The following is a 144,179-nucleotide window of genomic DNA, read 5'->3' on the forward strand; positions in this document are numbered from 1 at the left end:
ACTCCACAGAGTAGGCTGAAGTTCTCCTCTGTATGTTTTGACCTCAGTTTACCTTCTTTACCAATGCAAGGAGCCTAGGGAACAAAATGGAGGAACTAGAGTTACTGGTGCAGGAAGTGAAACCGGATATTATAGGGATAACAGAAACATGGTGGAATAGTAGTCATGACTGGAGTACAGGTATTGAAGGGTATGTGCTGTTTAGGAAAGACAGAAATAAAGGCAAAGGTGGTGGAGTAGCATTGTATATCAATGATGAGGTAGACTGTAAAGAAATAAGAAGGGATGGAATGGAGAAGACCGAGTCTGTCTGGGCAAAAATCACATTGGGGAAGAAAGCTACTAGAGCCTCCCCTGAGATAGTGCTTGGGGTGTGCTATAGACCACCGGGATCTGATTTGGATATGGATAGAGACCTTTTTAATGTTTTTAATGAAGTAAATACTAATGGGAGACTGTAACTTCCCAGATATAGACTGGAGGATAAGTGCTACTAATAGTAATAGGACTCAGATTTTCCTAGATGCAGTAGCTGATGGATTCCTTCACCAAGTAGTTGAAGAACCAACAAGAGGGGATGCCATTTTAGATTTGGTTTTGGTGAGTAGTGAGGACCTCATAGAAGAAATGGTTGTAGGGGACAACCTTGGTTTGAGCGATCATGAGCCAATTCAGTTTAAACTAAATGGAAGGATAAACAAAAATAGATCTGTGACTAGGGTTTTTTATTTCAAAAGGGCTAACTTTAAAAAATTAAGGAAATTAGTTAGGGAAGTGGATTGGACTGGGGATCTAAAGGCGGAGGAGGCCTGGAATTACTTCAAGTCAAAGTTGCAGAAACTATCAGAAGCCTGCATCCCAAGAAAGGGGCAAAAATTCATAGGCAGGAGTTGTAGACCAAGCTGGATGAGCAAGCATCTCAGAGAGGGGATTAAGAAAAAGCAGAAAGCCTACAAGGAGTGGAAGATGGGAGGGATCACCAAGGAAAGCTACCTTATTGAGGTCAGAACATTTAGGGATAAAGTGAGAAAGGCCAAAAGCCATGTAGAGTTGGACCTTGCAAAGGGAATTAAAACCAATAGTAAAAGGTTCTATAGCCATATAAATAAGAAGAAAACCAAGAAAGAAGAAGTGGGACCGCTAAACATGGAGGATGGAGTGGAGGTTAAGGATAATATAGGCATGGCCCAATATCTAAACAAATACTTTGCCTCAGTCTTTAATGAGGCTAATGAGGAGCTTAGGGATAATGGTAGGATGACAAATGGGAATGAGAATATGGAGGTAGATATTACCACATCCGAGGTAGAAGCCAAACTCGAACAGCTTAATGGGACTAAATCGGGGGGCCCAGATAATCTTCATCCAAGAATATTAAAGGAACTGGCACATGAAATTGCAAGCCTATTAGCAAGAATTTTTAATGAATCTGTAAACTCAGGGGTTGTACCATACAACTGGAGAATTGCTAACATAGTTCCTATCTTTAAGAAAGGGAAAAAAGTGATCCAGGCAACTACAGGCCTGTTAGTTTGACATCTGTAGTATGCAAGGTCTTGGAAAAATTTTTGAAAGAGAAAGTAGTTAAGGACATTGAGGTCAATGGTAATTGGGACAAAATACAACATGGTTTTACAAAAGGTAGATCGTGCCAAACCAACCTGATCTCCTTCTTTGAGAAGGTAACAGATTTGTTAGCTAAAGGAAACACAGTGGATCTAATTTACCTCGATTTCAGTAAGGCATTTGATACGGTTCCACATGGGGAATTATTAGCTAAATTGGAAAAGATGGGGATCAATATGAAAATTGAAAGGTGGATAAGGAACTAGTTAAAGGGGAGACTACAACGGATTGTACTGAAAGGTGAACTGTCAGGCTGGAGGGAGGTTACTAGTGGAGTTCCTCAGGGATCAGTTTTGGGACCAATCTTATTTAATCTTTTTATTACGGACTTTGGCACAAAAAGTGGGAATGTGCTAATAAAGTTTGCAGATGACACGAAGCTGGGAGGTATTGCCAATACAGAGAAGGACCAGGATATCATACAGGAAGATCTGGATGACCTTGTAAACTGGAGTAATAGTAATAGGATGAAATTTAATAGTGAAAAGTGCAAGGTCGTGCATTTAGGGATTAATAAGAATTATTGTTATAAGCTGGGGACACATCAGTTGGAAGTAACAGAGGAGGAGAAGGACCTTGGAGTATTGGTTGATCACAGGATGACTATGAGCCGCCAATGTGATATTGCCGTGAAAAAAGCTAATGCGGGCTTGGGATGCATCAGGCCAGGTATTTCCAGTAGAGATAAGGAGGTGTTAGTACCGTTATACAAGGCACTGGTGAGACCTCATCTGGAATACTATATGCAGTTCTGGTCTCCCATGTTTAAGAAGGATGAATTCAAACTGGAACAGGTACAGAGAAGGGCTACTAGGATGATCTGAGGAATGGAAAACCTGTCTTATGAAAGGAGACTCAAATAGTTTGGCTTGTTTAGCCTAACCAAAAGATGGCTGAGGGGAGTTATGATTGCCCTCTCTAAATATATCAGAGGAATAAATACCAGGGAGGGAGAGGAATTATTTAAGCTCAGTACCAATGTGGACACAAGAACAAATGGATATAAACTGACCATCAGGAAGTTTAGACTTGAAATTAGACGAAGGTTTCTAACCATCAGAGGAGTGAAGTTCTGGAACAGCCTTCCAAGGGGAGTAGTGGGGGCAAAAGACATATCTGGCTTCAAGACTAAGCTTGATAAGTTTATGGAGGGGATGGTATAATGGGATAGCCTAATTTTGGCAATTAATTGATCTTTGACTATTAGCGGTAAATACGCCCAATGGCTTGTGATGGGATGTTAGATGGGGTGGGATCTGAGTTATTACAGAGAATTCTTTCCTGGGTGTCTGGCTGGTGAGTCTTGCCCACATGCTCAGGGTTTAGCTGATCGCCACATTTGGGGTTGGGAAGGAATTTTCCTCCAGAGCAGATTGGCAGAGGCCCTGGGGGTTTTTCGCCTTCCTCTGCAGCATGGGGCATGGGTCATTTGCTGGAAGATTCTCTGCATCTTGAAGTCTTTAAACCATGATTTGAGGACTTCAATGGCTCAGAGACAGGTTTGATACAGGAGTGGGTGGGTGAGATTCTGTGGCCTGCGTTGTGCAGGAGGTCAGACTAGATGATCATAATGGTTCCTTCTGACCTTAAAGTCTATGATTCCCCTTCCCCTAAGTGTGGTACAGTCTCACATTCCATCAAGTGTTAAGTTTACAGAGAAGTCTGAGGAGAATGGGAGAGTCATACAGACAATTGAAACTCAAGGGGCTGTCCTTTATGAATGACACCCAAAGACTGATGATCGATATTTGAAGATGTAAAAACATCCATTTGGGATATACACAAATAGCCCTCAAAGCTGAAAAAAAGAGAGAGAAGGAAGGAAAAAAGAAAAATAATTTTCTTCCAGCCGGCAGCTGACCCTCCATGAAATGTCTGCACCTACTGCAGGTGTATCTGTGGTTCCAGGATTGGGCTCCTGAGTCATCTCAGGAGCCATATGTAAATCTGTGATAGAGATCATCCTCAAATTAAGGGACTCTGAATAAGTTTCCCAGACCTGAAAAAGAGCTCTGTAACTCAAAATGTTGTCTCTCTCACTAACAGAAGTTGGTCCTCACCCACCTTGTCTCTCTAATATTCAAAAGAACTCTTTATGGTGCAACCTCCCATTCTAGTCTGGCACTGAGAGCAGTAATGCCCCTGGACACAGCCATACCCAAAAAGCTAAGCCTGAAGTCATTTCAGCATGCTTATTTGACCTCTCAAATGGCAGCATAGATCACTTTCTGATAGCATAAGGCACTAAAATCTAAGTGCATGCATTGTGTAGATCCAAAATTTATTCTAGAACTCTGCTGTTCAGTTTCAGCACAATGCAACTGGTAATGTTCTTTAAACTTAAGGCAATAAACACCCCTGATAAAAACAAAACAAAGGAAAGAGCTGCAGGAGTAAAAAAAGAATGCAGGCAGAAGTCCAGCAAGAGAGTGGGGGCTATCCAGTTTATTGTGCTAAATGCAGCATTTATGATTACCTGCCTTATGGGTGGATGGCATGTGTGCGCATTTGGTGCAAGGAGCTCCTGGCCCTCAGATTGCATACGGGCTTTGGAGACCAGAGTGGCTGAACTGGAGGAGCTAAGGGTGACAGAGATAAATAGATGAGACTTTCTGGGACACAGCAGAACGGTCCCACCCATTCTCACTCCCATCTGACAGCTTCTGTGCTGTTGAGGAGGATGAAAGTCTCAGAGAAGGAGAACATCAAACTGGAGCAGAGGAAAATGATACCATAATTGGGACCCTCCTTCCAGATGATGCCATGGAATCCTCTCACACTGAGGATACATCTCTGGGGGAGGGAACTCCAGTTATTAGGAAGAGACAGGTAATAGTAATAGTGGATTTGATCATTAGAAACAGATAGCTGGGTTTGCAATGACCAGGAGAACCACATGGTGACTTGCCTGCCGGGTGCAAAGGTTGCAGATATCTTGAGCCATCTAGACAGACTTATGTGTAGTGCTGGGGAGGAGCCAGTGGTCATGGTACATATAGGTTTATTAGGAACTGGGAAACCTTTTGGGAAAGGGGGAGCCTATATAGGAAGGATGGGTTCCACCTACACCAAAATGGACCTGTATTGCTGGCACGTAAAATTAAAATGGTCGTAGAGCAGTTTTTAAATGGAGGGCTGGGGGAAAGCTGACAGGTGCAGAAGAGCACATGCTTCTGACAGACATTCTTTAGGGGAGGATCTATTAATGAAGTTTCTCTATATCCTAGTAAGGAGGAGAGGATGGAAGATAATAAAATACAGGTAGGATCTGATGAGAAACAGTCAGATGAAAGAGTTCCATTCACTTACATCACATAATGGCAGACAACTAAAACATGACATTTTAAAGTGCTTATATACAAATGTTTGAAGTCTAAATAGTAAGATAGGTGAACTAGAGCAGTGGTTCTCAAACTAGGGCTGCCGCTTGTTCAGGAAAATCACCTGGCGGGCCGGGCCACTTTGTTTACCTGCCGTGTCCGCAGGTTCAGCCGATAGCGGCTCCCACTGGGCACGATTCACCGCTCCAGGCCAATGGGGGCTGTGGGAAGCAGTGCAGGTCAAGGGACGTGCTGGCTGCCCTTCCTGCAGCCCCTATTGGCCTGGAGTGGTGAACCGTGGCCAGTGGGAGCCACAATCAGCCAAATCTGCGGATGCGGCAGGTAAACAAACCGGCCGGGCCCGGCAGGGGCTTTCCCTGAACAAGCGGCGGCCCTAGTTTGAGAACCACTGAACTAAAGTGCCTCTCATTAAATGAGGATATTCACATAATAGGCATCACAGAAACTCAATAGAATGAGGATAATCAATGGGACACAGTAATACCAGGGTACAAAATATATCGGAAGTACAGAATGGGATGTACTGGTGGGGGAGTGGCACTATATGTGAAAGAAAGCGTAGGGTCAACTGAAGTAAAAATCTTAAATAAACCAAGCTGTACCATAGAATATCTATGCATAGTAATTCCATGCTTGAATAATAAGAATATAGCAGTAGGGCTATACTACCGACCACCTGACCAGGATGATGATAGTGACTGTGAAATGCTCAGGGAGATTAAAGAGGCTATAAAAAACAAAAATAATAATGGGGGATTTCAATTATCCCCATACTGACTGGGTATGTCACCTCAGAACAGGATTCAAAGACAAAGTTTCTTGACACCTTAAATGACTGCTTCTTGAAGCAGCTAGTCCTGGAACCCACAAGAGGGGTTCTTGATTTAGTGCTAAGTGGAGCACAGGATCTGGTCCAAGAGGTGAATATAGCTGAACCACTTGGTAATAGTGATCATAACATAATAAAATTTAACATCCCTAGGGGGGACGGGACACCAAAGCAGCCCACCAGAGTAACATTTATTTTCAGAAAGGGGAACTACACAAAAATGAGGAAGTTAGATAAACAGAAATTAAAAGGTGCAGTGCCAAAAGTGAAATCCCTGCAAACTACATGGAAACTTTTTAAAAGCACCACAATAGAGACTCAATTTAAATGTATACACCAAATTAAAGAACATAGTAAGAAAACAAAAGAAGTGCCACCGTGGCTAAACAACAAAGTAAAAGAAGCAGTGAGAGGCAAAAAGGCATCCTTTAAAAAGTGGAAGTTAAATCCTAGTGAGGAAAATAGAAAGGAGCATAAACTCTAGCAAGTGAAGTGCTAAAATATAATTATGAAGGTCAAAAAAGAATTTGAACAGCTACCCAAAGACACAAAAAGTAACATTTTTTTTTAATTACATCAGAACCAGGAAGCCTGCTACACAACCAGTGCAATGGACGATTGAGATACTAAAGGAGCCCTCAAAGCCAATAAGGCCATTGCGGAGAAAATAAATTAATTCTTTGCATCAGTCTTCATGCCTGAGCATGTGAGGGAGATTTCCAAACCTGAGCCATTCCTTTTAGGGGACAAATCTGAGGAACTGTCCCAGATTGAGGTGTGATTAGAGGAAGTTTTGGAACAAATTGATAAATTAAAGAGTAATAAGTTGCAAGGACCAGATGGTATATACCCTAGAATTCTGAAGGAACTCAAATGTGAATTTGCAGAACTAATAACTGCGCTATCATTTAAATCAGCTTCTGTACCAGATGACTGGAGAATAACTAATGTGATGCCAATTTTTAAAAAAGGCTCTAGAAGTGATCCCGGCAATTACAGGCTGGTAAGCCTAACTTAAGTACCAGTCAAATTGGTTGAAACTATAATAAAGAACAGAATTATCAGACACATATAGATGAACATGATTTGTTGGGGAAGAATCAACATGGTTTTTGTAAAGTGAAATCATACCTCACCAAACTACTAGAATTCTTTGAGGAGGTCAACAAGCATGTGGACAAGGTGATCCAATGAATATAGTGTACTTAGATTTTCAGAAAGCTTTTGATAAGGTCCCTCACCCAAGGCTCTTAAGCAAAGTAAGCTGTCATGGGATAAAAGGGAAGGTCCTCTCATGGATCAGTAACTGGTTAAAAGATAGGAAACAAAGGGTAGGAATAAATGGTCAGTTTTCAAAATGGAGAGAGGTAAATAGTGATGTCCCCCAGGGATCTGTACTGGGAGCAGTACTGTTCGGCATATTCACAAATGATCTGGAAAAAGAGGTAAACACTGAAATAGTAAAATTTGCAGATGATACAAAACTACTCAATAGTTAAGTCCAAAGCAGAGTGTGAAGAGTTACAAATGGATCTCACAAAACAGGGTGAGTGGGCAACAAAATGGAAGATGAAATTCAATGTTGATAAATGCAAAGTAATGCATATTGGAAAACATAATCCCAACTATATATATAAAATGATGGGGTCTAAATTAGCTGTTACCACTCAGGAAAGATCTTGGAGTCACTGTGGATAGCTCTTTGAAAACATCCATTCAATGTGCAGAGGCAGTCAAAAAAGCTAACAATGTTGGGAATCATTAGGAAAGGGATTGATAATAAGACAGAAAATATCATATTGCCTCTATATAATCCATTACTTGCCCACGCATGCAGATCTGATCACCCAATCTCAAAAAAGATATATTGGAACTGGAAAAAGGTACAGCGAAGGGTAACAAAAAAAAAAATTGGGGGTATGGAACAGCTTTCATATGAGGAGAGATTAATAAGACTGGCCCTTTTCAGGGTGTAGAAGAGACAACTAAGGGAGGATATGATAGAGGCCTATAAAATCATGACTGGTGTGGAGAAATTAAATAAGGAAGTATTATTTACTTCTTCTCATAACACAAGAACTAGGGGTCACCAAATGAAATTAATAGGCAGCAGATTTAAAACAAACCAAAGGAAGTATTTCTTCACACAACACACAGTCAATCTGTGGAACTCTTTGCAAGAGGATGTTGTGCAGGCGAAAACTATAACAGTGTTCAAAAAAGAACTAGATAAGTTCATGGAGGATAAATCCATCAATGGCTATTAGCCAGGATGGACAGGGATGCAAAACCATGCTCTGAAGTATCCCTAGCCTCTGTTTGCCAGGGGATGGATAATTTTCCTCAGATCATGGAAGATCATCATGTCTGCATGGTAAATTTTGATCTCTAGCTTTAGACAAATATTATGCTTCATCCATGCTCATTTCTTTTGTCTGATGAAAGAAAGACTTTTTAGCATAAACAACCAACTTCCTGGCCAGTTGTTACATGACTGGATAACTTGTTCCTGAGAAGTTCAGATACTACTGTGGAGAGCCAAGTAAAATTGTAGATTAGACAGATACACACTGGAATCATGAGTAAGTTTGTTTATAGTCCACTGGTGCTGGTTGGTGCAACATTTCAGTCTTCTCCTCCAAGTCTGCATCATTTTGTTGAGGCTTCAAAGTGATGTATGCTTACTTAACTAGTGCTAGATGTAGGCCAAATGAGAGCCCAGTTGTTGGCAAACAGGAGTTATACTCAAGGCTTCGTGTATTCCATGAGTCCCCAAAATTCACCCCTTGCTGCAGAACTATGCTCCAGAACCTCAGATTACATTGAAAACAACATTGTTTTTCTAGCCTTTCTGGTGGCAGAGATGCTTGAAAACATGAACTTGGTGTAAAATTGCTGCAGTGATGTCTGCCTGTGCCTGCAGACAGCCTGAAACAATAGCTCTTAGACATATGAACTGCTCCACTCAGCTCCTTCAGGGTCACATCAGGTCTGTGATTCTACAACCATGACATTTGGCATTTTTCCAAGATCACAAGAATTCACCAATTTGCTGCAGGCAGTTCACAATATTTAATTTTCAATCTCCCTTTCTCATGGAGAAATGCCTGCAGCTGCCTCTCACTCTCTGGCTTTCCCCACAAGGGATTACACTGTGTGCTCCCTGCATTGTTTCATGGAGCCAGGCAGTAGGGGTCTGGGGAACCAAAGCTAGTCTCCAGCTTGTAACCAGCGAGTGGAAGAAGCCAGCTGAGGCCCAGGGAGCTGGGGAGATGAGCTGCTGAAGCCAACTACAAGCTTCCCCACATGAAGGGAAAGAGCCTCTGAGCTGTTCTGTCTGGACAACATCACTGCTCCCTCCTGGGGAGCCAGAACCATTGGAGAACAGTGGGGGGAGGGGGGAGACATCCACAGTAGAAAGCATTGTTGCAAAAAAGACATCAAGGAATTTTACGTCCCATGAGTGTTTTTAGCTATAAACCATAGCTGTGAATGCTTCTGTGGGAGGGAAGATGGTTACAAAGAGTAGGTCAAGGTGATGAAATAATGTTGTATAATTTAGGAGTTCCTGCAGCAGAATGTGGTCCCATCATGTCATGGAGTGTACAGGCCCCTGCTCATGGTAAGTTTTGCTCTGACCTTTGGAGCCTGGAAAGTTGCCATCAGTTCTCACTTGACAAAAACTCTCATTTTACCTTTTCCATTTATTATAAGCTGTTTTCAAGTTATGTCGGCTCAAAATGCGTACAGAGTGCAACAGTTAATTTCTCCAGCCAGCTAATGCTAATAACATATGGAAGAAGGGTCTGCCGGGCCAGCTCTATAAATCTAGTTTTGTCCCCTTAGTTTTCTCACCGAACCGCCACTCTATTACCTCATGTTCCTGCAGAGAACTTCACGAAGGCTTTTGACAGCAAAGCTCCAGAAGACCTTACCTGAGTCCAAATACATGCACACAGCAGGACAGAAAGGGACTGAAAAGGCTGAGTCTCTCCCTCTCTAATCTCCAGATTATTGATAAACCACATCTTTCTTTGCAGTTTCATATAAACGTTTACAAAGTTGCTGGGGTTTTCTTTATTTTGTTTTTTTATTTGTGGGTGCAGAATTTCTTCTTCATGACAGTAAGGGACTATTGGTACTGGCTAGAGCCAGAAACTCTGTGGGGAGGTATTGTGCAAGCTTCCTCACAGCTCTGCCAATTGACCTCGATTCTTGACCTGCAAAATCTCAGCTATTCATGACCTGTGCCAAATTATGCAGTGGTTTTGAGAGGCACACAACTAAACCAGCAAACTCTTTCTGACATGTGACCAAACTAGTATTTGAACTCAAGTTTCAAGGTGACAGACAGCTATGCAAACCCTGGCATTACATAGCCACCAAAAAGTTGGCATTTTAGGGCCAAACTTTCAAAAACTGAATCTAATTTTGTGCCTGAAGTCAACTGCTGAATGAATATTCAGACACAATCAACTGCACGTGCAAATCATCATTTAATACTCCCGGAGTAAATATTTTTATATTGTACTTCCTGAACTGCTGATGTACACACAGGGCTGCTGACTGGCGGGAACTAGATACTAAGAGTGTCTCAGTGGATATTTAAAACAGGCACTTTACACTCATTGTGTAAGTAGAACCTCAAGGCAAGTCTGGATGTCTTCTTCCCTACTTCCTGTCCATGATATCAAAGCACTTAATTGTAAGCACTTGTGCAGTGATGCTCTTCTTGCAATATTTGATGGAGTGCCATAGGATATGTTGGCTGTTCCATTAGAAACTACTTCTACCACAGAGACTAACAAATTTATTTGGGCATAAGCTTTTGTGGGCTTATGCCCAAATAAATTTGTTAGTCTCTAAGGTGCCACAAGTACTCGTTCTTTTTGCTAATACAGACTAACACGGCTACCACTCTGAAGCCTACTTCTACCATGTTTTCCTGCATAGCCTGAAGCCAGGGCAACTCAACTATTTTTTAAAAGTCACTTTTTATCCATTATTCTAGTCCTTTTTTTAAAATTTATGGTCCACAATAACCATTTAAGCAATTAATATACTACGTCTGAAGAATTTAAGTGTACAGTAAACAGTACCACAGGTAAAGAGCCTTTTCTTTGTATGGACAAACTAAAAAAAAGTTTCCTATGTTTGCAGCAAGAAAAAGAGACTGTTTTTAAACATTGTTATCCCTATCAAGATGAACACTAGTGCTTTCCTTTTAAAGAACACATTCCAGCTCCAAATCCATTGCTCTTTTAGTTCCAGGAGTCACTACACCTTTTTTAAAAAAAGGAATCGCGCACTGAAAGAAAACACTGTACTCTATGAATGCTGCTTTATCGTTATATCAACAATTGCACAGGGCCCAGCATTTAGCAAGAGCTATTTACTTTCAGTCTAAAAACTTCCACATAGACCAAAGCAGACAGCACACACAACATCAGGATCAATACAATGTGCCTAATTTGCTGCACAGTGAGAGCAAAGTGCAGAAATGCTGTGGACAGCAGTTGTCAGCACTATATTTCATTGCTGTTAAGTTTACTTTATGCTATTCCTGCCTTGGTCATGTTCCAGCCAGAGGGGAAAGAGAGGAAAGGGAGGTTACAAAACAAAAGGCATTAAAAGTTCCATATCAACTCTTATTTGCCAATCCGGAAAAGAGTTTCGCAAATAGGTCACTCATTAAAAGTTTATATAGCTGAATTCAGGAAGGCCACCTCTAAGTTGAACAACCGTAAAGAAAAAAGGGTTTTATTAAGCCTTCTGGGTGGGCACAACCATCAGGCAGAATCCAAAGCTTACATAAAACATTACCTTTCAGATACTTATCTAGCCACTCAGTAAGCATTCAGTTATTATTTACCCTTATGCAAACAACTCAGTAATCATTTTTGTTCCTTTTTACGGAAACCTTAAGTAGTAAAACTTGGCTACAATATTAAACAAGTCACCTTCATGCTGCTTCTTACAAATAAGGGAATGTTATAAAGCAACCTGAAAAACAAAGGAAGGACCCTAACAAATTAGGCCCCAATCCTACAAACACCTACCCTTGTGCTTAACTCTATGCACACAAATAGTCTCACTGACATCAATAGAACTACTCGCACGTATAAAGCTAAGCATGCGTGTAAGTGTTTGTAGGATGGGGGCCTTAGAATTTGTGAAACTAGTTATACAGTCTCACACTGGAATTTGAAACTTTCCTTATTTGAAAACAATCAAAACACAAGTTACTCTACATACTACCTAAAACAATGGCCCAAGTATTAGTTTTGCCCCACTGACTTCAATGGGGCTATGACAAACTTACACCACCTAAAGTTCTACTCCGAGAATACTGGTTAGGAATTGATACTACAGAAAAAGATTTGGGGCCTGATAGTAAATAAAATGTGAATGCCTATCAATCTAGACTGCACAATGTGCATCTCCTGCTACCTGACTTGCATTTTGCAAACTTAATGGTTTTGGAGGTTTTAAAATATTCAATAATCCTGGATCCCATACCATACTGACCTTTGTGGAGTACTGCTTGACATCTCTCCATACTTTATTACAGTACTAGTAATTTCTGTCTTCATGCTCCTTGACCTTATTTCTCATTTCACAAATAAAAAAAAAATGTTCAGATTTAGTCATTACAATACACAAAAGAATCTGAAGAAATACCTTAAAGAAATCTCTCTTTTATTAGTGCTGGTTGTATTCAACTCTATATTGAATTGGCTCCCAGTAGCTCAGAATGACAGGTTTAAAAGTTTTATTGTTACCTATTTAATGCGTGTATGGCCTTGCTCCAGGATTACCTGCCTGAACTTGCAACTGAGTAAATTCACAGAATAAATTTACAGTAAGTAGACATGGGTCTAAAAAACGTCCCCCAAAACACATGCGAAAACTAGTTTTACTAGTAACAAACAGAACATCTCATACCTTCCTAAACCTTGTCCATACACTGTCTGCTAATATTTTCAGAGCAATCCTTTTTCACTGGGATTCAGCAATCCTTATATGACAAGCTGCATTTTAGGACTCATCACTGGCAGAGCCCTTGCCTTTTTTTGCAGTGAGATTAATTCAGGAATCTAAGGGACCTGCAGCATCTAAAGGACTTGGATCATTTTAGATCTTAAATTTATCCAGCAAGTGATCAGCTGATAAATGAATACATTACAAATAGGGCTGTCAAGTAATTGCAGTTAACTCACGCGATTAACTAAAAAAAATTAACTGTGATTAAAAAATTGTATTGTGATTAATCACACTATTAAATAATAGAATACCAAATGAAATGTGTAAAATATTTTTGGATGTTTTTCTACATTTTCAAATATATTGATTTCTATTACAACAGAGTACAAAGTGTACAGTGCTCACATTATTTTTGATTACAAATATTTGCACTGTAAAAATGATAAAAGAAATAGTATTATTCAATTCACCTCAGACACGTACTGTAGTGCAATCTCTATCATGAAAGTGTAACTTACAAATGTAGATTTTTTTTTACATAACTGCACTCAAAAACAAAATGTAAAATATTAAAGCCTACAAGTCCACTCAGTCCTACATCTTGTTCAAGTTTGTTTACATTTACAGAAGATACTGCTGCCTGCTTCTTATTTACAATGTACCCTGAGAGACAGAGAGAACAGGAGTTCGCATGGCACTTTTGTAGCCAGCGTTGCAAGGTATTTACGTGCCAGATATGCTAAACATTCATGTACCCCTTCATGCTTCAACCACCATTCCAGAGGACATGCTTCCATGCTGATGATATACGTTAATTAAATTTGTAACTGAACTCCTTGGGGGAGAACTGTATGTCTTCTGTTCTATTTTACTCACATTCTGCCATATATTTCATGTTATAGCAGTCTCGGATGATGACTCAGCACATGTTGTTCATTTTAAGAACATTTTCACTGCAGATTTCACACAAAAATGCAAAGAAGGTACCAATGTGAGATTTCTAAAAATAGCCACAGAACTCGACCCAAGGTTTAGGAATCTGAAGTGCTGTCCAAAATCTGAGAGGGACAAGGTGTGGCGCATGCTTCAGAAGTCTTAAAAGAGCAACACTCAGTTGTGGAAACTACAAAACCTGAACCACCAAAAAAGAAATCAACCTTCCGCTGGTGGCATCTGACTCAGATGATGAAAATGAACATGCGTCGGTCTGCAATCCTTTGGATTGTTATCGAGCAGAACCCATCATCAGCATGGACACATGTCCTCTGAAATGGTGGTTGAAGCATGAAGGGACATATGAATCTTTAACGCATCTGGCACGTAAATATCTTGCGTTGCCAGCTACAACAGTGCCACGTGAACGCCTGTTCTCACGTTCAGGTGAGATCGTAAACAAGAAGCAGGCAGCATTATCTCCTGCAAATTGTAACCAAACTTGTTTGTCTGAGCGATTAGCTGAAGTAGGACTGAGTGGACTGGTAGGCTCTAAAGTTTTACATTGTTTTAATTTTGAATGCAGTTATTTTTTTAATATAATTCTACATTTGTAAGTTCAACTTTCATGATAAAGAGATTGCACGACAGTATTCACATTAGGTGAATTGAAATATACTATTTCTTTTGTTTTTTACAGTGCAAATATTTGTAATCAAAAATAAATATAAAGTGAGCACTGTACACTTTGTATTCTGTTATAATTGAAATCAATATATTTGAAAATGTAGAAAACATCCACAAATATTTAAATAAACGGTATTCTATTATTGTTTAGCAGTGTGATTAATCGCGATTTTTTTTTTAATGGCTTGACAGCCCTAATTACAAATACCATCCAAAAATTGGGTAGGAGTCTTGTGAGATGATAAATTCTTAGCAGCATCTGAGCATCAGAGTAGTTATCAGTGGTTCACAGTCAAGCTAGTAAATGACAGTAAATAAACACAACTATGACATAGTTGACATCACGGAAATTTGGTGGGATAATACGCATGACTGGAATATTGGTATAGAAGGGTACAGCTTGCTCAGGAAGGACAGGCAGGGAAAAAGGGGAGGAGGTGTTGCCTTATATATTAAAAATGTATACACTTGGACAGAGGTTGAGATAGAAATAAGAGAGAGACTTGTTGAAAGTCTCTGAGTAAGGATAAAAGGGGTAAAAATACAAGAGTGATATCATGGTAGGGGTACTACAGACCACCAAACCAGGAAGAAGAGGTGGATGAGGCTTTTTTTAAACAACTAACAATCATCCAAAGCATAGGACATGGTGGTGATGGGGGGCTTCAACTACCCAGACATCTGTTGGGAAAATAACACAGGAGGGCATAGATTATCCAACAAGTTCTTGGAATGTATTGGAGACAATTTTTGATTTCAGAAAGCTACTGGGGGGAGGCTGCTCTAGATTTGTTTTTGACAAATAGGGAGGAACTGGTTGAGAATTTGAATGTGGAAGGCAACTTGGGTGAAAGTGATCATGAAATGGTAGAGTTCATGTTTCTAAAGAATGGTAGGAGGGAGAACAGCAAAATAAAGACAATGGATTTCAAGAAGGCAGACACTAGCAAACTCGGGGAGTTGGTAAGTAAAATCCCATGGGAAGCAAGTCTACGGGGAAAAATAATTGAAGACAGTTGGCAGTTTTTCAAAGAGACATTATTAAGGGCACAAGAGTAAACTATCCCACTCTGTAGGAAAGATAGGAAGTATGGCAAGAGACCACGCTGACTTATCCAGGAGATCTTCAATGATCTAAAACTCAAAAACGAGTCCTACAAAAAGTGGAAAGTTGGTCAAATTACAAAGGATGAATATAAACAACACAAGTATGTAGGGTCAAAATTAGAAAGGCCAAGACACAAAATGAGATCAAACTAGCTAGGGACATAAAGGGTAACAAGAAAACATTCTACAAATACATAAGAAGCAAGAGAAAGACCAAGGAGATAGTAGGACTGTTACTCAATGAGGGGGAAAGACAATAAGATAAAATGTGGAAATGGCAGAGGTGCTTAATGACTTTTGTTTCAGCTTTCACCAAGAAGGTTGGTGGCGATTGGATATTTAACAAAGTGAATGCCAGTGAAAATGAGATAGGAATAGAGCCTAAAATAGGGAAAGAACAAGTCAAAAATTACTTAGGGAATGTCTACACTGCCCGCCGCAACGGCAGGCAGCAATCGATCTAGCGGGGGTCGTCTAGATTAGACGCAATAAATCGACCCCCAAGCACTCTCCTGTCGACTCCTGTAGTCCACCGCTGCAAGAGGCGCAGGCAGAGTCGACGGGGGAGTGGCAGCAGTCGACTCACAGCAGCGAAGACACCGCGGTGCGTGGGTCTAAGTACATCGACTTCAGCTATGTAGCTGAAGTTATTCACGTAGCTGAAGTTGCGTAACTTAGATCCATTCTTCCCCCCCCCCACCCCAGTGTAGACCAGGCCTTAGACAAGTTAGATGTATTCAAATCACCAGGGCCTGATGAAATACATCCTAGAATACTCAAGGAGCTGACTGAGGAGATATCTGAGCCATTAGTGCTTATCTTCGAAAAGTCATGGAAGATGGGAGTTATTCCAGAAGACTGGAAAAGGGCAAATATAGTGCCCGTCTATAAAAATAAGGACAACCTGGGGAATTACTGATCAGTCAGCTTAACTTCTGTACTTGGAAAGATAATGGAGCAAATAATTAAGAAATCAATTTTCAAACACCTAGAAGATAATGAGGTGATAAGTAACAGTCAGCATGGATTTGTCAAGAACAAATTGTGTCAAGCCAACCGGATAGCTTTCTTTGACAGGGTAACAAGCCTTGTGGATAGGGGGGGAAGCGGTAAATGTGGTATATCATGACTTTAGTAAGGCTTTTGATACTGTCTCGCATGACCTTCTCATAAACAAACTAGGGAAATACAACCTAGATGAAACTACTATAAGATGGGTGCATAACTGGTTGGAAAATCGTTCCCAGAGAGTAGTTATCAGTGGTTCACAGTAATGCTGGAAGGCATAACAAGTGGAGTCCTGCAGGAATCAGTTCTGTTCAATATCTTCATCAATTATTTAGATAACAACATACAGAGTACACTTATAAAGTTTGCAGATGTACCAAGCTGGGAGGGGTTGCAAATGCTTTGGAGGATAGGATTAAAATTCAAAATGATCTGGACAAACTGGAGAAATGGTCTGAAGTAAATAGAATAAAATTCAATAAGGACAAATGCAAAGTACTTGACTTAGGAAGGAACAATCAGTTGCACACATACAAAATGGGAAATGACTGCCCAGGAAGGAATACTGTGGGAAAGGGACCTGGGGGTCATAATGGACTACAAGCTAAATATGAGTCAACAGTGTAACACTGTTGCAAAAAAAAGCGAACATCATTCTGGGATGTATTAGCAGGAGTATTGTAAGCAAGACTCGAGAAGTAATTCTTCCGCTCTATTCTGCGCTGAGGAGGCCTCAGCTGGAGTCTTGCGTCAAGTTCTGAGCGCCACATTTCAGGAAAGATGTGGACAAATTGGAGAAAGTCCAGAGAAGAGCCACAAAAATGATTAAAAGTCTAGAAAACACGACCTATGAGGGAAGATTGAAAAAATTGGTTTGTTTAGTCTGGAAAAGAAGACAGAGGGGACATAACAGTTTTCAAGTACATAAAAGGTTGTTACAAGGAGGAGGGAGAAGAATTGTTCTTCTTAACCTCTGAGGACAGGACAAGAAGCAATGGGCTTAAACTGCAGCAAAGGAGGGTTAGGTTGGACATTAGGAAAAACTTCCTGTCAAGATAGTTAAACCCTGGAATAAGTTGCCTAGGGAGGTTGTGGAATCTCCATCATTGGAGATTTTAAGAGCAGGTTAAACAAAAACCTGTCAGGGATGGTCTAGATAATACTTAATTCTGCCTTGAATGAAGGGGACTGGACTAGAAGACCTCCTGAGGTCCCTTCAAATCCTGTGATTCAGGGCTAGGTTCACAAGGGGGATTTAGGCATCCGAGTCCAACATTTAGGTACTTCTGGCACTCACAAAACCACTGGCTCAGCTGCTGTCTAACCCTGTAGGCACCTAAAGACATGTTAGCATTTGGTGTGATAGAGGATAGGACATTGAACAGAGCACCTTGGAGGGAGAGGACTCAGAGTGGACCCCACTGGATGGGATTAACACAAGGAAGACGAGAACTAGTATCTAGCAGCCCCAAAGTAAGATCAGGGACCGATTATGCTAAATATTGTACAAAACACATAGGCTTTGCTGCAAAGAGCTTTTAGCCTAAATAGTGAAGACCTAAAAATAGTGGGAGAAAGGGAGTATTATTATTCCCATCTTAGAGATGGGGAAGAGAGGCAGAGAGAGATCACATGGCCTGTTGAAGTTCACACAGGAAGTCTGGAAATGAACCCACATTTCCTAAGCCCCCATCTTGTGTCAGACAAAGGCCTCTCTCTCATAAGCTACAGTTTAGGCCTTTTTTTTGTTTTCAGTTTTTACTGATTTTTACTTTAAAATTCCCAGATTTTACTAAAGCTATTTGGTTTTTACTGATTTTTACCTGAATTTTGGACCACTTACATACATGAAAATGCTGATTATGTTATGAAAATCCAATACTTTACATTACATGCATGTGTGTATGTTGTTAATAAATCAGTCCAAGTGCAAATGTGAGGCTGTATCCTAAGGTAAGGCAACTTAGTGGAAGATACACACATGTACATACACACATACATGTACTGTTATGTACAATCCATGAAATAAACCATAGTATTAAACTACTTTTACTTTCACGCTTACTTAGCTGTTTTTATCTCCATCCTTCCATCCCCAGATATTGACCCCAAGATTAACTGTGAAGTAAATTTTTTGCACTGACTCATCTGTTTTTTAATTTTTGTAATAAGCACTGATAAAATTCCCAGGAAACTTTAATTGTGATTAATCACAAGATTAAAAAAGTAACCATGCTTAGTCACAGTTTTAATTGCGCTGTTAAAGAACAATAAAATACCACTTATTTAAATATTTTTGGATGGGGGGGAAGCGTGTGTGGGAGAGAGACAGTTAGTGGCTGAGAGAGAGAGAGAGAGAGAGAGAGAGAGAGAGAGAGTGTGTGTGTGTGTGTGTGTGTGTTGGGGGCATGTATGAGAGACAGAGAGTGTGCTGGGGGAAGTGAGCGTGTCAGCATGCTGCCTCTTTAAACAGAGCACTTACTAGCCTGAAGGCTTGTTCAGACAGCAGCAGCTCCCACTTCTGAACCACAGGCAGCAGCACACAGGTTCCCTGTCCCTCGACCCCAGCTCAGTGGAGTTCGTCTCTAAGGTGCCACAAGGACTCCTCATTGCTTTTGCTGATACAGACGAACACGGCTACCCCTCTGAAACCTGTCACTTTGCTAATATAGTTATACTTGGCTATCTATACCAGCAGAGGCAACATGTGCGGGAACATGCGGGATCATGTGCCACCCAGATTTGCTGCTTGGCTTGTACGGAGCATGCTCAGTAACACTCCTGAAGCCAGCTGCCTTCACTCTGCCACCCCACTATTCGCAGGCCTGGGTTGTCTCTATATACTAGCAAACGCTTTCTAGTGTAGACAAAGCCTCAGGCTAGGTCTACACTACAGCGGGGGTCCGACCTAAGATACGCAATTTCAGCTACGTGAATACCGTAGCTGAAGTTGCGTATTTTAGGTCGGCTTACCTGGCGGTGAGGATGCGGGAAAGTCGACCGCTGCCGCCGACTCCGCTGCCGCCTCTTGCCGAGGTGGATTTCCGGAGTCGACGGCAGAGCGATCAGGGATCGATTTTACCGCGTCTTCACTAGACGCGGTAAGTCGATCCCCGATAGACCGATTGCTACCCGCCTGATCGGCGGGTAGTGAAGACAAAGCCTCAGAGTATTACTGGGCAACAAATGGGAGGCCTCCCTCAGTGTCCAGAATGCAGGGAAGGTTGTTTCATAGCTGCTGGTCTCCAGCAAGTCAAAATTACTGCTAGTTATTTATTTTGCACATTTCTCTGACACAAAATAATGGAAAATAAACTAACCGCAATATCTCAGGTTTGCAATACCCTAACATATCCAGGATGTGTAATGTGGCAAACTTAACACTACATGAAAAACAATGTGCCAGATAGGGACCTGATGTAATTCCACCAGGTCTGAATTTGGTCCCTTAACTGAGTTTCCTGAATACCTATACTTGGATTCCTCAACCACGGCATTACATTAGCATTCCAAAAGTATGTATTAAATGAAAAAAGTAAGTCCAAATGTTATGGACTTCATTAAACAGTGTTACAGTGCTGAGCACCAACGTAAGAAACCTAGATAGATATTTTGAATGGATGCGCTAACCAGCAAATTTGAACACTTAACTCTCCAGCATGCTAACGGCAAAAGTGACACCACTTCAAAAATGTAGGGAAATAGAATGTTAGCTAGCTAGTAACAAGATAATTATTTATAAACACAAATTCCAGTTTGCATTGTGCCAGCTCTGTGCCAGAAATTGGCCAATGGGAGCTGCAGGGGTGGTGCTTGCGGGCATGGGCAGCGCACGGAGACCCGCTGTCCCCCTGCCCCTAAGGAGCACGCAGAGACATGCCAGCAGCAGCACAGCTGCTTCCAGGAGCAGCATGGGGCCACGGCATGCAGGCAGCCTGCCTGAGTCCTGCTGTGCTGCCAGCCGGGAGCCCCCTGTGGTAAGCACCTCCCGACCAGAGTCTGCATCTCGCACCCCCTCCTGCGCCCCAATCCCAAACCCCCTCCTGCACCCCAACTCCCTCCCAGACCCTGCACCTCCTCTCCTGCACCCCAATCCCCCGCCCCAGGTCAGAACCCCCTCCTGCACCCAATTCCCTCCCAGACCCCACACTCCCTCCATTAATATAGTAGAAATATGCAGCCTGTGATGACTTACCAAATTCGTGGAGTGGCCCCCCTGTGAAAATTATTGCCCACCCCTGATGTAATTATAAAATAAATCTGCACATTAAGCTTCTAAGGAAATTGCAGAAGACATTAATTTATTTACCCCTGCATTTGAGAAAGAAAAAACCTTGGAAGACAAAAACTAGCTGCAGACTGATCCCACAGACATTCCCATCAGTAGTTTTACAATAGTTAAGCAGCGACTTCTTCCAATAGATGCCCCAGAAAGGCCTGCCAACTTAACTCTGCAACACCCAGACACCACTGATAGAAAAATATAATACACACTTCAGAATGTGGATTGTGAAGCTGCCAAGAACACTACAGTGGCCGCAGCAGCAGCTGACTGATACTACAGCAGACAGAAGGAAGAAGGGGAGCACATTTAACAAAGCCAGCAATGGGGAAATGCCAAATGAGTATTGCATATGAATGTGTACGTGTGCCAATTTGCTTTATAGCTGTGTTATTTTTAAACAGAACAAATTATGCCAGCAGCAGTCTGTATTTATGAGACCACATCTGGACATTTGCAAATCACAGTATGATACCAATCTACAAAACTACAAGCAAGAGGGACATGCGTCTGAGTAGTCATGTATAATGAGGAACCAATGAGTAACTGCTCATTTGTTTAAGGGTCCCACCCAAAACAGACAGGTTTTTAGGCCACAGGAAAAGAAAAAACAACAACAACAAAGACAGGCAGACAGAAGAAGAGGTATAAGGTTGCTATATCCAACCAAAAATAGTTTAAAATGTGGTCTTTAATCAGGTATCCATTCTCATTTTAAATGAGATGGATATTAATTAGGGCGGTCAAGCAATTAAAAAATTAATCACAATTAATCACACTATTAAACAATAAAAGAATATGATTTATTTAAATATTTTTGGATGTTTTCTACATTTTCAAACATATTAATTTCAATTACAAGGTGTACAGTGCTCACTTTAGTATTTGCACTGTAAAAAATAATAGTATTTTTCAAATCACCTAATACATGTATTTAGTGCAATCTCTATCATGAAGGTTGAACTTACTAATGTAGAATTGTGTACAAAAAACGGCATTCAAAAATAAAACTATATAAAATTTTAGAGCCTCCAAGTCCACTCAGTCCTACTTCTTGTTCAGCAAATCATTCAAACACGTTTGCTTACATTTGCAGGAGATCATGCTGCCTGCTTCTTGTTTACAATGTCACCTGAAAGTGAGAAGAGACATTCTCATGACACTGTTGTAGCCGGCGTCACAGATATTTATGTGCCAGATGCGCTAAAGATTCATATGTCCCTTGATGTTTTAACCATCATTCCAGAGGACGAGTCCATGCTGATGACGGGTTCTGCTCGATAACAATCCAAAGCAGTATGGACCCGGCGCATGTTCATTTTCATTATCTGAGTCAGATGCCACCAGCAGAAGGTTGATTTTCTTTTTTGGTGGTTCGGGTTCTGTAGTTTCCGTACTGGAGTGTTGTTCTTTTAAAACTTCTGAAAGCATGCTCCACACCTCGTCCCTCTCAGATTTTGGAAGGCACTTCAGATTCTTAAACCTGGGTCGAGTGCTGTAGTTATCTTTAGAAATCTCCATTGGTACCTTCTTTGCGTTTTGTCAAATCTGCAGTGAAAGTCTTCTTAAAATGAAGAACAGTCATCATCCGAGATTTCTATAACATGAAATATATGGTAGAATATATAGAGCATCATTAGCATGATAGCATGTCCTCTAGAATGGTGACCGAAGCATGAAGGGGCATATGAATCTTTAGTGCATCTGGCACGTAAATATCTTGCAACGCCAGCTACAACAATGTCATGCAAATGCCTGTTCTCACTTTCTGGTGCTGTAAATAAGAAGAGGATAGCATTATCTCCTGTAAATGTAAACAAACGTGTTTGTCTTAGCGATTGGCTGAACAAGGAAGTAGGACTTGCAGGCTCTGAATTTTTTCATTGTTTTGTTTGAGTGCAGTTGTGTAACCAAAACAATTCTACATTTGTAAGTTGCACTTTCACGCCAAAAAGAGATTGCACTGCAGTACTTGTATGAGGTGAACTGAAAAATACTATTTCTTTTGTGTATCATTTTTACAGTGCAAATATTTGTAATCAAAAATATACACTTTGATTTCAGTTACAACACAGAATACAATATATGAAAATGTAGAAAAACATCCAAAATATTTAATAAATTTAAATTGGTATTCTATTCTTCAACAGTGTGATTAAAACTGTGATTCATTTTTTTAATCCCGATTCTTTTTTTGAGTTAATAGTGTGAGTTACCTGTGATTAATCAACAGACCTAATATTAACCACTGCTGCACAGCCTTTGCTATTTGTAATAGTTTAAAATCTCACTGGTAACTAGTTTGCTAATCTAGAAAGAGGTTACAAACAGGGAGCACAAGATACAGAAAAGGAGTATGAGATTGTCACCGTTTAATTGTTCTTTCTTGTGTGATATCAGAAGGCATGATGTTGACCATGCAGCAGCAGCAAAGGAAAACCCACCCAAACCATAATTCTCAAGCCAGTTCGGACTTGAAGTATTGTGTGGTCACTCACAGATGTAACAATTCTAGGAGGTGGAGAATGGCAACCACACGGTGGCTATGTGTAAAATTTCCACTAGTTCAAAAGTCACTGGTTTGAGAGAATTCCCTTTATAAATAAGGGTCTATGCATAAAGAATAAGCAATACCAATAACGTTAGTAAAAACTATCAAACTGGTGGAAAAATGTTTAACGGCAACCACTGTATTACACCTACCCATGTACCATCACACGAATTATGTTTGAAAATATCTGCATGGATACAAGCCTGACATTGCTATCTGACAACTGCTTTCTGTTGGTATTATAGAACAGAGATCCATTAGACTAGCTGTCAAGCCAGGAACAGATCTATTAGTGCTTGACTAATATATTTAAAACGGTTTAACTTTCTATAGTGAAAAATACATAAACATGTGACGAGAGCTTCCTAGATTACGTTGTGGAGTAATATAGTCTGTTACACTTTAGGTCAAAGGAAACATACAATAAAAAATAAAATAAAAAAATAATCAGATTGTGGACCAGAGTTCATTTGTGTGAAGGGTTTCCCCCTTAAAAGCTTAGGCAAAATTTTCAGTAGTAGAAGTAAGTTAAAATTAAACTCCCAAATACATATGTAGCCCCCTAAGTAGTCTGCTTTTCAAGTGTGCTGATGGACCTAGGAGACTAACTTTAGCTACCCATATTTAGTATTCGCTTAAATATGTATTAAAACCAAATCAGCTAGAAATTGGTTAAAAAAAAAAAAAAAAAAAAAACACACACACCAATCCAGCCATTTATAAATATCAAAACAATGCAGCACAATGGCTGACAGTGAGTAGGCTCCTACTGTAGTTACATTATCAGAATACCCTAAGTATTATCCAAGACAGATATGCCATATGGCTAAAATTCTCCCCACTCCAAACTTCAGGAGTGGGGAAAACTGTCTGGGTCAGTAGGGGAAAGAAAACTCTGGTGCACCTTTAAGGATTGCTCCCCTCCCCTTCCACTCCTTGGGGGGCTCAGCTTTGTTATGGGCATCGGGGGCACCGGGGGGTTCCTAATGAACTGGCTGGATGGAAGGGCATATCAGAAGCCCACTGGTTCCCGTGCATCCAGAAAGGTGGTTTTGTTCATTTTTATAAGCCCTTTCCCCTGCTTGGGGACCATTCTGCAGCAGGGAGCAATAGCTACCATCCTTCCACCCTTTGGGATTAGTTATTTCTGGTCCTTACAGTGGGCACCACACTAGTTGCTTTGGCCTGGAAAGAATATTTCCCTCACTGCCCGATTGGCCTGCAGCAACCCAGGAGCCAGTGGCTAGGGTCAGTTGTAAAGTTCATGTTCTGGCAATCTGGTAGATGTCCAGAACAAGTCTGGCTCCTCGATAAACCAGAACTGGATTAGGGGAAGGCATCTCTAAAAGAATGTGGAGAATGGGGCTGGGGTTCCTAATGACTGGTACAACGAGGGGTCAACCCCTCTACGCCCATCTCATTAACTTGTGTACATGGGAAGGGCAGTACGGGTCCCAGCAACAGCAGTGGGACCAGTTTAAATGGGTTGAGGAGGATGGGTAAAGGGAGCCCTCACCAGGTGGTACGGATTACGAAAGGATGATCTGCATCAGACAAGTTATTGCCAGATTGTTTCCCAGATACAGTAATAAACTGTGGTCTAGCTGAACCACATTCCTGGTGGACAAAGGAAACAGGCAAGAAGAAAGCTATATAAATAGGGTTTGTGCAAAAATTTCATGTTTTTCCCCTCAAACATCAAAACCCTATTCTGCATTCATACAAAAACGGTTTACAGCCAACCTCACTCTATTAGTTTGTTTTCTAACTGTAAGGCACAAAGCAAAGCTGGCCAAATTTCTCCAAACCATGGAGGCAGCTGCTTCTACCCAAGTTCACAGGAAATAGCAAGAAAAGTACACAGCATTTGACACATCTGGAAGAGATTGCATAGTCTTTGAAAATATTGTCCTAATTCCTTTCCTCCTGCTGATGAGATTTCAGGCTACTAAAGTGCTACATCAACTACAGAGGATTAGATAACATGTAGGCTTTAACTCTACCCATTCTTTTTGTCAGAACAAAGGAGAATTTTTTCAAGCTAGCCTGGAAATAACAAACATTCTGATTCAGAAGAAAGAATATTGTAAAATGTACTGGCGTAAACAGAGAAATGAACTGGAAGGTTGATATTTAACTTGGGAAAATTGGTATTTATTGCACTAGGTGACCAAGGTAAATTTAAAAAGGCAATCAGCATTACGTGCTTTTCATGTTTGTACTAAGTAGTGAAAAGAAATGTCAATATAGTAGTTTTAAGTAAGAAAGCATGGAATGAAGGGGAGAATAAGTATAGAAGGCTGGGATTTGTACTCATTTAGCCAGAAATTTACTTGTAATTGCATGCTGACATGCGTGAATACTGCAAATGTGTAATTCTCTAATGTAAGGTGCAAAATCCAAAAGCAATCATCATAATTAGCAAAACAAAACGTAATGCTTTATTTGCTCTCTCTCTCTCTCTCTCTCTCTCATATAAGGACAATGAATGCAAAAAAATACAGATGAAATTCAAAGGGAAATGCAAATCAACTATTAAACATAATGAATTTTATTTTTTTTCAGGAAAGACTGGAAAGAGGAGTTTTCCCCTGAAGTGTTAGTCCATGATCATTTACCTTTTATGTAGTTTTGAAAGATTAAGAATAATGAACAATGTGACCAGTTTACATATGCATTTTTTAAAACATTCAGTATAGATACAAAATTGAATATAGCACTAACTTAAGACAACATAAATCTCATTCTTTTAATGTTGGCATTAAAGCAAAGTTCCAATAAAAAAAACAAAGAAAATAAATGTTTTTCAAAGATGCAAAATATATTGATTACTGGTTGCAACTGAGATTCCAGTTGTAGTAAAGAATTAAGAGGTCTATTCTCCCATTGTGTCAGAATCATAAGTCTCACAGACATTATTGGGAGTTATGCATGTGTATGAACAGGATAATGCACCCTTCTAGAGATGATATATTTTAGAGTAATACCGCTACTTTTAAGTAAATACTATCAAGAGCCCACTGTTCCTATTTTTGCTAGTAGAGCCTTAACAAATAAAAACACCCATGAAGAAAAAAATGTTATTTCCAAAGTGACAATAAAAATGTACTCATCAGCTTCAGTCTTATGTAACACTGGAGTATTTATTCTAAACAAGCATGATAAGAAAGCTATAAAAGCCCTTTTGAGAAATTTAAATAAAACAGATTGCGTTTATATAACACAAACCTTCTTAAGTAAGATGATCAATGTTACAAACCAAGGAACTGATCTGCAATTGCACCTGTGCAGAAGCAGAGGCCCAATACACGGATCCAATTGCAGGATCAGGGCCTGATGGCCCAATGCTTGCTTGTGAAAGTAGCACCATCCCTTTTAATGGGACTTTCCATGTGAGTAAGGGTTTTCAGGATCAGGCCCAAATTAGTTATTCAAATCATACTGTGAGGAAACTAAATTGTTCAGATGGACATTTAAAAGTTTTTGCCCTCTTTTAGAATTATACCCAAAATAAAATTATACTTTAACATCCAAATTAGCAAAAAATAGTGTGTATATATATATTGTCCATATTAAGATTAAACAAAATTTACAGTGAATGAGAAAATACTGTGGTTACAAATATATTTTGACATAATTCCTAAGAAGCAATCTAAACAGTAATCTATGCATAGTTATTTACACAGGAGCTAGAAGGGGTATTTCATTTTTAAATCAATTGATATTTTGGTCAGAGTTTGATAAAAGCTGATCGATACAGGTTTATAATAATCAGGAGCTGCAGGTTTTAGTAAACTTTATAACAAAAAGGTTGTATGTTGCACAATCATTAGATGAACCTAAATTACATAAAAAACTAACTACAAGTCTGACCTGGTTAATCTGAATCATTTAGTATATCCCATTTTTACTCTCAATTTAACTTCAGATCAACAAGACAATGGTACATACATGCTATGAGACAAACCGCCACTTAAATCTTTCACAAACAACAAGCACAGATTAACCAAATCTGACTGTACTTAAGCTCTATCATCAGACTGTATGTATGGTTTGTTCTCATTTCAATCCTATCCTTTAGTTAGCACATATGCAAATGTGCAAAAACAAAGGCAATACTTAATATAAATATTAACTAGAATGAACAGAACTGGCACTTAAGCAAAAACCACCCTGTCATTCATTTTAGAAGCTGTATCTTTTCTTCACAAATTTGTCTTCTGTTTTTAGTAGTCTTCTATCCTATTAACTTGGAGGGCTACCGATCATCTGGAAATTTCACATTGGTAAAGGAAAGGAATGTCTGGTTGATGCAGTCTGGAGATAAAGAAAGAATCATACTTCAGTTCATCAGACTGATTACCTGTAAGTAACACTGATAATTGAGTTAAGATTTACAGAGGGGGAGCAAGTATCAGAGGGGTAGCTGTGTTAGTCTGAATCTGTAAAAAGCAACAGAGGGTCCAGAGGGGGAGCAGTTACTCCCCAAATCAGGATAACAGAAGAAAGTGACAGGATTAAAAAAAAAACCCAACCTTTAACTTTCAAAAATATTCTATAGTTTTTCTCTTGAAAGATTTGTGTGTGTCATGTTATTTTAGAGCTGCTAACATTGACAGGTAAAGTAACTTTCTGTCCAGTACAATTATTCCTTGTATTAAATTAATAAAATTCATTCATTTATGCTTGTTGGCATTTGCTTTGAGTGTATTATTTCAATGTAATACTTAAAACATCTGAACAAATAAACTCTCTCCAGCTCTTGAAGAGGTTTTTTCCCCACAGCCCTCACTGTGATGAAGTCAGAAGTCTGGGGCCCAACCCAGCACCCACTGAAGTTGACTTCAGTGGGTGCTGCATAAATCCCTCATCTTCCATCCTATACCAGATTTCAATCTCAGATGAAAGAATCACAGACCAAACCATCACAGATTCTCCTAGTTCTTCCTTAAAGCCACTGTGTTCAGATACAATGTATGCAGTTAATTTTTAGTACCCCTGAGTTTTAAAAGTTTTATGCCTGCACATATATTTTATTCATCACCATAACTTAATTATTTAGCAAATAGTTACTAGATGTTTTCATGCAGTGTTTACTGAACTTTTCCTTACTATGTAGAGCCACTGTACTGCTCGGAAAATGAAAGCTGTTATTGCTATGAAAAGAATAAAATACTGCAGTGTGGACACCACTAACTTAGGCTAATTTTTAAATGACACATTTCTTTATTATTAAGAGTTTACCTTACTGCATAGTTTTGACAAAATGGCACAAAGTAAAAACATAGTACATTGCAATTTCGCTCACTTAGATTTATTTCTTGATCAAGATCTGTAAAGCACAGCACAAGTAATTATTTTCCATATTTTATCTGTAGGTGTCTAAGTGGATGTCACCATCTTAAATAAAAGACCCATCATTTCTAGACTACGTGTCTCAGTTTTTTCCCCCCAGACTTCCAATACTGTGTTGCTGGTTACTTCATACTGATCCTGCGGCCAATCTTGAAAAAAAAGTTAAGAAAATCATCTTTATTAAGTTAAATATAGTTTCTAAATGAAATCAAATTAAGAACCAATACCAAACATTTCAAGTTGTTCATGAAATAAGGAAAATGCTACAATAGTTACTTATGGACATGAAGATAGTGTTTAGTAATGCTAAAGGCAAAGGAGTCTCCCTGTATTAAGTTACGTAGCAAAATCCAAAAGATCTACCTAATGGATAAAAAGTCTACAGGAGCCTAAAAGTGGACATGTGCCAAACTGATTAGTCAGCTAATTTAAGGTTATACAGAGCACACTGAGATACATAATAAAAATCATGGCTCACAAGTGGCTTAAAACTGTCATGTACAGAGTCAATACATGTCAATCAGATTGAATATTGAGATTGCCAGTAAGGAAGCATTGATCTGACTGCTGAGCCAAATCAGTTCACATTTGCTAATGACTATCCTGATTGGCTGTAGATTGATTATGCAAGATGAACAATTTTCACCTTAACTTCTAAGTCTGTTTTAGCTTTAGAATCCTAGTTTCAAAAGAAAACAATAGTTTTACTTTCAAAATGTAGAGTTATAGAAAGCATCATACTTCAAAAGTACTTTCAGAATGCACGGCACAACACAATTCTTTTTTTGGTGACCAAGATTTAATGTTCCTTGAAATAAATCTTGATATCAGTTTCTTTGTGCTCAGCATTTACCTCTAGAGCAGTGGTTCTCAACCTATTTACCATTGTGGGCCGCATGCAATACTACCTGTATGGCCCCAGGGAGGTCATGTGGGCCGCAGCTGTGTGCTGACTGGGCCGCAGGTTGAGAACTACTGCTCTAGAGACGCAAGTTTTAATATTAAATATTTACAAAATTGCTTACCTCTAATACAAGAAGAAAAATCTTGTTCTATGAGCAGCTGCCATGCTTTCAGACATGTTTCTGACTTTAAGGTAATTGACAAACCCTCGGAAGAACAGGAGGAGACCTGAAAATATTTAAAATACACATCATGAGAAGTGCTAAGGTACTTAGTCATATTAATAGGTTAGATTATTAGCTGCATTAAAATAATGTAAAAAGTCAGTATTATTTGTATAACCCTGATCTTCCACAAATCAACCCATGAGTTATGAGTCTCATAAATTTAGTGTCTCGTCCCATTATATCTAGATATATAAATTATATGAATATGATAGTTCTAACATCAGGAAAGAATTTAAAATGAATTTCAGGGTTTTAGGTTACTAAACATGTAAGTACCAACATACAAAACAATTTTTTTTGAAGTACACAAAGAATGTTTGCAATACAGTTTTACAGCATTGCTCTAGGTTTCTTCCTTTTTTTTTTTTTTAAATATAGCTTTTAATTCAGAACAATAAAACTGCTGCTGTGTCAGAAGACCATCTGAATTCTAAAACATAACCAGAAATATATAGATGATGTAGGAGAGTAAATGTACTTCCAGCCAAATAAATAAATAGAATGCTCTAGCAGGAAGATAATAAATGGCAGTAGATGACTGCGTGATGTTTGGACAGGTGAAGTTTTTTGGCTGGCTAAAAGAAGAGGCAGAGTGTTGACTGATTAACACAAGATTTGTTGAGCATTAGTTGTAAACACATGCTTTTTTGGTGTAAGTCATTTAGAAATTAACACCACACTTTCTCTAAATTATTAGAGCTGAAAGATGAGGAGTTACTTATAACAGTAGGTACAAACTGGTCAGGTGGAAGTTATTTTTCAAGTTTCAATGCATAATTAGATGAACTCACTTTCATATGATGTTGATGACAATTTAGCAATTCAATGACAGACTGGACATTTTTTGACTAAAAAGACTATCAAGGAGTATAAGGCAGGTAGTATGGCCTAGGGGATAAACAATACTGGGACTCAGGAAACCTTGTTTCTATTCCCAGCTCTGCTACTCCCCTGCTGGGTGACCTTGAGCAACTCACTACCTCCCTGTGCTTCAATTTCCCCATCTGTAACATGTGGATAATGATATAAAAGGAGATAAGTAAAACATTTTGAAATCTACTGATGAAAGGGGCTATTTAAGAGCTAGGTGGTATTATTAATTATTATTATTACAGTAAATACTGAAAAAAGTTGTAGAAGGTACATCGCACTTCATGATTCTGGTTTTAAAGCAATCTCTAACTTTTAGGCATTAAGAGGACACTAATACTACATCTGCCTATTGTGAGGTTTTTTTTGCAATTTCTTCCATGCTACTGGCCATTGTCAGAGACAGTATAATGGACTAGATGGATTCTGGGTATGATCTAGCACAGCAACTCCTATGTTCAAGTTGATGGTGCCCCTTTAGGGCTAGCAAGCTTCTTTTAGAATACTGAAAAATTAATTTCACCAGCCCATGTAGATATTTCACTAGTATAGCTAAGCTTACATAGGGCAAGTCTACATTATAAAATTAAGTCAACCTAAGTTACGTTGACGTACCACCAGCACAGTAATTCAATCGATTTTACACATCCACACTATGCCTCGTGTTAGTGGTGCACATCCTCACCAGGAATGTTTGTACCAATTTAACTGCTAGTGTAGGGCATTGTGGGAGTGTTTCTGAAAGGCAGCAGTCGATGTAAGCAACACAGTGTCTACACTGACATTATGTCGACACAAACTACATCAACTTAAGCGCTATGTCTCTTGCAGAGGTGGAGTTATTACGTTGGTGTTGTGGGAGAGTTACATCGATCGGAGCTACATTTAGTGTAGATGCTTAGAGAGTTAGGTCGACGTAAGCTGCCTCACATCAACCTAACTCTGTAGTGTAGACCAGGCCATAATTAGAGCTGTATGCTCATCTGAGGACTGAATATTTTACAGTTGCCTTGAAGTTTATATACCAATGGATCCCAAACTTTCTTTTGTGTTAGTCAAAACCACTTCTTGCTATGGTAATGGCACACTTTCTCCCCCTCCCCTGTATCCCAACAGGCTATGTCCCAATACAGTTACTGTAATTGCCCTGCTTTTGTTCCTTCCCCCCTCCCCCACTATCCTTGCCTAGGACTTCTGTTTCCTTCTCACTGATTTCTTTCCTGTGTTTATTCTCTCTCCCCCCCCACCCCCCGAACTCTTGCTTTTTGTTGTGTAGAAATCACCCTACTAAAGAAGTAAACTCATTCACCCAGCCACCACCAAATGGTGCCAGGGGCTACGGAAAGTTTTGTGGATTGTTGACTTAGAGTAATGTGAATAACTCATTTTTTGGTTCATTGACAGTTCCAAAAACGTCTGAAAAAAAATTAATTTCAGATCAACCCAAAACCAAAAATTTCCTGAGTTTTCAGCCAATAGAAAAAAAAATAGTTTAGGGTCAAATTAAACATTTGTTTGACCTGAAATTAAATGTTTCATTTCTGGGCATTTTTAACCTTTTAAAACAAAAACAAAAAAATTTTGGAAACAAAAAGGCTAAATTCACAAGGGAACTTCGGTACCATTTACAAGACTGAGTAGGTAGAGATGCCCTTCACATGCCTAATAACCCAGTGATCAGGGCACTCACCCCTTGGGATGTGGAAGATCCAGATTCAAATTCCCATTCTAGAGCAAGGACTTGAACCCAAGTCTCCCACCTCCCAGGTGAGTGCCCTAACCACCAGCCTATTCTGTGGTGGTCTCTCTCCCATTGCAGCTGTTCTGCTTTGTATAAATTAAATATTCATTCAAGCAGGGACTGGAACCTAGGTGTCTCCCTACCAATCCCTAAAGTGTGTACCTTGTTAACTGGACTAAAAAAAAAAAAAAAAAAAAAAAAAAAAAAAATTCTCACGTACTCTTTCTGGCCCAATGAACATTTAATTTTTTCAACTGAAACAATTCACCAAAATCAACATGAATTCATGAAATATTTCGGTTGACCTGATTCTGCATTTTCCGGTGGAAAAAAGTTTTAGCCAAAACATTTCACCCAGCTCTACCCAAGATCAGGTCATATGTTTTTGTGACTACGTTGAACGCTGTGGGTACAGAGAAGTTTAGACTGGTATTCTACTGCATGAACCTGCAGCCATGAACACAAACTGCTTCCATGTCCAGCTGTAGGGGTTGTGCAAGAGCAGGAAGGGAGGACAGGTGGCTTTCAAGAAGCCACAGCTGAAAGCTCTTTTTTGCATAGCATGTATATTGAGTAGCAGATCCAAGCTCAATCAACTTTCTGCATTTCTCCCAGTTGGGAAACTTAGCCAGCAGTGCATTTTTTTTTTAGGGGGGGGGAGGGGGGCAAAGGAGAGAAGAAACAAAGCAACATTTTTTAAAATTAGTATTTCTTTTTTTCAGTGTGTTTACTTTGTGCATTTGACAGTACTTCGTGAGCAGCCAGTCTGACTCTTTTGTGGGTAGTACACCCCTCTCTTCAGACCTTAAAAAAAGAGAAGTATGCATGCAGCAGGCGTCTAACCATGAAAAAAAGAAAAGGGAGATGATGAGTGAGCCTGAGCATGTTCGATGGTGCTACTCAAAGTATTGTCCAAAAGATCCTTCTGAATATAAGCAGGACAGCAGAAAAACTTTCCGTTTTTCCTTTTTAAAAAGGATTTTTAAAAAAGGACAGATCATGCCCTTTAAACCGTGTTCCAACCAGAAAGGTTTTTTTTAAAGTAATAATAAATAAATAAAAATAAAAATTTCTATGTCCCTTCAAGCTCAGAGTATTCTTTTCCATGTTCTGTTAAGAGTCTCTACTTGACAAAAAAATTACAGGGTCAGAATGTAGCCAATGTAACACATAGCACAAGATGTTAAAAAAGACTGTACTTTTAAAATACTCACATAAATTAATTATCAGAGGGGTAGCCGTGTTAGTCTGAATCTGTAAAAAGCAACAGAGGGTCCTGTGGCACCTTTAAGACTTCTGTTAGTCTTAAAGGTGCCACAGGACCCTCTGTTGCTTTTTACATAAATTAATGTTTGGACTGATGTAGCTATCTTTAGAAAGTGTGAATTCTAATTATTCAATACATTTAAATGCTAGCTAGTGCCTTTCATCCCAAAAGGATTCAAAAAAATATTATAAATATTACAAATTAAAGGTCAACATTTTCAAACTTGAGAGACTGTAGTTAAGCTTCTTAATTTGTATCTGGCATCTAAACAAAAGTGGCCTGATTTTTTTTTTTTTTTTTGGAGGTCCTGAGTACCCACAAGATGTTACTGAAATTAATGGGAGTTGCAGGTGCACAGAACCTCTGAAAAGCACCCTCCTTTTATATAGGTGGGCAAAGATGAGTTGAGAGTCCTTACTTTAGGAATCCAAGTTTGAAAATTTTGACTTAAAATTATTTTATATGTATGCATGGAATCATTTCATCCACTGCTGAAATGCAGTCACTTCTGGCATAAAACATTAAAGCTATTTAAAGACCTGTTGCTAAGAGGTTTTCAGCAATTGCAATTCCCATTGATTTCTGGCCCCAACAGTGCACCGCAACAGAACAAAAGCAAGTTGAGGATAAAAAGTGAAGAATACCCCTCATAGCCAACTGAAAGCGAAAGGGGAAATGTTAGGTTGCTAGAGTGTTCCAAGGATCTTTAATGATCATAAACAGTCAATATCTGGGTTTTGCATCTCGCCAACAGCGTAAGGCCCTAACATACTGTTGCTAGGTCCCTCACATCTCAGAGGAAAGAGTGCCACCTACTGATTCAGCAACATCACATTTTAATGCATTTCTCCAGTTAGAAAATGGCAGGAATTAAAATAAATTAATGGTGTAGACTGAACTCTCACATAAGGAAAAAGCTACAATGGTAGTATGTTTATACATCATAATTATTTAACTAAAGCAGAGACAAAGGAGCAAAAATTAGAAGTCTATGAAAACTTCTCAGAAGTCTGTTTAGCTTCATGCTCAAGAAAAAACAGACTGAACGGAAGTACTGTGATCAAAAAGCATGACGCCTTTCCCCTTGCCTGACTGAGTAATGATTAATGTAATATGCATTTCAAAGGCAAAAAAGGATACTTTCATGACTCAAAGACTGATTTTGGATGGTAGTATCTGTCATATCCCTTAAAATCTTCTGAGAACTTTAACGTACAAGTTACACATGTAGATATTGAAAATTAATGCCTATAGCTAACATGTTTTTTAATTTAAAAGTTTATAGTTTTAACTGCGTAACTCTATAATCTTATCAGCCATGTTTGTTTATTTTTGTTTTAAAACACAAGTTACAAATCACAGACATCTGCATAATTATAATATTTCCAGCATAGAACTCTGAACTAATCAGAAATTCACACAGGAATAGGACGGCAACCAAGACTTTGGCGAAAGCAATGGAAAAAGTACAAAAGACGATTTTTAATAGATGGAGAAAAAACATACAGCTTTCTAGTATTTACTGTAATGTTTTGATTTTTTTAAACATATACTCAACTCATCTTTAAGAAATTCTCCACCAAAATAAGATTTGTTTTGAATTATAACTTACCAAGTACAAGAAATATCCACCAAAGCCAGTACTGTCCATTGAAATATCCAGTAAAGTAGTCTGAGAACTAAAACAGACAAGGATTAGCCACAGTAATACACAATATAAATTACATTTAATATTTTAAATGCATCTAGGACAAAAGAAAAAAAACAGTGAACTAGCACATTTAAATATAAAATAATGCATTGGAGTAGAAAAGCAAAAATATTTGGAGAAGCTGTAAAATACACAAATAGCTTCAGTGTTGTGTTTTTCAAACAAAGAATTTCCAAGCTCTCTTGTGAAAAAGTATCATATTACTCATTTGAATCATCTGACATTTTCTATTATAATGAATTACTGTCAGCTCTTTTTCAATTTCTGCCATCCCAAACACACTACAGCAGCCTGCTGCTTTAGATATTAACACTAAAAGCCACATTTGTTTAATCTTATCAGATGGGGATGTTCTGCTGACCCTTCAAAAGAAGAGCTTTTGACCTTCTGTACACCCCCTACTGTTAATCGCTGCCAAGAATACCAGTCCCATAAAGACCCCCAACTCATTAAAAAGTCTTTTCATTTTCAAGCTAGATGCTCCAGCATTCAGTTCCCAGCAGTGAACTGAACACAGCTAAATGAACCTTGAAGTGGCATTTCAACTGTTCCTGTTAGTGACTATGGTAGACAGTCTTGTCCTCTCTGTGATGTGGAAATATGAACAGGCAGCTGGAGGGCAGGGTGTGATGGTATTGGAGACCGGTATCTTTTCCTTTACCAGACTGCATGCTTCACTGATAAAAAAGGCTAATCAAATGCCTCCAGAGCTCACTTCAGATCTCTCGCTACTCCTACTTCCAACTCTAACTCTTACCTAAAAATTATTAAAACAAACAAAAATAGTTTGTTTAGTTGTAGCAGTTCAATAATTTTCTGTACATTTCCTGTCCTACCGCTACTCAATATGTTGGACAGTATGCGTCAAGAGGTTGCCTAGATCGTCAGTTCCGGCACATTTTGTAAAATAGCTAATTAATGTTTAAGTCCAGACAACACTTATACTAAAATGAAGATATGTGCTCAGATCCTCACTTGAAGTAAATCAATGGAATTCTATAGATTTAGACCAGTGAGGATTTGGTTTATGATCTTTATTTTCCACTCTGAAAAAAATATTAATGGTTTTCATTCTTTATTTAATTACACAAGGTTTCTGTTTCTAACAGCAGTCACTCACTCCAAGCAACTTCTTTTAAAGAAATAAAAAATAAATAAATAAAAAAATCAAGTATTCACGTAGGGAAGAGTCTGTGTTGGAATTGGGAGTTGAGACTTTTTATAATTGTTTCAGTTATCAAATCCATATCTCATGGATTCCTAGATGGTTAGCATCAGTTGCTTCAGACACACAGAATCATAGAAATGCAGGCTGGAAGGGACCTTAAAAGGTCACAAATCCAGCCCCCTGCACTGAGGCAGGACCAAGTAAACAGACCATCCGTATGCAAGAAACCCCATAGTAGGCTTATTTTGAATAATCTCAGGAGAGCCTCCTTCTAATTTCTAACAAGGGTGAGATTCTGACCCCCCACCCACCCTGGCCTTTGTATACTAGGTAAAAAGGACCAAAGTAGCATAAAGAGACTCTAAAAGTCCCGAATCAGCCAAGAGAAAATTCCCCTGGCACAGAAACTGAGGAAACAGCTATAGGCTGTCTTTCTGAGAAGCCCTTGCTCACAAGTACTGGAGAGGAGGCATGGCTGGGAGGGGTGGGACATATTAGGCAGAGACCACAGCACATAGTGCTACAGAGATGCTTGGCAACGATGCCGCATTCAAGGCAGCCAAATGAGGTTGTCATAAATTAGACCATCCTCCAGGGCTGAATTACATCAATAGCTGCTGCAGCCCCTGGAACAGCCCAGAATTGGGAAGGCACAAAAGATGGCTTAATGCCTTAGCCTCCACCTTCCTTGGATTGGGCTGAAAGTTCTGTGCTGTGCCTCTAAAAAGGTGCTTCAGTTTCACAGATTCATAGAGTTTAAGCCCAGAATTGACTATTAGGTCATCTAGTCTGCCCTGTATATCACAAAATATTAAATTGCTCCCAGTTAACCCTGCATCGAGCCTGGTAACTTGTGCTGTGCTAAAACATATCTCCCAGAACGGCATCCAGAGAAGACACCAAGAGAAGGAGAATCTCCCATTTCCTTTGGTAGTTTGCTCCAGTGGTGAATAAGCCTCACTGTTAAAAACGTGCCTTTTTTCTATTTTAAATTTGTATGGCTTCAGTTTCCAACTTCTTGTTATGCCTTTTCCCACTACATTAAAAAGACCTTTCATAGGTGTCATTTGTCCCCCCATGAAGGTATTTATACGCTAATCAAGGTACCTCTCAATCTTCTTTTTGATAAACTAAAGAGATTGAGCGCTTTAAGTCTCTCACTCTAAGGCATTTTCTCCAGTTCGTGAACATTTTTTGCAGCTCTTTTTTGCACACACTTGAATTTTTAAAAATCCTTTAAAAAATGTTGACAACAGAACTTGATACAGTATTCCAGTATCATTCTAGATATTCTTGTTATCCATATAAAATGTCCAAATCTTTTTTGAATCTTGACAAATTCTTGGCTTCAGCAGACTGTGGTAATGAGTTCCATAGTTTGGGTTTGTTTGTTTTTTTAAAAAAAGTGTTTCTTTTTAGTTTTAAATTTTCCACTTTTCAGTTTCATTTAATGCCTCCTGTTCTTGTATTATCTCCTCTTTATTATTAATTATTTTATATACTTTACCATATTGTCTCCTCTTAGTCTATTTTCTTCTAAAATAAATAATCCCTGGGGGAAATCTAAAAAGAGAGAGGTATAAGCAAATATCCTAGTGGGAAAACAAAGGTCTGCTGGTGGAGTCACTGTGTTGACAGATTCGGGGAATGTCACAGAAAACAGCAATGGAGCTATTCAGAAAGAGGACAGAGCCTTAAGATGCCTTCACGTCCCAAAAGGTCAAAGGAGGCCCTGAACCATTTTAAAAAGTCCCCTATTATATTCTACATAGATAGGCTCTTGGACCAATAGATTTGATGGCAGATAAGAACCCAAGCTTATTATGCACCTTTATGCAAAAATCAAATAATCTTTCACAGTTGAATCCTTTTTGACAGAAATAGGCACGTAGCAAGGTAAAATTATTACAGCAGATAAAAAAGTAACAACATTCAAGAATCTACATATTACAAGACAGTAAAAGCTGTTAAGGGAATTAAAATAATCAAGTTCACTGACAAAATGTTGCAATTTCCACATTAGTAAATATTTATTGCATTAACTTAAAATATTAGAACATCTAATAAAAGTCAATACACCAGTTTAAACTGCATTTTAAAGAAACTAGACACCATGAATCATTTTTCTATTTTCATTCCGTAAAAACACAGGCACAAAATATCCATCAAGAACCTTACCCGTACAATGAGAATCCATTTGATCAGCGATAGGCCAAATCCACAGATTGCACCATACCTTCCTGCTATGGTGTTAGTTATACAGAAGGATAAACAAAATCCAATCCAGTTGAAAATAAATGCCACTAAGACAAAGAGAAACAGTAGTTGTGTTAGTGACAGTGCACTCTTGGTTAGCCATATAAAATAAATATAACTAATTTACTTTAATGTACTAATAAGTATATTTACAAGATTAGAGATCTGTATTAGTATTTCAGATAAAAATAGTATCCTTCAGAAATGTAGGTGTTCCTAATGGTATATACACCTTAAAAAGTACACTAGCTAATATCTATCAGCCAGCTACTTTAAACAGAGAAGAAAACCAAATAAAAAGTAGATTCCCTCTTTAAAAAAAAAAAAAAGTGTTCTATCCTCCACAGAACTCTGACTGGAAGCTACAGAACCACAGGAATAAACAGCAAATAAGCACTATGAATTAGATAAATACATGAAGTGATACATTTGTCTTAGAACTATGAAAAGCGTAGTAAGATTAACAATAAGGAAAACGCAATTACAAACACTTGACTGATTCTATGCAGAGATTTGCCAAGTCTGGATAAAAAAAACTATATTTATTTTGTGCTATAAATTGATAAGGTGAAAATATCTATCGAGAGGCTGACATATTACAAGAACAGGACGCTGTGTGATCACCATGGATTTGGTATCAATGAAATCTGATACCAGGACTTGGTGGTATAATACAATCTGCAATATATTATTCAGGTAAATGGGATACATTTTGATAACATCTATTTTCATGGGAAGTCTCACAAAAATACCACTGTGCTTAAAATTTTCATACTGCTCTCACTAACAGACCAATCTCATTCTTCATACAAGTTCTCAATGATTGGCCTTTTACATTTTTAGAAGCAGTCAGCAAATGAGAATGATAATGTCTGGTCTGTACTGACATCAGCTTGTAGGTGATGGACAAAGTGTGCGAATTCTCAATAAAATGGTCTCCAAGCAGTGGGAGTAACTGGAAGCTTTTTGCCTTTTTCTTTTTTTAAAGGGACCAGAACACTTGGGAGAGAGAAGTAGGACAAGAAAGATTAAAAGAGTTCTGGAGTGGATGAGACAGTGGGAAACTGAAGAGATCAAAGGGTATTGGCTACACTGCAGCTGGGAGCATAATTTCCCAGCCTGGGCAGACAGATACATGCAACCTCTGCTCAAGCTTGTGTGTGAAAAAGAACAGTGCGGATGGTGCAGCATAAGCTATTTGCCCAAGTACAAACCTGCCTAAGCCCGTGGGTATGTACCTGGGTGGATAGCCTGTGCGACTGCCTGCGCTGCAGCATCCTCATAGCTATTTTAGCATGTTAGCGCAAACAAAGGTAGTACATGTCTGTCTACCTGGGCTGAGAGGCATGGCCCTATCTGCAGTGCAGACATACTGTGTCTTACTTCCTGATTTGTCAACCACTTGGGAGAGACTATAGAGGCTAAGTCGGTCTGCCAGAATTCTTGCTTAGCTTAAAGAAACGGAGATCAATAAGATCTCCTTACATATTTCTAGCTGTAAGCTTCAATGACTTATCCATACAGGGTTGATGTGAGCTGAGCTTGTCCCCTCCTGATTACTGTCTAGTACATTTATATTCCAAAGGGAGCTGTCTTTCAGTAGTCAGAATTTCTAGCCATAAATGAAATCCAGTGTAAAACAATATACTTTGCACCGTAACTTAGCTGACTGGAGCAACAGTTAATGTTTGTCAGGAAAGCAGCACTTCAAATGCTTGGTTTCTGGATATTTGAATACACGAGATAATTGCATATGCTTTTCCCCCCTACTTTTAGTCCCCCCCAATCCCAATGTTCCAGATATACAGTAGCCCAAGATCCAGGAAGGGTCTGTGACCTCTGCTCGCCCTTTCCACAAGGCAGGTCCTTGCACCCCCAGTCCAGGGTTAGATTAAGGTTCCTTTGCCCAGGAGTCGCCGCCTTCCCCAATACTGAGACCCCTCATGGGGCTCTTTCCCTCTCTAGTCCCCCATTAATATTTGCTCCTTGTTCCTCCTCCCCTCAAACAGATTCAGTGGCAAAACTGGCTCCTGTACTGTAACGGTTAAATCAACCTCCTGCATAGGGACAACAGGCAAGGAGTACTCTCTGCCCTGAACAGGGCATGGTCACAAGGCAAAGCTGAGTTGATGAGTCGCAGGTGCTATCTTTGTTAAACAGAATCCTTTCAAGCATTTGCTGTGACATACGTTACAATTGCAAAGTTACAATTGCAGTAACTTTATTGGCAGGACAGTGTAAAAGCACATCAGGGTGACTCTTCCCCACAGAATCCCCCAGGGCAATAAAGGGGTACAGCTAGAAGAGCAAGTCTGAGCCATGTGCTGGAGAGTGGGAAACAGCTGCCCATTATGCTGTGCAATGGGAGTGCCTGTTATGGGTACCGACCAGACACGTGCCAGGCCCCACTGTCAAGGGACCAGCTCTCCCCACCAGCCCAACAGGCCCCATTGGCACCTCCTTGCCTGCCAGTCGCACTGCCCTCTTTGGTGCATCACAGTACAGTAGTGGGTCCATGACAGTATCTAGACAGACAGGCAAAAGTTGATGGAGCAGCTGCTGCATGCTCCTTCTCACAAGGCCTTCGGCTCCAGGAACATTGCCCAGGTGTTCCTGCATTGGCTGCTCTCATTGAAAAATCAAATAACTCGACAATACAGACCACTCCCTGTTTCAGTTAGTCCAGCTACTCTCTCACTAATGCACTTATATCCTGCTTTCTTTATAGGCTGGTGCCATTCATTTTAGCACTATATCACTTGTGCAGTCAATGTCGCTAGTTTCCTGCAATTTGTACTCTGAACACAATTGTGAAACACGAAAGGTGCTTTACAAAATAAAATACTTTTGACACTCACTCTTACAACTACATTGATCAAAGCCCTTTTACTTAATTACTCATTCTTGAAAAGAATAGGTTTTTCAATGGGAGGAGTTATTCAGACAGCAAATTATTTGGTATGAAGTGCAGACTCTTACACTCAATAGTGAACAATAATAAATAAATAGCACTTCTTTAGTACAGTATGATAGAGCTAGATATCAGTACATCTAGGAATTCTTAATAGCTTTTTTTTAAAAACTGGTCTAAATAATTGTATAAAAAAAATCTCTACAGGGAAAATAGTTTAACTGACAAAAAATAAATATTAAGTTGTGGATGTTCTACTTCAAAAATATAGAGTTTACTTTCAAGCTATTACAAACTTCTGTGCACTCACTTGGGAAAACTCAAGTGAAACTTAAGTATGACAAAATTTCTCCTCTTGATATAGAGCTGCCTAAATATTTTGAAGGGAAAACGACAGAAGTCCAAAGTTATTTTATCAAACATGCATCAAAGTTAAAGAATCTCCCAAGCATACCAATGAAGGTGTGGGGGGGAACCCCTTAATTGTATTATATAAAGCACTCTTGCTATCTACTATAGTGGAACCTATTTATCATTACATTTTGTTTACTTTATATTTGAAGTGCACACATGAAGTGAAATGGAATTCAACCCAGAAATTTGTCCTGAAAGCCCTCAAGTCTTTACCAAGCTTATAACAAGGCTGTGGAAACAGTTTTCAATGTACATGATTACCATTTAAAACCTTGCAAGTTAAAAAAAAAAAAAAAACACCCACCAAACTTACTTCTGCACACAAAGCCCTCTCCTGATTAGAGACAGTGTTCAGCATACATTTCCTGACTAAGTGCAATTTTCTTTTTACCTTATGTAGTCTTCACTTCTTGCCAGTTTTCATTTCTAAAGTGACATTCCTCTTAGACTTCAGCCAATATGAAATTTTTAAGTAAGATATTGTAAGATGGATTTCTGAAGTTTGGCAACATCTGTTGCCTTTCTTCCACTAATTCTGTAGTTTGATTTAAAAAAGAGTAAGGCCTGGTCTACACTAGGCGTTTATGTCGAATTTAGCGCCGTTACATCGAATTAACCCTGCACCCGTCCACACCACGAGGCTATTTAGTTCGACATAGAGGTCTCTTAAATTCGACTTCTGTACTCCTCCCCAACGAGGGGAGTAGCGCTAAATTCGACATGGCCATATCGAATTAGGCTTGGTGTGGATGGAAATCGACGCTAATAGCTCCGGGAGCTATCCCACAGTGCACCACTCTGTTGACGCTCTGGACAGCAGTCCGAGCTCGGATGCTCTGACCAGCCACATAGGAAAAGCCCCGGGAAAATTTGAATTCCTTTTCCTGTCTGGGCAGTTTGAATCTCATTTCCTGTTTGGACATCGTGGCGAGCTCAGCAGCACTGGCAACGATGCAGAGCTCTCCAGCAGAGATGGCCGTGCAATCCCAGAATAGAAAGAGGGCCCCAGCATGGACTGATCGGGAAGTCTTGGATCTGATCTCTGTGTGGGGCGATGAGTCCATGCTTTCCGAGCTGCGCTCCAAAAGACGGAACGCAAAGATCTATGAGAAGATCTCTAAAGCCAAAGTGTTCTTTGTTCACAACTACATTTATGTTTCGGAGGAATTCACTACCTTTTTCTCATTCCCACAGCCACATCTGCGACTGTCTCCCAACCCAGCCTGGCATCACACTCCCAGAGGCTAGCGCACATTAGGCGGAGGAAGAAGACGACGCGAGAGGACATGTTCTCAGAACTAATGGGCTGCTCCCGAGCCCAGGCAGCACAGCAGAACCATTGGAGGGAGAATTTGTCCCAAATGCACCGGACACACATGGAACGTGAGGAGAGGTGGCGGCAGGAAGACCAGCAGGCGACTCAAACGCTGCTTGGACTTCTGAGGGAGCAAACGGACACGCTCCGGCGCCTTGTGGATGTTCTGCAGGAACGGAGGCAGGAGGACAGAGCCCCGCTGCAGTCTATCAGTAACCGCACTCCCCCGCCACCAAGTCCCATACCCCCCTCGCCCAAAGTCCAAAGAAGGAGGGGCGGCAGAGTCCGTGAAAACTCTCACTCCACCCCTGCAGACTGCTCAAGCACCAGAAGGCTGTCATTCCCCAAAATTTGAAAAGTCCTTTCCTGCCCGCCTCACCCAAGCCCCCGTCCAAGTTTCACCCCCCAGTTTCATGTGTGGTTGTTAATAAAAAATACGTTTCTGTTCATTACTGTTTCAATCATGTTCTTTTGTGGGAGAGTCTGTCTGAAGGGGGGAAGGGGCTTGGTAATTGGACAGGACAGTCACCTTTAGCAGGGTACAGAGGCGGGGGCAGGTCCAGCAGCAGGGCACATACACAGTGCAGTGACTAGTTACCCTGGTCAGTCTGGGAGGTGGTTTTCATGTTCTGTGCGTGGGGGGAGTGGGGGTGGGGGGTTGCTCTGTGACTTTGTGGCGGGGGAGGGCAGTTACAGATCTTATGCAGCGGTCCTTGTCCTGGATCACAGAGCCACGCAGCAGGGGATCTGTAACCCTCCTCCCCCTGCCATAAAGTCACATAGCCCCCACATACACGCAGTCCTGCTCAGGAGGGCTGGCAGGCTCCATTGAAACAACCAGTCCGCCACTGCGAATCCTGTCATTCTTGGAGTTTAGAAGGATCATTTGCATCAGTACACTACACCCGCTCCCCACCACAGTCTGCGTCCCAGGTTTAAAACATTCCCGCGAAAACAGTAATAAAGACAACGGTGTTCATTAACAAAATAAAACTGATTTTATTTTTTTGGAAGGGGGTGGAGGGGGTCTGTAACTGGAGAGGATACTGAACATTTAGTGGGTAAAGAAACGGGGGCAGGTTCAGCTTCTCTGTACAGAACCTTAAAAGTCACTGGTTACCCTGCTCACTGTGGAACCTAGCTTTCAAAGCCTCCCGGATGCACAGCGCGTCCCGCTGGGCTCTTCTAATCGCCCAGCTGTCTGGCTGGGCGTAATCAGATGCCAGGCTATTTGCCTCAACCTCCCACCCCGCCATAAAGGTCTCCCCCTTGCTCTCACAGAGATTGTGGAGCATACAGCAAGCTGCTATAACAATGGGGATATTGGTTTCGCTGAGATCACAGCGAATCAGTAAGCTTCTCCATCTCCCCTTGAGATGGCCAAAAGCACACTCCACCACCATTCTGCACTTGCTCAGCCGGTAGTTGAACAGTTCTTTTTCAGTGTCCAGGGCGCCAGTATAGGGCTTCATGAGCCAGGGCATTAGCGGGTACGCTGGGTCCCCAAGGATCACTGTAGGCATCTCCACATCCCCAAGACTTATTTTGTGGTCCGGGAAGTAAATACCTTCCTGCAGCTGTCTAAACAGACCAGAGTTCCTGAAGACGCGAGCGTCATGAACCTTGCCCGGCCATCCGACGTTGATGTTTGTAAAACGTCCCCGATGGTCCACCAGTGCTTGCAGCACCATTGAAAAGTAGCCCTTTCTGTTAATGTACTGGCTGGCCTGGTGCTCCGGTCCCAGGATAGGGATGTGAGTTCCATCTATAGCCCCACCGCAGTTTGGGAATCCCATCGCGGCGAAGCCATCTATGATGACCTCCACGTTTCCCAGGGTCACTACCTTTGAGAGCAGTACCTTAATGATTGCGTTGTCTACTTGCATCACAACAACCCCACGGTAGATTTGCCCACGCCAAAGTGGTTCGCGACAGACCGGTAGCTGTCCGGCGTTGCAAGCTTCCAGAGGGCTATGGCCACTCGCTTCTGGACAGTCAGGGCTGCTCGCATCCGGGTGTCATTGCGCTTCAGGGCAGGGGACAGCAACTCACAAAGTTCAAGGAAAGTCCCCTTCCGCATGCGAAAGTTTCGCAGCCACTGGGATTCGTTCCAGACCTGCAGCACTATGCGGTCCCACCAGTCCGTGCTTGTTTCCCGTGCCCAGAATCGCCGTTCCACAAGATCCACATGACCCATTGTCACCGTGATGTCCTCGGCGCTGGGTCCCGTGCTTTCTGACAGGCCTGTGCTACTCTCAGACTTCAGGCCCTCACCGCGGTGCCGTAGCCTCCTCGCCTGGTTTATCTGCATCTGCCTCTGGTAAAGGTGGAGGATAACCTGCGAGGCGTTGACAACGGCCACAACTGCAGCGATGGTCGCAGCGGGATCCATGCTCGCAGTGCTGTGGCATCCGCGCTGGCACTGACCGGAAAATTGCGCGAACTGATTTCCCGCCGACGCTTTCAGGGAGGGAGGGAGGGCGGTAGTGACGGACGGATGACGACAAGTACCCAAAAGCACCCTCGACCCTTTTTTTTTTTTTACCCAGAAGGCATTGGCGGCTCGACCCAGAATTCCAATGGGCAGCGGGGACTGCGGGAACTGTGGGATAGCTGCCCACAGTGCACCGCTTCCAATGTCGACGCTTTCCCCGTTAGTGTGGACTCACAAAGTCGAATTACTGTCCTTAGTGTGGACACACACGTTCGACTTTGCAATATCGATTCTACATTTTCGATTTAAGAGAAATCGAACTACCCTCATAGTGTAGTCATACCCTAAGTTTGTCTGGCATTACTAGTGCTATATAAAGCCCATGCTGTTTCTCACTTACGGTTTAGTTACCCTCTAGGGTTGTACCTCCCAACTGCCATGTCTTGAACAAAGAGGATTTGTGCACAAAATTAAGTTGATGGGAAAGATGGAATTACTCTACCCTCTGCCAACCTGGGGACAGACTGCAATGCAGCCCCTCTTTGGTCCTCTGTATAGAATACACCATCTTGTGGGCTAGCAAGCACCACTGTGTAAGGGACAAAAAGGAGTTCTAGGTTCTTCGCTCTCAGTAGAAGGATTGTTCCAAAATATGATTGAAGCCTATTAGCAGAGCAGCTGTCACTGCTGCTGCTCATACTGTACTGTACCATGGAAAGATTTCAGTCTCCAGGACTGTCCATCCGGGATCTGCCAAAAACACTACCACTTCACTCAGTATTGAAACAGCTGCATATACCTTAAGAACTCAGAGTCAGCAACATAAGTTGCCACATTTAAAAAAACCTTTACAAGTAACATCTCTCTTGCTCTCAAGAAAAATTATGAAGAAAAAACTTTTTTGCCACTTTCTATTATGATCCTGTTTGGGTCAAACATGGCCTTCTGTGTCTTAAGCCTTAAGGGCAGGGGAACAGGACAACTTCACTCAGAGGAACTGCATGCAAAAGAGGATGCAGAAGGTTAAAAAAAAAATATCATAAGCCTCAAAGAGTCTCAGCAGTTAGAATACCACTAATATTTTCAGTGCCAAAGGAGCTGAGCTCTACTCCCTTTCCATTCTGTTCTACACTGATTGTTATATTGCCCCCACCACCATCTGAGTCTCTTTCAGCAGCACACTAAATCACCAGGCTAACATCTGATACATGTTTATTCTCTCTCTCAGACCCTCTTCCCAGGGGGAAAATTGTGGGTTTAGTGTTTTGGTTTGGTAGGATTGTGGGGTTTTTTTTTTTTGGTTTTTTTTGTTTGTTTTTTTTTAATTGCACATGCTCATATCTCAATATCATCAAAATTGACAGAAGGGAGAAGTGTGATGGATTCTGGCATCGAAGCTGTCAGACTCAATGGCCCACAAAAAGCTGGAACTTACACTTAGCAATACTAACAATAAAACTCCTCTTTTGCTCTTTAAGAAAGTTTGGCTGTTGATCTGAGAAACTGAGGCTCAGAAGCTCCTAAAAATCATAAAGGTAATGTAGTCGCTCTCTCCAATATAGATTTTCTGAGAGAATCAGGCAAGATTTGCAAGCATTAGTGGTATGATTATCCCTCACATCTTTAAAACAGCTTTGATGACAACTTAACTTTTATCTATGTTGGGGGGACACATTTTGAAGAAAAAAAATCTAATATATCAAAGAAAACTAAAAATTAAAAAACAATGCAATGATCTGAACTGCAAAAATATTAACTACTTAAAGAACCAACAGTAATATCAACCACTGAAATGTTAAGCTTTAAAAGAATATACACAAGCACAATCTAAATGGCAACAACATTTCTAGAGTAGAACACAAGTAGTAAGATTAAGTGATACACAACTGCAGAACACAAATATTTATGCCTTTAGTGCATATTCAGGAGCTTGTATCCAGGGCCCAAAGTCTACTTGGAAAATGATTTCTGTATTCATATTCAGATGAGTATACAGAATCCAAAAGTCATGATTTATAAAGAAATGCATACTGGTTTTATAAAGATTGGACAGACAAATTTTACAGTAATACAGAAATGACAGGGATACTATGACAGTTGAAACAAGGAGACAGATCAGCCACTGAAAATGAAAGGGAAAAAAAATAGTACGTAAGAACTTAGTAAAAAACAGGAAAGGCCAGAGGCAGGCCTTGTGTTTTTCCCCTGGCCCCTCTTACTCTGAAGAAGAAGTTACTCACCTTGTGCAGTAATGAGGATTCTTTGAGGTGTATCCCTATGGGTGCTCCACTGTACGTGCATTTGTGTCCCTATGCTACTTATTGGAGAACTTCAGTTGCAGTGTCTGTTGGGCCCGCGCATGCGTTGTCTTTGTGCTGCGCCACAAGGCTAGCCAGCATGCATGGGCTAATCCCCATTAGTTCCTTCTGTACCACAGAGTCATAAATGAGAACTCTCAAGTAGGGGGAGGAGGGCAGGTTGTGGAGCACCCATAGGGGGACACAACTTGAAGAACCATTGTTACGATCTGAAATTTGTGCCCCAAGTCAGGGGCAAAAAACTTGTAGGGAAAGGCTCCAGACCCAACTGGATGAATAATCACCTTAAAAAGGTTATCAGGAGTAAGCAGAAAGCCTATATGGAATGGAAAAAAGGGACTGATCAGCAAAGAAAGCTACATCATGGAGGTTAGAAAACGTATGAATGAAGAAAGAATTGCCCAAAGTCAAGCTGAATTAGCTCTTGTCAAACAAATTAAAATAAATAAGATTTTGTTATATAAATAAAAAGGATGGATGGATGGATATGGCTGGGCTGCTGTGCAGTGTGGATGGGGAAGAGTTTAAAAAATAATCTTTACAGCCCAAAAACTAAATTAATACATTACCTCTGTGTTCAATAATTGTAAGATGGAACATGGATATGAAGGCAGGACGGCTGATGGAAATGTGTGTATAGAAATAGAAATTACTACATTACTACTGCACTCAAATCTGGGGTGGGGGAAGAGGGAGGACACCTAATATTTTTCATCCCAGAATACTGAAAAAACTGGCACACGAGATTGCTAGCTCATTAGCAAGGATTTTTGATAATTCTATCTATTTGGGGTTAGTTATTCTCCAGTCATACTGAATTAACCTTGTATCTATACTTAAGAAAGGCAGAAAAAGTCATCCAGACAATTACAGACCTATTAGTCTGACCTCAGTAGTATGCAAAGCTTTAGAACAAATGATGAAGAAAAGAAAATTAAATTCATGGAGGCAAATGGAAAAGCAGATGTAATGCAACATTTGGTTTCCTGAAAGTAGAGCGTGCCCAACTAACCTGCCTTCCCTCTGAGAAGGTAAAACTGATTTAAAAACAATTTTTTTTTTTAGGGAGAGAGAAATATAGTAGATCCAAAATACCTGGACTTCAGTAAAGAATTTGACACAGTACCGTATGGGAAATTATTAATAAATTAGAAAAATGGGGTTTAGGACAAGAACAGTAAGATGGATAAAGTTACTGCTTAAAGAGAAGGCAAAGGTTGTGCTAAAAGGTAAACCATCAGACTGGAGGGAAGTTACTAATGGAGTTCCCCAAGGACCAATGTGATTTAATATTTTTATTACTGTCACAAAAAGTGGGAACGTCAATGAAATTTGTTGATGGTACAAAGTCGGGAAGCATTGTCAATACACAGCAGTATCGGAATATTACACAGAAAGTAGATGACCATGAAGACTGGAGTAACAGAAATGGACTGAAATTCAATAGCATAAAGTGCAGGATCATGCACTTAGTGCCTAATAAGAATTTCTGCTACTAGCTGGGGGCTCATCAGTTGGAAGTAACAGGAGAAGAGACTTGGGGTACTGGTCGATCATAGGATGTCAATGAGCCACCAATGGGATGCAGCTGCAAAAGAGGCAAATGTGATCTGGAACAGCCTTCCACTAGAAGCTATGCAGACTAACAACGTAAACACTTTTAAGAGATATGAACAAATTTATGAGCAGGGTCATATCACTGGGTTGCTTGCAATGACATGACACCTGGTTCAGCAGTGCTAAAATCTCGTGCTTCAGGGCTTCAGCCAGTCAGCTACAGGGTAAGGAAGGGGTTCCAATTCCCACTGCCAGTATATTCTGGTTTTTTGTTGTTTGTTTTGGTCTCCTTGCTCTGAAGGATCAGAGGTTGCAACAGGTAGAGACAGAACACTCGACAGACTGGATGAGTGCTCTGAAGTGGCACCAGTTCCCCCCACACACACCGCCTCTGGGGCTTAGCTGACTGGTTCTTGCCCACATGTTCAGGGTCTAACTGATCACTATATGCGGGACTGGCAGTGACCTTGGAAGGTTTTCACCTTCTTGCAGCATGGAATTCGGATAGTTGTTCCTGATCATCTGGGTATATCTCAATTAATTCCTGCCATCGCAGGGGGCTCAGGCATTGGCGCACCATGGTCCCTCCTAGTCTCTTCATTGAGCACACAATATTTTAGTCTCCTTTGGGCTGTAACACTTTGGTCTAATTTTGTTTGTTGGGTTTAGTGAGAGGGTTTAGAGTGGTTTTGGTGGCCTGTGATATACAGGAGGTCAGACTAGATGATATAGGGGTCTCTCCTGGCCTTAAACTATTACTTTAGCTAAGGTCTCTGCAGCAGTTTTAAAGTCATTTCCCCCAAAAATAGTTTTGGCTATTTATAAAACATGAAAAAAATCTATTAAGGTGTAATTGTCTACTAAACTTGCACTATTAAAAAAAGGTTAAAATAAAACTTTTTGTATTAATGTTTAAAACTCTCTGTAAGTAGGGTAAGAACACCATTAGACTTAAGAGCAATATGCTGAAATTATCCATATAGCAAGTGGCAAGGCAGCACTCAGCTGACTTCAAGACATAGCTGCATATTAATGTCCTCTGAACTTGCAGATCTCTATTCCTCACACTCCTGCAGACACTGCCTCTGTGACATTAAAGTTAAGTACAGACTGCCTGCCATATTTGAATTTCTTGGCTTTCATTAAAGTCACGCTCTCAGAATTAAACATTTTTTAATTTACCTGCAGTGACAACATTAGAATCCGGTTTGTTTTTGAAATCAACAGCAGCAGCCTTCAAGGAGCATGATGCATCACTACAATGCACAACTGCTTCATTCAACACTGAAGAGCTGAAGTAAAACTAAAGCTGCCTTCCTGCATATCTGACATTTAAGGTTTTCTTTTAGCCAATTCACATGTCGATATGCCCACTGTTAATACATACAAATATGATATTCCAGTATTTACATCCAAGAGTTGATACTTGGCAGGTGTATACATTAACTTTTTATACTGTTTAAATTTTTGAATGGTAGATCTTTATCTTTAGAATAAATAGATAACAGCTAGAACTTTCACTTAAAGCTCCTACAAAATTAACACCTAACCAAGTCTTTGGATTTCAAAATGAAAACTAAAGATATTCCACTCTACTGCCTATTGAACACCGGATATATTAGCACTCAATTCCAAGCCCAGGCTTATGAAATCGTAGTAGTATAATACTGAACCATCCTAAGAGGATTCTCACAAAAAAAGATGTAAAAGATTTATATGTAAAAAAATACCCCAACACAGAGCAATGGGTTAAGATTGCCATTTGTATCTGCATCTTTCTTTGAAATAGTACATTAGTAGACATTTACATTAGAGGTGGGCCATATGTTTAGGTTAAATAGTGATACATTAACCTATGAGCCAAAGCCCAGGCTAAAAATATCAAGAGATCACATCCGGCAGTCAAAAGAGAAAAGGGATATCAGCAATTTTTCATGAAGTTGTTTCATTTTTTTTTTTTACTCTTCTGTGTATACTTCAGTATCCTATACAAAAATCCTTGCTGTATGAAGAGACTTTATAGAATTGCTCAAGGAGAAATGAGCACATGAAAAGAAAATTAAAAAAAACAAAAACGAACACCATTACTCGGATTCCCAACCACTCCTTCTCATTACTACTGTACTAAATAATGTAGGGGCCCAAATTAGGACAAAAGTCTTCCTAAGCAACTTCAGCAGGGTGGGAGAAATGGTAAAGAAACAGATCAGACAGGTTTCCCTAGAAAAAACAAAAGAAAGTTACTTACCCTCCCATAACAGTTGTTCTTTGAGATGTGTTATACATGTCCATTCCACTGCAAGGGTGCTCATACTCCCATTCACAGTTCTCAGAAAGTTTTCCCTTTAGCAGTACCAGTTGGGGTGGCTTGAGCACTCTCTGGTGCCTTGTGCACAGAGCTCAGGCACAAAGGGTGGAGCCATCTCCAATCCCCTCCCACCCCACCCCAGTTCCTTCCTAGTGGAAGACTCCGATAGAAAGGGGAAGGAGGTCAGGTTGTAGAATGGACATATGCAACATCTCAAAAAACAGTTACAGAAAGGTTAGTAACAATTTCTTCTTTGAGTGACTGAACATGTCCATTCCACTATAAGGAGCTGCTCGCAAGCAGTCCCAACTGGAAGTGGGTTCAGAGTCTATTTTAAAGAGGGACTGGAGAACCATTTGTCCAAATTTAGCATCATTTCTAGGTTGTTGAGAGGTAGCGTAGTGAAAGCCAAAGCATGACATGATGACCAGGTTGCTGCTTCGCCAATGTCCAGAACGCTGGCCAAAAAAGCCATGGAGGTTGCTTGGGACCTAGTCGATTGACCCAACGCTAGCTGGCAGATTCATGTTAGCCAACTTGTGACTGACAAGTTCAACTGGATATCCAAGAAGAAATCCAGTGAGTGGAAACAGGACTGGCCTGCATTCTGTCCGCAAATGCAATGAACAATTGAGTTGGAGACATAAAAGGTTTAGTCCATTCCAGATAAAACAGTAAAGCTCTTTGAACATCCAGAGTATAAAGTCTCTCCTCCCCCGTATTATCACGAGTCATTGGGAAGAAGGTCATTACGAAGATTGCTTAGTTAATGTGAAAAGTGGAGACCATTTGGATGATGACAAAACATACTTCTCTGCATAGAAAATCATATATGCCGGATCTGATATTAGAGTCCTCAACTCCACCACTCTCCTGGGTGACATAATGGCTATTAAAAATGTCAGCGTCATCAAAAGGTGCAACAGAGAGGTCACTGGGGAGTGGGGGTGTGTGTGCGGGGGGGGGGGGGGGGGAAGACACCCATTAGCTTTGTTAAGACTAGATTCAGGCTCCATGAAGGAACAGGGTTCTATACCTGTGGAAATAGTCTGTCCAAACTCTTTAAAAATCTTACAGCCATCGGGTTGGAAAAGAACGGTTATCAACAGGTGGATAAAATGCTGATATAGCTTCTAGATGTTGACCAAGCTAACTGCCAATCCTTGATGTTTTAGAGACAGAAGATAGTCCAGCACATGCTGAATAGAAGCAAGAACCAGGCAAACCCCTTCCAGTCTGGACCAGACTGAAAATCTGTTCCATTTAGCCAAGTTCTAGTTGATGATTTTCCACTATTCAGCAGCACATCTTGAACTTCTCTGCTAAATATTAAACACGAAGATTTCAGGTCGTCAGATGGAGGGCCTGACGACTGGGGTGGAGGGGATGACCGCAATTCTGTGAAATCAAGTCTGTGTGAAGCAAGAGTGACAACGGTGGACTGATGGAGAAGTCCAAGAGCTCTGAAAAACAATGCTGATGGGCCATACCAAAATGATCAGTATAACATGGGCCTTGTCCTGCTTGACCTGGCACAGAGCTCTGTACAGAAGAAAGGGGGGTGGGGGCAGGAGAGAAGAAGCGTACAGTAGACCCTCTGACCACTGCAGTGAAAAAATATTCATTAATGAACCTGCCCAGGAGCAAAACTGGTGACGTTTTCTGTCGTCTTCCTGTAAACAGATCCACTTGGGGTGTTCCAGAGCTGGAAAATGGACCTTACTACATCTGGGTGAAGGGAACACTCGTGGTGATAAACAACGCTAATGCAATCTGCAAGCCTATTCTGAGCCCCTGGGAGGTAGGCTGCTTTCAGAAGTATAGAGTTGGCAATGCAGACAAAGCAGAAAAACTTTGGGGCAAAGTAATGAGGACTGGATGTCCCACCATCCATTTACATAAAATAGGACCATGGTATTGTCAGTCAGCACCAACATGTCCCTTTCGCTGATGCACAGAAGGAACACCATGCAAACTAATCAGATAGCTACACATAAATATCAGGGAGTGGAGAGACAAATTTGGGAGAGACCAGAAACCTTGTATCTGCAGGGATCCCAATTGAGCTCCCCATCCCAGGTCCGAGGCATCTGTGACTAAGGTAAAAGATAGCTGAGACAGGACAAAAGGAAATTCCTCATAGACATGGGGCTGGATCCATCCTCCAATATAAGGCAGATTGGATCCAATTTGGTATGTGCACTAACATGTCTATGTGGTGCCTCATTGATGAGCGCACCTCAGCCAACCAGCCTTGAGAAGTCTGAAATGCAGTCTGGCGTATTGGACTACCTAAGTGCACTCTGACATGTTACTGAGTAGCCGTGAACAGTTTTGCATTGTGGTGAGCGGATGAGCCTTTAAGTCTAGAATAAAGCTTTACATTGTATGAAACCTATCTGAGGTAGGAAAGCTCTGGCCGTTGTTGAGTCTAGGACTGTGCCAATTAATTACATTATCTGTACTGGAGACGGACCTTCTGTCACAGGGAGGAAATGGTGGGAAGCATCTTACAGGCCTGAGCTCCAGAAAGTTAATATGTAGGGCAGACTCCTTGGTGGACCATGTGCCCTGGACAGTGTGGTCCTGTAGATGAGCTCCCATCCTAGAAGTGACGCATCCAAAACTATTGTGAAAGCGGGAGGGGGGATGGCTGAAGGGAACTCCTGAGCATACCTTGTTTGGATTCTTCCACTACTTGAGAGAAATTAGCACGTGGCTGAGAATCGAGAGCAACTTGTCCAGAGTGTCTCTGTTAAGGGTATAAACTATCCTGAAAGCACAGTAAAAGTAAACAGGCATGTACTGTGACAAAAGCTCATGCTGCCATGTGCCTGAGGAGCTGCAGGCATGAATTGGCAGTGACCCATGGGCTCATTTGGACTCATGCAATAAAGTGCAACAGAGTCCCCCCTCACTTGAAAGATGTCCCTCAATGTCTAGACAGAGACCACTCCTGGTGAGAGAAGAAAGGTCTGCTGAGGCAATTTGCTAGCTGGTTCTGAGTCCTGGGAAGGCAAGATGCCCCTAGATTGATAGAGTGATTGATACAGAGCTCCCACAGGCTGATTTCTTCCTGGTGGTGGTGGTGGGGGAGGGAGGAGAAGAACGCACAGAACGCCCCGCCTGTTTATGTAGAACATAGCAGTCATATTGTCCATGAGGATTGAAATAGAGGTGTGTGACAGGTGGGGTAGAAATGCCTGGCAGGCCCCAAGCTCCCTGACATTGATGTGCAGGAAGAGCTCTTCTTGGAGTCCAAAGACCTAGAGATCTGAGGGACCCCAGGTGGGCTTCCCAGCCAAGGGCTGATGTGTTGCATACCAGAAACAAGGATGGCTAGAGAAGGCTACACCTGCACATACCATGAGGCTGTGCAGCCACCATGTCAGCAACTTGAGGACCTGTACCAGAACCATGAGCACAGAGTCCAGGTGATGGCAAGAGAGGGAGTAGACCGTGGCTAGCCAGGCTTGTAGAGGCCTGAGTCCTAGGTCTGGTCTACACTAACCCCCCAATTCGAACTAAGGTACGCAACTTCAACTACGTGAATAACGTAGCTGAAGTCGACGTACCTTAGTTCGAACTTACCGTGGTCCAGACGCAGCAGGCAGGCTCCCCCGTCGACTCCGCGTACTCCTCGCGCCGAGCAGGATTACCGGAGTCGACGGCGAGCACTTCTGGGTTTGATTTATCGCGTCCAGACAAGACGCGATAAATCGAACCCAGAAGTTAGATTGCCTGCCGCCGAACCAGCGCGGTAAGTATAGACAAGCCCTTAGTCTCGCATGTTGCACTATGTATGTGCATGACTCCACGTAACCTATAAGGCTCAGGCACTTTTGCACAGTCATCATCCGATGACTTTGGAGAGATCTTATCAGGGACACAATCAAGAGGAACCATTTGTCCAGAAGCAGAGCCCTTGCTTGCATCGAGTCGAGTACTGCCCCCATGAACTCCATCCTTTGAACAGGGAACAGGGAGGACTGCTGGACATGTTTTTTCTTGGGCACTAGGGAAGATGATCGATACCAGGAGACATAGGATGATGGAGGAGCGCTCTGCACCGAGGTCAAGGCACTTGGTGCTGACTCCGAGCACAGCTCCGAGGCCAGTCTTAGGGACACCTCCACGAGGAGGACCTTCAAATCAAGCAACTCAGTCCTTCTGGGTCCGGGGCTTGAACTCCTTGCAAATTTGGCAGTGGACTTTCCTATGAGCTTCCCCTAAGCACTTGAGGCAGGTCAAGTGCAGGTCTCTCAAAGGCATAGACTTATTGTATGAAGCGCAAGGCTTGAACCACAGTGAACAAGGCAAGCCTTGGCACCAGGACAGTGGACAGCTCCACTATCTAAGAGTGGAGGAGCCTAAACTATATAGAACTATTAAAACTCCATTAATTACTAAAAACTGTAATAACTATTTACACTAAAATTGACAGAAAATCCACTAAGAGAGGAATTGCCTAGGCAATGAGGGTGCCAGCAACCGTCATGGGCAGTAAGGAGGAATTGAAGGGGAGTGGGCTTGGCAGGGCCCTTCATACAGACCCTGTGAGTGTGTAACACCAGGGGGTGCTAGAGCAGACCCAAAGGATACTACTACGGGAAAAATTTCCAGCAACTATCTAGGGACGCACACCCCCCTACACTGGAATGGACACATGCAAGCACTCGAAGAAGATTATTACTCACCATTGGTGAAGCTGTGTGGGGACGGTAGAGAATACAAGGAAGGAGTCTATACTGATAGGGTCCTAAAAAAATGGATGGAACAGCCCAATGTTATGACCCCCAAAATCCATTTGCTGGAGGTAATTTGATGATCCCCAAAAGTGAGAGGATTGAGGGGGCAGGAATGTACAGCAGATCAGATCTGGATAATGGAGATGTTTGTGGTCAGAATGAAAACTTTGTAGATGAAGGCTGTTGCATCAATTCAGGTGGAATGATCAAGAACTTTCACCTCTCCATTCTGGATTTCTTTTTAGGTGGCTCCAGCACCCTATGGTAGAGATGGGAAACTGAGCTGTCTGAAACCAAACTAAATCTCCCTGTTTACAGGCCTATATACGCCCAGCAACCAAAGGGTGGCCCTATACTCCTTCAACAAATACAGGAAATCATTGCGGACTTGACTAAGTTAAGACCACCATGGGGGAGGTCCTCTAGAGTGTTCTGGACTTCATGTGGAAATCCTGAAGATGGCAACCACAACACTGGACACAGAACTACAGCTGTGAAGACAGAGTGGGCTGCTGCTGTGTGGAAGAATCAAGAGAAGTTCCCAAATATGTCCTTGCAAGAAGTTTTCCCTCTGTGATGAGAGCCTGAAGATGTTCCCTCTGCTCTTGCAGGAGATGTTCAATAGGGAATTAAATTTTGAATAGTTAATGTCGTTATGTTTTGTCAAAATCACCTGGCAATTAGCAATTTTGCATTACAGGGTGGCAGACAACTAACTTTTGCAACCAAAGTCTTTGCACTTTTGGTCTTTATCATTTGGGACTGTGGATTCATTACTGAATCCACAACTAAGGAGTTTGGGGCAGAATAGGAAAATAGTCTGAACCACTAGCCATAACGTAGTACTGTGTCTGCTCTCTCAGCTGTTCAGGGAGCCAGTAGCAGGGGGTCTGCCAAATTGTCTTGGCGGGATCTAACAAAACTTGGTTTACCGGAAGGGCTACTTGTGTTGAAGATGGTGTGTGAAGAACATCCAGCAATTTGTGCTGAGTTTCCTGTAATCCTTCTAATGGGATATGAAGAGCATCTGCTACTCTTTGTATCAACTCCTGAAATTATTTTAAGTCATCTATGGAACAGAGAAGGCATAACAACTTCATCTCGGGAGGATGATGAAATAATAGTCTCTGGGGTTGCCTCTTTATCAGCTCTCCTTTCTTGATCCTCAACCTTCTCCTCCAGTGGTGTAGATTGTTGTGGGGGAACAGAGGGAATTGATTGAGTGCTGACACTGGCATTCCCTGCAACCCTGGAGAACTGTTGGTGATAAACAGCCCAAGGGTCCTAATATGGCCAGGGAGGGGCAAAAACAGAACAGGAAAGGTATCCAGGACTGATTGTACCAAAGAGGGTGCTGAGCTGCAGGAGGTGCCAACTTCTTCTATGTGAAGTCCCTGGAATCTCTATCAGCAGAGTCATGTTTCTATGGTACCGAAGTCTTTAGTTGGTACTGTGGAATTTAGATGTGCTTGAGGACTTTGATTTAGAGCTCTTGGTACCAAGACTACTTGAAGCTTCTGTGGAAGCCTTTGAGGGGCATGGGGTCTTTGTTACAATGCATCTCAGAGGTATGCTCTTTGAGAAGATTCAGTACTCCTCTAGGGAGGTCTTTCCCCATGTCATTTGTAGGTCTCCCAGAGGCTGATGGGGAACAATGGTTGCTTGGCAACCACTGTACTGGGTGGGGTGGGGGATGTGGTCTCCAGGACTGGATTGGACACTGGACAAAAGGAGCGTCTCATCATAAGGAGATGAAGTTAATCTCCCTGCCCCTCCTGGAGCAGCTCTTAAAACTAATGCAGATTTTGCACTTTGAAAGCAGGTGTGAATCCCTGAAGACAGAAGACAGTGCAAGTTGCCATCGCTAACTGGGAAGGACTCCCAGCAAGTGAGGCAACGTTAGAAACCTGGGGACTTAGGCATGCCCCAAAAATAAAAACAGATTTCTTCAAACAGGGGGGCGTGGAGGTAGGAGGCAAAAGCCTCAACCAATGGAAAAAAGACCTCCAAAAAGAAACACCACACTAACTAACTGAGAGAGAAGCTATTATAAAAAGAAAATATTAAGAACAAGTACGGAGTACTATGCACATTCCATCTTTGGCCAGCATGGTTGAGAAGGAACTCAAGGCAGTTCAGCTGTCGCAGTTCTAAATACCCTCAGTACAGGGCAAGAGGATGCCTGGGGTGCATGGGCAGACCGAACGAGTACTGCTGCCAAAAATCTCTGATCGAAGGCACATGGGGTGCACGTGCACCTCAAGTGGAACACCCACAGGGACACTACTCGAACAAGAACTAGCCACTCTTCTTAAGCTCTAAGATACCAGAAATACACACCTAAGAACAATTAGGAATATCTCCCTTGGCATCCCCACAATTTCTACCATGTGCCATAAAGCCTCATTGCATGGCACTTTTTTCTTGTTATTCATTTATACTCCTTAACCTCAGCATTTCCCTTTACAACTATGTCCAAATATTGGTAGAAAATTGGCATAATCTGCTCTGATGGATTAATTTATTGTTCCAAACTACTGCCATGTTCTTCAACATTACTAATCCTGGCTCTCTCTCATATTTATTCATTTCTATCCTTATACTATCTGATTTTTGGATAATCTCTTTGAATGTGGAATTCAACCTATAACCAGTCTACATTAAGATGTGATCCTGAAGAGGGCTCAGCTAAAGACACATACAATTTTGCTATATATTTTGGATGAAGAAAAAATAAATTATGTTCAATATTTTTAGTTTTAATCATTTAATTTATGTCCAGATTTGCTGTTCAGCTATAATGCTTCTGAAACAAATATTTTACAGCATAAAAATAAGATGCTACTGAACTCCCATGTCTCATTTTTTACATGACGCGAAGGCAGCTAATGTCAGCAATAGCTTCTACTAAAGATGTATTTAGTATTCATTCTGCTGTTGTTTTTATCTATATGAATCACTATTTTACTCCTACAATGTACCACTTCCAGCACATGCTATACTTATATTTCTATGAGGAAACATATTTGCTTATATAGAACTCTAGATTATATGATTTTTTTTTTATTATTTTTTTTATTAAATGTACCAGCACTGAGGTTTCCCCTGCCATTTGTAAAATACAGACATGGCCACTAGATGGCTTAAAAACATGACTTTCAATGCAATTTAGAGTTTTACCACTAGATGGTAGCTACAGATCATAAACTGATTCTGAACACCAGCTGGACAGTAAAAGTTTGTCTGATTCTCTCTCAGTTGAGCTAAAACAAGTTTAGATAATGAATGACCCCTTTGCTGTTTTACACAATTAAAACTAAAAGCGGCAAATCTGGTTTTAGGGGATCTTTGGTTTCAAAAATCACAATGTAAAGCTGGAAGCTAGTCAGTCAATCATAGGGTCTGTCTACACCGCACACTCCTTTCAGCGGCATGTACAGCACATGCACTACACGAACCCTACCAATAGCAGTGCAGATGGTAAGGCAATGCTTAGGCGAATGGAGTAAGGACACATCTGAACCCTACTCGCTCAAGCAGTGTCTCCACATCAACTTTATTTTTAGCAGTGTAGTTTCCCCAGTGCTCAAACAGCTCCCCACTGCTGAGCCTTTCCTTGCTGCCTCTCCTCACCAGGGCCTTTCACAGAAGCATGTAGCTACACAGTGCAGCGCGAACACTACCTACTTTTCACTGTGGTGTGTACCAAAACGTACCTTACACACCACTGCCAGTGATGTGCAGTGTAGACATAGCAACAGAAAATGAGTTATGTCCCTCTTAGGGCAAACCACAAGAAAATGTACTGTAGGGAATAACTCAGAATTATCTAGTTTTACATACCCCAAGGAATGGGGACAATTCTCCAAACTCTTACAGATCTCACCCTCTGGAAAGTGTGTAGTTTTTATTTCCATGCTGAAGTACCCCTTTCATTATTTCATCCCATTTCTCTTTAACATAACCACTTGCAGAACTTTAAATCATTTCCTTCTTCCCTGTTGGTGTTTAAACCCAAGCGTTGGCTCCGCAGCTCCCATTGGCTGGGAGGTGGCGCCTGCGGGCAGAGGCAGTTGCCTAGCCATGCCTTTGCCTAGGAGCAGCAGGGACAAGTAGCCGCTTACGGGGAGCTGCCCAAGGTAAGTACTGCCTGGATCCGGCACCCCCTCCCGCATCCCCTCCCACATCCAAACTCCTTCCCTCTTAGTTAACCAGAATTTTTCCACTTACCAGTACCCCTCCCATTCCCCTAACATGCCAGATAACAAAGCTTTTACTGTATATTTGATAGAAAAGAAATGGTGCACAGCACACAGTTTCAGTGAATGTAAGTGCTAAGGCAGTGTTGGTGGCAATCCAAAGATTATCTGGAGACAGTGCTTTACATTATTAAACTGATCATAATTTAAAGTTATATTTTACATACCTAAGTTAGTTCAACCTGAAAAAGATTAATACTATGTATGTCTGAACAAATCCCTCCATAGCTATTTAGTCTGTAAGCCACCCATATAAGTGTATTACAGGTAGATTTTCAGGTAGAAGAGTAATTAATCACATTTCTGCCATCCAGATTTTTTAATTCAAGTTAGTAGTTCTGCAGCTGTTAGAACTTTATGATGCAGTCCACCGTATAATCTTGATATTCCTGAGGCTATTAACTGAGGATTTGTTCAGACCTATCTGTGATAGGTGTAAGTTAGTTTTAACACCATTCTCAGAAGTGACTGAAAAAACACAACATACTTGCTTTTTCTGAGTAACAGGTACTGTTTTACATCTGTATATAAGTAAAAAGATTCCATTTGTTACAGTGTGTTCATGCAGTTTACTGTGGCTATCTTTCATATTCCGCTGTTCCAATGGAAATCTCAACTATACACCTCAAATATCTGGGATGTAAAAATAACTTACTGAAAAATGCCAACATGAAGATGCCATCATTGCCAACTCTAAGTTGATCTGCATCACTGAAGTCATCCCGAGGTGGATATTCTTCTTCCTGGATTTATAGTGAAGGAAAGTTAACTTTAGGCTAATGCGTCATCTTGTAGATTTAAACTATTAATTGTGATTTTCAAAACATCAGACTCCCATTTGTTGACAGATCTACATAAATGAACCTCAAAAGAACAAAATACTATTAAATCTATTAAGCTATAGACAAATGAAGTTTATTGCTTTACTATGATCAAGCCCAGTTATCAATGAAACTCAAATGAACTTTGGAGAAAGAAACTGGAACACATACATTGGAATTGATATATTCAGTTTAAATTGAGCTACAGACCATTTGAGAGACAAAATGATGTTCAACACCTAGCAGAAAAAAATCCATCCTCAATGTAATTCCACTGTCTTCAGTAGTTGAGTTACACCATGGATGAATTTAGCCCAATGTATTTTAACATATCCTATTCATGTACTCAGTGTAAACAGAAGAAAATAATTGCAGTGTACTTGCCAACCAAATATGTAGACATAATAGCTAATATCCATTTTAATAAATGCATTAGGGCTTCCCGATGTACATTTTGGGAAATTCTAGCATGAACTACTTTTAATAAATGCTATTTATCCTCATGTAACAGGTAATTATTTTCTTCCAACTTGAGAGGATACCACTAAGTTGTCAAGGAATTCATATTTTGTATGTTGACTAATATTTACCATATTAGAAATACTTGACATTTTTACTAAAGTTCAAGGGGTCATCACATTTTTAGAACCACAAAATTCACTGAGGTTTCTGGTTTTTGTTTTTAAGTAAAGTGTCATCTTTCAACATAACATACTTTATAAACTATACACAAGGATGTTTACTGTAGAGACATTTTTAAATAATTCCCATAGCTATGATCACCATTTTAGCTCCTTATTTCTAAACAGTTTTTATGTAACTACAGTTCAATCACATTTAAATACTGTTGGTGAAGACTGGATTTTAAGGGTCTATTGGAAGCCTCAGATCCCAGCACTAGCAAAAAGTTTGTATTTGTACAGGTTGTGACCTACAAAAATCTAAGACATAATATGTATTAAGATATTTATATGCAAGAGCTAGAAAGTATTTTAATTCATCTTTTTAAAGTGAGATCTTCATACAGTTTTCAGTTGTTGGGTTAGAAGAGGGGACAACTTACATAAGAACATTTTACACTACCAAAGTAGACTAACCTAAGATAAGTTCCAGCTTTTAAGCTTCCAAATTTAAGTATTTGGAATAAGAAAAGTCAGTTTAATATAGCACACAGTGAAGTACCTAGTTTCTTAAGATGCTAAACTTGCAGGCTTACATAATCCCAAATATATACACACTTATTAAATAATCTAAGTTTAAATAAAATGATTTAAATATAAATGCACTATACCACTATACCCTATCCAATCAAACCTAAGTAGTACACATTTTATATTAGAGCTGTCATTTTCTCTGACAAAATATTTTTCTTTTCAAGCCCTAACTACACTGCTTAGGGCTTCCCGATGTACATTTTGGGAAATTCTAGCATGAACTACTGTCATGGGCACAAAATAAGCTCCTGTTACAGTAATGATTGCCATCCTAGACAATCTCATCTGGTAGCACACTTCAAAATAATGTATCAAAGCAAATCAAAAGCTTCACTAACACGGTGCCACAGGGGGCACAATTTAGATCTTTGCAACTCAACAGGCGCCTGCACCCAACAAGAGCCAATTACAAGTGTTAGGTTTGGGTGTGCACACTGAGGAGTGAGTGTGCTGATGAATCTGAGTGCCAGTCACTCAGCATGCCATACGGTGCAGTGAGGTGTAGATGGGCAGGAATGGGGCATACAGCTGCTGCTACACCAACCCCATGGGCATGAGGCAGCTAGAGACAGATCACAGGCACATAAAGTCCCCACCAGGCAGAGCCCAAAAGAAGAGATGGTAGTGCTGACAGATTTCAGGTGGGTGGGAAATCCAGGTTGCGCTTCAAAATATGGCCCTAGCAGACCTCTAGCACAACTGTAAACCAGTTCTCAGGATAAGCATCACAGTTTATTTTCTATCTTCTTTAAGAAGTCAAGTCACATACGAGGAGACACCTACAAGATAATGATCCTCAAAATTCCTCCGTCAGGTTAAAACACTGAAATACCTAATCCTTGCTTTGTTTTAATGATTTAAATGTCCTCATCTCAATCTTCGATTTTGATAAGATGTATACGTAGTTTGGCATTTGTCTTGCTTACACATAGAATTTTAGGTGTCATGATACAGTTAGAGAAATATATATATATATATTTTTTTCTCTCTCTCTCTCTTTATATATTTATATATTTATTTAATTTGATAATTATGAATTTACATGGCAAAAATGCAAAGTTGTAACTGACCAAAAAATAGTGTACAACAGTCCTCTTTAAAGTACCAAAAATATAAATATTTTAAAGCCACTTCATGTAGTTTTGGGCACCCAAACACTGACCCTTTCACTGTTATTTGATCTTATTCCAGGTCCAATCTTAAACGCTAAACTAGAAACAGCAACTTTCACACAATAAAATTCTTATCCATACATGTGAAATCTGTATTATCTGTTTAGAGGAATTTTAATAGAAGGTTTGAAAATGTGTATTTAAGATGTGTACTTAAGGCTAAGTGCATAAAAGGTGATAAAAAGCTAAAAATAATGATGCCGTTGTTTAAAAGTGGCAAGACAGGCTTCCTCTTGCTGCAAACAGCATAATGGTCAGGAGAGAAAATATAAATTCTTTTAGCTTCTTAAAGAGTCTCTCCCCCCCACCCATCAGCCCTAATTTTATATTAATATTATTTTAGTTCATCTACATTAAGGGAAAAACAGACATATAATACCAAACTAGCAAGATTATTTATTTGCTTATTTACTGTTTTTAGCCACAGCAAAGTATAAACTTATAATTTTACAAATGAAGTAGTATTTCAGCGGGTATGACCAAAAATACGTGTCCGTGTACGTGTGAGAGAGATGCGCATTGCCCCTTTAAGTACGCCGACTCCACTCTAAGCACATTGCCTTTTTAAGTAGATCAGCAAGTTGAGACAGCCCCCACTGCCAGCACGCTCCCTCCGTCCTGAGCCCTGTCGTGTCCCCTCCCTCCCTGCTCTATGAAAATGGGGTAAGCGAGGGGCAGGAGCAGGGGGGAAGGGGACACCCTGACATTAGCCCCGCTCTTCTCCCCCCTCCCCCCACCGCACAGCAAGCAGGAGGCTCCCAGGAGCAGCTCCAAGGCAGAGAGCAGCAGCAGCACATGGCAGTGGGGGGAGGGACAGCTGAACTGCCGGAAATTGATAGCCTGCTGGGCGGCTGCTGCACAGGGAACTTAGGGGAGCGGGGAGCTGATGGGGGGCTGCCGGTCCACCCTGATTCCAAGCCCCCACCAGCTAGCTCCAACGGGCTGCTCTTTCTGCAAGCAGTGGACAAAGCAGGCGGCTGCCAAACAACGTTATAAGGGAGCATTGTGCAACTTTAAACGAGTATGCTCCCTAACCGATCAGCAACTTAACAACGAAACAACATTAACCTGGATGACTAAGTGAGGAGTTACTGTACAGAAAATCTTGTTTTGTATAGTTTTGTTTTAGATGTTTCAGTCTTTCTTGAAAAGTAAATACCCCCAGCCTCCTACTGGTGTTTTTAATGGGGTCTCTGAATTTTTTAATTTTTTGGACATGTGGTGACCTGAACTGAATCCCCATTATTGCTTAATATCTTTTTATAAAGATTTTTTTTTAAATAGGTGGAAACTGCTACAAACACATAATGTTACATAAGAATGGCCGTACTGGGTCAGACCAAAGGTCCATCTAGCCCAATATCCTGTCTACCGACAGTGGCCAATGCCAGGTGCCCCAGAGGAAGTGAACCTAAGAGGTAATGATCAAGTGATCTCTCTCCTGCCATCCAGCTCCACCCTCTGACAAACAGAGGCTAGGGACACTATTCCTTACCCATCCTGGCTAATAGCCATTAATGGACTTAACCACCATGAATTTATCCAGTTCTCTTTTAAACGCTGTTATAGTTATGTTGATTCAATAGCATTCTATAAAAATTAAAGACCTGTCTCTGCTTCCCAACTGTAAGCCCTTGATGCCTTTAGAGCGCTAAACAAAAGCTTTAATTCACTTAACCCCTTTTATTGTATAGTTCATATAGTGGATTATGCAGCCCAAATAGGATGACCAGACAGCAAGTGTGAAAAATCGGGACGGGGGTGGGGAGGTGATAGGAGCCTATATAAGAAAAAGACCCAAAAATCAGGACTGTCCCTATAAAACCGGGACACCTGGTCACTCTAAGCCCGAAAGATTCATACACATTTTTTGTAACGGTTACAGATCTTATGATATACTTGTGACTATACAACTGATTTGTTTTTTAAGACCAGAACTAAAAGATTGTTAATGCATTTTACCTCCTTAAATGTTGCAATCTAGTAAGTATCACAAATACAATAGCATATCCTGTAAACAGAAAGGCACTAACTTTCCAGCATCTTCCATTTTAGTGGCACCTGTTACTGCCACTATGAATAAGGTTCTATCATCAGCTCCATTATGAACGTTTTTCAGGGGTTTATAACTTTCTTATAACTGAAACTTGGCATGTAGGGTCTACCCTAAGAAAAATTGGCTAGTCAATTAAGAGAGTAGAGTCTTAAGGAACCCGTTTGACAGTTAGCTGGTGCAGTTCTATATAACGCAAATGGTTTTCAGAATAAATTTTTTGAATTGTATTTATAATCCCCTGAAAAAAGGGTTGATATAAATATTAGCATAATTCAAATACAGATTCTAAAATGGCACATATTTAGCATATGCAACAATTCTGAGATTTCAGAGGTGATAAGATAATTCTGAAGTGGGTAAGGGAACCCATCATTGTTTACCAGCAGGAAAATTCACAGCAATTTCTAAACTAGATAGAACTGTACCATACCTCTGGTGGACTGAGGAATATTTCATCAAACAGACTCCTAGACTCCCTAAACTGGCCGTGCTAAGCATGTAAAACAAACATAAGACAAAAGAACTAAAGAACAGTGTTAAGAGAAAGCTATTTATTACAGACAAACAAACCATTTCATTATTTTAAATATTCTGTTTTCACTTAAATGACTTTTTAAATGTCACTTAGTTTAGAATTTAAATGTATAATGAAAACCAGGAAAGTGCGATTAGAATCTTTCAAAAGGAATGAATTAACAAGGGGAAACTTGGGGCTGGAGAGGGTGGAACAGCACATATACCGATATTATATAAAACAGATTACACACAAAAACGTTACATGAAAAACAGTAAGGTTGAAAAGTCAAGCACTCAAAAGTTAGGAAATACCATAATTAAGGTTGCCAGTGCAACATTATCATCCTGAACATGCTAAAACAAGGGTTGGCAACCTCTGGCACGTGGCTTGCCAGGTTAAAGCACCCTGGCGGGCCGGGCCGGTTTGTTTACCTGCCGCGTCCGAAGGTTCGGCCGATTGCGGCTCCCACTGGCCGCGGTTCGCCGCTCCAGGCCAATGGAGGTGGCGGGAAGCCACGGCCAGCACATCCCTCAGCCTGCGCCTCTTCCCGCAGCCCCCATTGGCCTGGGACGGCGAACCGTGGCCAGTGGGAGCCGCGATCGGCCGAACCTGCAGACTGGGCAGGTAAACAAACCGGCCCGGCCCTGGCGAGCCGCATGCCAGAGGTTGCCGACCCCTGCGCTAAAAGAACAAGAATATTTGTTTCAATTTGTCCATTTTTTCTTTGTCGGCAATAAAAAGCAACATACCTCTCTGACTTAAGTTACCTCTTTGCTACCATCAGAAACCATTCATAATATCACAGCACTATCCCAGGAATTGTAATTGTTAACTCAATGAATCGGCTTCCTCCCCTACCTCCAGATATGTACTAGCTATAGAGTCAAAATCGAACAGAGAATGTGGCTTTTTAAAGTGTTTAGCAAACAGCTGTATTTCAAAGAAGAGCTCTACAGTTCTATAGCACTTCACATCTTCAGAATGCCTTGCAAATATCTAACTATATTTTAAAAGCTATTTAGCATCCAAAAGACATCAACCTTTTTTTATAATCATTGTTATCGAGTGAAATATGGGCCTAATGCTTTTTAAAACACTACTTTAGAGTACTGTACATTATCAAAATCAACTTTGTTTACAGATTCCCTGAAAGATTTTTAGAGATATTTCACTTACTCTTTGGGCAGCTTCTGCTGCAGCAGCTGCCATTGCTGCAGCTTTGGCTTTCTCCGCTTCATCGTAAGTAGGAAGAGAGGTAGCTACACTATATGGAGGTGGTACAGGGTAAAATTCATTATGTGTTTCTGTTTCTGTTAAAAACAAAAAATGAGTTTCATGCTTTGTATCTCAGAAAAATAATCAACAAGAATCTTAAAGAATGCACACTAAAGTAACAGCAAGGCTGGTGACATTTAAACTGTACAGTCATTAATTTCAGTCTCTTTGTTCTACAGCAACTTGACCTATAAGTGTTTACAGACATTGTGAGAAGTTTTTCGGTTTTTTATTTATTTATTTTTTTAACGAACAGGAAAGAGTGAATCACAAATTTAAAGATGCCTAGTGCTGCAGCTCAAAAGTAATTAATTTAAAGTTTGACCTAGATACTGCAAAAGGGCAAAGAGTTTTGGAACTAAGATTACATTCTGCTGAAAAGCAAATGCAAGTGTTCCACTCATATGCAAATTATTGTATCTGATGGTGGAAGAAGGGTGCAAAGAAACATCCTAAAAGAAGAGTTTCAGATTCTTTAAAAAAAAAAAAAAAAAAGAAAAAAGAAAAAAGAAAAAGTAGTGAACTGAGGCCTCTCCTGGTCATGTCACATCTCATCAACTGCAGAGCCCTGCTGCAAACTGCAGCTGGTCTACCGAGGCAGGACAATTGCTTATTCTTGGAATGGCTCAATTTTGCTAAGTTAGTATGTAAAGTATTGCTTTTAAAAAAGTAACATGAACAACAAATTTTGTTTTAGGACATTTTACTTATATACCAAAGTGTACAAAATATTAATACATTGCAAAACCAAGCAATATTAACTAGTGTCTAGTACTTGGCTTCCCTTTATACCCCGGCATCAGCATATAACCGGATTCTGCAGCTGATTAAATGATGCCAGCAGAGGTGCTTCTTTTGCAAATACTTCATGTGTGGACATTTATTCATGGTATTCACATGGGAAATGTATGCATTGTGGCCCTGATCCTTCAAACCTGGGGACTATTCTGAATAAGAGCCAAAGATTGACTGTGGAGTTAAAGTACACAGAACTTAAAAAAATAATAATAATAAGGGGTATCTTGAGCTAATAATACGCTATTTGCACAGTATGGTAATTTGGGCAGTCAGCACAATTCCAAAAGTTGCCTGGGTTTTGGTTTAAAAAAAAAAAAAAAAAAAAAAACACACAAAAGAGAAACATACATCTGTGGGTCACCTTTAATCAAGTAACAGTAAGTATTAAAAAAAAAGGCGGCATCATACGCCCCCAAATCAGTAGCTGACTCACGATCTCTCTCCAACAGTAATACTACCTAGAGCGGTTATATAATAAAGGAAAAATACCTGAGGTTGCAGCTGCTTCTACAGCAATACTACAATAAGGTGGAGGAGAAACATCTGCTTCAGATAAAGCTGCTGGTTGAGAATTTTGTGCAGTCTCTGTAGAAGTGGATGGCTCCTCAACAGTTGACTCTGGAGGATCATCTTCATTGTGAAGCTTAAAAACACAAAAATTTCAAAGGGAATTATTTATATACAAGTCAAATGTTGACATTAACCCCTTCAGATGTTACCAAAGAATAGAAATTTAGCACTATTTTTAGGTTATTGGAAAAATTTAAAACTTCTGCTTTTTTTAAACTTTGTGTTTTAGAGATATTTTACAGTGAAGTATACAAGTAAACGATCTATAGGAGAAGAATTTGGGTAGGCAAGTATACGGATTTAAAAGAAAAATAAAACAAAACCTCATTTGGCATGATGCTGCACTAATACCCTTAAGTACATAAAATCCTCATGGTTATTTGAGACAAAACAAATAACCTTCAGAAAATGAAAATCCAATCTAACAAATTCAACAGAAAGGAGCACAAGCTATGGCAGGTAGAAAGTACTGGTATTAGGAAGGCTAAAAGATTTGAAGAGCAAAAAGCTAAGAAAAGAAAACATATGAAATTAAGCATATGAAGACTAGTGGTTTCTTTGGATTAATAGAATTAAGGAAGATAAAGACATTACAGAAAAGATAAGTTAAGTTATTTCTTTACATCATCCTTCACTATAAGAGATATTGGTGAGGTACCGATCTCAGTCTTACTCTGATTAAAAAAGAAAAGATAAAGTGCTATTGGAGATTGATATGTCAAAAGAGGAGGTTGTTGAATAAATCTGGTAAGGGATAAAGTCCCCAAACAGATGGCAAACATTTGGAGGAACTTTAAAAGTAAAACAGATTACCTAATATGACAGAGGACCGAAAAGTTGTAAATATTGTCCCAGTGCCTATCATTTTAAAAAAGGTACTAGGAAATATTGTGGGAAATGACAGACCAATAAACTTAGTTCCACTGCAGATACATTGTTTGAAAAGACAGTTACCAAGTAATTATAAAACACCTTGAGAAAAATGATATAAGAAGAAGATAGCATAGTTTCTGTAAAGGAAACAGTTTCTCTTTAATCTACTAAAAATCTTTAAATGTTTCACAAAATAAACTATATTTTATCTGCTATTTGGACTTTCAAAAAAGTCTTGGTCAAGAATCCCTCACAAGATGTTATTCAAGGAACTAACTATGCATCAGAGGAAAGGTAAAAATACCATCAGGAAGTGGGTAAAACAGAAAATCAGTAGGAATAAGTGATGAACTTTCATTATGACAAAGGGTTAATACTGGGGTACCACAAGGATCTGTTCCAGGACCTGTAGTATCTTATTACTGATCCAGACGAGTGGATGAATGAACAACAATGTGAAAAATATACAGATGACAAAAAATTATTTAGCTTAGTGAAGACTAGAGAAAACTCTGCAGCACTTCAGAATGACCTAACCATTTAGGCACATGGGTAGCAAACAAAGACAAAATTCGATCATGACTATATCAAGGCAAAGTGGAACAAAAAACAGACTGCACTAATGCAAACTGCTGGGTTCTGAATTAACTATAATTCTTCAATAAAACACCCAAATGTTTCTTCTGGAAACAGCTCAAGTGTTGGGATGCCGAACATAGGAAATATGTTTTATAGAAGCTGATGGTACACCTTCATTTGGAATATTATCTGCAGTTCTGGCTACCCTATCTCAAAAAAGAACAAAAATAGAAAAGGTCCAAAAGAAAGATGGCAAAGAAAGAGACAAGGAAAAACTCCCATATGAAGAGACTGAAAAGACTGCAGCTGTTTAGTGTAGTGAGGAGGCATAACAGAGGTATACAAAATAGTTCTTTGATCATTCAACACATTTACCTTCTCTTGTATTACAACAGCAAGGGGTCATTCTATGAAATTGAAAAACAAGTTATATAAGGCAACACTTAAATAAGCAATGCCTATGGAACTCATTGCCACAAGATATGATGGAGGCCAGAGCTTAGTATGATCAAAAAGATCAGCCAGTTATGTTGGACAGAATAATCAGAAGGGATATAACCACCCCCACGGTCCAAGACATGAACCAATCTTTAACGGGTGACGATTAGGAAGAAGTCCAAGTCTACAGGTTTTTCCATGATCCTTCACCACAGGATTTCTTGGGCCTTCTCTGAAGCACCTGATGCTATCATTGGCAGACACAGTATCCTCCTGGACTAAATGATCTGATATGGTATGCCAATTCCTCTTTCGGCTACGTCACTACATTCTGATAAGCTGATATTTAATAGTAACATTTTCAGAAAAATACATCAGGATACTGCTTTAAAACAGTATTCTGATTTATGCCATTCCATTAGGAGAAAACAGATTTTGTTTATTTTCGCCATCATAAAAGTGAATTGCTGCCAAGCAGTTAAGAAGACTTTCTGTGCTAACCACTGTGTGTCAAGGAGTCTCCTACGACTAATTGAACAACTTGAGGAAAAACTCTCTCAGTTACCAGATTTTTTTCATGCATTTTAAGTACAGGTTTTGAACAGTAGTATGTTCCTCTCTTTTCATGTTTACAATTTTCTGTTAGTTAAAGGCAGCAGATAATAGAATATCTTTTTGTTTTCCTAACTTTAATTCAGTTTGCCATCTCTAGCACAAATCAATTTGCTTGACAGCAGTTAACTGACATTCTATGGCAGGTCACATACTTATCAAGATATCTTGCTGACTGTACAAAGCTTTACTGTTAAACAGAGCATGCCTCTATCAGCAGGTTTAGATTCCCCTTGAATTATTTATGCATGACTATATGATGCCTGATTTCCCATCCCCCTTTCAAAGCTGCCACACGCTGCCGGCTCAGGAGGCATCAAGGTCACATTACATGAACTAAATTCTTTGGATTGCTAAATGGATCTTGAATTAGGTATAACAATGATTCTTCTGAAATCAAAGGTTCAGAGACATATGGAGATCACTGGAGGACAAACAATACAGTACAAATCATTCATTTCTATCACACACAATTTTTAAACACAAATAGTTTCTTTTTTCTGAATAATTGTAAGTTACGTTATAAAGAATTTGCATCTCAGACAACTTAAAATTATCAGCCACACTCAATTCCAGGACAGGCTGTTTTTTCAGTGGCAGAATCTGCAATTCGTTCAGTTCTTTTCAATCTTTTAGGATGAAAGGCACTACATAAAATGCATGATAGGACTATTAACCTGTGATTTTCACACTTCACTTCTGATTACCATAACCATGTGTCTTTAAAAAGACAACACTGCATCTCCTTCTATAGTTTATTACCTAACTGAAGTACTCATTTTCTATTTGTGACACATCATTTCCACAGCAACCAGATGTGATGTCAAATGATGTACGACTTCAAATAGAACATTAAACTCACAATATGGCATCTGCTTACTCCTGCAAAAGTCTTCGGAGTGGGGGGTGAAGGAAGAAGAGGAAATGGCTGCAGGTGGCCTGCTTTCCCTTCTCTCCCCCCCACCCCCCCGCCCCATTATATTTCTAAATCTAAATACAAACCAAAAAAATCTATATCATATACTCTATCTATACCTTTCATTTTACCTTCAGAAGCTTTTGTGTGTTTTGCATAAATCTCATTACTTGCGTAAGTTGAGTCTGCCTCTCCTCTGTTGTAATGCTGACTGACTGCTGAAAGAACAACAACGCAGTTGAATAAGGATCTCATTCAAATATGTCAAATTCTCAGCTTGTTGAGATAGTGGTGACATTTTGCTGATCTCTTTAAGCACAGTTACATCCCATGACAGTCAAAAATGCAAAGAAACTATACGAGAGAATTGCACATATCCTGTGACACATTCAGCCCAGTTCATCCCTGTTGTTACTTCACTAGAGCTGGCAGTTACTACAGAGATGAATTTCGTCACTGACATTTATTGGTTTCCAGTCACTTAACATATTTTTGCTATCTTCATAACTAATCATGCAGCCATACAGGATGTGGTTGTCACTTGTCAACCCTTTCCTCAAACTATCTGCTTCTATGTGATTTCAAACATTATTTTGTTGTTGTCATAATGTAATACTGTATTTTACCACCTTTGCTAATCTCATGGAGTAGTGGCTTAAAACTGGATTGGCCAACTCTTGGTGCATTTCGGCCACAATGAACTACTAAATACAAACAATTAAAAATAAGATACGGATAATGAGACTATCCTGTTACACTAGATAAATTTTATCCTAAGGGATACTGTGCCATATAACAGTACCAACGACCTTCACATAGGAAATGCTTTACAAGAAATAATTCTCTTTCAAGACAGTCACCACAAAACAGTCTTTCCGAGAGTCTTTTGGGGCTCTTCGGTCTAGCAGACAAAAGGTTTAATAAGATCTAATGGCTGGAAGTTGCAACTACATAAATTGAGACTAGAAATAAGGTGTACATTTTTAACAGTGAGAATAGTTAGCCACAAACAGTTTACTGATTCTCCATCACTGGCAACTTTTAAGTCAAGAATGTATTTGTTTTCAAGAGACATATTTTAGTTCAAATAGGAAGTAATTCAGGGAGTTCTATGGCCTGTGTTATACAAGAGGTTAGAGCAGATGATCATAACTATCCCTTCTGGCCTTGAAATCTATGAAGCTCCACAGCAACAGCTGCCAACATCAACCAGAACAGCAACTATAGAATTGGGTTCATCTGTCCTGCCTTATTCATTGTGGACTCCCATGAGACCTTGACTGGGACCTAGATTCCCACCTCCCATCAAGCACTACCTCCTTTTACTATGGTATCACCCAGCACAGACAAACCCTTCAGCTTCATGGTTTCAAGCACAATGGGTAACATCTAAACAGAAACTGGGACGGACTTCCCAGCCTGGGCGAGCAGACAGACACACTCAAGCCAGTCTGCTAAAAATAGCAGTGTGGTCACAGCAGCATCAGCTAACTACCTAAGTACATACCCATGATATCAGGGGAGTTTGCACCCAGATGGCTCGCCTGAGCTGCCGCTTGTACCACTATGGCCACAATGCTGTATTCAGCATACTAGCTGGAGCACAGCTAGCATATCGGTCTACCCATGATGGGAAACACCCTTCCAGCTGCAGTGTAGACTATCCCTAACTGACAGGAGTTAGGAAGAAACCTCCCCCTTTGATAGTTTATTTCATAACTGTCCAATGTACTTCCTTCCGAAACATCTAGTACTGTCTACTGTTAGAGACGCCCAGTCTGTTCTACTATGGCAAATCCTATATTCTCATAGTTGTTCTGTTACCAAAGAGAACAATCCAGTATCCAGGGATGTTGGTCTTGGACCTTTCCAAAGCACTAATTCCCTACTAATACACTGATCAAAGAGATCTTTGATAGCTAAAGCATTTCAACAAGTACAGAAAAAACCCTTCACCAAAGCACATCGGCTCCTGCCAAGTTGGTGCATTCACTGCTTTGTGCATATGTATCATGCAACAAAATTATTACTAAATAAAAAGTTGCAAAGTGTATTAAGATGTATAAAACTGATACACAATCTTTTGGTTCTGGGAGCAGAACTACTAGCTTCAAATGGTTGATGCAAGTTTTCCCCTGATCCCCTCCCCCATCATTCTACAAGTATTTGCCATTACATATATCTGGATTTGGTACGCCTGTGCTGACAGTTTTTGTTTTTTAGATACTGCTCTGACGGAGGGTATCAGTAGTAGCCAGAACCATTATACCATCATAGGTGCAATGTCTACACAAGCAAGGAAACAGAATAGAAAGCCAGTGCTAGTATTCCACAGCTGTGTAGAAATACCAAATATGTCAGTTAAGTAAGTATTAGGTGCCATGGAAACTTATCTGTTCTATATACTCCAAAGGGATATTTGACTGAATATGGCTGAAAGTGTGTTGCAACAAAAGCTTTTCTGCTGAAATTAGACTTCCATTAAGTAAATTTCACACAAACAACAGGTGTCACATTGTGATACGCTGTCCTAAAAATCCACGGGGTGTATTAGCACTTAGATAGGGAGAGAGACCATGAAAATAAATTTCAGACATACTCAAATAAGGAGACCCCAATGTCTGTGTGTCTAATAACAATTAAATTTATATCCCATTTTATCCATCCATAAAAGGGGAGGAGGGGAGAGAAAGTCATATTTAGAAGTAAAGGTCATGTACCCATTCCTTTCTTAAGGTTACTTACCCCTCCTCACAAATACTTTTGCATATCAACATTCAAAATGGATTTTCAGAAAACAATATTTCTAGTCTGAATGACAAGGGCAAATATCTTTAGTTACCATTATTTTTTTCTCTTTTCTAACTGTTCCCTTTCCTCTCCTTCACTTTACTCAGAATGTCTCTTTCCTAGCCATTATAGTTAGTCAATGTTAACTCTGGATTGCACCAAAATTCCAATTTCAAGTATCAAACATATCAATATGTTGCTGGGTATCTATCAAGAAATTATAATATATAATTGTCAGACCAATAACTATTCTTTATTGCAAATTCATTCCCATGACCATAATCAATAAATCTGTCAGAGTCAAATAGTAAGCCACTATTTTTAATCATTTATATTAAAAAAGGCTGTTTGTGCTGAAACGTCTCATATTTTAATCTGTCTGAAGAAATATTTCTGGTAAATTTGTGGAGTTATGCTGCAATTAAAAAAAGTTTGCAGTTAAAACAAGCTTGCTTTAAAAAAAAAAAAAAAAAAAAAAAATACGCATTTTATGTTTTCCAGTTAACACAAAATTCACCACCTAGTTGGAACTCAATGAGGGCATATGCCTTTGACAGGTAGAAAATCTGGATAAAATTAAGAAAAATAATTATAAATACCAACTCATTTTAGATGCAGGAGTTCCACATTAAAAAATAATTATGTTTGCCAATAAGCATCTCTATGGTGCTGGGGTTCCAAGTTTCTCTTAGGCTATTACAAGTAAACTTTTGTAAAATAAAGTATCTTGGGGGGGAGAGGGCGCCCAGGAACAAATCTTTTGTAAAATCCAGGGGGTCTGGTAGCTTAAGACTGGGGAACACACAGATACTTTGGACTAAACAATTTTGAAAGAACTGGAGTTTGCAAGAGACAGGGTTTGCCTGTATGGGCTTCATTGGTAGCAAACTCTATAGTTAATATTGAGTTCCAGGTTCTATTTTAAACTCGACTTATTTTCCCCCCATCCAAATTAATTTAGGCTGAAGTTTTCAGTGTCTCATCTCAGCCAAAAAATGAAATATTTATTAAGTTTCAGCAAAATTCCCAGAGATGGTGGGGAAAAATACACAGGAGACTTTTTTCCACATCATCTAGGTGACCTTTTGCTTAAGACAATGAGGGATGATATCCAATGTCAAATTTGATTTATTTCATATTCCTCACATAGGATGGAGAAAGAATCCAAGTCTGATTAAAGTTGGTTCATTGTTTTAAAATTTCATACACACTTTAAAATGTGTAAGTCTGTACATTACAGCCTTTTCCATGCATTTGGAGCAGGGACCTGAAATTGAGTCCTACACTTCCCAAAATGACAGCCTTAAGCAGCGGGCTACTGGCTACTTTGGAGTGGCTCAAGCTCTCAAAAATTTCATCAGAATGGAAACAAATGAAAAAACTTCAAAGTTTTTCACAACAACAGAATGTGTGTTTCCAGCCAGGCCAATTTAGAACCTATTCAGGATTTCCAATCGTTTGTATGTATTATCACAGTCTGAAAATTTACCTGACTCTCCTAGTTAGCCCAAGAACTGTGCCTACTGGCCAGGATGAAAAATATCTAAGCAGTCAAGACCCTTGCAATTTAAAGGAATAAAACTGTGCACCATTTCTTCAGGGGTTTTCAAACTGGGGGTCGGGACCACTCAGGGGGTCGTGAGGTTATTACATGGGGGGTTGCGAGCTGTCAGCCTACACCCCAAATCCCGCTTTGTTTCCAGCATTTATAATGGTCTTAAATATATTAAGAAGTGTTTTTAATTTATAAGGGGGGTTGCACTCAGAGGCTTGCTATGTGAAAGGGGTCACCGGTACAAAAATTTGAGAACCACTTTGCATATTGTATTTAATGCTAACTGTCAAACTTTTTATTTAGTAACTTAAAAGTGTAACTTATTACATTTCTCATTTTTGTTATCCCCTCTTTTCCATCGTGGCTTCACTCCTCTATTCCCTTCTTTCCTGAAACAGATCTTGGAATCTCTCCCCCTCTTTTCCTTAGTGTCTGTTTCTTCTTTTCTTTCTCCACTTCTTTATAGCTGTCTCCCCGCCCCCCCCCCCCCCAGTCTTACTGTATTGTCTACTTCTGACCTATTTTTTTCTCTCCACTTTTCACTCTCAAATCTCTCAATACTTTACTTTTTAACTCATTATATACTCTCTCTCTTCCACCAGTCCCCTCACATGCCTTCACATTCATGTACTCAAACATATGCATTTAATGTTTTACCACTCTCCAAACAACCTGAAGACTAAACCTGCTAGTCTGTGAGAAATACAAAATATTGGGATCTTTAGTCTCCAGCATCGGTCCCCACGTAAGAAGCCAACTCCCCTCCCCTCTTAAGTTCCCTCTAAGCAGCACAGCTATGCAGCAAGCTATCAAGGGCCGCGCAGATGCACCTCTCCCCCAGTCCCGGGCTGCTGCGGTGAGAGAGGGCGGGGGGGGGGGGGGAGTGCAAGTCCTCTCTCCCCGCCGCAGCCCCTGGGGCAGCCTGCACCCCAAACTCCTCATCCCTGGCCCTACCCCAGAGCCCACACACTCACCCCAAACCCCTCATCTCAGGCCCCACCCGAGCCCGCACCCCCAGCCAGAGCCCTCATCTCCCCACACTTCAACCCCCTAGCCCTGAGCCCCCTCCCACACACCCAAACTGCTGCTGCTGCCCCAGGGCCTGCCCAGCTCGGACAACCCCTGAGGCAGCACCGGCCGCTGCAGAAGTCACGGAAAGTCACCGAATCTGTGAATTCCGTGACAGACACACAGCCGTAGACATTTGTAAACAAATCCTCCTTATGCTCTTCAGTGGATCATCTTTGCTGCCTGAAGGTTGGGTTCCCTGAGCAGAACTTCCTGCTACTCCCAACTCCAGCTTACAGCTACCATGTGTGTTCATACATAATGGTGGTTCTCAACCTATTTACCATTGTAGGCTGCATATGCAGCTCTCTCTGTGTTATGTGGGCGGCATCCACACAATATATATACTACCTGTATGCCAATGAGGTCACAAGGACTGTAGCTGTGAGCTGATTTGGCTGCAAGTGGCCCGCGGGCCGCAGGTTGAGAACCAATGATATATAAGAACACCTCATACATACATGCACACAGTTCAACTTTTTGCTAATCTTTGCATACCCAAACTAACGGAGAGGAGGAACTGTTTTTATAAAATGGTCTGTAGATGTTTCAGTATACAGAGTAATAAGGTGGACATTAGATGTAAATTACATATGGGATAAAAATGTACTTTTATTATTTTAAAAATTGATGTGTATATATATTAGCTTAAATCACATGCAAATTTATAACATTTAAATCTTAAATTCTATTATTTAACATGCTAACTTTGAAATGAAAACTACTTATAGAAAAGGTACACAAGGCAGCTTCAGGAAGGTATGCTTGCTGATGTACACAGAAATAATTGTATGAAGCTATTGCTTAAGGGAAAAAAGGCAAACTGAATTAGCTTCCACCATTCAATTTTCTGACTTTTCAATTTCTTGTGTTTCTCGGTTCAATACTTATCAGTAATAGGTAGTTGACTACAGTTACATTGCATGTAGCTTTGTGAGTCTGCTGTGACCTGTACAAAGTACAGCCCTTTCCTAGATCAGAATTATATGCAACGGTGAGTCAAAAATGAGACTCTTCCTTAAAATAAATCTGAAATGAAGTGTGATGACATGGAGATGCTTTTGAATAGTTTAAGATCTGATATGTAACCTAATTACTGAAATAGACTGTAACTTATTCTACTGCCCCAATATGTTTATTATTCACCTAGAATGCTTGAATGTAATGGGGACTGTTTAGGGAGGCAAAGCAATTGCTCCTCAGATAAGAATATCGCAGCACACACTTGAAAGACAACAGGTGAAACTACCGACTTCCACAATCCTATGTCCTGTCTCCAGCAAATAAACAAGGCTTAATATTTCCAGGCTGGGAGCCTGGAGATCAAAAGGATACTGACCAGCTAAAAGCCCTCTGACAATAGGGGGGTGTTTGTCAGTTGCCAGGGGCTGGAAGCTGTCAGTGACCTCAGACAGCCACATCTCCTGCAGAAGTGTAAACAAGCCTGAGCCTTCCCCAGTTCCAGGGAATGCTAAGCCTTCGAAAGAAGCAAGCATGCAGGCAGAGTGTTTATTATTTTTAAATGTTTTCGCTGAGATATTTTTGTTCTAAGTAAATAATATTTTACTTAGAGAAGGATGTTTGGTCACTAGTTACTACTGTCATTGCTGCCAGAGGAAACGGATTTTAGGTGCTGGGCAAACGTCAGACCAGCCGAGGTAATCACAATTGATACCCAGAGGACTACTCTCAGAACCCAGTACAAGAGTGGGGGAATCACATGATTCTATCCTGAGAAAGGTGACAGCTAGCAGCCTGACGAAGTGCACTCAAGGAGACCAAAAGCAGTCAGAGGTGTGGTTAGCCTAGGAACTGTGACAATCAGTAATGCTAGGACTACGCAGACTAATGGAGTTAACTTTAGTAATGCCTATGCAATAATAAATGTTTGTGACATTAACTTTAAAAGCCACATATCATTAGACCATTCTATAAGTTCAAAAAACGCTTCATTTAAAATTAAATTATATTCAAGAACTGATTCCACATTCCATAATGTTCTCATTTAGAAAAAAGTGTTGAGACACCAAAGAGCATATTAGAGACCTATGAAATGCTCACCAATTTCTTAATTTTATACTAAGAACTATAGGACTAGAGTACACAACACTACAGTGAGCCCACAATTCAAGACATTTGGAGAAAAATACACTAGTGCCATGGGAACACCTGTTCTCACTTTCAGGTGACATTGTAAACAGGAAGCAGGCAACAGTATCTCCCATAAATGTAAACCAACTTGTTTGTCTTAGCAAATGACTGAACAAGAAGTAGGACTGAGTGGACTTATAGGCTCTAAAGTTTTACATAACTGTACTCAAAAACAAAACAAATGTAACAACAAAATTCTACATTTGTAAGTTACACTTTCATGATAAAGGGATTGTAATACAGTACTTGGACGTGAACTGAAAAATACTATTTCTTTAGTTTATCATTTTTACAGTGCAAATATTTGTAATAAAAAATATAAAGTGAGCACTGTACACTTTGTATTGTGTTGTAATGGAAATCAATATATTTCAAAAAGTAGAAAAACATACAAAAATATGTAATACATTTTGCAAAAAGAACAGGAGTACTTGTGGCACCTTAGAGACTAACAAATTTATTTGAACATAAGCTTTCGTGGGCTTATGCTCAAATAAATTTGTTAGTCTCTAAGGTGCCACAAGTACTCCTGTTCTTTTTGCGGATACAGACTAACACGGCTGCTACTCTGAAACCTGTAATAAATTTCAATTGGTATTCAATTGCTTAACAGTGCGATTAATAGAGATTAACTTTTTTAATCACGATTAATTTTTTTTAGTTAACTGCAATTAATTGACAGCCCTAGTCAAAACATTAGTATTTCACTGCCCTGAAACATTAATTCCAGCATGTGATGACAGGCTATGAACACTTAAGAAGTGACTTAATACCTCCTTAGTACCACTTCTCTTTTCCTGCTAAACCCATGCTTAAATGATACCTTTATAAAAACAAACAAACAAACAAAAACAAAAAAAACCACTTTTGGGAGGTGAACATGCCAATTATTATGAAATATACTAATGACTGCCAAAACCCTGTTGTTAATCTGCTCTGGCACACTAAAAATTGTGACATATATTGTACATCAACCTTATACAAAGGGTCACCAAAATCTACTCATCCAGCTTTTAGCACAGGAGAGAGACCAAATAGTATTTTTAAAAAATGCCTGTCAAAAAAAGAAATTAATATACTTCTGAGTGAGCAAGTGAAATTTTGCAAGAACGCTGCACATAGCCTTGTTCTGATTAAGACTGAACAGCTTAATAGTTCCTTAAGCTCACTCTCTTTACTTTCACTCAATTTCTGTGACTAATCAATAGGACCACTCATAAAGTTAAGATACTCATAAGGCTGGTAGAACAGGCCTTGGACAGGTAAGCATGGGGAGTGGGGAGAGGAAGGAAGGGTTTTTTTTTTTTTTTTGGTTTGTTTTTTTAAAGTGGTCTGCTGGCTTGACTTATTTTCCTTAAAATGCATTCACAAATTTTTATTGTGATCCAATTTCTCTAGTGGTCTACTGCTTGCAGTAAGACCATTATTCTACTTTATGAATAAATGTAGTATTATACTATTACAAATATTAATGGCATTACATAATTATATTTAATATTTGTAGAAATATTTATTCACTATATAATCTGTGATTTACAAATAAAAAAGGAGACAGGTCTCTGGCAACCTAAAAGAGAGGAATGGGATTGCAAACAGAAACAAATTGACAGATTTTTGCACATCTTGTTAGGTCCACAACATTCCAAGTTAGTGTTTTATTTTTCTAAATCAGAGTCTTTGCCTGTCCCACGAAGACCTGCACGAAAGACTGTGATATGGGGTGAGCTAAGACAGAGCAAGGGTTGAGCCACAGGATCCGCTTTTACATGCATCCAGTGCCTAGTATTCCATGTAATTGGTGCAGAGTAGCTGCAAAAAACAAGATCAATTAAGACTAACAAAAAGTCTTATGAAATCACTTTCTGCTTCCACTGTAAATCTTAAAGCAATTTATAGAGGTGTAGCCCCATTTCAGATATGGGATTAGTAAAGTAAATAGAAGTTAATTTATTTGCCAATGTTCACACAAATCCACTAATCACAAATCCAACCAGAGAAGTCAAATTTGTGTCAGTTTTCACATTTATGAAACGGAAATAGCAGCACTTATTTGTAGGTTTAAAAAGCACTTTATAAAGTAGCACTAATAAGTAGCATCATTTTACAGGTGAGAGGAAAAGATTTAACAGAGAAAAATTAAGTGACCTGCCCAAGCTTGCATGCACGTGGTGAAGTGCAACATTTAAAATGTGCAATCAATGACATTCACTGCACAGCTAAGTTTGCTCACCCCACATGCACAATACAGCATACTTTCACTCAAATATTGATTAGATGGCCTGTTGGTTTCACACCCAGTGGTTATGCCTATTGCCAAGTTTTTCTAAGGGTATGTCTACACTACAGGATTAATCCGAATTTATATAATTCGAATTTAGGAAACCGATTTTATAAATTCGAATGTATTCGGCCACACTAGGCACCATTAATTCGGTGGTGTGCGTCCAAGCTACCGAAGTAGCATCGATTTCCAGAGCGTTGCATTGTGGGTAGCCAATAACATTGAATTGCCAATAACTTCGAATTGCGGCCACACTAACCTTAATTCGGATTAACAATACCGATTTTGACGCTACTCCTCTCGTCGAGGAGGAGTACAGAAATCGAATTAAAGGGCTCTTTAATTCGAATTAAATGGCTTCGTTGTGTGGACGGGTCAAGCGTTAATTCGAATTAAAGCAGCTAAATCCGAATTAAAGTCGTAGTGTAGACCAGGCCCAAAACAGTTTAAAAGTTGAGTACAGATTTAGGGGTAGAGTGTGAAACTCCTAATTATCTTGTCAGAAAATCATTGGAACTTGCACACCTAAATGACTTAGGCATTTTTGAGAATCTCACTTAAGGGCATAATGGAGCAGACTTGGATCTACCACATCAGAAACCCTGGGTGTAGTCTCAATTCTCCCCAAAACTTCCTTTAACCTTGGGCCACCTCTATCCTCAGTTATTCATCTGCAAAGCGTAGATCACATTATATTTGTCTTCGAGGTGTGAGGCCTTGCTAAATATGGGCTGTGAGCATTCAGCCTTATGAAACCCAGTTACGTTTGTAACTCATGTTCTAGGCTCTGAGCCAGGAGAACACCTTTCCTTATACTGCTGCAACTGCAGTTTCTTACCCCCACGCCATTTTGGTGGGGAAAGTAGCTGTGCAGAATCATTTTCCCTAGATTTGTTCTCTCAATGCTCTCTCTCTCTCTCCAAGGCATGAATGCAAGTCTCAATACTAGTGGTGCTCCTTTCACTCAGCACAGAGAAATGCACAGCTCTGCCCATGAACTTCCTATGGTTGGCTCTACACATGTACCAAGAACCTCACTACCAACTGGCAAGGGGGTTACAGCAATCTTCTGATTTTGGTATGTACATTCAGGTTCACCAAAGAATACCATGTGAAGTCTCAAATGAAATCCAGTGTGTCACTGTTATTCATATTATTGTGAAATGTATGTACAAATACTACGTAAGGAATTATGTATATATACACTGAAAATATGACCTTAAAGTCTGTTTTAAGGTATTAGTCACCAGCAAAGGTGCCAAACAGGTTCTATCAGACAAGAAATGTCCATGCAAACTGAATATTGACTGATTCACAACAGGTCTCGCATCACAAACCTTAACTGAATGCAAATGAAGAATTGTGGAGACTTCAAAAAGAATCAAACAGGAAGAAAAGAAAAAACACAGCAGGGGGAGAAAATCCTACCTGGTGGGTGCACTCCAAAGGTTTGCTTTACTATTTGGAGGCAAGACAACACGCTGGCACCCTTCACTCGAGGGGGGTAAGAGGGGGAGGATGACAGTACTTTTGTTTCATGAAAAAAGGGGTCTCAACCAGGCATCGTTGAAAACAAGGAAGAGAACTGTGTGATATTAACAAAACAAATATACCTAAGTGCTGTAGTGGTAAGCAAAGTGCTGGTCATGGGGTGAATCTTACAAGCTGGTGTATTAGTGTTACTTTGAGAATAGCAGGCCTGGTAATTCTGTGAGTGTTCAGGGGATAAGGGACTGGACGCTGTATGGAATGCTCTGACAACACGGGGCTTGGTGCCTATCGCTACCAGTACGGAAAGAGTGAGCCCGGAAAGTAGCGCTTTGTGCTGCCAGAGGCTGGTGGTTTCAGCGAGCTGATCCACAGCAGGCAGAGACAAGACTGCTTCACACTAAGTGCAGGTTGTGATGAGGTGCCGCAGATGATTCAAAAGGTTCCGCCACAACCTAGCCAAATTTCAAATCTATCACCTAAAGCTGGTGTAAAAATATTGTTGCTTTTTTAAAATGGGAAAATAATTTTTCACCGTCAAAAACATCTGATTTTACATAAATAAAACACACACCCCCGGGATAAGAACATATCTGCTAAATTTTAGCCCCAAGGGTAGAATAGTGACAAAGTTTAAGCAGCTAAAAATGGAAAAGCCTGTGCAACCTTAACCGTAGGTGTCATTACATGCTCTGTGTATAAGATTCTTTGCTTTGACACACAATTAGTTGATACTTGTAATGTAAATTTCTATTAAAGGAGTTAAAAATAAAAGTATAATAAAATGAGCCAATAAAAAAAATGTTACATTACCTTAATTAACCCATCTTACTAATAAGATGATAAAAGAAATTAAATTTGTTTCAAGCACTGAAGATGACAAACTTATGATAGTCCTTTACAGTCCTTACAACTGAGAAGATGTGACATCTCGGAAAGCCCACAATGAGTGAAAAAATGCATAGAATCAGGGCGGATAAAAATCAATGGTTTAAAAAAAAAAAAATCGGATTTTTTTAGGGAAAAAAACAAAGATGCATTATAGCTCAAAGAGATCATCATGGAATAGGGATTATAAACTCTAATTCTATAGTATGAGACAATATATTCACATAATGTCTGTAGTAAGAGGAGGCCCTGAGATATAAACCTTGGTATCAGAGGCCTGGTATGAGGCCTAAGGCCTGAACTAAAGTAATGGTCAAGACTTTGCTAACATAAAGCAAAGTTAAGCTGTGAGCCAGAGGCAGGCCCTGCTCACAGAAGCTGGCAAGGGAAGGGCTGATGCTGCAAAAAGAGACATACCTAAAAGGTACTGGACACCAGATATCAGAACATACACTATACCGGAACATTCCACAGATAACATGGAACAGGCCGACCCATCCCAATGACAGGGGCAGAAGGGTAAAATGATGGATAGAGTTGTTTTGATCGAACCAACATGTACAAGGTGAGAGGCGGCACCTTACTACGTAGAGGGGTTGTACCTTGCTACGCAGAGGGGTTGCACCTCCATACGTCAGGAGTGATGTGTAACTTGTTTGTACCTGTGTATAAGAATGTATCCCTGGGGTGGTGTCTTTGTCCGGCCACGGGGGCAGTGGAAAGTCCCGCCACTGAGCCGGGTCCTTGCCAAGAGGCACTTTCTCGTAGTATGCCCTGAGTTAAGCTAAGAAACCTACAGGGAACTGCAATTGTGTCCAAGGTCGCAATAAACCTAGTCGACGTGACTTTGCATCTTACTAGACTCTGTGGTTATTGGGGGTTCTCTTCGGGTCTGTTGTGTCAGCTATTTGCGCAAAGCTGGGGCAGCACACAGAGGGAACACACGCATGCAGCCGAGTGATATCAACATAGGAGAAAGCAGAGCACCACACCGGTAGCATCTGACAACAATGTCTAAGAAAAGTTTTGTAAATGAGTTCCAGTAGTTCATGGATTAGGGACCCAACCGTATGGGGTTCCAGGGGCTTCTTTATAGAAGATTTAGGTTAATCTTTCTATCTACCCAATGTGACTCAGTGCTCAGTCTAGAACAGTGGTTCTCAAAACCAGTCCGCCGCTTGTTCAGGGCCAATGGGGGCTGCGGGAAGGGCGGCAGCATATCCCTCGGCTCGCGCCGCTTCCCGCAGCCCCCATTGGCCTGGAGCGGAGAACCGCGGCCAGTGGGAGCCACGATCGGCCGAACCTGCGGATGTGGCAGGTAAACAAACTGGCCCGGCCTGCCAGGGGCTTTCCCTGAACAAGCGGCAGACTGGCTTTGAGAACCACTGGTCTAGAAGATACCGTCAGAGATACTTAGTTTTGCAGTTCTCAGACTGGGGATTTGTCTCTCCAGAGATAACATGCTCAGGAGGAAGCTGGGTTGAAGATGATGAGAGGAACTTGTCTGAACATGCAGGATCTTCAGGTTGGTAAACTTTTTTATTTCATACTTCTTTCTTAAGGACTGCCTATCTTCCTTCTGGACTATTCTTGAATTCTCATGTTTGAGCAAAAAATATAGTTGTTCATCTAAAATGATAGTACTATAGAGTCAGTTGTGATAAAAAAAATAAATAGCTGAAATAGGCAGATCTTCCTTTTACAATTTCACCTTTAAAGTAATACTGAGTGTCAGTGAATGCAATGAGTAATACTAAATGAGCAGTATGGTAATAATAATGAAATAACTGCATGGACTTATTTTGTTTAGGAGAATCCATCCTCAACATACAGGATTCTGAAGACTATCCACTTTCAAGATCACCATCATTTTCTATAGTTTCAGAGTTATCTGCCAGTGATAGCATTTCAGTCACATCATGTATGTCACATAGCCACAGTATATCACCTGTAGCAAAAAAACCCAAAACACTCCATCATCATAGAGAAGTTTGTAATAAGAACCAGATTACAAAAAAGAGGTAATTGATGGAAAAATTGCACAGTTTGTTTATGCAACACACTCTCCTTTCCGTATGATTGAAAACCTACACTTCATTAACATGGTTCAGTCATTAAGACCAGGATACAGTCCCACGCAACAGAGCAGATGTCACAGGCAAATTGCTGGATAAAGTATATGAAAGAGAAATTGAGTAGTGTGCAAAAGGTCTAGAGCAGAGGTGGGCAAACTTTTTGGCCCAAAAGCCACATCTGGGTATGGAAATTGTATGGGGGGCTATGAATGCTCATGGAATTGGGGGTTAGGGTGCAGGAAGGGGTGAGAGCTTTGGCTGGGGGTGTTGGTTCTAGGGTGGGGCTGGGGATGAGTTGGGGGTGCAGGAGGGTGCTCCAGGCTGGGACCAAGGGGTTCAGAGAGCAGGACGGGGATCATGGCTGGGGCAGAGTGTTGGGCCTAATCTGATGACAGTTTGTGAACAAAATCAACAAACACAGTAACTCCTCACTTAACATTGTAGTTATGTTCCTGAAAAATGTGACTAACTGAAACTATGTTAAGAGAATCCAATTTCCCCATAAGAATGAATGTAAATGGGAGGGTTTTGTTCCAGGGAATTTTTTTTTTTTTTGCCATACAGTACAGTACTATAGTTGGGAGGTGCCCCTGCCTTACCCCACATAGGCACAGCCCACTGGCACTGGAGACAATGAGGCAGGCAAGGAGGCTGAAGGTGCTGTAGGCTAGGAGAAGCACGTTGCGCAGCTTCCCCTACTCTGCAAGCACTAGGGACGGGGGGGGGGGGGGGGGCTCACCCACGCCACTCCTTCCCCCAAACACCCACCCTTAACCCGCCTCTTCTTCCCCTCCCCCCCCTTTACTTCGCACACCGTCCTCCCCCTCCCTCCTGAACGCTGCAAGCCAGCTGACTGCTGTGGGCAGGGGGGAGGTGCGCCGAGTCCTCGCTCCTGCCCACTCCCTCCTGCCCACGGCAATCAGCTGGCTTGCGGCATTCGGGAGGCAGGGGAGGGGAGGAAGGGGGAGCCTGCATGCCGAGTCCTGCTTCTCCCCCCTGCCTCCTGAACACCGCAAGCCAGTTGATTGCTGTGGGCAGGAGGCGGGGGGAAGAGGGGTAAGGGGCTGATCCACGGGGTGTGCCAGCGGGTGGGAGGCGCGGGGGGGGGCATAGGGGAGCTGATAGGTGGGCTGCCAACTGAGGACAAAGCAGGCAGCCAAACTGTTATAGCGAAGCATTGCACAACTTTAAATGGAGCATGTTCTATAATTGAGCAGGGACATAAGATCGAAACAACATTAAGTGAGAGGATGTTAAGTGGAGAGTTACTGTAGATGGCACTGTCACAGCCAAAGTTCTCAACATTGGGCTTAAGAGAAATGTTGAACACATGCTGAGTACCCTGAAGCCTATTTCTGTAGCCTTGAACAAAATGCAGGGAAATAGCTGTTTTATTGCTGACACTGTTGAAATTTGGAAGGAACTGAGTGAGATTGTGACGGTTGGGTCACAGAGACCCCCTTGGGACTGCCATCTGATGTGCTGAGACTACCTCTGAGCCCGTTTTCCCTGCCAGCTTGGGACTTCAGTACCTTAATTAACAATTTTAAAATCAGGTTTGTTTTTGTTAAGCTTGAATGTTTAACTAAATTAAAAAAAATTCATATGCTTGTTTTGTTAAAATATTATGTTTGCTGTTGAAGAAAAAAAATCCAGAATACATAATGTTGTTGTTTCAGTTAAATAAAACAATTTAAATGTCTGTCTGGTGATGTTCGCCTCCTAATACAGCAGGACAAGAAAATCCTCCAAATATTAAAAATTAACCTGTTGAATTGGAGCTAGTTTACCTCCCAAGGACTTCATAAAATCTGCTTCAATTTCCTTTGGTAAATGAAATAACCAAACAATCATTCATTTTCTGATATAGCTGTAAAACTAATCTGAAAAGTTTTCAAAATAAATCACTTAAAAAATATAGTGTGTACCTTCTAAAAATGAAACCTACATCTATCTGTGAGTTGTGAAGAATATGTATTAAGGTTATAACAACCATCAAGAATGCACTTTTATGCAGAAATCCATGATTAAATCGAGTCTTCCTGACTAGTGATTTCAATCATGATTTAAATCAATTTGATTACCTTTGAAAAAATACTAATAATTGAGAAAAATATATGGTATGTCACAATGTTACACTTTACCATTTTTAGCCGACGGGTTTGCCAGTCAGTATTAAGAATTCTTAATCACCAGAAAATAATTTGGAAGAAGAATAATTCAAGCCTTTGACAATTATTCACTGGCGTTACTCTTTTAGGTGCATTCATACCTGATTGTGACATATTAGATTGTAAGCTGTTTGGGGCAGGAACTGTCTTTTTGTTCTGCATTTGTACATCTAGCACAAGGGATACTGGTCCATGACTGGGATTTCTAGGCACTACGATAATACCAAAAATAAGGTATGATGCAAACATAAGAAAGTAGTTGACCTTATCTTTCACAATGACCCAAGGCATACATTGGCTTATTAATGAACAGATCAGCAATTCAAAAAGGAACTGGAGGTCAATGAGCACTTGCATTTCACAATAAAGTTTGGGGAACATGAAGGTGAGAAACCCAGAACAGTGGAGGAACTCAGATTTATTTTGCTTCTTCGTTTATATTGCTCAATTTACTGGATTAGTCAAAGTAAAAGTGTACCACTCCATTTTGCCTGATCTGTCAGGTGTACATGGCCAAGCTAAGACATGTATTACCTCACGAACGTAAACTAATATAAGTTTACCACGTATATAAAAACATGTTTAATTTTAGCCTGCAAATGAAATTATGTACACATAGAATCTGCTGTTTATATATATATTTTTAAAAGATTTAAAACAGCACCACCCTATCTGAGGTTATATCAAGAGGAAATTTGATAGCTATCTTCCTTCATTCACTAATGAAAGGGTAAAAACTGATTAAAGTTACTCAAATGAAAATGTACCTACTCGGAACATTAAAAAAAAAAAAAAAATGCTTTTACTTGCAGCTGAAAGTATTGTCCATTCATGATTACATCAACTTATTTTCTCATTTTTAAAAAGTTACTCTATATTTCAGTACAGTACTAAATTCCAGACTGAGCTAGTATGCAAGAGGCCTGTTCTTTGAGGGTACAGCTCATCTCACTAGATTAGTTCTTCTGTGCTATATAGCATGGAGCTTAAGGAGGACAAAGACTTGCACAAGCCCACTGCATTGAAAAATTTTTTAGCCTTCAATGGACAGTGGATTTATACTCATTAAAAATGTCAGTATGACTGTCTTAGGCATTACAGTGAAGACAGTAAAGGTTGTCACTGGGATGTGGCAATGTTTAAAAGCAAAACACTATCTTCAATTTTCGGCACAGCGGACACTCAATAGTAGCAACATATGGTGCCCCTTTGCTATGTTGCTCCTAAGGGCTTGTCTATACTTACGCGCTGGTTCGGCGGCAGGCAATCGAACTTCTGGGTTCGATTTATCGCGTCTTGTCTGGACACGATAAATCGAACCCAGAAGTGCTCGCCGTCGACTCCGGTAATCCTGCTCGGGGCGAGGAGTACGCGGAGTCGACGGGGGAGCCTGCCTGCCGCGTCTGGACCGTGGTAAGTTCGAACTAAGGTACGTCGACTTCAACTACGTTATTCACGTAGCTGAAGTTGCGTACCTTAGTTCGAATTGGGGGGTTAGTGTAGACCAGGCCTAAGTGGCTGTTGCTGTTATGGGTGGGGGGGGGGAACGGGGGGGAGGAGGGCATCAATAACTCCACAGTAGGGAAAAGTGTTCCCAGAGGAAATGTTGCTCATAAGCAGTGATTGCTCTTGCTTGTTTGCAGCAACACCTTGTATCTACTGTATCACAATTGCTTCAATGGGGGGGAAAAAACAAAACAAACAATGGAATATCGTTATATAATTAGTTTGATCTATTCAGTGATACCAGTCATCAGAAGGTTCTCCAAGATTAACAGGATCAGAATTTCTAATGTAAACAATCTCAGTCTCTCTCTCTACATACATCATAAAGCAATAAAAATGGAAAGCCAATATCTTTCTCTGTCAGTCAAATTTTAGGCTCAGTGCCATGGGGAGCCGGGGTGAGGGAGGGAAAAAAAGAGGAGACTTGACTAAAGCTTTTTCCAAGTTTCCTGAGTAGGTTCAATTTAATTTGAATGCATGCATGGTGACAACTGAAGAAGCTGAACTGACTTTGATGTATTTTATTATTTCTAGCATGTGGTACTTTAATTAGTTGCAAATATAGCCAGAGTTTGCACTGGATGCATGTTTTATAAACCAAAAACCCTACAAGCACTGAACATACTGTAATGATACAGAAAAATGCGCAATTTCACAGAATGGAAAAGATGACTGAGAAAATTTAGCATGTGAAGAAGTATGAAAGAAAGTTTGTTTAGATTGATATCACAAATAACTGTGCATCACAATGTATAACCGCGTGTAAAGCGAAAGAACAATATTTTTTATCTTTTAATGCACTATGTACGGTGTTAGGTTTTCTAAATCACACCTGCCTCTACTGTAACATCAAGATGTCCAGACACATGTACCTTGCAGAACAATGATTTACATTTATACAATGACTTTACATTTTCTAAATAACTTATCTATCTTGATTAGAGAGTAATGAATGTGCCTACCACTAGGGTAAAACACAGCAATCATTGGTAGCCTACACCCTGCATAGCATCCTGTACTTAGAGCCTGACATCACACACACACCCGTGACCTAGCAGCCAGAGCATCATCCCTAATTCCCATATGTGGTTTTATGTGACTCAGAGATGGCAGATTGCAACAGGTTTTATAAGCTAAATGGGACCTTCCTAATAGAGGGTTATTGTTTGGTTACATCTCCTGGCTTTCCACTGTGTGTGTTGCAAGTGGGAAGGGATGTTCATCAGGGACCACTGAACCTCATAACTGAGGGGTGCTCATGGGAAGGCAGGGGGTGTAACTGTACATGAACATGGTTGATTTACTCATAGCTGAAGAGGAAGGCAGAATGAACCACGTTACTTTGCCTTGGGTCCCACAATAACGTCGTTCTGGATCTTATGGCAACTCTTCAGTACTGAAAAAACATTGCTTGCCGAAAGATAATCAAGGACCTTAGTCAAGTACTATGGGTAAAATTTTTAAAGATTCCTTAAGCGACTTAAGCACTTGTGTCCCACTGACTTTCAATAGGACTTAGATACCTAAAGCACTCAGGTGCTTTTGAAAATTTTACTCTGGAATTTATTAGTAATGCAAAACAACCTATTTCCTAGAAAGGCACAAACATGAACACTATCCCAAACTTTAAAACTTAATGGTTTACAAGTTTCTATAAGGGCTGTCAATTAATCACAGTTTAATTGCACTGTTAAACAGAAAACCAATTGAAATTTATTAAATCATGTGGAGGTTTTTCTACATTTTCATATATATTGTATTCTGTGTTGTAACTGAAATCAAAGTATAGATTATTTTTATTACAAATATTTGCACTGTACAGAGGATCAATGAGAGATAGTATTTTTCAATTCACCTCATACAAGTACTATAGTGCAACCTCTTGGTCATGAAAAATTCAACTTACAAATATTGATTTTTTTTGTTACATAACTACACTCAAAAACAAAACAATGTAAAACTTCAGAGCCTACTGGTTTACTCAGTCCTACTTCTTGTTCAGCCAATCACTAAGATAAACAAGTTTGTTTACATTTACAGGAGATAATCCTGCCCTCTTCTTATTTACGTCACCTGAAAGTGAGAACAGGCGTTTCATGGCACTGTTGTAGCTGGCATCACCACGTATTTACTGGCCAGATGTGCTAAAGATTTATATGTCCCTTCATGCTTCAGCCACCATTCCTGAGGACATGCTTCCATGCGGATGATGCTCATTAAAAAAATAATGCATTAATTAAAATTTGTGACTGAACTCCTGGGGGGAGAATTGTACATCTCCTGCTCTGTTTTTCTCACATTTTGCCATATATTTCATGTTATAGCAGTCTTGGATGATGACCCAGCACATGTTCGTTTTAAGAACACTTTCACTGCAGATTTCACAAAATGCAAAGAAGGTACCAATGTGAAATTTCTAAAGATAGCTACAGCACTCAACCCAAGGTTTAAGAACCTGAAGTACCTTCCAAAATCAGAGAGACGAGGAGTGGAGCATGATTTCAGAAGTCTTAAAAGACCAACAGTCCGATATGGAAACTACAGAACCCAAAACATCAAAGAAGAAAAATCAACCTTCTACTGGTGGCATCTGACTCAGATAATGAAAATGAACATGCGACAGTCTGCACTGCTTTGGATTGTTATCGAGCAGAACCTGTCATCAGCATGGATGCATGTCTCCTGGAATGGTGGTTGAAGCATGAAAGGACATATGAATCTTTAGCGCACCTGGCAAGCAAATACCTGGCGACGCCAGCTACAACTGTGCCATGAGAATGCCTGTTCTCACTTTCAGGTGACATTGTAAACAAGAAGCGGGCAACATTATCTCCTGCAAATGTAAACAAACTTGTTTGTCTGAGCGATTGGCTGAACAAGAAGTAGGACTGAGTGGACTTGGAGGCTCTAAAGTTTCACATTGTTTTATTTTTGAGTGCACTTTTTTTTTTTTTTAATATAATTCGACATTTGTAAGTTCAACTTTCATGATAAAGAGATTGCACTACAGTAACTGTATTAGGTGAATTGAAATATACTATTTCTTTAGTTTTTTACGGTGAAAATACTTGCAATCAAAAAAATATAAAGTAAGCACTGTACACTTTGTATTCTGTGTTGTAACTGAAATCAATATATTTGAAAAACGTAGAAAACATCCAAAAATATTTAAATGGTATTCTATTATGGTTTAATCGCGCCATTAATTTTTTTTTAATTGCACGATTAATGGCAATTAATTTTTTTAATTGCTTGACAGCCCTAGCTTCTATATATTTGCAGTTAACTACTCTATTGCTACTGTTCTACTCCAATAGGGACCAACATATCAATTTAAAAAAATAAATAAATAAAAAATAAAAACAGATTTTTCTGCAGACATGCTTGAATAAAAAAATTAAAACAATTAGACACCAGAATAATACTATCCAAATTAAAGAAGAAAACGAGCATACAAATAAGAAGTTTTGGGAAAACTGATTACTGAAGAAATTTCTCTCTGCTGTTACAATTCCACTAGGGTTGATGTCTCCCTTCAATTACCTGACAATGAACCAAGCAGGAAAAAGGAGACAAAGGGGCGAAACAGGAAAGGGCATAGCAGCACTGTTCACGTTCATAATGAGATTTTCGAATTGTAAAGCACTTGAACTAATAAGACTTCAGTTTACAAGTTACTGAGGGGAAAAGGAAGAAAGTATGAAAAAAGGGTGACAATTGGCTGATGTCATATCCCCATAGGATGAGGATGACAAAATTCTACCCAGTTGTTCACAGCACAGCAGAAGTGCGACAGAAAAGGAGGTATAGAGAGCATTACCAATCACACATGTCCTAGGAGAGAGAAAGTTACATAACACTCTGATCTACTTATGGGTCTTAGTTTGCAACTCTCCCCCTCCCCTGATACATTTGCAGATACAACCATTAAAACACTGCAATTTAACATTTTAAAAATATATTTGTATTTTTATCCAAAAATGGTAGAGAAAGTTTTGTTCTTTTAATATTTTGAATCTTCAATAAATTCTGTCAAAGAAATAAAGCAAGGAAATGTTGGAGTCAAAGTTCTTACGCAGAACAGTGTGTGTTGAGTTAAAATTTTAACGTAATGTTCATTAAACTGAACAAAAGTGATCTTTTTGAAAAACTTTTTACCGGAAGTTGTTGATCTACTTCCTCAAAAGCCATAAAAGTATTAATTATTCAGTCAACAATAGTAGGAGAATTAATTCATCATCCTGATGTATTTACCAGAAAAGATATCCTGGAGTAACAGCAAGAGGAAAGGTTGGGGAGAAAACAGCTCAAAGAGCTGGAGAGGGAGAAAAGAAAAGAAATCCATATTTGCTATTATCATACCAGAAAAAAAGATACACACAATGCAGTTATAGTACTGGTTGGATTTAATGAGCTTAGCAATAGGGAGTGGGAGGCTCACAAAACCAAGTATTAGAAACGCCTATTACCATCTTCAAAATAAGATTATGTGCTATCATGGCAAGGTGCTAATATTGTACAGTGAATCTAAAACAGTTTTGGTTCTTCCACCCTTTGGAGCCATTACAGTATGTACACAATTGTATGAGAATCCAGTTGATAGTGTCAGGTCTGCATGCTGATGGACAGGATAAAATATGACTGAAACAGTCATGGTCCTTCCTATGATACAACAATAGCCCTTTCAAAATGAGCTCTTGTTGGCATATACAGCAAGTTAAGCATGTTAGTCTCACTGTGACCTAATCCAAGTTCAGTGCACACTATTTTAATGTAAAAAAGTTGAATGAAGTTAATAGCAAATATTGCTAGAATTACAAAATTAATGTACATTAACCTTTATGTAGTCATTTTCAGGTAATTTATGTGGTGAGCTATTTGAACTACGTCTTGCGTTTATTTCAAGTTCACTTGTAGGAACTCCACCCAAAAGGGCACTCATCCAAAAATCTGGGCACCTTATTCATATTTAAGGAACAAAAGGACATGCAAAACAAGCTGACTAATGCTTCTTCCTTCCATCATACACACATCAATCAAATGAATTAAAAATTTTATTAAGATGTTAAAAAAAAGTGAACAGAGTTTGAGCATAGAAGTTTCTGGTTATCAGGGAATAACGTACAGATTATCGAGGGTGCAAAGTCTGGTTTCAGATCAGGTGGCATAAGGAATACATAATCTGCAATATCCCCGATTGGGGGTAAAAGGTTGATGGGTCAAAGTACAGGTATTGAGATATGAGGGTATGAAGTTCATAGAGTGGCTATGTTCGGGTATGGGGTATAATGAATGGATATGATGATGAGGATGGATTGACCCTCATTTGGTGAGATTTAATGTTCAGGGAGTTTATGGTACCAATTCATATGATCCAACAGAGAAGGTAACTTGGTCCCTTTCTCATAGTGGGAGAACGATGTCACTCTGGCTTAATACAACTTCAAACTCCTACCATACGAATTACACTTTCAACAACTTCCGCCCTCTGCCAATTCTGCTCAGATGGGCTTTACAGTATGCCAAGAAGGTTGTTTCAGACCTTGGAGCAATGGGGTATTTCAGAAGGAAGGTGCCAATATGAAGAACTCTCTACCAGCAGCCCTCTCCCCTTTTTATAACTAGGTGGATCAAAATGCAAGGCCTTTGTTGAATATAAAAAAATGCCATAGTGGGTCAAACCAAAGGTCCATTTAGTCAAGTAGCCCGTCTTCTGACAGTGGTCCATGCTAGACCAATTAATTCCCTTTGACACAATAGGGCAATCATCAAGTGATCCAACCCAACATCCAGTCCCAGCATCAAGGGCTTAGGGACATTCAGAGCAGGATATTGCCCCCCGACCATCTTGGCTAATAGCCATTGATGGACCTATCCTCCAAGAATTTACGTAATTCTTTTTTTAATCCAGTTATAGTTTTGGCCTTCACGACATCCCCTGGCAACAAGTTCCACAAGTTGACTGTGCATTGTGTAAAGATTTCCTTTTGTTTGTTTTAAACCTGCTGTCTATTAGTTTTACTGGGAATCCCTGGTTCTTATGTTACATGGAGGGGTAACTAACACTTCATTATTCACTTTTTCCACACCATTTGTGATTTTAGACCTCTATGATATACCCCCCCTTAGTCCTTTCTTTTCCAAGAAGAATAGTCCCAGTCTTTTTAATCTCTCCTCATATGCATTGCAACTGTAGTAATACAGCAAAGAGAGACAGTTTCTCAGGTAGGCAGTTCCAAAAGAGTTTAATGTTCTATAGGTCAAAGATAAAACCTTGAATTCCACCTGAAAACCAAGAGGCAGCCAGTGCAAATCAAAGAGCATTGTTAACGTAGTGCCTCTTGGTTGCAGTGTATTTAAGCAAGCAGGCTGCCATAATTTGGGCCATTTCAAATTCTTTAGAATGATTTAAGTTGTAGCCATGGAATACACTGCAATAATCCAATCTCGACGTGACAAAGGCATCAATCACAGAAGCAAGGCCTATGTCAGAAAGAAATAGACTGCTGGCAAAGTACAGATGGTAAAAACGTTCCAGGACACTGCTGCAGTGTGATTATTCAAGAGCAGATGGGGATCCAGCACTGTCCCCAGGTTAAGCACTCGAGTAACACATGAAAGACACCCCATCTATTAAAGGGAGAGTTAACAACTACCCCATTGTGGGTTCTGAACAAATCGTTTTTTAGGATTCTAAAACTGTTGTTATCTCAACACAAATATCTACATTTATTTTGAATTGCAAACAATGCAGCAGAAATGTTTACATCCAAATAGGTTCTGAGCTCCAGAAAGACTAGGAAATGGACTAAATGTAAGTGAAACTGACTAGTTTGTTTTCATTATTTACTTCTGAGTTTGGACAACAAGTGAGTTAGTTACAATTCATATTAATAAAATATAATTATGACTCATCACACAAATTAACCTTTTTTAACATTATGGTCCTTTAAAAATATGATTAAAAGCCACAAAAAATAAGGAAGTTATTGGGTAAGGCTAAAACTTCAGGCTTGTTCTTACTCACTCTTGCGACTATTGCTGAGCCTACATTTTACAAACGTAGCGTATGTGATGTTAAATATAGGTACTGGGACTAGAGACATAGTACAATCAATTCAGGATGGAGTGTCACCATTGACAATGTACTGTTTTGGGGAAGGGAAAAAACACAGTGAGAAAGGTATATTTAATCTAGAAGCAACTGAACGTGATTCTTTGAAAATCGGGAGAATAGTTCTCCCAATGAGACTATATACAACAAATTATATCCCCAAACCAGGTAACTACAGATTGCCCAGAAAAGGATTTAAGAAAAGAAACACAGATTCACTCCAGCCCACATATGAAGGAAGGAAGGCCGGACTGGGGAAATTCCCCTGACCCTTTTCCTTTCCCTTCCATGTTTTCAATGCCGGGCAGATGTAAAAATAAGTCATTAATTTGAGATTCCCTCCTTTGGATAAATTTTTGTCGAGCAATGATTGGAGACATTGGTCTGTGATTTAACTTTCAGAAGCGCTGAAGCCACCCTCCCCTTCCCCCACAACTCTCCAAAAATCAGGCTGTTCAGGAGCCAGGAGGAGGAGGGTTGGGCGAGGACGACCTACGTGCCAGGCACTCGGCCGCCGGGGCACAAGAGGGGATCAAGGTTAAGCGCTGCGGAGCCATTTCGCTAAGGCCTCCAAGCGTCCCACCCTCGCGGAAGCTGTGAAGTAACCACCCCTGACCCCGATACAGCCACCACAACAAGCCGGGCTCCCCGGCTCCCCTCCCGCGTCAGCGTCCCGGCAGCAAAACAACACAGCAACGAGACTGACCCAGGCCGGCTCCTCCGTGACAGCCATGGGGCGGAAGCTCCACGTCCCTCCACACCCGGGGCAGAGAGGCTCGGGCAGGGTCCGAGCTCCCCGGCTCAGGCCACAGGCCCCGCAGCCGGGGAAGTGGCCGCGGTGAGCTCCCCCCGCGCCGGCTCCGCAGAGCCGCCTGGGCCGCAGCGGGGATCCCCGCGCGGCGGAAGGAGCCGGGCCGGTCACTCACCACTTGGTAGCGGCTGGCGGGCTGGTGGTGATCCATCCCGGCCGCCCGCGGACAGACAGTGGCGCGGCCCAACCCCGGCTCCTCCGCGCCCGCTCGCTGGCTCGTTCTCCCCTCGCGGCTACCGCCCTGCTTCAGCGGCTGGGCCCTGCCTTCCCCCTCCGGATGCGGCTGCCTCTGAACCGGAGCCGGCCTCCTCACTCCGTCACCGCCCCCACCGGACTCGGACCCGCCTTCTGGGGGCGGGGCGCGACAGCCACTTCCCTGCGGAGGAGCACGAAGGTGAGGGCGCCGCCCGTGACGCACATAATAAAGCGGGGGCGGGGGTGCACGTCGGGGCCCAGCCCGTGTTACACACCAACACACCTGTGCACCTCACACCCCTGTACCCGGCGGGCCCCTCACACGCCCCCTGTGCCCTTCCCAGTCCCTTACACGCCCCTGTGCCCCCCCTGGGCTCCCCCTTACGCACACACCCCACTGGGCCCCAGGCCAGCTCCCATTGTAGGACAGATTTCTTTCCCTTAACTTCTCTAAAAGAAAGCCCTGTTCCAGACATTTTAACTTTTACATCTTACCCCAGCGTAGGATTCTTCTGGGATGTCTGCTTTTAAAAATAATAATAATAATAATAAAAATAAAAAAAAAACAGAAGAGGAGTTTTAAATTGATGTTTTGAAAATTGTATCTGAACTTCACTTTTGACATTTTTTCTAACTCTTTTGTAGGGCTGTCAAGCAATTAAAAAAATAATCGTGATTAACTGCACTGTTAATAATAAAATACCATTTATTTAAATATTTTTGGATGTTTTCTACATTTTCAAATATAATTACCAGTATTTCAATTACAACACAGAATAAAAAGTGTACAGTGCTCACTTTATATTTATTTTTTATTACAAGTATTTGCACTGTAAAAAAAATAAAAGAAATAGTATTTTTCAATTCACCTAATACAAGTACTGTAGTACAATCTCTTTATCATGAAAGTTGAACTTACAAATGTAGAATTATGTACCTAAAAAACTGCATTCAAAAATAAAACAATGTAAAATTTTAGAGCCTGCAAGTCCACTCAGTCCTACTTCTTGTTCAGCCAATCACTCAGACAAACAAGTTTGTTTGCATTTGCAGGAGATAATGTTGCCCGCTTCTTGTTTACAATGTCACCTGAAAGTGAGAACAGGAGTTCTCATGGCACTGTTGCAGCTGGTGTCGCCAGGTATTTACGTGCCAAATGCGCTAAAGATTCATATGTCCCTTCATCCTTTAACCACCATTCCAGGGGACATGCATCCATGCTGATGACGGGTTCCGCTTGATAACAATCCAAAGCAATGCAGACTGTTGCATGTTCATTTTCATTATCTGAGTCGATGTCACCAGCAGAAGGTTGATTTTCTTTTTTGGTGGTTTGGGTTCTGTAGTTTCTGCATCGGAGTGTTGCTCTTTTAAGACTTCTGAAAGCATGCTCCACACCTCGTCCCTCTCAGATTTTGGAAGGCACTTCAGATTCTTAAACCTTGGGTGGAGTGTAGTAGCTATCTTTAGAAATCTCACATTAGTACCTTCTTTGCATTTTGTGAAATCTGCAGTGAAAGTGTTCTTAAAATGAACAACATGTACTGGGTCATCATCCGAGACTGCTATAACATGAAATATAAGGCAGAATGCAGGTAAAACAGAGCCAGAGACATACAGTTCTCCCCCAAGGAGTTCAGTCACAAATTTAATTAACACATTATTTTTTTAATGAGTGTCATCAGCATGGAAGCATGTCCTCAGGAATGGTGGTCAAAGCATGAAGGGGCATATGAATGTTTAGCATATCTGGTACGTGAATAACTTGCAACGCCAGCTACAACAGTGCCATGCGAATGCCTGTTCTCATTTTCTGGTGACATTGTAAATAAGAAGAGGGCAGGATTATCTCCTGTAAATGTAAACAAACTTGTTTGTCTTACCGATTGACTGAAGAAGAAGTAAGACTGGGTGGACTTGTAGGCGCTGAAGTTTTACATTGTTTTGTTTTTGAATGCAGTTATGTAACAAAAAAAATCTATTTTTGTAAGTTGCAATTTCATGACAAAGAGATTGCACTACAGTACTTGTATGAGGTGAATTGAAAAATACTATTTCTTTTGTTTATCATTTTTACAGTGCAAATATTTGTAATAAAATAATATGAACTTTGATTTCAGTTACAACACACAATACAATATATATGAAAATGTAGATAAACATCCACAATATTTAATAAATTTCAATTGGTATTTTATCAACAGTGCGATTAAAAGTGCAATTAATCGCGATTAATTTTTTTGAGTTAATCGTGTGAGTTAATTGCGATTAATCGACAGCCCTACTCTTTTGGCTTCTTTATATCTCCAAAGCAGCATGGCCTAGAAACTCCAAATATGGGCCCAATTCTGCACACTGCTTCCATGGAGCATAGCTATTACTTCAGTGGGGCTCTGTGTGGTGGAAGGGTCCACTCAAGCAGAGCTGCTTACAGGATCAGTTGGGGCTTTGTTGTGTTGGCCTTGGTGAGAAGTGACTTTTAGTATTCTTATTTTGGTTTTGCAGGGAGGAGGGGACAATAGAGCAGAACCAGGGGGTGTTTCCTGGGGAAATTCAAAAGTAATATATAAAAAGTTTAGATACATACACACACAGTGTAAAATTTATATTAAAATGTGTGATACCCTAAGCCAGTGGTTTTCAAACTTTTTTTCTGGCAACCTAGTTGAAGAAAATTGTTGATGCCCGCGACCCAAAGGAGCTGGGAATGAGGGATTTGGGCTGTGGGAGGGGCTCAGGGCTAGGGCAGAGGGTTGGGGTTATCGGGGTGAGGGCTGCAGGGTGGGGACAGGAATGAGGTGTTTGGGGTGCAAAAGGGGGCTCTGGGTGTGACAGTGCACACCATAAGGCTTTATGGAAATATGCTTATGAATGTATATATGACATAACTGGAATATGTTTTATGCTACATATGCCATGTAACATATCTCTGTAAAGGTTATGATCTACTGAATCTATTCATTCTCTTTGTATGTATGTGTCATTGTTGTATTCAAAGTTATGAATATTGGCTGTGTACTTGCTTGATTTCTAAGGCCTTGACTACACTGGCGCTTTACAGCGCTGCAACTTTCTCGCTCAGGGGTGTGAAAAAACACCCCCCTGAGCGCAGCAAGTTACAGCACTGTAAAGCGCCAGTGTAAACAGTGCACCAGCGCTGGGAACCGTGCTCCCAGCGCTGTAAGCTAATCCCCTCGGGGAGGTGGAGTACCTGCAGCGCTGGGAGAGCTCTCTCCCAGCACTGGCGCCGCGACCACACTCGCACTTCAAAGTGCTGCTGCGGGAGCGCTCCCGCGGCAGCGCTTTGGAATTTCGAGTGTAGCCAAGCCCTAAGTAGCCTTAGTAAAGCATTTGGTCAGCTTCTTGAGAAAGGAATGTGCAAATTAAGTGCCCAATCAAGAAATACTTAATGGACAATGAATCTTGGAAGGCTCCAATCAACATAAGAAGTCTACCTGAGGACGTTCAGGGTAGCATGTAAACAATGGCTGCTGCCTGTAAAAACTGAGTCATGCATGGACATGTGACTTGCCCATGTGACTCCAAAACTCCATCTTGGAGCTGGATTTTGCATAGGAGAGAGGAGGAGGTCTCTACCCACAAGCGAAAGTCTATTTAAACCCCTGGGAGACCCCTCCATTTTGTCTTCAGCTGGCTAAAGAGATAGCCTCTCCACCCCCAAGGATATCTGAAAGAAACTGGAACAAAGGACAGTACCTACAGGGGGTGTGAGTGATTGCTGGACCCAGACTAGAAGGAGACTAGTCTGTAAAAGGAAGCTTACTGGAATTCCTCTGAGGGTGAGTTTTTTATCTGTATTCAGTTTTCTTACTGTATTAGACATAGACTTGCATATTCTATTTTATTTTGCTTGGTAGTTCACTTTGTTCTGTCTGCTATTACTTGGAACCACTTAAATCCTACTTTTTGTATTTAGTAAAATCACTTTTTACTTATTAATTAACCCAGAGTATGTATTAATACCTGGGGGGGGGCAAACAGCTGTGCATATCTCTCTATCAGTGTTATAGAGGGCGAACAATTTATGAGTTTACCCTTATACTTATACAGGGTAAAACAGATTTATTTGGGGTTTGGACCGCATTGGGAGTTGGGCATCTGAGTGTTAAAGAGAGGAGCACTTCTTAAACTGCTTTCAGTTTAAGCCTACAGCTGTTAGGGAACGTGGTTCAGACCTGGGTCTGGGTTTGCAGCAGGCTAGCGGGTCTGACTCAAACCAGGCAGGGCATTGAAGTCCCAAGCTGGGAAGGCAGGGTAAGCAGGGGCAGAAGTAGTCTTGGCACATCAGTTGGCAGCCGAAGGGGGTTTCTGTGATCCAACCTGTCACACTGGGTATGTGGGGGGCTCAGGGCTGGGGCAGAGGCACGGGCTTACCTCGGGCGGCTCCCGGTCAGCGGCACAGCGGGGGTGCTTCCTGCCTGACCTGGCACCGCAGACCGTGCTGTGCCCCGGAAATGGCCAGCAGCAGGTCCGGATTTTAGGCGGAGGCATGCAAGCGGCTCCGTGCAGCTGTCGCCCGCAGTCACCTCCCCACCCAGCGGCCAATGTGAGTGCAGAGCTGGTGCTTGGTGCAAGGGCCGCACGCGGAGCCCCGTGGCCCCCCCCGTCTCGGAGCTGGACCTGCTGCTGGCCGCTTCTGGGGCACAGCGCGGTATCAGAACAGGTAGGGACTAGCTGCCTTAGCCAAGCAGCACCACCGACGGGACTTTTAACAGCCCGGTTGGTGGTGCTGACCAGAGCCGCCGTGACCCAGTGCCTTACATTCCGACCCGCAGTTTGAAAACCACTGCCCTATGATAAGGTAGATAGGGAAAGGGTTAATTAGAAGCTCATTGCATATATTTTTGCACTTTTAAGGGACAAAGTTAAGTTTAGGCGGATGATATAAATAGGATGGAGTGAGAGACACCCATTGACTTCCAGGGGCTTTGGATCAAATCCTAATGGCATTACTCTTTTAGCTCTGTGCATTAGTACCGAAGTTCCTGAATTCAAACCTTGCTGATGACTCATGAGAGGTGGCTGTTACACAACACAAAGAGCCAAATTAACCTCTGATGTAACTCCACTATATTCAAAATCAATTTAGGATGAAACAGGAGGAAATTATTCTAGTAGGGAACTGACTCAAATAACACAGTTGTCACTTATGCTATGGTATACTGAATTTTGGACTATTTATTATTGCCTCAGAAGGGGAAGAGACTATAGCCAAAGAGAGGAGAAAGAAGTACATCTTAAGTACATGGCTCACATAGATAGCCTGTACATTGAGTCAGAACAAACCCTTTTCATATATACCATACTAAATAACTAAACATATAGCCTATCTAGCTAGATGTTTCATAGTCATTAAATGAGATGGGCTAAAGAGTAACTCCAGTGAAGTATATTGAGTTATAGTAGGGATTAATTTGACCTACTAAGGTTTACACTCTGCTTAATGTTTACTGTGTTGATTTTTCTTCTTTGTTTCTACTGCATGCCAAAAAACAACAACAAAAAAACAAAAAAAACACCCCACACTTTGTTTCTCTTAAAGTTAACTAGATTTGGATCTGATGACTTGTGACAGAGTTATCCTTTTGGTACCACAGAGGAAAGGAAGTTGCACCTAAATTTCAGAGGATGCTGAGTCAAGAGTACATACAAGAATAAGTACAAGTCATGTAATAACAAGTAATAAAAGGGCAGAAAGCATTCTGTATGATGCTGTGAGGATGTTAGCCGAAAGTCACTGGGAACTTAGGAGCAAGGCTGCCAGACTAGGTTATAACATTTGTTTATTTTTTGGAAGCTATGAGGAATGCAGTACAAAAGACATGCCACTTCTCCAGATGGGATCCAAATTGTAGATGGCACTTGCTGCTCATAGAAACCAAACAAACAGACAACTGAGTATTATTATAAAGGATTTATGTTCTCAAAGTAGTATCTCTTAAAGCTTTTTAATTAAGCCTCCATCACTATTGTACTACAAGCCATGTTTGTCAGATGACATAGAAGGTTTTTTCCCCCGGAGACTTCTTTTGTTTTGATTATTTAAAAAAAACAACAACTTGTTTTTAGTTAAGCTACAAAAGCAAGGAAAATTCAGAGTCAAAGCTTAAACTCCAGGCTGTTTCTTGGTAAATCACTTAACCTTTTGTATCCAACTAACATAACACATACTGTGTGGGTGTTTCCACTGCAAGAAGCAAGTTGCCCGGTTATATGTTAAATGGCTTTTCAGTGTTTTAGCAGATCCACAGAGCTATTTCTGCCCTTTCCCTCCCAGAATGATTTTGTTGCTTCCCTACATAGTACCCCTTACAACCATGGTTATAGTGGCGCATTCTGAGACTCCGGACACAGCTATGCCAGAGTGTCCAAGAGTGTTGTTTGGAGCATGGATTTTTCAGAAAATTGCCAGAGGAGAGGGACTGAATTATGGGATGGAGCCAGAAGGACCCGTGGAACCAGTGAAGCTGTAATGCTGATGTTTCCTAGCCCAACTGAGAAGTCATCACAGATTGTTCATTAGTAATAACAATGTATTTATGTGATTGATCCTTAATCAATGCACTGTGCTTTTAAAGACTTCCAAACTGTTAGGCCTGGTCTACACTAGACAATTAGATATGTTTAAACAAAGTGTCAGGGGGTTGAAAAATCCACAGCCCTCAGCAGTATAATTAAGATGACTAAGTCCCCATTTAAACAGCACTAAATCAATGGAAGAATTCATCCACTGACTTAGCTACTACCTCTCAGGGAGGTGGATTACAGAAGAACCCTTCCTGTTGGCATAGGCGATGTCTTATACTGAAGCAGTACAGTGGCATAGCTGCAGCAGCACATCTGTGCCACTGCAGCAAAGTGTAGACAGGTCCTTAAAAACAACAAAAAAAACTTACTTTTCAACCTTTGGTCCTTTTGACATACTGAGCTCTTCCATTTTAAGGCTGTGCAGCTGGCTAGCCCAGCTAGTGCACTGATATCCTAAAGGGTAAAAGGAAGTGTCATGTGATTCTGCCAAATTAGTTTTTATTTTCAAAATATTGTTGTGTCTATACCAGGGATCGGCAACCTTTGGCATGAGGCCCGCGCCGCTTCCCACACCCATTGTCCTGGGATGGCGAACCACGGTCAGTGGGAGCTGCGATCAGCCAAACCTGCAGACGCGGCAGGTAAACAAACTGGCCTGGCCCGCCAGGGTGCTTATCCTGGCGAGCCGTGTGCCAGAGGTTGCCGACCCCTGCTCTAAAAGATCAGAAATATTCGTTTCAATGCCAGCAATAAAAAGCAACATACCTCTCTGACTTAAGTTACCTCTTTGCTACCATCAGAAACCATTCATAATATCACAGCACTATCCCAGGAATTGTAATTGTTAACTCAATGAATCTGCTTCCTCCCCTCCCTCCAGATATGTACTATCTATAGGGTGACCAGATGTCTCGATATTATCGGGACAGTCCCAATTTTAGGGGACTTGTCCCGCGTCCCGACCTTACATTGGTCGGGACGTCTGGTCACCCTATATGAGGGGGACCGCGGCAAGCCGGCGCCGCCGGCGCCACTCACCTTCCCTCCCTGGGCCCTGGGGCAGCGCGCAGCTGAGCTCCCTGGGCCCTGGGGCAGCGCGCAACTGAGCTCCCAGCGCGGCGGCGCCAGCCCACGGGGCCCCCCGCCTGGCCGGCAGGAGCCTGCAGAGCGCAGCCCTGCCCCTGCCCCGGCACACAGAGAGGCAGGGAGGTCTCACTCCCCTGCGTGCTGCAGCGGGGCGGGGCCTGTAGACTCCGGCAGCAGGCAGCGAGCCCACCCTGCCCCCGCCCCCCTCCCCTCGACCCGACCCAACCCAACCCAACCCGACCCGACCCTAGGAAGGGGCCAGAGGGACTGGGAGGGACCTGCCTGCTGGATGCTTCCTGGGAGCCGCTCCAGGTAAGCACTGCTGGGCTCACCTGGCCCCCTGGCAGGTCCCTCTGGGGGGGCTCCCCTCAGACCCACTGCCCTCAGGCCCCACCCTGACCCTGTTCCCTCAGCCTCCCCCGCAGTGTCCCTCTTGTGCCCCCCACCCTCAATCCACTGCCCTCAGCCCCCCGACCCTGTTTCCTCTGCCTCCCCCACAGTCCCTCCCCTCCCCCCGATCATCTCACCCGACCCACTGCCTTCAGCCCCCACCCTGACCCTGTTCCCTCAGCCTCCCCCGCAGTGTCCCCCTTGTGCCCCCACCCTCAATCCACTGCCCTCAGTCCCTGTCCCTGTTCCAACAGACTCCCCCACAGTCCCTGCCCCCCCCCCCCCATCATCTCACCCTGCATGGATGTGGAAATCTGTCCCAGATTCCAGGCTGTCGTTAGCCCCTGGGGCAAAAGATCAGCAGAGGTTTCCAAAGGGAAGTTTGCAGCCTTTGCTCAGACCCAAACATTTTCACTTAAAAAAATAAATAAATAAATACCCAAACCCATCCTGACACCCATCTGCTCTGTCCAGATTTGCTGTTATCCCTGTTGAGGCCAAAGTGGTTTGAAAAATTAAAAATCCCTGACACCATTGTGTTGCCCCCCCCCCTGTGTTGCTCGTTAATCTGATGGACCTGCCAATAATGAATAAAGATGAATGCCCTGGGAGCAATGTGTCAGGCAGACAGTTTGTCAAGTAGGAAAGTGAATGCTGAAGCCCTCACAAAATGCAGAGACTTTTCTTAACCTGAGAACTGAAAAATTGCCAGATACCCTGCATGGGTTTGAAAGTGACAAGAGCCTAGCCACTGACCAGAGCAGCATCAGGTTTGAAGTGACGAGGAGGGTCTGTGTCATGAAGTCTGCATTTCCACTGAGGACTCTTCCATTGCCAGGGTAGCGCTGGCGCAGGTCTGCCGCCCGGCACAGCAATGCTGAGAGGTGCCAGTGTAGACCCGACCCACTGCCCTCAGCCTCCCCCGCAGTTCCCCCTGCACCTCCCACCCTGAACCTACTGCCCTCAATCCCTGCCCTCCCCCAAATCTCTTCTTCAGCCTCTCCCGTCATCCCACCTCCATCACTCCCCCTGCTGTCCCACCCCCTCAACTTCCCCCCATTCCAGTCCTGCTCCCCTCTGTCTCATCCCCTCCAGACCCTGTCCCTCTCCCCAACCCCCCGACCCTCCCCAGCCCAGCCCCATTGTCTCCCCCGCCCCGCCCCACTCTACACAGCTCTCTACCCTGTCCCATTCATGCTCCCCTCAGCCCCTACCCTACTCCCCCCCCCATCCCACTCCTGTCCCATCCGTCTCAGCCCCCCCGACTCTCCCACTCCTGTCCCCCTCAGTTCCTCCACCCTGCTTCCCCTGGTCCATCCCCACACACCCACCGACTTCCTCGACCTCCCTCCCCCCAATCCCACTGCCTGGACTCACCCCCGTCCCACTCAGGACATGCAGGAAAAAGAAGCAATGGGCTTAAATTGTAGCAAGGGAGATTTAGGTTAGACATTAGGAAAAACTTCCTAACTGTAAAGGTAGTTAAGCACTGGACAAATTACCTAGAGAGGTTATGGAATAGCAGTCATTGGAGTTTTTTAAGAGGTTAGACAAACACCTGTCAAGGATGGTCTAGTGTTGTTATTACTCAGTCCTGCCTCAGTGCAGGGGTTTGACTAGATGACCTGTTGATATCCCTTCCAGTCCTACATTTCTGTGATTCACACTGAATTGCCTTGTGCCACTGTCTAGTAGTAGTAGCACACAGTTCTCTGACATGCAGGTTTATAAAATTGTAGTTAATATACAGTTTAGAGCATAGCAGTTTTAAAGCTCTGCATGTTCAGACCAACTGAGCTGAAAATTGTGATCTATAGTATTCAAAACTATTAAGATGTGGGCTGAAATAAAATCAGCATGAATTGCTCAACAATATCAATGGAATCAGCATTGCGCTGCTATATATTGTAAAACATTACAGTGAAATCTTGCAAGTATTACATAGCACGCCGCCTTGCCCAAGTGGTAACTAAGCATAACATCTTCCTGTTTCAATATTCTTAACTTGTATCCCATCGCTCCTAGAAGTTGTTTTTTTTCCCAAACACTGAATACTGCTAAGTTATGAGTTTTAACAGGTTTTTTTCTTTTAAACCACAGCACTGAATGCTATTCTAAAATTGTTTTCCAAATATTCTTAAACTCCCAGTTTATCCCCTGCTGATGTTCATTGTGAAAAGTATTGCAGGTCTAATAATAATATTTGGCACTTTTGTAATTCACTGTCCAACCTGTGTTTTGTGCCCTCCTCTGGTGGATTTTTAGAGGATAACTGTATAGCTACCAGCTAAGGGAGTTATATCTTGAACTCAAGTAGTAGAAGCTCATGCTTTTAAGTCTGGATGGCTCAGGTTCAATCTTTGGTGACTAGCTATGATGGAGGTTGCTACATTTATAATCCCCTTAATCAGAGGTTCTGAATATGCTTTGTTGTAGGCAGAGCTAGCCTATAGTTAAGCAACCGAAAATTTAGAATGGGAAGTGTTGAAATGTTGGGAAGCCTTATAATTTTGCCAGTCTGGAACGAACATCCCATCTGAGGGATGGGGGCGGGGAGAGAGGAGAGTGAGACAGGACCAGGAAACTGGGACAAGGAATCCAGAGCGGTAGTGGGGGGCAGTTGAAATCAGATGAGGAGCTGGGGCGGGTTAGACAGCAGTAGGATAGACATAGACTGGAGGGGACGGGAAGAAGGGTCTTTGACTACTAGAGACCACTCCATTCAGGAGCCTGGGATAGACCCAGGATTCCTGAGTTTCACAGTTCCTCTTCTGTCAGCAGATATCTGTGAAACCCAGTGGCAAAAAAAGTGTCTCATCCCCCTATAGAGCTGATCTATCACATATAGGATGACAACCTACTGCCTCTGCCATCACTTACTCCATTAGCTCAAGTGGCAGAAGTCTGTGCAGTGGATCTAAAGGTTCATCGGCAGGGTTGGAGCCATACGAGTTTCACGATGATTCCACATGCCAGAATTTCTGGGGCAGTTCAGTTTTGATTTTTACAAAAAAACCTGGGGAAATGCATACAGAAATAGGGTGACCAGATGCCTAAATAGGGGAATCTCAAGCAGGAGTAGAGAGGTTATTTTATCCCTGTATTTGGCACTGGTGCAACCACTGTTGGAATACTGTGTCCAGTTCTGGTGTGCACAATTTAAGAAGGATATTGATAAATTGGAGAGTGTTCAGAGAAGAGTCACAAGACTGATTAAAGGATTATAAAACATGCCTTATAGTGATCGACTCAAGGACCTCAATCTATTTAGCTTAACAAAAAGAAGGTTAAGAAGTGACTTGGTTATAGACTGTAAGTATCTACATGGGGAACAAATAGTTAATAATGGGCACTTCAGTCTAGCAGAGAAAGGTAGAGCATGAGCCAACGGTTGGAAGTTGCAGCTAGACAAATTCAGACTGGATATAAGGCATACCTTTTCAATAGTAAGAGTAATTAACGATTAACAATATACTAAGGGTCATGGTGTTTTTCTAAAAGCTTTTTCTAAAAGCTATCCTCTAGGAATTATTTTGGGAAAGTTCTATGTCTGTGCTATACAGGCGGTGAGACCAGGTGATCACCGGATCCCTTCTGGCTTTATAATCTCAGAACTAGGTACATCAATTCACATGCAAAATTCTCATGGAATTCAATAGGTGTCCTTGCCCTGTGGCTTGTGGTGCGGGCTGCAGCAGGGGCTGTACAACCCCTCTCGCAGCTTCCTAGGGCCCCCTCTCATGGCTCTGTGCACCTGTGTCTGTCATTGTCGTCCTCTCCCCTCCCCCCGCCCCGCTCGCCCAATGTGTCCTGATATTTCACTCTTGTGATCTGGTCACCCTAACTAGCTATAGAGTCAAAATCTAACAGAGAATGTAGCTTTTTAAAGTGATAAGCAAACAGCTGTATTTCAAAGAAATGCTCTACAGTTCTATAGCACTTCACATCTTCAGAATGCCTTGCAAATATCTAACTATATTTTAAAAGCTATTTAGCATCCAAAAGACATCTCTCAATAACAATGATTATAAAAAAAAGGTTGAAGTGTGGGCCTAAATGCTTTTTAAAACACTACTTTAGAGTACTGTACATTATCAAAATCAACTTTGTTTACAGATTCCCCCAAAATTTTTTAGAGATATTTCACTTACTCTTTGGGCAGCTTCTGCTGCAGCAGCTGCCATTGCTGCAGCTTTGGCTTTTTCTGCTTCATCGTAAGTAGGAAGAGAGGTAGCTACACTATATGGAGGTGGTACAGGGTAAAATTCATTATGTGTTTCTGTTAAAAACAAAAAATGAGATTCATGCTTTGTATCCCAGAAAAATATCAACAAGAACCATAGACTACAGCAATCTTAGCGGCAGGTAAACAAACCGGCCCCATCCGCCAGGGGCCTTACCCTAGCGGGCCGCATGCCAAAGGTTGCCGATCCCTGGTCTATACATATCACCACCACTGTCTGGTTTATATGTTCCTTTGTTTTTGCTTTTTACCTTTACATGTTACAGCATGTCATGGGCTAGTCCCCTGCTAAGTCTTGTCACACCCTGAGTGCAGACCACACCACTTCAGGTCTCCTTCACCACCACCATGTTTTATGTTGTTTTATGTTGTTATTGCAGCAGGCCTCCACCTGCAGTGCTATTTACAAGGCTCCACCAAATCCCCCAATTATGGGGTGGAGGAGCCAGCCAGCCCGCCAGTCCGCTGCATGCCCCCCCCCCTCCATTCTGACTCTTGATTTCCCCCTTCCTTCCTCTGATTTTATCTGCTCCCATCTGCTGGGGTTGTTTCTCCCGCTAATTAATCCCTCAGTTGTAGCTGCACTTGTGAATAGGTCTTCCAATAGGTCCAAATTAACCTCTATTAGTGGGGATTTGAGTGACAGAGTGTAGAGTCCCACAGTAACGTTAGTGCTAGAGCTGGATGGAAAGTACTGATCTTAAGTGCATTGGGGATATGTATAATTGTTAAGCACTAATGATAATATTAATGTATAATTAGTTGAGTAGATGCTGAAGGTGAGAGGACTATCATGCTTCAATTCTTAAACAAATGAAATAATTGTTAGTGCTTTGTTTTTGTTTTTTTCCTCTCCTGGAATAACTTATCATGTTTGTTCAATTTTTTAAAAGTCACTTTGTTTTCAAGGCTTAACTATTTCTGTGTGACTTAATATGCCAGATGCCTAGGGAAAAATAGATTCCTTTTACCCCACCATGCTAATCCACATACTTGATGCATCTCAGTTAAACAATTGCAGTGGACGTCATCAGACTAATAGTTACTTGCATTGATTTTCTGATCTTCTGACACAATTTGATGTTGCAATTGGAAATTTTTTACTGTGTTAAACAGTCAAATCATTACTAAATGTAGGAGTAGATGAGGTGGCACATTTCGATTGGCTGCTATTATGGTTAGGGACATTTTGAGGAATAATTGTCTTTTACATGATGATCTCTGTGATTCCACACCAGCTGACTGTCACAACCTCCTGAATCAGGGGCCTACACTACCAGCATGAGTTACCATTGTCTTTTTGATCATATTAGTGTTTACTCTAAGCAGACCTCTATTTTTGTTCAGCATAAAATTAAAACAATATAAAGTGTCAACAATATATTTTAATGAAAGTCATATTAGTTTTCAAGTACATAAAAGGTTGTTACAAGGAGGGGGAGAAAAAATGTTCCCCTTAACCTCGTAGGATAGGACAAGAAGCAATGGGCTTAAATTGCAGCAAGGGCAGTTTAGAAAAAACTTCCTAACTATCAGGGTAGTTAAGCACTGGAATAATTTGTGTAGGGAGGCTATGGAATCTCCATCACTGGAGATTTTTAAGAGCAGGTTAGACAAACACCCACCAGGGATGGTCTAGATAATACCTTCCAGGCCTATGATTCTATGATTATTTTAGAACAGAATAAGGAGATTTTACTTTGCTTTTTGCTGGCAAGATCATTACTTTTGAATTTAGCTCTTACTCATTGGTTGGCATGTTTTTCTGTCTATTGATAGTAATAGTTATTGCAAATTCAGTATTACTGTTAAGGGGTGTGTGTGTTCTAAATGCAGTTGACTTAAGGACACCATTCTGGTGCCTTGCATATTGCTGTAGCAACAGAAATATATAGTGGAAACTTTTATAAGTGATGTCATTGATTCTGCAGAGAAACTTGATTGTAACAGGAAGTCGCCTCTAAAGAGAATTGTTATTTGCAAATTGGAAGTGCATTGAAACAATCTGGGGCTTTCATTCTATTTCACTATTACTTAAAAAAAACAAACTCACCTACATTAAAAGAAAGTTATAGTACCCAACTGAAGCGCTCAAAAGTTAGGAAATTTCAGTATTAAGGTTGCCTGTGCAACCTTAATTCAGCCCCCTTATACAAATGCAGTATGATACAGTCTTTAATTCCATTATCACGTACTATTCTTTCCCAACAGCAAACCTGTCTTTGGTCATTACTGCTATGTCAATGGTGAGTAAAGAAAGACATGCTAGCCTTAGAATCATAGAAGAATCATAGAAGATTAGGGTTGGAAGAGACCTCAGGAGGTCACCTAATCCAACCTCCTGCTCAAAGCCTTATGTCTACACTTCCTTGTCTGTGTAAATTTAATTCAGATCTTTAATGCTGTTTTATCACAGCTCTTCTGAAATGGCTGGAGAGCAGAACTAAGTCCATTCTCTCTCCTATAAACAAAGAGAATACTACACTTTTTTTACCATTACAGTATAAGTACCTAGAGAGAGCAAAAAGCAACACACACTTCTTCCTCCATTCCCAAACACTCAACGATCACAAAAATAAAGGTGTAAAAATATTCCATTCTTCATAGCTTCATTTTGCATCCTAAGTAATGTTGAAATTCAGACCTAGTATACAAATACATAATACAACTGAGAAATAAATAAATTATTTGCTAGATCTATTTAACTAATTTACCCATGGAATGTTTTAAAGCAGGTCATGATTTCCCTGAAAGTACTTATTTGAATTTATTTGTTAAAATATTTTAATTTGAAATTTGAGCTGTGGTAGCTACTTGCCATTGGTTATGTAAGTCTTGTATTGGTTCTGGTATCTGATTGGATCAGCGTAACTACTGTTATCAGGAAGGGGGCTTGAAGAAGCAACTGGGGCTTTGAATTTCTCAGGAAGAGATTAAACAGATAAACAAGACTAGACTGTTTTAGAAAGTTTTATATTTATTTCCCCCCCTAGGCCATACAGACGTTGCCAGGGCCATCATTGCTAGGAAGCTGGGCTACTGTAAGATTTACTAGCAGGGTTTCAATTTAATTTCTCACCATATTTATGGAAAGAGAGAGAGAAAGAGAGAGAGAGAGAGACCCTAGCCGTATACCATCAGCACACAGTTTAAAGAAATCATTATAGAAGGACAGGAAGGAGAAATGTGTCTGCCAACAGATATGGCTAGGTTTCAGGAAGATGCAAGGAGCCAGTCCTCGCATTAGCACCAATTACATTACATTACAGCCTGGCATTTCTGCAAGAAACAGCACAGCAAGGTCCCACAGGGAATTTGATGTTTTGCCAATTTCAGGGACTAGGCACCATTTTTGAGTCCACAGGACATAGTCCAGTTTGTCTAATCCAGTGTTTCCCAAACTTGGGACGCTGCTTGTGTAGGGAAAGCCCCTGGTGGGCTGGGCCTGTTTGTTTACCTGCCCCGTCCGCAGGTCCGGCCGATCGCGGCTCCCACTGGCCGCAGTTCGCCGCTCCAGGTCAATGGGAGCTGCTGGAAGCGGCGTGGGCTGAGGGACGTACTGGCTATAGTTATTTCTGCCTGGAAGACGCTAGAGAGGTCACAGGAATGAACTTTTCCTCAAGCCCCATTTCTTTCCTGTGAATTTCTGCAGAACATAAGCAGATTTCCTGCAAAGCTCCCATCAACTTCAGTGGAAATAAAAAAACAGTCCTTAATTACAGAGAAAAATGATAAAAAACAATAATAGTACTTTACAGCTCCCTTAAGGGGTGGCCTATTTTCCCTGGCTCCTGCACCAGAGCTACCACACTGTGTAGTGTTTTCCTGAAGCAGTGTCCTTGTCTACCTAGAGACCAGACTAGATAGATTCCATTTGATCAAAAAGAGGCATAATTTCTAAGGACATATTAGTATTTGATTTATCTTTTTTAAAAAGACCCTTTTGTCTGAAGTTTGGAAACTAACAGTAATGTACATTTTTCTGTTTCCTGGTACAAAAACACATTGACTTTCACTCTTAATTCATTCCCCAAGTCATGCCATTACTTCTGTCTGTTTCAGAAAGGTCTTTGATGTACAATAGAATAATAGCTTCATTTGTAGAGATAGTTACTTTCACAACAGCTGGATTTCCTACAGTTAATATATGTATTTGATCTTCAAAGACCAGATCATCAAACCTGCTCCAATTGCTTTGAGATACGTTAGTGGCACAAAATCATAAAGCCAGTGGCTACAGTCCCATGAGGATTTCCCCTATTTAGGGAGATCCTTGAGGGGCATAGAGTTATCATAGCACCAAATCCTCTCCCAGCACACAGGGCATTTCCAGGATAAAGTGGGCATGGCTATCCATACGTCCTGGCTGCCAGAATGGCCCCTCTGCATCATTGGCATCTAGGAGTAAGTTAGTCAGAAAGCTGCTCTATTTTTATGCTAGGATCCAGCCTTGCCTCAGACTCATGGGAGAGTAAAGATGGCTTAATGCAATTCTCCCCTTCTTCTCGCCCCTGCCATCTCAGTAATTGCACTGCACACAGCTCAGCCAAATCACAGGAGCTGGGGCCAAGCAAAGTCAGTCATAACAGTTGTTATGTTTCTCCTTATTCCAATCATATTCCAAACCATGTGCATTTTCTATTTAACTGTCTGTATTGCACAACACATCCATGTAACACCTTCCTGGTGATATAAATGAAGAGTTCATATTGGCAACTAGCTCATTTGTATACTGATAAATATAATCATTCACAGATTAGTAGACAATTTTAAAAGTACAGATCTCAGGCCTGGTCTACACTACGGGGTTAGGTCGGATTTAGCCGCGTTAGGTCGATTTAAAAATTAATGCGTCCACACAACCAACCCCGTTCCATCGACCTAAAGGGCTCTTAAAATTGACTTCTGTACTCCTCCCCGGCGAGGGGAGTAGCGCTATAATCGACTTTATGGGGTTGAATTTGAGGTAGTGCGGACACAAATCAACGGTATTGGCCTCCGGGAGCTATCCCAGAGAGCTCCATTGTGACCGCTGTGGACAGCACTTTGAACTCTGATGCACTAGCCAGCCACACAGGAACTTTTGAATTTCATTTCCTGTTTGGTCAGCGTGGTGAACTCAGCAGCACAGGTGACTATGCAGTCCCCCCAGAATCGTAGAGCGTAGAATGTTTCTACGCTCCCCTTATGATCTCTGTTCCTGAGGTTATCGCAGATTAGAAGGCGAAAAAAACGCACTCGCGATGACATGTTTTCTGAGCTCATGCAGTCCTCCCGCACTGATAGGACACAGCTTAATGCATGGAGGCATTCAGTGGCAGAGGCCAGGAAAGAATTAAGTGAGTGCAAAGAGCGGAGGCAGGACGTGATGCTGAGGCTAATGGGGGAGCAAACAGACAAGATGAAGCATCTGTTGGAGCTGCAGGAAAGACAACAAGAGCACAGGCCCCCACTGCATCCACTGTATAACCACCTACCCTCCTCCCCATGTTCCATAGCCTCCTCACCCAGACGCCCAAGAACGTGGGGGGGGGGAGGGGGGCCATACTATGGGCACCCAGCCACTCTACTCCAGAGGATGGCCCAAGCAACAGAAAGCTGTCATTCAAACAGTTTGATTTTTAGTCTGGCTACAATAAGCAGTGTGGCCTTGTCCTTCCCTCCTCCCCCACCCCACCAGGGCTACCTTGTCCATTATCTCTCTCTTTTTTTTTTTTAATTAATAAAGAAAGAATGCATGGTTTCAAAACAATAGTTACCTTATTTCGAAGGGGAGAGGGTGGTTGGCTTACAGGGACAACAAAGGGGGCGGGTTTGCATCAAGGAGAAACACACACAACTGTCACACCGAAGCCTGGCCAGTCATGAAACTGGTTTTCAAAGCCTCTCTGATGCGCAGCGCGCCTTGCTGTGCTCTTCTAATCACCCTGGTGTCTGGCGCATAACAATTGTCTGCCATTGCTTTTATGGAGGGAGCGGCGACTGACAACATGTACTCAAAACTACCCACGAAAATGTTTTTGCCCCATCAGGCATTGGGAGCTTAACCCAGAATTCCAATGGGCGGCGGAGACTGCGGGAACTGTGGGATAGCTACCCACAGTGCACCGCTCCATAAGTCGATGCTAGCCACGGTAGTGAGGACGCACTCCGCCGACTTAATGCGCTTAGTGTGGACATACGCAATTGACTGTATAAAATCGATTTCTAAAAATCGACTTCCATAAAATCGACCTAATTTCGTAGTGTAGACATATCCTCAGAAACTGAAGAGGTTGGTTATAACTGTCACAGAAAACAAGTAAATCAAACATGAAATGTAAGAACCATGACTCAGGGCATAAATAAAGTACTAGATGGTGCCATGATTGCTTCTTGCATTGAATAATCTGCCATTGCAAGAGTGCTTTAGCAAATCATGGGTATTTTTCAAAGTTATATGTATAGCATCTTTTTAAGTAGGTTTCAACCCCACTTTACTAAAAGGTAGGCACAGACCGAAGGCAATATTATAGCAAGCTACAGACACCGCTACAGCTCCAGAATACTCTCCACCCCCGCTGGTTCTCTCCCCAACATAACAGCCTCTTGCTCAGGCGTTGTGTGGGGGACCAAGATTTGGGCTTAAGGCCCATGATATGCTTCCAGCAGTACCGTATACTGTATTCTAATTGGGGTCCAAACAAGTCTTAATGCAAACTAATAATTCATATGGAAAATAATCACACATGTATGGCAATACAAGCTATTCATTTAAGGGCCATCTCAAATAATTTATAGCCATCTTACGGGGTAATTTCCTATACGTAGGCATTGGCAGGATGACCTGTATGTACAGCAAACATTTCAAGAAGATTATATACCAGCTGCGGCCAGTTAATTTTTGTCTGTCAAAATACAAATATTGTCTGCTAGATTTAGAAACTGTTAAGGCTTTTTCCCCTTTAAATCTTATAATGAGGTTTGTGGTTTTCTACATGGTGGATAACACTCCATTGATTGCTGAAATATCTTTTCCTTAGCAGACCACCAACTCAGAACCAGTAGCAGTAGCCAGAGTAACATACTGACATGGAAGATTACATGAGCTTTAAGCTCTCATGGGATAAGAGGGAAGGTCCTCCCATGGACTGGTAACTGGTTAAAAGATAGGAAACAAAGGGTAGGAATAAATGGCTACTTTTCAGAATGGAGAGAGGTAAATAGTGGTGTCCCCCAGGGGTATATACTGGTACCAGTCCTATTCAACATATTCATAAATGATTTGGGAGAAAAAGGTAAACAGTGAGGTGGCAAAATTTGCAGATGATACAAAACTACTCAAGATAGTTAAGTCCCAGGCAGACTGTGAAGAGCTACAAAAGAATCTCTCAGAACTAGGTGACTGGCCAACAAAATGGCAGATGAAATTCAATGTTGATAAATGCAAAGTAATGCACATTGGAAAACATAATCCCAACTATACATATAAAATGATGGTGTCTAAATTAGCTGTTACCACTCAAGAAAAAGATCTTGGGAGTCATTGTGGATAGTTCTCTGAAAACAGCCACTCAGTGTGCAGCAGCAGTCAAAAAAGCGAACAGAACATTGGTAATCATTAGGAAAGGGATAGATAAGACAGAAAATATCATATTGCCTCTATATAAATACATGGTATGTCCACATCTTGAATACTGCATGCAGATGTGGTTGCCCCATCTCAAAAAAGATATATTGGAATTGGAAAAGGTTCAGAAAAGGGCAACAAAAATGATTAGGGGTACGGAACGGCTTCCGTACGAGGAGAGATTAATAAGACTGGGACTTTTTAGCTTGGAAAAGAGATGACTAAGGGGGAGATATGATTGAGGTCTATAAAATCATGAATGGTGTGGAGAAAGTAAATAAGGAAGTGTTATTTACTCCTTCTCATAACACAAGAACTAGCGGTCACCAAATGAAATTAATAGGCAGCAGGTTTAAAACAAACAAAAGGAAGTATTTCTTCACACAATGTACAATCAACCTGTGGAACTCCTTGCCAGGGGATGGTGTGAAGGCCAAGACTATAACAGGGTTAAAAAAAGAACTAGCTAAATTCATGAAGGATATGTCCATCAATGGCTATTAGCCAGGATGGGCAGGGATGGTGTCCCTAGCCTGTTTGCCAGAAGCTGGGAATGGATCATTTGATGGTTACCTGTTCTGTTCATTAACTGTGGGGCACCTGACATTGGCCACTGTCGGAAGATGGACCTTTGGTCTGACCCAGTATGGCCGTTCTTATGGTTATCTAAGTATCAAAAGGCAAAATTTGGCCCATACCGTTTACCAGTTACAAATATTTTAAAGGGAAGAAAAAAATTAATCAGTTGTAGGCTGAAAGCTGATGTTTCATCAAATATAGTTATACATATAAACTCTGAAAAAATACAGTACTGTATACTGGGGCTGACAACCATAAGCAGAATGTTACTGTATTAATCAAAATGCATTAATTATGTAATAATGACCAATAGTGAAAGCATTTCCTGGAACTTAGTGATCAGCTGAAGGCCCAAGGTGATGCCAAGAGCTCTTAACCCCACAGATCTTAAACTACTTTTGAAGAGGAGCAGCATACACCATCAGCTAGCACATGCTACAGTTAGTAACAAGCACGTTAACTAGATGAGGACTGTCCACATACTCTGTCTTTCTCAAATGCAGCCACTGTGGCTGCATGCGTTTTTCGTGCTGCCACAGCCTTCTGGGCAGTGATTGAAGGGGGCAAAGCTGTGGCCCCTCCTTTGGAGCCACAAATACTGGAGTAGCAGGCAGCTGGTATATGTTCCCCACCTTCCTGGAGGCAGTGGTGCTCGGGCTTCCGGCTTCAGCCCTGGGGTGGCGGGCAGTAGGCTCTGTCCCTTGGCCATGGAGCTTTGGGCTCCAGCCTTGGGCTCACCCCCCCTCCCATCGCCCCTGGCCCCCACTGGCTCCTCTGGCCCCAGGCTCTGGGCGCGCAGCGGCGGGCTCCACCCTCTGGCTGGAGGGCTTCAGGCTCTGGCCATGGGATCCAGCCCCAGCCCCCAGCTGTGCATCGGCGACCAGTGGAGGTTCCAGGCTCACCCCACAGCCCTATCAGCATTGGCCCCTGCTGCATCCTCCAGGCCCGGGTTTTGGCCATGTGCTGCGTCTCCCAGCCTCACCACCTCACCTCCATTGCCTCAGCCCCCGCTGCCTCCCCTCCCTTCACCCCCCCATTGCACCTGGTCCCCGCTGCCTCCCCCAGCCCCCCATCCACCCCCCAGGCACCCACTGCCTCCCTCAGCCACCCATTGCCCCTGACCCCCGCTGCCTCCCAGTCCCTACCCACCTTCCCATCCAGGGCTTAATCTGTCCCCCAGGGATAGCTCAGTGGTTTGAGCATTGGCCTGCTAAACCCAGGGTTGTGAGTTCAATCCTTGAGGGGGCCATTTAGGGATCTGGAGCAAAAATCTGTCTGGGGATTGGTCCTGCTTTGAGCAGGGGGTTGGACTAGATGACCTCCTGAGGTCCCTTTCAACCCTGGCATTCTATGATTCTATGATACACTACGGGGAGGGATCGATCTAAGTTACGCAACTTCAGCTACTTGAATAACATAGCTGAAGTTGATGTACTTAGATACACTTACCGTGGTGTCTTCACTGAGGTGTGTCGACGGGAGACACTCTCCCGTTGATTCCCCTTGTGCTTCTCATTAAAGTGGAGTATCGGAGTCGACGCTAGAGTGATCAGCAGTCGATTTATCGTGTCTATACATGATAAATCAACCCGCGCTAGATCGATCAATGTCCATCGATCCGGTCGGTAGTGTAGACAAGCCCTAAGTCTGTTGTGAAAAGTGATATTTGTATGTTTGTTAATATAACTGTTCGCTGCCTCCCAGCAAGTTTGCCGCTGTGAAAAGTGAAGCAGACTTACTAGCTAGCAAATCTTAAAAAAAAAAAAAAAAAAAAAAAAAAAAAAGCAACCGCAAAAGAAACAAAAGACAAGAACATGCAAAGCACCTTATTTGTTTCTATTCTATTTAGGTCTAGTAAAGGATAGAGACAGCCATACATTATTTTTATTATTGAGTCTACAAAAAAAACACTACATAAATAAATTACATTGATCTGGATATGTATATATATGCATATTTGTTTGTTTTTCTAAAGTTAATTATGTATTTTATGAAAAACTGTCAGAGCGGCCACCAGCAAGAGTTGGTGGCCACACTCTGAGGCCACCAAAAAATTTCTTGTGAGACCCCCAGCGAGCATCCTAAGGTGGTAATAGATTTCCCTGCCTAGTACTTTCTAAAATATTTAGGCCCAGGTTTTCAAAAGTAAGAACCTAAAGTTAGGCACTGAATCTATATTTTGTCTCCTAAGTGGCCAGATTTTTAGAAGGGCTGAACACCCAGAAATGTCCATTTACCTTATCACAGGGCAGGGCTTCTCCCGGGCTTTCAAGCACACTGTCACACCCACTCTATGTTTACTGTGCAAACATAAGCAAATAAAAACAAACAGAAACAGTCCCTCAGCTTGCCTTTTGTCCTTGGGTTTCATGACCTCCCCAGCACCCACGGGTTGCTAGTGATCCTGCTTCTTGCAGCTTCTCAGTCCCATCCAGCTCAACTCCTTTTCTGGAACAACAACCCCAGGGCTATCTTCCTGGACACCTGGCCCCTTCCTCCTGGGACTCACTCACCACAGGAGTTAGGTGAACTCTATTTCTCTGTAGTTCCACTCCCCAGACACAGCCTGTCCCTGTAACTCCTGCCCTCTAACAGGTTTTCACAGCCTCAGGTATAGCCCTGTCCCCTTTAATTAGCTCAGTTGGGCCCACCTGCTCTGACCCAGGGGAGCTGGGTCTGGTCTACTCACAGAGACCAGCTACACTGTGGTACACCTCATTGAGAGTCAGATGTTCAACACTTACGACAATCAAACAGGTCCCTAAATATGGATTTAGGAGCCTACTGTTTGGCTCCTCTTTTTCAAAAACATGGCCTAAACTTAAAATCCTACCTTGTTGCTCTACAGAGTTGAGCAGCTCCTCCCAGCTCTCCCCCACCTCCCCTACTGCACCTTCTGTGTTTTTTCACACCTCCCCCACTTGCCTGGGAGAGAGATGGAGCTGTACCCCAGCATTTACTTCTGAAAAGTTATTATTTGATTGGCACATTGCTATAGATATGCTGTTCCATTTACAGTACTGATTTTTTCTAACGGGCAGACTGTGATACCCTTACTCACATTAGGTGGTACCTTCCTCTACAAGTAGTCCATTGACTTAAATGTGACTACTAGGGCTGTCCAGCAATTAAAAAGATTAATCGCAATTAATCACGTGATTAAAAAAAATTAATCACGATTAATCACACGATTAATCGCACTGTTAAACAATAACAGAATACCATTTATTTAAATATTTTTGGATGTTTTCTACATTTTCAAATATATTGGTTTCAATTACAACACCGAATACAAAGTGTACAGTGCTCACTTTATTTTTTAATACAAATATTTGCACTGTAAAAACAAAAGAAATAGTATATTTCAGTTCACCTAATACAAGTACTGTAGTGCAATCTCTTTATCATGAAAGTTGAACTTACAAATGTTGAATTATGTACAAAAAATAAATGCATTCAGAAATAAAACAATATAAAACTTTAGAGCCTATAAGTCCACTTAGTCCTACTTCAGCCAATCAAGTTTGGTTACATTTGCAGGAGATAATGGTGCCTGCTTCTTGTTACAATGTCACCTGAAAGTGAGAACAGGCGTTCGCATGGCACTGTTGTAACCGGCATTGCAAGATATTTATGTGCCAGATACGCTAAAGATTCATATGTCCCTTTATGCTTCAACCACCATTCCAGAGGGTAAGTGTCCATGCTGATGACGGGTTCTGCTCGATAACGATACAAACCAGAGCGGACCGATGCATGTTCATTTTCCTCATCTGAGTCAGATGTCACTAGCAGAAGGTTGATTTTTTTTTTTTTGGTGGTGGTTCAGGTTTTGTAGTTTCCGCATCAGAGTGTTGCTCTTTTAAGACTTCTGAAAGCATGCTCCCACACCTCGTCCCTCTCAGATTTTGAACAGCACTTCAGATTCTTAAACCTTCGGTCGAGTGCTATAGCTATCTTTAGAAATCTCACATTGGTACCTTCTTAGCGTTTTGTGAAATCTGCAGTGAAAGTGTTCTTAAAACGAACATGTACTGGGTCATCATCCGAGACTGCTAATACATGAAATATATGGCAGAATGCGAATAAAACAGAGCAGGGGACATACAATTCCCCAAGGAGTTCAGTCACAAATTTAATTAATGCATTTTTTTTAACGAACATCATCAGCATGGAAGCATGTCCTCCAGAATGGTGGTTGAAGCATGAAGGGGCATATGAATGTTTAGCATATCTGGCATGTAAATACTTTGCAACGCCGGCTACAAAAGTGCCAGGCGAATGCCTGTTCTCACTTTCAGATGAAATTGTAAATAAGAAGCAGGCAGCAGTATCTCCTGTAAATGTAAACAAACTTGTTTGTCTTAGCAATTGGCTGAACAAGAAGTAAGACTGAGTGGACTTGTAGGCTCTAAAGTTTTACATTGTTTTGTTTTTGAGTGCAGTTATGTAACAAAAAAAATCTACATTTGTAAATTACACTTTCACAATAGAGATTGCACCACAGTACTGTTTCTTTTGTTTATCATTTTTTCAGTGCAAATATTTGTAATAAAAATAATATAAAGTGAGCACTGTACATGTTGTGTTCTGTGTTGTAATAGAAATCAATATATTTGAAAATGTAGAAAAACATGCAAAAATATTTAATACATTTCAATTGGTATTCTGTTGTTTAACAGTGCAGTTAATCGCGATTAATATTTTTAATCGCGATTAATATTTTTAATCGCGATTAATATTTTAAAGTTAATCATGTGAGTTAACCGTGATTAATCGATAGCCTTAGTGACTACTCATGATGGAAGGTAGTAGTACTTGATCTTTTCCATACAGTGACCCTATGTTTCAAGATAAATAATTTTGGGACTGCCCCTCTTCTCTCCCCGTCTAGCTGTAATGAAAGAATGAGTGGCCACAATCTGAGAACTAACTGTGGAAGGTGTTATTCAATGTGAGTAGGGTATCACCATCTGGCCCAAAGTAGTTAAACACCAATACAACTAATATGGATGTTTGACTATAGTCTCAATGTTCCATATTGTGTGTGTGTGTGTGTGTATACGTAAAAAGATGGAATTCCTTTAAGAATTAGATTAGAATTTAGATTAGGTGTAAAAAGATGGAATTCCTTTGATTTCAATGTCCTGCTTATGCCAGAGATGAATTTGGTCCTGTGACTTTTTTAATGCTTTGTATTTACATTGAAAGAATGCAGGAAAGCAAGAGTTGTGCTTTTAAACTCACATTGCTTTTCTGTGTTGTTTCACTCATGTATGCCAGCCCAGTCACAGGTATGCCATGCCACAACATTTTATACTAGCAGGGAGGCAGAGTCGTACAGAAACATTTTATGATGAGGGACTCTGTCCCTAATTAACTTAGTTTTTTGTTTGTTTGTCCATCAGGTGAACATTTGAAGCTTTTCATCACACATGACAACCTAATAAATCAATAAAAAGAGAAAAAATAGATCAGAAGATTGGCTAGTAAATTGAAAAATAAAGACATTTATGGTAAGATGAGAGGCAGATCTCAAAAAGGAAAAAATATCAATCAAGTATTGACATCTTGCTCATGAACATTCAGCTATCTGACCAAGAAAAAAGTTTGTGAGTGTGTGCAGGTGTGTGTTTTGGAGGACAGAATTTGCTATAGCTCTTCAAAAATAAACACTGTGAGTTACTTTAATTCACATAAAGATCTGATTTATCAGTAACACATCAAATTGATCAAGGCAAGAGAAAATATGCTTGAGAATTTAAAAATTGCTATCTTTATTATATTTATTTTATTTATGTTTTAATTTTCCTTAAAGATTCCAGTTACATAAATGGCCACTGAATAACAAGGAGAAAGTGGTGTGATATGGTCTCCTTTAAAAATGGTGACACTTATTATTAATGTTTCTAGTTCAGATTTGGATTGTTTGACCATTCTATGGTGAAAAATCTTTCATTAGATTATAGAAAGAAAGAAGGCAGGGAAGCCTGGTATAGCGCTGTTAGCTTTGATGTCCAGAAGGTCCATTTAGATGAGCACTCCCAGCAGTAACACCAGGATTATATGAAAGGGCAACTCAGTAAACTGAATGCTCCAAGCTTTAGTACGGTACTTTAAATAAGAATGGACAGCTGGCTAGGAGTCTGATTACTTATTCAAATGTGTCTTTTAAAGATATGTAGTCTGTTTTTAAAATAATAAGAAAAGCAAGTTCATTCAGATTTCAAATTAGATTGTATCTGTAAGTAGGAGTAATATTAAGACCATCTGAGAAGAGAACAGTAATTTATCTGTATCTGAGTCTGCAGTTGTATGGTCCTCTGAAAAGGCTGGAGAAGATCAGGACAAATCTAATTCTTTTAAACCTGAAGATTTAAACCTAAATTATTCTAAACCTGAACCATTTAATAAAAAACAAGTTTCTGAACTGTCTGTTGGGATGCAGACCAATAAAATTTATAAAAGGAGACCCAATTCCTTCTGACTCTCAGCAATGAGTATATTTTTCAATTTAACTTCTTCCTAAGATGATATTGCTTAGAGGCTGGGACTATCCAGATAAGATCTTGAACACTGAATATCTAGGCTTTATAAGATTCCAAAAAAGAGAGCACCTAAATGGGCAACAATATCTAAGGCTTATGCACCAATTTCCGCCATAAGTGAGAAGACATTGTTCCCTGTTGAGAGCGTAGCACGACTTAGGAATCCTGCTGACAAAAAAATAGACACAGTTTTAAGGAGAAGCTTTCAAGCATCTGGCACAATTATTAGAGCTGTTACCTGTAGTGCTTACATCTCACTAGCCCTAATTGCTTGACTGCATCAACTGTGCAAAATGGCTTAAATAAGAAGTCAGAAAACATTTTATGTATTTTTCATTCTCCACTTCACAGTAGTTAATCTAATGCCTGACATGAAACATAGGGCTAAATTCCTCCCATGTATTACTTTGTCAAAATAAATAGAGTTGTACCAGAAATTAAATTTGCCCACGGTATAATAATGTTTATATTGAGGTAGTGCCCAGAGGCCCTATGCAAGTCAATGAGACTGCTCGCATGAGTAAGGAGTTCTCATGAGAGTTAGAATTGGTGAAAACTGGCTCCTATTTGCATGTCCCCAAAAAGCACAGAAGGTTTCACTAGATGTAAAATGTTGAACACATTAATTCTGAAATCCCATTTCAAATAAGAGTGTCTGAGACCAATAAAAACAATAATACAATCAACAACATTTGGTTCAAGTGGGAACCATCACAAATAGATCCACAGAATTCTCACTTACATGTATCCATTTATTCTTTTTACAAGAAATATCCGAGGCTTGTAATCTCCAGAATGCATTTTTAATACCAGTTTTTACCATTTGGGTGAGCCATAACTGCAAGTATATCCACAAAGGCAATGATATAATTTAGAGAACAGAAAAGCCACAGAATTCCATATTTAGAGATAATGGGCCAAATTTCATCCCTAGAGTAACTCCAATGACTTCCATTCCAGCACTCTGTTGGCAAATTGATCTCTGCAGTCTTGCAATATGGTGACAATGTTGTTTTTATCATGCATGATAACAATCACAATTGAAGTGGGGTACGCATTACCTAAAACTGGTCAAATAATTCATCATGGTGAAAAATATGTGTTGTAAATTTTGACAAATTTTCCATTGAATATTTTTTTAAATAAATTCTTCAATTATTTAATAGCTCTAATGGCAAGAACTACTTAAACAGTGATGTTTGTTCAATCCTACATCTATAATAATAATGCAAACCTCAAAGGATGGGAGCACAGAGGATATTAAGAACCATTCAAAGTCATTGATCCCTGACAGTCAGCACTACAGAGTAATATTCTAGACATTAGAACAGTGCACCTAACATTAGTGCACTTTTGCTGACTGATTAATAAAACTCCTGCAAAGAAAATATGTGGTAGCCAAGTGACTGTCTCCTATAGCAAGCAACAGGCAGATATTTAAAGCATGTCAGTGCAGAATGAGTACTTGTCTGAACAGAAGAAATTACATAACATCCTAGAGATGAAGAAGGTATAAGAGAAAATGTTATCAGATTATAAAACAGTAAAATTCACAGAAAACTTTGAATAGCATTTGCTTTGTTAAGCAGGTAAACTGAGTAATACAATATATTTTTGGCATATGATAAAGCCTGCGTACTGATAACAGTGTTGCAGGGGGGCAGAATTACTTGTGGAAAAAGGGCTCGTGTTCTTTCTAGAAGTTACTCAACAAGGCCCCAATCCTGGAAAGACTTATACACGTTTAACTTTACACACTGTGAGTAATCCTATTGGCATCAGTGAGACTACTCACAGTGAGTAAAATTAAACACATCTAAAAGTCTTTGCAAGATCAGGGCCGAAAAGTGGGGAAGAGACAACTTTTTGAAATTTGAAGAAGGATTTTTCTTATAGTGAAGAAAAGAACAGATTCTTCAGATGAGGATCTGGACAAATATTCTTCTCCAATCAGTCTTTTAAGATTAACTTTCTGATATTTCCTTTTTTTTTTTTTTTTAACCTTTTATTTCCTGGCACTCTTTCTGCTCCCTCTCTCTCCCATTTATTCAAATAGGAATGGGCCCAAACCAAAAACCCAGATTCAAACACTCCCTAACTTTGGAAACATACATCTCTAGATCCAAATAACAATCCTGATTCTTTAAGATGCTGAGCACCTTCAGAAAAGTCCGGAGTGCTCTCAATTCCCATTGACTTCAATGGGACTACTTATGTGCTTAAAGTTATGTATATACTTACATACCTTGCTAAATCAGGCGCTTACTTAATAGCACTACTTACATATTCAAAATTAAACACATAAGTTCTTAGGGCCTCACTATATGCAAACATATGTTATTTTAGTGGTAATAAGTTGTTCTTCTGGTTTTGTTATTTATGCGGTGGCTTTCATATGACAGACTAGCAAACCTGATGCATAACCCTGACCAGATTGTAAACTAGAGTTGTCAGGCACAGTCTAGTACAGACTTCATCTATCAACATGTAATGAGTCTATAGTGTACAATAAACATGGAAACAGTTTGTAGATGTCTGTGGACTAGATGCAGAAAATAAATGGTAATCGGTCCTTGTTTCAGTACTCAGAAATCATAACTTTGCACCCTGTAGTGAATTAGAAATTCAAACAAACTTCAAAAGAAAATATACATTCCCGGAGCTAAGGCATATGTCTGCCTGGGGGCAATAATGTTTGAAGACAGAATACACCATGGAGTAGCAGAAATTGTGTCAGAAACACCTACACCTTTGAAGGCAATATCAGATTTCCGCATTTAGTTGTTAATACAAACAATAATGTTGTTGCTTGGAATATAAAGGAGAAGGGTAATAACATTTAAAATAACTTAGAGAGACAGACAAGGAGCAACATAAGATAAGGTGACTGCAATTCCATAGAATGGAGGGGTGTATACATGAATAACGAATGTATACTCAGTCATAAATTACAAAATACTGATAAGGAACTGAGGTAGTTGTGGATATAATTAAAGTTTTCTTCATAGTGCATTCATTTATCCTGCTAGCAAAAGAAATGTAAAATCTTGCCTAGATTATAAACTAGACTTTTCCAGGCACAATCTAAAATTATTATTCCCTTAAGAAGTACTTGAGAAGAACAAAAAGGTACTGTCCTTAATACCAATTATTGCTTTACATAATTTTATTGTTGATTTCTAACATTTTATTAGGAACATAAATAAACAATCTTGAAGGTTTTTCTACAGATGTAGAGTAGAAGTAGATGTTGATGATGTAGATGTACGAGAGAAAAGGTGGGTAAGGTCTAACCTGAAGAAGAGCTCTGTGTAAGCTCGAAAGGATGTCTTTTGGACCAACTGAAGTTGATCCAATAAAAGATATTATCTCACCCGCCTTGTCTCCCTAATATCCTGGGACCAACACGGCTAAAACAACAACACCGCATACATAGAACGTCAAACAGTTATTGTTACATGAAAGGTATAAGAAACATCATTACTATTTCAATGGAAATAACAAATATAGCCTCATAAATACTTATAAAGTATACAAAGAGAAAATTTTAATAATTTAAAACTCAAACCCACCACATTTACTTTGGGTACCAATGGAAAGTGACCTAACAGGAATACCTACATTGAGTTTTTTAGTTTTGCTGGTACTCAGGCAAAGCAGTAACAGGCATATAAGTAGATCATTGAAAGATACAGAATTACGTGCACATATTATTTAAGGAGAATTTTAAAGTGTCTTTGAAGGAGGAAAGTTACATCCTTGAAATTCTGATGTTAGCTCAAAAGCATAGCCCCCTTGACAGTGTTGGGTTTTAATTTTTATATAATAAGAGTGGGACTATTGTAATGAATCTTCTGGCAGTGGCAATGTGCTTCTGCCTATCAGAGAAGATCAGTGCTTCTGGGAAGTTTTCGGTGTCACAGCTAGTAGTGGCAAAACTGGAGTCCATATTGATCTAATTTTTATGCTGATCTTAACACAGTATTTGAATTCTATCCAGCACTGGATTGGGGATCCAATAATGTATAAACTATTTCCTGGATAACATCAGTTATTTTAATTAAGAATCCATCCAAATATGTCATCACTTAGATCACCATTTGTTTGTACAGCATACTTTTTACAATAATATTTCTTCAAAATAAATCACGTTAGAACAAGCTTTTACATGCTTGACTGAACAGTTTTGATTAGTCAAAATAGGCAAGACGATGTTTAGTCAATAGTATAAGAAAAATAGGATCATATGTACTGCAGTGAATTGTAGGATGGGTGCAACATTCGTAGGGTCTGATTTGCACAAGTGAGTTCTCACTGGCATCAGTTGGAGTGGTGGAAGCTCAGCACCTCTGAAAATCAGGTTTTGAGTGTCCATCCACACTAAGAAAATGATCCTCTGCTAACAATGGTTGTCTGCAATAGGTTCTTCCTGACCCATCTCCCCAAACTGTTGTTGAAAACCAACTGCTACAAAACTATGTTCAGCATCATTATGAAAAGCATGAATGAGACTTAGACCTTGTCTACCTAAAAAGTTAGATTGACCCACACCCCGGAGCAACATAATTAAGCCGATCTAACCCCTGGTGTAGACAGTGCTAGATGAACAGAAGAATTCTTCTATCAACCTAGCTACCACCTCCCGGGGAGATGGATTACCAACAGTGACAGGAGAACCCCTCCTGTCAGTGTAGGTAGTGTTTACACTGTAGCATTTCAAGTGTAGACAAGCCCTTAGGGGAACATTCTCTCAAACACATTTTCTCTAATTGTGTTGAAAATGGTTTGGTCCACTTACACTAGCAGTTGAACAGCTTTCAAGGCCGCTTGAGGAGAAGTAGAAATGGATCCTTTCCCTAGTGTACATGGGGGCAGTCCTTTAGCTGAGGGATGTCACTGAAGTTCTTTCTACTTGAGCTGGTGAAAATTAAAGATCCTATGGGACTTTTCAAAGAGTATGGGAAAAACCCCAGTGCCTTGGCCAATGTTCCCTCTCCCAGTAAAAAGAGGTCCATATCTAAGGCTCCAATTCACCAAGCATTCCTTTTCAGGACTGCGCTTAAGCATGTTCTTTCGTGCTTACCTGAATATGGGCCTAAGGATGTGTTGAATGTATGGGCACTCCATTTGCCCACAGTTACTGCACTGACAGCATGTAATTCATTCAGCACCTTGGGATATTTAGATTCTAGAATATGAGACAATATGTAAAACTACTGTACAAATTTCTCCTGTTAAGATTATATTACTCAGATTTTTAAAATGTTTTCCTTTTCCACTCATGTTTCAGAGGTATTTAGAGTACACTTTCACTGTCTCGCATGTGTATATAGGCTGTTTACCTGCATCACAGTTCTGCATTGGCTAAGCACTCATCTGCCAGACTTGCCTTTATTTTAAATCATATTTTTCCAATCCACTTCTCGATGTATCACTTTACCTAGGGTGCCCGGAGATGCTTTCTCAAAAGGATTACATCAGTAATATTGCTACAGGCTGTTGACTGGGCAGCAGGTACAGCATATGCAGAATTCAATTTTTTAAAATAATTTTGATGGGTAATATCAGTGTTAATTTTTAAGCATTTTTATTTTTATCCATGAACATTTTCAAAGTTGTGCAAAATTATGGGTTTTAAGCATTTTAGATTTTTATCTATTTGAATGTTCACAGTCAAGGGAATTATAGGGAGGGTCGGACAATTATTTAATGACAATAAACGTTGAGATTCAAAATGTTAAAGCTTTATAAACCATCAAAACAAATTGTCAGTATCACATGTCAAAATATACAAAGTAAATATCTTTAAATCAACATATCACAAATGTTTTTAAGATTCATTCACTAGTCCATATGTAACAAGCCTAGTTCAAAGTTGACTTTAACGCTAATAAGTTCTCAAGCAGTACTTTTCTTTCTTTGCCTACCTTTAAATTTTGATTATCAATGAAAATATTGTTTTGTTGATTTGTGTGTGTCTGGTGAAATTGATATTTACTGATAAAAATCAAATCCTTCCAAGCCTATATATACTGTACACAGAGGAAGTCAGCCTTTCATAGGAATTAATTGCATTACCTCTTTGATTAACTTAGCCTTTGCTGGCAAAATCCTAGTATTTTGAATGTGTTCTAATAATTGAGGGCTTACATCTATTTTAAACTAGTATAGAACTGCCAATTAAGCAATTTACTGATCATTTGCATCCTACAAACACACAAGTAAAGCTAGGTACATGTTGGATTTTGGCTTCAGTGGGACTACTTATGAGGGTTATGTTAAGCATGTGCAGAAGTGTTTGCAGAATGGGGCCTTGTTTTACATAGAATGCAGATGACTAATGGGGTTGCAATTGTGAGGATGCTCAAAAATGTATCTAGCAACCAAATTTCTTGTAAGCTATTTTTACTTTAGCTGTTAATCTTGCACAATCAAAGTTTATATTTTTTAATTACTGGATTTTTCATGTTAATTCGAACAATTGGAGACAACAACACAAAAGAAGGAAATTCACTAAAAAGATGTAATGAGACTACTTGTAAATAATTGAAATCTCTTATCAATTAGTAAATAAAAAGGAGTGTAACTATGTGGTATTAACTGCTGGAGAATTATTTGTTCTGTGAATCCATGACTTCCAGAGATCTCTGTGACATTCTCTGCTTCAGCCCCCAGGGCTGTGGTACTCTGGAGCTGGCAGCCAGCAGGGCCCTGGCAGGGTTCCAGTGACAGACGGGGGCCCCCTGCAAGGTTCCAGTGACAGGTGACAGACTCCGGTTCCAGCAACGGGTTACAGCCTCACGTGGGGGGGGGGGGGGGGGAAGCGGGGACACATGCCTCAGGCGAGCGGCTGGGGGTGTTCTGTTTTCTCTTTGGGAAATATGGTCACCCTGCAGCTCCCAGCCGCTGTGGGCAGAGGGGGAACCCCACAGTTTCCAGCCACCATGGTGGCAGGGGAAAGCATGGAGACGCAGCAGCAAAAGTCATAGACAGGTCATGGCTTCCGTGAATTTTTGTTTATTGCCTGTGACCTGTCTGTGACTTTTACTAAAAATAACCATGACAGAATCTTAGTCTTATTTATGATATCCACAAACATTTATGAAATATTAGTTTTAAATTTTAGCAAACACAGTTAGTCTATTTTAAAAACTTATAGTTTATAAACCATTACTAATTTATCTTAGTTTTAATTTCCACATTGTAACATTAGAACACAAAACAACCCCCCATAGGATAGGAGATATTTTCTCTCATGCCAGTTAGACTGATAACAACATGTCAGCATGCGTTCTCATACCTGAGGTTTTAGTACATTATAATAGGATGAAATACAAGTCAGCTATTTACCACTTAGAGAGACTAATTAAACAGACTTAATCAAGAACAAAACTACTTCAGTCTACCGGCTGACTTGCATTTAACTGAGATTCCATCATACATTCTTAAACTAAGACCAAACTGCACAGTAATGCTGCCGTTCATCTTTCAAAGCACAGCTGTGAACTCTTCCATTACCAGACTATCCCATATCCATTTCATCCATTTGGATTCATTTGGCAAGCTGCTTTACTTTCAGGATTGCATAATGATGTTTTCAGCCTTCTCCTGGATCAAATGACAACAAAAATCCTTGTAAAATTTCAGAGGAATATAAAGAAACAGACCAAGCAGAAACAGTGGCCTAAATTTTCTGTATTGCCCTGTTTCCCCTGTGTGCGGAGAGGGTGTATGTGTGTGTAGGGGGAAAGTGGTATCTCATGGAATCACTTGGATTCCCTGATTTCCTGGTCGATTTTGTGCTGACCATTGCCATGGCAGAGTTTAGAGCTATTTGGGGCTGCACTCAGCTGTCAGCTGGTAAAGAGGTTGAGATCATAACTAGAGTTCACAGTGCACTTTATCCATTCTCCCTACAATAGGACTGTAGAGGGGGTGGCCCAGGAGCCAGGCTGTAGGGCAGAGTTCCCTATATATGTTTATTCATGCTTACTTATGCTTGTTTCACTTTTCACATTTGAATGTATTGTATTTGTATTAAAATAAGGCATTTTGGACAATGGAATCCATCTTTTAAAAGGGAGTCCAGTTTTGGTTGTTTACAACTCACCTTCCCACCTTTTTGTTTTGCGGGAAACAGGGTTTGCCACAGAAACTGCTTCTGAGGAGACTGGATCAAAGCGGTCTGGACTCAAACTTTCACGACACAGAAGGCATAAAAGGGCTGCACACCCTGTCAGCGGGGCTGTTCATCTGCGAGGCAGCCAGTGACTGTCATGTTTGCGCAGGCATCGAAAACTCCCTTCACCATCTTACCTGATCTATCCCACTGATCCGGGTATCTTCCACCTGAATCCACTTACCTTATTCCTGGTTCCAGTGATTGCCAACACCAGCGGTCTCCTGGTTCCTGGTTCCAACGCAGTGAAGGTCCTGAGCTCCTCCAGTCCCCGGTAACCACTGGGTGCACAGTTGCAGTTGCAGGTCCCTATGAACCCAAGCAACGGAGAGATTATCACTTAACACCCGCAGCAGATCCCACTCGAGATCCATCCTTCGAGATACAGTACAGTTCTAGGGTACCTTGGTTTAGTTTGTTTTGTTAGAAGTGTAAATTGCCAAGGGTTGTATTGGGGACCGGGCTTCAGGCCCATCTTTGTGCAACCACATTGCTATTTTATGGTTTTAACCTGTTTTATTCTCTCCCCCCACCCTTCTTCTGACATTGTTATTAACCCTTTTAATAAATTTCCTGTTTGTTTTCGAAGAATTTCCCTCTCTAGTCTTCTGTTACCTACCTGGTGGTCGGTGGGAAGATTTTAGTTAACTTACTCGCAAGGTGATTAGATACTGGTATTGCCAGTCAAAGAACCTGGCCCTGTTACCTGAGACCGTGTAACAAGGCATGCCAGCTTTCCACCCATTGAAGATATTTCTACAGCAAGGGAATGCCCAGTTGGGAATATGTAACTAATTTCCACTGCCCAAGTGCTGGCCAGAAAATCTGGCCCAGTATTCAAACCACGTAAGGAAAGAAGGATGGTTTTGTGAGTAAAACACTAGGCTGGGATTCAGGATATTTCAGTTGAATAGCCACCTCTGTCACAGACTTCCTGTGTGAATTGAAGCATATTATTTAATCCCTCAGTTTCTATTAAATCTGTGATTAAAATGAGTTTAATAGTACTTCCTTTGCTTATATTGTGAAGTCTTCAGGGTCAGGATTGTCTCTATGTGTTTGTGCAGTGACTAGAACAATGGGGCCTTGGACACTGTTGGGGTCTCTAAGCACTAATGGAATAGAAACGATTTAAAAAAAGAATGGTGGTAATGTATAGCCAGGTCCAGCAACAACATTAATCTAACAGAATATTAGATGAAAATATTACTAGTGACAGAGACGTCTGAATAGGTCAATACTGCCACCTTGAAAGACTTGAAGAACTCTTTTCTGGCCACATTTTCTCGAACAAGGGAGTGATAGAGAACTGCATATTTGTAAAGCAGGCATCAGCTACAATTGCATTATCAGTTTTATGTATGTTTCCATTACAAATGCTGCTGCCTGTTATTTTGGAACTGCCTCCCACTTGCTACACACCCAATGCTCGCTCTCTCTCCACTGAAATCTCTTCTTAAAATACATTTCTTCTCTTAAACCTTTCAGGGTGGGGGGACCTCTTTCTTTAACACCTCATGCGCATACCATCACTCAGAGTATCAGCTGTGTCTAAACAGTCTGGTCTGTGCTTAAACTAAACTACATTCTTTGGGAAAGGGCCACATTTCCTTATATCTGTATAGACAAGCACAGAGTTAGGGCTCAATAAATAATAAAAGTGTGAGCACTGGCTTGCAAGCAACACCAAATTCACAGTGACAAAGGCCTGGTATTGAGGATAATTTAGAGGACAGATTTGTTTGGCTCAGTGATTTTTTACTGTCCTGCTATTGCTTATTCCTTTTTTTTTTTTTTTCAGCTCACTGACTTTTGGTGAAGTATCTCTCTCAAAATAATCTGACATGACTAGGCCACATCTTTGAGAATAGCTGCAGAAGATGCTTGTACATTAGTCTAATGGATGCTAGTTCTTTTATGATATTTCTCAAAGTGGTGGATTTGGAAAAAAGAAATAGACACAGTATAATGTTGGTTTATCATTATACTGATAAAGTCAAATTAGATTATGTCTCCCAAGGTTGTACTGTGCTCTTGGATGATAATGCCAGCTGGCTTTGAATACTGACTGGCTTTAAAGGGTCACACTTTAACTAGCATAGCCCATTTAGAGCTGGCCAGCCTTCAAAGCCAGCTGGTGTTCTCACTGCACTCCAAAGTTGAGAACTCTGAGTGCAATCATTTTAGGCCTTCCCACTGGTTCCCTCATCATCTGAAACTCCATTTATCCAAAAGTTTTGGGCATCCACTAAAACTTTTGGATAAATAAGGCTGTACAGTAGTTCAGATCCAAAGGACATTATAGCAGTTGCGGTAGGAGTCAAATTTTGATGCTTAAACAGTTGACTGTTCCTTTATAATTTTTCTGCTCACCTAAACAAAAAGGTGTCTGATATAATGACCCCTCTTGTACATTGAGTGCTTCTTAAACAAGTCCCAAGATTTTCTCTCTGCATCTGCTTCTTTGTAATGTGTGCTTGTAAATTATAGATAAATAATTCATTGGCAATATGTTTAAAACTTCTGACATATTCGTTTTTCACACGTTAACTGTCCAGATTGTTCAGGTTCAGAAAATGCTTCTTTTCCACATTTTGATTGTTTCACACCTAGCTACTATACCCACACCAAATCATTTCTGTTTACCTTCTCTCCCCCAATATATTTTTCTACAGTCATGAAGAGAGCTGGACAAATATAACAAAAAAGGATATATGACTATTCTCTCCATTTAAAGCTCTTTGTCCTAATAATGATAGTTGTGTTAAATGTCCTGCTCATTGTATTGATTTATCTATTTGTTTGAGGGCTTGTCTGCAAAAATAAAGAATTAAAAAAAACAAAAAGTATTTGTGATGCCATTTACTCCCCATATATATATTTACAAGCATATTTTTGTATGCAGTGTCATGAGTACTACTGCAAATATTCATGGGACTGTATATTGGCAGGGATATTCACACTGAAAATGTTTGCTTGGCCTTCTTGAAATGTCTTTGTTGGTTTATGGGTTGGAAGGTCATGCAGTTAGGGAACAGAACAATACAAAGTAACTTAAATGACCAAGTAAGTGACTGGCAAATATTGAATTCTCATGGTGCCTAGCCCATGAGCAATCAACAGGCTGAAATTTCTTCACACAGAATATTTGCCAAAATGTTGCAAATAGCAAACATGTTTATAAAAATCATTTTCTGATTGCAGAAACTTTGGAAACCTGAAAAGGGCAAATAATATTAATTGTAAATTGTTCACACAACTCCTAACTACAGCTGTTATAGCCTGCATCTTCAAAAGTGACTAATGATTTTGAGTGCTGCAGGTTTTTAGTGCCCAACTTGAGATGCCTTAAAGGGGCCTGATTTCCAGAAAATGTTGCAATCAGAAATTACTGCACACCCACCTCTGAAAAATCAGCCCTCTTTAAGTTGTCTCCAGGTGGGCAACCAACAACTGAAACACCCAAAATAACTAGTCACTTTTTGAAAATGTAAGGCACTATTAGTGAAATCCTGACCTATTAACGTCAATGGCAAAACTGCCATTGACTTCAATGGGGCCAGGATTTCACCAACTCTTTAATGAATACATTTTACACAACTGTTATAGGAGACTTACAAAATATATCTCTTTCTCAAATGTAATATTTTAACTGGCACATTAGCTTTCTTGTGACATTTCAACATGCTCCATTGCCTCACATTCAGAGCTCCGTTCTTTGGACTGTATATCTTCTTCACAAGATTAAACTAAGCCACATGTATCTTAGTATATTAATAGGAAATATCTTCCCCTCATGGAAACCCTTCACTGAGGTAGGTAATTTCTATTTTTAGTTGAACTATCTACTGAGCTCTCGTACAGGTGTTTAGTTTCAGATTTGTAACATACTAGACTTTAAACAACCACCAACTTTCTGAGTATGTCACTGAGTGACAACAAAATAGCATTTAGTTCAGCATATATTAGATTCAATTTTAGGTTTCTAAAATGCTGCCAATTTTATGTGTGTGTGTATACTTTTTTGTTTTATACTAAACAAACACAACAAAAGAAGAATCCACATTCTTCAGAAAGAAGGTAATATCAGTCTAATGATCCCAACCTTCATGCCTCAGGCAAAAGCCTGGGAAAAGAGATTCTGTTCTATTCTCTTCAGGTTCTTTTACTATTCCCATCACCCTGGTATCGAAGTGCCTTCCAGAAGTGCATTAACTGATGTGACTAGGATCTGTCACACGTTCTTCTTTCTTTTCCCTTCGTCTCCCTAGGAGGAAAATTACAAGAGTTTTTAAGTTAATTTTTATCTTATGTCTAATGTGTTACTGTGACGTTGTGCAGTCTATATGGTTTTATAAAAACATGATAATAAGTGAACATAATGTAACTGGGATAGTTTTAGAAAAATATGGTAATAAGTGAATATAACGTAACTGGGATATGCTTCATGCAAAAGGTCTCTTGTAAGGTATCATTACAAAGCTTATAATCTACTGAGTATGATCATCCGATTTGTATAAATGTACCACTCTTGTATCTAAAACTAGAAATATAAAATATAACTCTGAGGGCCTATTGTAATTATGTAAAGTGTGGGCCATTAATGATGGTTTGGAATCTTGATGCCTCCCATTAACAAGGACCATTATCCGCAGATGGCTGTGTTTACCTGTGAGTCTTCCTGTATATGTGTGTGCTGGCAAGTGGGCAATGAAGTCTTGCAGTGACATGTGATCATGTCACCTGAACTGGAATCCATCTTTAACCTGGTGCTTTTCCAGTGGGGGGGGGGGGGGTGGAAACCCAGAGGGACAAAGGGTTCCCGCCTTATGCAAAAGATATATAAAGGGGTGGAACAGAACAAAGGAGAGAGAGGAGCCATCATGAAGAATCCCCTAGCTATCACCTGAGCTGGAACAAGAGCTGTACCATGGGAAAGAATTGTGCCCAGGCCTGGAAGGTGTCCAGCCTGAGAAAAAAACGTACTGAAGCATCTCTGAGGGTGAGATTATCTGTATTCTTCTTCGAGTGCTTGTTCACGTCCATTCCACATTAGGTGTACGCGCGCCGCGTGCACGAACGTCAGAAACTTTTCCCCTCAGCGGCTCCCGTCGGGCCCGCAGGGTCTCCCTTCCCGCCAGAGCGGCGCCCCGCCCTAGCGTATATATATCCCTGCCGGCCCGAACCTCCCTCAGTTCCTTCTTACCGCCCGTGGCGACGTTGGAACAACTCTATCTCTCGCTTGAGAGTGTCCCTTAGCATAGCCATTAGCAATAGTTATCAGTTCATTGTTTAGTTAAGTGTTAGTGTTAAGTAGTTATTTAGTTGTCAGCAAAGACCAAAAAACTCTTGGTGATAGGGGTTTGGTCGACCCCGGCACCGGCCCTGGGCGGCGGGGCATGCCGCACGCCCAAGGCTTCAAGGTTTGTGCCGCGTGCCGCAGGCCCATGCCAGTGAGCGACCCGCACGAGTCGTGTCTCAGTTGCCTGGGGGAAGCACACCAGAAGGAGCGCTGTAAAATTTGTAAGGCTTTCAAGCCCAGAACTCAAAAGGAGAGAGACTTTCGTTTGAAACAGCTCCTCATGGAGATGGCGTTACAGCCCTCCGCTTCCACGGTACCGTCGGCTTCGGTACGGAGTGCCCCGGCATCGGTCCGCGACCCGACACAGGCGGTGCAGACTAAACCTATGGTGCCGCCTCGGCGAGATCACGCCCGGCACCGGTCTGCTTCGCCGGCCAAGCCCAAGAGCCAGCCCAAGGCCCGGGGTCGCTCCCCGCACAAGAAGGTGGCACCAGCGAAGACTGCTAGTGCGCCCAAGGCCGTGCCGGCCCCGGCACAGGTCCCGGTACCAGTGGCTCCGGCGCCGAAAGGCCCGTCAAGCCCCGGGACAAGCGCGTCGAGTGAGGAGGAAGGGCTGGAGGAACTGTTGGAACAGCCCTCCACCCCGGACACATTTGAGGCGGCGAAGGACCTCATTGAACTGTCTTCCGTCAGCACACTCCGCGCCAAAGACATTCCGACGCGACTGCCTTCCAAGGGCAAGCCGGCGATGATGCGCCCATTGCGGTCGCTATCTCGGCACCGCTCACGGCGTCGGTCCCGGTCGAGCTCCGCCTCGGTGGACTCCCGGCTTCCCGCCGCGCAACGGGCCTCCAAGCAGACAGGCCCCGACGCGAGCGAGGCACCGTCCCAGCAGCCCGGCCCGAGCAGGCACCGGGACACTTCGACGACGAGGGCCCCCAGACCATCCTCCCGCAGCCGTTCCCGGTCCCGCGGTCAACGGTACCGTTCTAGATCCAGATCGGTACGACGCTACTCACGGTCCCGGTCCCGACGGCACCGCTCCCCGACACCGGACCGGCACCGCTCCACGGCACCGCCGTGGCCCTCTCGGTCTCCGTCGCTTGCGTCGGAAGAGAGCTCGGGGCTTTCGAGATATGGCCGCAGAGGGCACGCCGCTACACGGCACGAGGCCTCTTGGCAACCGCATTGGAGCCATCCGGGACAGTGGCCGTTCTGGACCCCGTGGGCCTATCATCAACAAGGCCCTCCGTCCAGAACCTCGAGGTCGGGCCCTTCGGGGGACCGGTCCCGCTCCCCACGGTGCCGCCCCACCTCCCGTGCGGAGGCCACGGTCTCCAGACCACCTGATGCAGACAGGGCGGACTCGGCACCGAGCCTGGCGCCGTCCGTGACCCAGGGCAGGGGACGCACCCCGGAGGGCCACCCCGCTGAGGAGGAGTTACAGGAGGATGAGGACGCTCAAAAGGCCATGACCTCCTCCTCCTCACCGGATGAAGCCGTGGCGGGCACAACAGTGTTGACCCCGATTGACCACCGGGCACACCAGGACTTGCTCCGCCGGGTGGCCCTCAATCTGGGTTTGCAGGCGGAGGAGACGGTCGAGCAGGAGGACCCCATGGTAGACATTCTCAGCCCGGAGGGTCCCTCCAGGATTGCTCTTCCATTAATAAAGACTGTACAGTCGAATTATAAGACTGTGTGGCAGACGCCAGCCTCCTCTGCGCCGACCGCGCGGGGCGTCGAGAGGAAGTACTTTGCTCCATCCAAGGGGTTTGACTTCCTCTTCTCCCATCCAGCCCCATGTTCGCTGGTCGTTTCGGCGGTCAACGAGAAGGAGCGGCATGGCCAGCAGGCCCCTGCCCCCAAGGCCAAGGAGGCGAAACGATTGGACTTGTTCGGAAGAAAGGTCTACTCGTCGGGAGGCCTCCAGTTGCGGATCGCGAACCAACAGGCGATCCTCAACAGACATAATTTCAACTCCTGGGCGTCGGTGTCTAAATTTAAGGATGCCTTGCCTCAGGGATCGCAACCCGAGTTTGCGGCCATTGTGGACGAGGGAAAGGCGGTGGCCAAGACCTCGTTACAGGCCTCGCTCGACTCGGCTGATGCGGCCGCTAGGACTATCGCGTCCGGCGTGGTGATGAGATGCTCAGCGTGGTTGCAGGCGTCTGGTCTTCCTCCAGAGGTGCAAAACACCCTCCAAGACCTTCCGTTTGAAGGGACGGGGTTGTTTTCGGAGCAGACAGATGCCAGGCTCCATGGCCTCAAGGACTCGCGGGCTACCCTCAAGTCCTTGGGGATGCATACCCCTGTGACACAGAGGAAGCCCTTTAAACCGCAGCCTCCGCAGAGGCAGTACCAGCCTCGCCCTCGACACGAACCTTACCGTAGGCGGGGCAGAGACAATAGGCGTAGGCGCAACAATACGCCTAACCAGGGCCAAAACCAGGGCAACAATAAGCCGCAGCCGGGCAATAAGCACGGATTTTGAAGACGCGATCGAGGACAGCGTACCTATCTCTTCCCCGGATCCTCCCCTGTGTTTCAGGGACCGCCTATCCCGTTTTTTCCGTGCCTGGTCCCATATAACATCAGACCATTGGGTCCGGCGCACGGTAGAGTCAGGATATGCCCTCCAGTTCTCCTCGCCCCCTCCCTCCCACCCACCCCCCCGTCCCTCTTCAGGGACCCCTCTCACGAGCAACTCCTTATGCAGGAGGTACGGACCCTCCTCGCTGTAGGGGTGGTGGAAGAGGTTCCTCCAGACCTCAGAGGAAAAGGGTTCTATTCCAGATACTTCCTCATTCCCAAGGCGAAAGGGGGCCTCCGTCCTATCCTGAACCTTCGCAAGCTGAACAAGTACTTGCAAAAACCACGTTTCCGTATGGTCTCCCTCGGTACCATCATTCCTTCCCTGGATCCGGGGGATTGGTACGCTGCCCTCGATATGAAAGACGCTTACTTTCACATCGCTATCCGCCCGGCCCACCGGCGGTTCCTGCGCTTCACTATCCAGCAGCGCCATTTTCAGTTTGCGGTCTTGCCCTTCGGCCTGGCAACGGCCCCACGTGTCTTCACGAAATGCATGTCCGTGGTGGCGGCCTTCCTTCGAAAACGACGGATGCGCGTCTACCCATACCTAGATGATTGGCTCCTGGCGGGCCGGTCAGAGGCAGAGGTTCACGCCCACGTGACATTGGCGCTACAAGTGTTCCGCGATCTCGGCCTGTTGGTCAATGTGCCCAAGTCCTCACTAGTCCCCACACAGAGACTGGAGTTCATAGGGGCGGTCCTGGACTCGGTGGCGGCGCGGGCAAGTCTTCCCGTATCGCGTTTCCTGGCAATCCAGGAGGCCGTGACCTCCATTCAGAGATTCCCCATGACCACGGCCAGACGTTGCTTACAGCTCTTGGGGCACATGGCGGCATGCACCCACGTGGTTGGACACGCCCGCCTCAGGCTCCGGCCTCTGCAGCTGTGGTTGGCCCAAGTATATCGCCCCAACAGCGACCCATTGGACATGGTCGTCACGATCCCGGCTCGGGTATCGAGCGCCCTCTGTTGGTGGCTCGACCAACAGCAGGTCTGTGCGGGGGTCCCGTTCGCCGCCCCACAACCAGTTCTGACGTTAGTAACAGACGCGTCGGACCTGGGTTGGGGGGCGCACCTAGGGGACCTACGCACTCAGGGCTTGTGGTCCAGGGAGGAACAGTTGCTTCACATCAACCTGAAGGAGCTGAGGGCGGTTCGCCTCGCCTGCCAGACCTTTCACGCCACCATAAGAGGGCACGGCGTGTCAGTTCTGACGGACAACACTACCGCTATGTTCTACATAAACAAGCAGGGCGGGTCCCGGTCCTCTCCTCTCTGTCACGAGGCTCTCCTCCTCTGGGACTTCTGCATAGCCCATTCAGTGCACCTTCGGGCGGCATATCTCCCCGGGGTCCAGAACGGATTGGCGGACCGTCTCAGCCGGTCCTATCTCACGCACGAGTGGAGGCTGAGGCGGGACATCCTCCGTTCAATCTTCCTGAGGTGGGGGTTTCCCCAGGTGGATCTGTTCGCCACCAGGGACAACAGCCAGTGCCCACAGTTTTGCTCCTTCCAGAACCACAGTCCGGGCTCTCTGGCGGACGCCTTTGCGATCCCGTGGGGCGGGAGCCTGCGGTATGCCTTCCCCCCGTTCCCACTCATCCACAGGGTCCTTCTAAAGGCCCGCAGGGACAGGGCGACGGTCATTCTCATCGCCCCGGCGTGGCCACGTCAACACTGGTTTACAACTCTCTTAGAGCTGTCCGTGGCCTCTCCGATAACCCTCCCCCTCCATCACGACCTCATAACACAAGACCGAGGTCGCCTACTCCACCCGAACCTGCCATCGCTGCATCTCACGGCATGGCTGCTCTCTGGCTAAGTGGGGTGGAGCACAGGTGCTCTCAGGAGGTCCAGCAGATCCTCCTGGGTAGTAGGAAGCCCTCCACAAGGGCAACCTACCTGGCCAAGTGGAAGCGCTTCTCCCTATGGTGTGAGCCTCAGCGCGTCCAGCCCTTGCAGGCCTCGATACCACTGATTCTGGACTACTTGCTGTACCTTAAGCGCCAAGGCCTTGCCCCCGCTTCTATTAAGGTGCATCTAGCCGCCATATCG

The 144,179-nt window shown here is 41.4% G+C and overlaps 1 protein-coding gene across 1 annotated transcript; it reads right to left on the reverse strand.

Annotated features, from left to right (window-relative positions):
- Nucleotides 1-25,775: 25,775 nt before the first annotated feature.
- Nucleotides 25,776-99,068, reverse strand: NDFIP2 (Nedd4 family interacting protein 2). The gene is made up of 8 exons (XM_065400864.1): nucleotides 98,965-99,068; nucleotides 69,453-69,606; nucleotides 68,067-68,200; nucleotides 61,766-61,853; nucleotides 38,769-38,893; nucleotides 35,324-35,390; nucleotides 29,729-29,834; nucleotides 25,776-27,665 (listed from the first exon to the last, which is right to left on the reverse strand). Exons 1-7 carry the CDS (start codon nucleotides 98,998-99,000, stop codon nucleotides 29,731-29,733), a joined length of 708 nt encoding a protein of 235 aa, XP_065256936.1. The 5' UTR covers nucleotides 99,001-99,068; the 3' UTR covers nucleotides 25,776-27,665; nucleotides 29,729-29,730.
- Nucleotides 99,069-144,179: the final 45,111 nt, after the last annotated feature.

The sequence above is a fragment of the Emys orbicularis genome, chromosome 1 (genome assembly GCF_028017835.1).
Source record: "Emys orbicularis isolate rEmyOrb1 chromosome 1, rEmyOrb1.hap1, whole genome shotgun sequence".
NCBI classification, from domain to species: Eukaryota; Metazoa; Chordata; order Testudines; family Emydidae; genus Emys; species Emys orbicularis.

Bases quoted from the DNA above. Each gene is read 5' to 3' on its own strand.
- NDFIP2 (XM_065400864.1), bottom strand. From the start codon at position 99,000: ATGGATCACCACCAGCCCGCCAGCCGCTACCAAGTG. The intron at 69,607-98,964 runs GTGAGTGACCGG...TGTGTTTTTAAG, and splicing joins CCGCCAGCCGCTACCAAGTG to CTTCACAATGAAGATGATCC. The intron at 35,391-38,768 runs GTAAGGTTCTTG...TGTCTGTTTTAG, and splicing joins AATGGATTCTCATTGTACGG to TTCTCAGACTACTTTACTGG.